This window comes from Amborella trichopoda, chromosome 4 (assembly GCF_054954075.1).
Source record: "Amborella trichopoda isolate Santa Cruz 75 chromosome 4, AtrichopodaSantaCruz75HAP2 v2.0, whole genome shotgun sequence".
Taxonomy (NCBI): domain Eukaryota; kingdom Viridiplantae; phylum Streptophyta; class Magnoliopsida; order Amborellales; family Amborellaceae; genus Amborella; species Amborella trichopoda.
In genome coordinates this window covers 11,979,853-12,124,031 of record NC_142339.1, presented here as the reverse complement: position 1 = coordinate 12,124,031, position 144,179 = coordinate 11,979,853, and the positions used below count along the sequence as shown (strand labels likewise).

The 144,179-nt window shown below is 35.3% G+C and overlaps 4 protein-coding genes and 2 pseudogenes across 12 annotated transcripts in view; 1 reads left to right on the top strand and 5 right to left on the bottom strand.

Moving 5' to 3' along the window:
• Window positions 1-7,159: 7,159 nt before the first annotated feature.
• LOC18423177 (ABC transporter G family member 1-like) lies at window positions 7,160-13,397 on the bottom strand. The gene is made up of 5 exons (XM_088863677.1): window positions 12,636-13,397; window positions 11,840-11,965; window positions 9,591-9,785; window positions 9,402-9,488; window positions 7,160-7,882 (listed from the first exon to the last, which is right to left on the bottom strand). The coding sequence occupies exons 1-5, from the start codon at window positions 13,158-13,160 to the stop codon at window positions 7,289-7,291; spliced, it is 1,527 nt and encodes a 508-aa protein (XP_088719803.1). The 5' UTR covers window positions 13,161-13,397; the 3' UTR covers window positions 7,160-7,288.
• A 9,265-nt stretch (window positions 13,398-22,662) lies between these two features.
• On the bottom strand, window positions 22,663-64,881 carry LOC110006407 (ABC transporter G family member 1). Its single transcript, XM_088864608.1, has 7 exons — window positions 64,200-64,881; window positions 60,336-60,415; window positions 59,003-59,552; window positions 58,138-58,265; window positions 55,753-55,947; window positions 55,564-55,650; window positions 22,663-23,322 (listed from the first exon to the last, which is right to left on the bottom strand). The coding sequence occupies exons 1-7, from the start codon at window positions 64,702-64,704 to the stop codon at window positions 22,663-22,665; spliced, it is 2,205 nt and encodes a 734-aa protein (XP_088720734.1). The 5' UTR covers window positions 64,705-64,881.
• A 4,071-nt stretch (window positions 64,882-68,952) lies between these two features.
• LOC105421637 (ABC transporter G family member 1-like) lies at window positions 68,953-96,661 on the bottom strand (annotated as a pseudogene).
• A 4,365-nt stretch (window positions 96,662-101,026) lies between these two features.
• LOC110008349 (ABC transporter G family member 1-like) lies at window positions 101,027-110,426 on the bottom strand (annotated as a pseudogene). Its single transcript, XR_016053966.1, has 5 exons — window positions 110,325-110,426; window positions 106,643-107,220; window positions 103,651-103,753; window positions 103,462-103,548; window positions 101,027-101,836 (listed from the first exon to the last, which is right to left on the bottom strand). The product of XR_016053966.1 is annotated as an ABC transporter G family member 1-like (transcript).
• Window positions 110,427-117,377: 6,951 nt separating this feature from the next.
• Window positions 117,378-131,576, bottom strand: LOC18430567 (ABC transporter G family member 1). Of its 8 annotated transcripts, none has more exons than XR_016053209.1 (8): window positions 130,989-131,569; window positions 127,878-127,943; window positions 126,785-126,818; window positions 125,965-126,516; window positions 125,042-125,167; window positions 123,847-124,077; window positions 123,665-123,751; window positions 117,378-118,567 (listed from the first exon to the last, which is right to left on the bottom strand). XR_016053209.1 is itself a non-coding variant. In XM_088863680.1 (8 exons), exons 2-8 carry the CDS (start codon window positions 127,886-127,888, stop codon window positions 117,908-117,910), a joined length of 1,665 nt encoding a protein of 554 aa, XP_088719806.1. In that variant the 5' UTR covers window positions 127,889-127,943; window positions 130,989-131,569; the 3' UTR covers window positions 117,378-117,907. The 8 variants fall into 8 exon arrangements, 7 of the variants coding, with proteins under 7 accessions (XP_088719806.1, XP_088719809.1, XP_088719808.1 ...); XM_088863680.1 differs by having other exon boundaries at window positions 123,847-124,041; XM_088863683.1 differs by lacking the exon at window positions 126,785-126,818 and having other exon boundaries at window positions 123,847-124,041; window positions 130,989-131,575.
• Window positions 131,577-142,993: 11,417 nt separating this feature from the next.
• The window catches only part of LOC148782298 (disease resistance protein RPS2-like), a 12,200-nt gene continuing 11,014 nt past the window's right edge, over window positions 142,994-144,179 (top strand). Inside the window, exon 1 of the mRNA XM_088864606.1 lies at window positions 142,994-143,161. Coding sequence (XP_088720732.1) covers window positions 142,994-143,161 — 168 coding nt within the window. The remainder of the gene's footprint in view (window positions 143,162-144,179) is intronic.

Below are 144,179 nucleotides of genomic sequence, written 5' to 3'. Positions count from 1 at the left end.
TAAACCCTTTTCAACCACTCCCTCTTCCTTTTCTTTACTTCTGGCAATATCGATAACACCATATAAGATACGTGAGAGCAACGAAAAACTTGCTTTCTCTCTAACTAAAAGGAGAACAACCCAAAATCTCTATGGGAACCACTTTTCATAGGCATCATCAATGTTGCTCTTTATAAGAAGCTCTCTTCTCTCTAAGAGGAAATTGCATCTTATACGCGGGAGGTTCTATCTCCCTATCTATAGATGAACCACCATTCCCATATGATGACCCAAATAGGACACACAAAAATTCTCTGTACTTTCATCTCATATATATACGATTAGTAGTCCATGCTAAATAAGAAATTTCCTATAGATCTTATATATATCTCAAAACCCAGGAGTCCTAATATTTTTGTATCTTTATTTTCTTTAGAAAAATTATCAATATCAATCTCAATCCCACATAATATGAACCAATATCAATCAATCTCACAAAATTTATGATCTTTTTATGTTGATGATTTTGGATAGCACCAAATCCAACAAAAATTACATATTAAGATAAAATTTGGAGGTATGCCTTTATTTGATTGTCTAAGGTTGCAACCTTATAGAAACCACACCCTTATATAAATATCCTAGATATATATAGCCTAGTATTGACCCCTTATGAGTTGTTTGGATGCACTTCATAAAAGATGAAGTTTCTATAGGGCTGCAGCTCCATTTGCTGAACTTGGGTTTCAACCATCAGCACGGTCCATATATTTGGATGGTACATATTTTGCAGAGTAGCCAATGAAGGAAACGGGGGCTTCCCATTTTCCAGTTTTCGCTTCTTTTTTTTTTATAATTATTTTTTCTTACCCTCTTGTTACCTACTTTTGGGTGGTTTCTTTAACCAGGAGAGTGAATGGAAGCTGATAAATAGAACACCCTCTCAATAGTTTTCTTCCTACACGATTTCTCTCCATGGAATGTAGGTCTCTCTACCTTCTCTCATTATAACCTATTCCGAAGAATCCATTCACCACCCAGATGAGAGAGAAAGCGTTTCAATGGTTAAGATTGGCTGAGGCTACCATTGCGAATTCTAAAGCCTCATTTGTCACATCCATATGAAAAACACATATGCAACACAGAGTGACAGAGCGTCTACGTTTCTTTTTGCAAATACAAAATATGAAATTAAAAATCATAGAGGTCCTTTGATTATGCCAATTTCACTCTACTAGATTGTTCTTTCATGTTAACTTAAGAACCTTGATTTCGGAAAAGAAAAAACCTAATTCAAGATAGCTCTCTCTTAAAACCATGCGCACTTGATGGTCAACTTGTTGATTCAGTGCTAGAATCTCATGTTACTTCAAACTTGCAGGGTAAACCAAGCAAAATAGGACGCCAGAAGAAATTTCCCTTTCTTATCTCTGTCTTACTGGTTTATCATCTTCTCAATGGTCTCCATCTACTCATCAAAATCTCTTAAAAGTTTTGGTTTTTCTTATAAAATTATATGGAGATTAAATGGAAAAAAATATATGAATCAAACGATATAAAAAAACCCACAATCAAAGCATAATAGGTGAGTCCTTCACATCAACGACTCAAGTAACTAAAAAGTGGTAGAGGAGAAGTTAACGGATAAATCAGTGATTGAAGAATTGCTTCGTATTGTTATATTCAATAATGGTTTGTGCACATAATATATACAGGAGAATAATAACAGAAATAGAAACTAATTCCTAATGATAAGGAAGACTACGCGGTTACAGTAGTAAAGAAAAAGTCTTGAGTTGTTGAATCGTTCTTGGATGAGGTGGTGACGATATATATCCATAGCACTCCCCGTCAAGCTAGTATGTGATGAAGAAGATCACCCAGCTTGCTAAGCAGAAAGTAAAATTATTATCTTCCCAAAGCTTAGTAAAAATATCAGCAAATTGAAGCTTGATGGAAACATGAGATGTTGAAATGAGTTCATCTTGAATATTCTCTCAGATAAGATGGCAGTCAATCTCAATGTGTTTTGTTCTTTCATGAAACACATGATTCACTGCAATGTGGAGGGCAGCTTGGTTGTCACAGTAAATATACATTGGTTGTCGATGAAGAACCCCAAATCGGAAAATAAAGTCTTTAGCCATGTTAGTTCACAAGCAGCGATAGGCATTGAACGGTATTGACTGAGAATGTGGACAACAAAATTGATGACTAGGCGTGTTGTGGTGAGGTAGGTCAGCCGCCCAACAAGTCTTCTATATGATTCCGGGTTATCAAGTAATTGTCCATCTTAAGGAGAGAGTTTCAAATTCTGCTCCATAGGAAGATATACAGGTTTGGCTCTCAGAAAACCGGTTTCTTTGAGAATATCAAGAGTGTACTTTTGTTGAGTGAGCAAAATTCCTTGAGGTGACCTTGCCACTTCTATCACAAGCAAATATTTCAACTTTTCCAATTCTTTGATGTTAAATTGTTGTTGAAGAAAATGTTTTAGTCAATGAATTTGAAACGCATTGTTCCTGGTGGTGATGATATCAACAACATACACTAATACAATGGTGATGAGATCTCTAGACTTGTGGGTGAACAAGGAATAATCCGCAGGTGCTTGCTTGAAGCCAGCGACAATGAGGGCATTTGAAAATTTTTGAAACTAGTTCCTTGAGGCTTGTTTCAACCCATAAAGAGACTTGTGAAGTCTACAAACTTTGTTCTCCCCTTCTCGAGTAAACCCTAGTAGAATTCTCATATATACCTCTTCATCTAAATTGCCATGTAAAAAGTCGTTATTTACATCGAGTTGGTAAATATTTCAATTGTGAGAGGCTGCAATAGCGAGTAAGCATCTCACAGTAACAAACGTAACGATGGGGGCAAAGGCATCATGACAGTCCAATCCCTCTGTTTGAGTGTACACCTTTGCAACCAAACAAGCCCTATAGCGCTCTATGATTCCATTGGCTTTGTATTAGATTTTGAATACCCATATACATCTAAATAGGAAGTTTTCCTTGGGGCAGTGGATTTATGGTCCATGTCATGTTTAATTCAATAGCCTTAATATCTGCTGCCATAACTTCCCTCCAAAGATGATCGTTAATAGCCTAAGAGAAAGTCTTGGGTTCTTCTTTGGAACAGATGGTGGAGACAAAAGCTTTGTAAGTTGGTGAAAATTTTGGACATACGAGAAAAGGTTCAATTGAATAAGGCTTACCTGAAAATGTCATGATGGAGATGGATTCTTGTTGTAATGGATTGCAATTTGCAACAGAGCAGACATAGTTTTGAAGCCGTGCTACAAAGCAGACATAGTTTTGAAGCCGTGCTGGTGGAAGCATATATATATATATATATATATATATATATATATATATATATATATATATATATATATATATATATATAGGACGATGCTACAGTATGCCGATTCGTGTGCCGTTATAGTAAACACCAAGCGGCCTAGATCCAATTTGGGTCGATCTGACGATCATGGATGTAAGGTAGTGTTTTATTTTTCATTTTTTTTTTACAAATCACAATGATCTGAAATTTGGAACATGTATTCATCAAAAATAGGCAAAACTATGAAAAATATCAAAAAATATTTTACAAGAAATAAATTGACCAAAATACTTTTAGGGGTATTTTGATCAATTTATTTTTTACAAATTATTTTTTTTATATTTTTATTAGATGTGCCTCACTAATATGTACACACGCTCCAAATTTTAGATTATTTGAATTTATGGAAAAGACATTAAAATTCAAACACTCTCGGACAACAGTGACCGTCAGATCGGCCTAGATTCGATCTAGGCCATTGGCTGTTAACTGTAGCGGTACGCACATGGGCGAACATGAACTTTTTCTATATATATATATATATATATATATGGAAGCATCTACAAAATATAGAAGCATCCAAAGTTCCACAAAATGCCTATAGGTGAAGTTCTATAGTACATCACCTACACTTCATCACCATCCAAAGTTCATCACACAATCACAGTTGTCCGGTAGTATTTGAATTTTTATAATTATTGTACTAATCAGATTTATCTACTATTTGGAGCGTGCGTACATATGACCTAGTCGCGAAAAAATAAAATATTAAAAAATAATAGACATAAAATAACATAACGAAATTACCCCTGAAACTTTATAGGGGTATTTTGCATAATTTTTATATTCAAATGATTGTTTTTATATTTTATACATGTGCATCTCACTAAGGTGCACACACGTACAAACTTTTAGATCATTATATATATATATATATATATATATATATATATGGACACAAACACACACATTATAAAAACAAATGTTGAGTTAAGAAGAAAATTAATGCTCTTGAAATAAAAGATAGTATCAAGAGGCAATTAGTTAATATCTTCTTAATTAAAGAAGAATCATCAGATAGCTCTTCTGAATTAGAAGAAAAAATGCTAATAGGAGAAATAGAAGATGAAGATATGATTCTCTCAAGCTCTGATTATGATTCAGACGATGGCCATAAGCAAGATCAAAGCTATCCTTGCCATTGTCTTTTTCATAAGGCCATTATCAACATGAATGGCTTGAGATGTCTTATACTCAAGATTATTATCAGGAGAAGAAAGCAAGGTAGATAGTTGGAAAGAAAAATTTATTTTCGCTCTTCCAAATCTCTTTGCCGAGAAAGTCAAAACATGGCTTAAAAAAAAGCATAATAGTGTTTTCCCCTACTCTCAGTATATTCTAGGAGAATTATTAACATAAATTTGCACTGAAGGACTTACCCTCTGCACATACCTTAAGTTAAAAAGACAAGGGAAAATATCTCTGTACCCCCCATTTTTAAGTTTTATATCTCAATAGACCTAAGGTTTCAAAACATATCTTGGCTCATAAAAATTCTAAATTTTATTTCTTTTAACCCCTTGAGCTAACTTTTTCCTTTTTGAACTTATTTTTTTGCCCCAAATCTCCACTAACTTACAATATTTCAAGAAAGGGGTTAAGTCGTGGTGGTAGCACCCCCATACCTAGTTAACATATTGTGATTTCCAATCCTACTGACACCACTCACTGGCACCTTAAGAAAAAAAGACAACTCCTTAATCTATTTGAAAAAAAACGCGTAGGGGCATGTCTTCCCCACTATATTACTCAAAAAAACCCATGCCTAGCTATCATGTCGTGGTTTCCAATCCTGCTGATACCATTCACTGATACCTTTTAAAAAATGCTAACTCCTTAGTCTATTTGAAAAACATAAGGTAGGGCTTGTCTTCCCCATGGAATTACCAAATAAAAAAAAAGAAGAAAACTAACTTGTCAAGAATCGGGCACCTGCTCACATCTTTATGTGAATGGCTTTACCCAACCCCACATCCACGTGGTGAAATGGGCAAAAATTCCTTACCCTAAATGGGCTTTTTTAAGTCCTTGGCTCTCAACCAGTGATTAAAAAATCGGCGAGTCGAACTAGAGTCGCCTGATTCAACTCGAGAACTGCCTGTCGGTTCCAGTGAAATACCGGAAATCGCCTGGTTCTAGAGAAGAACCGGCGATTCCATGCCGTAAATCGCCATGTGACGTCATGAGAATCGCCGTAATCGCCATGTGACATCATGATTCTCCCGATTCTTCGATTCATTATATCATGTCTCGTCGATTCTTTAATGGGAATTTTTGTAAATTTTAAAAAGTACATAAACCTAAGGTCTGCACACCCCGCCACGTGACTCTCCTCACTTCGCATGCATTGTCCTCATTGGCTACAAAGATGTATTTATTCACTACAACTTCCTTCTACCTCTTCGATATAGGATAATGTGAAGGTATTAACTTGAAACATTAATATTTTATATATTTTGTTTGCACTTTTAATACCACTAAGTAGCATGTGGCTTATTGGTTATCAAGTGCGCTATTGGTTCGAATCCCCTTGGGAAGAAAGGTTCGCTTATCAATTATTTTTCTTGTCAAATTTATTTTTTGAGATCAAATTTTTTTCTTATTAAAAAAATGAAAGGTTTTTTTATCAATTTCGCTTTTTGTCAAAGATAGAAATAGCCCTAAGAAAAGCAGTGAGGCGTATATTGACCTCATGAATAGGATGTATTTGAGAGAAAATAAAATTAAAATACAATGCTACATGCTCTCAAAAAATGACAATTGGGCATAAAACTTTTTATGTATTTTAAAAAGTACATAAACCTAAGGTCTGCACACCCCGCCACGTAACTCTCCTCACATCGCCCGCGTTGTCCTTATTGGCTACAAAGATGTATTTATTCACTACAACTTCCTTCTACCTCTTCTATATGGGATAATGTGAAGGTATTAACTTAAAACATTAATATATTATATATTTTGTTTGCACTTTTAATACCACTAAGTAGCATGTGACTTATTGGTTATCAAGTGCGCTATTGGTTCGAATCCCCTTGGGAAGAAAGGTTTGCTTATCAATTATTTTTCTTGTCAAATTTATTTTTTTGATGTCAAATTTTTTTCTTATAAAAAAAATGAAAGGCTTTTTTATCAATTTCGCTTTTTGTCAAAGATAAAAATAGCCCTAAGAAAAGCAGTGAGGCGTATATTGACCTCATCAATAGGATGTATTTGAGAGAAAATAAAATTAAAATACCATACTACATGCTCTCAAAAAATGACAACTGGGCGTAAAATATAAAATCCACACATGACCATTTTAAAATTTTGATCATAAAAACAATTTCCTTTGCAAAAAGAAGGGAGGCTCATATTGTGACCAATCCTATATTTCATGAGCTCATTGAGAGAGAGAAAGGAGGTATAACTAATCCTATATTTCATGACCAATCCTAATGTTTTTTTTTTTCACAGTGAAGGCCACGATGATTGATTTGAAGGTTTTTGCACGCGTGAACTGTATTTTTTGGTGAATTTTGATGCGAGGCTTTAATTACCGCCTATCAAAACATGTTCCTATACATTTTCCAAATGAGAATGCATACACATTTAAAGGGCAAAGAAAAACATATCCCTTGCCTAACATGCACAAGAATATAACCTCAAAAAGAGCTTCCTTCATCGACGCACAAATGAAGAAGAGAAAGATTAAAGAAAGAACATCAGATGATGACTTCCCTGTCAACAAGGATCGATGAAACCAGACATCCCCTTAACATCCAACCAGCACAGATTCTTTTTCTTTTTTTGAGCCATACTGTAGCTGACACGGAATCGTTACGAATTCTACTCAAGGAGACTAAGGCACCGGGTCCAACACCTTTATCACTTGCTTGCGATGCCGAACCAGAAAGCCCCTCACCACCTACATAGCCTTCTCGCTGAGCTTAATGATGCCAAAGAACATGAGCCTATAGAAATCCACCATGCCTATCAATATGCCCAAGTCCACCCACTTGGAGTACCCCATCTCCATTTGCCATGTCTCTCTCAAAATGCTATCGCCAGTTATGGTGGCTCGCCCTCCGACTAAGCCATTAGGGAAAGTAAGACCCTCAAACTCGTTCTTGTATAAACCTTGGTTAGCATACTTGTGGAATGAGATGTAGTACATTGGGTACTTCCAAACGGGCTTAGGCAAGTCGTTAGGTAGTCGGAAAAAGCCACCGTTCAGTATCATGATGGCTTGGATACCGGCACCGGTGATGATGCCCATGAGGAAGTTGGGGACAAGACTCGCAACGACCATCATAAGGCTTTCTACAAGCATCATGCACACAAAGAGGATTAGAACAAAATAGAGGAAGTGCTCGGCTCCATCTCGAAGGTGCACCAGATAATAGGCGATCGCTCCTGGGATTAGAGAGGTGAGGAAGAGGTAGGGGATGGAGGAGACGGTGCTCCCGAGCACGTAGGTACCGACGCCGTAGTGTCCATTTAGCCTCTCACGCCCAAAGATCTATGAAAACAAGGATCAATAGATGAGAGAGACTCTAGTTAATTGCATCTCAGGCTATTAAAGAGTAATTTAATTTTGAGGCAAATATCATATCAAACCTCTTATAAAATCATTAAAAGGGTCAAATCATCTTTATTAGTATTTTAGGGCAATTGTTTTGTCACTTAGATATTTCTTTATAAATTTTTTAAAAAATTCTCAAATAAAATGAGGGTATTTTTGTAATTTGACCTCTAAAAGACTTCACCTGAATTATGAAAATACTTGTAGTTGTTCCACACTACAAACAAGGAACTCACTCTTTGGAATTAGTGGTGCGGAACAATTAGGTGTATTTTTGTTATCGAACCGGTTTCTATGCGGCCAAGCCCGCATATGTAGAAATACGGGCTTATTAACATATCTATTTTTGAGATGGAGTTTTGGGCTTAATTTTTAAAGACATGTAATCTCTAACATGGAGATCATGAATATGAAAAAAGTAAGCCAATTTTAAAAACTAAAAATAATATTTATAGTAAGAAAATATTTTGACGGTTAGTTTCCATTTTTTTAGGTGAAACACCTACATGTCTCCATCTTTAAGATAGATGCTTACTCTTTTTGGATGGCATATGTAGTCATGCGGTCTAGCCCGCATGAGACAATTTTCCTTTTATTATTCTATTACAAACCTAGAACCAGTTTTTCCACAAAATTACTAATGCTGAAAAATGTAAATACAAAATAACTTGAGATATTTTCATCATTCAGATAGGTCTCGTGAGGGTTAAATTACTAAAATGTCCTTCATATTCTTCATTTCCAATCCTGAACAAGCGCAATATGGATATTTTTTAAATTTTTTGAGGATGTATTTTCCCATTCATTTTACGTGGTATTATGTATTTTAACAAACAAAAGTTTAGGAATGTTAAATTCATAAGTCGTTTGGAAAATTTAGAAAAGTAGGAAATTTAGCACACATGCGAGCATTCTAGTCTTATTTTTTGTGGAATTCTTGATCTTTTTGGTTAATGTTGTTACTCAGATACCATTTCATACCATCATTAGAGCCTTATCCAAACTACTTAGGGTCGGCTACAAATCCTATTCCGTGCCATTTCATATCAACATATCTAAAATAGGGAGTGCAGTGAAATGAATTTTGGGAGGAATCTAATGGAAATCTTGACCAATATAGTTGGGAGGAATAAGGCTTGGGTTTAACTAGTTAGCAATTGACATTTGCAATGTTTGTTCTATTTCTATTGTTCTCTCTTTGCCTATTTCCAACTATGTTTACCAAAACAGGAAAAAAAAATGCATGAGTAATTTTTTCATGTAAGTCTTTTGCATATGTAAATATTTTTCATGTAAATATTTTCCTATCAGATTTAACGACTCCTAAGCTCTAAGTTTTTGATATAGGTTCATGGTACCCCAATCCTTGATGCCTTCTTTAGTGTTACATTCTATTGGATCATCATTATAGTTGTAAAAGAAAAAGAAAAACTCAAAGATAGTAATTAAAAGGGACCTTCATGTCCTCTACAAAGGTGGGGAAGATTCCAATCGCCAAGAACGTCAAGAATCCTGCAACAAACATGAGCATGGACCCTTTCGCCTACAACATTTGCCAGCCAAAAACATAAGAAAACCATGGTATCAAGGAGGTAGAAAGAAAAGGTGGTTCAACTTTTGATTGAAGCTTAAGGATCACACTAACCTGAATAGAGCCAAAGCTGTGGCCAATGTCAAAGAAGATAGTACCTATACACGCGCTTAATGCAATGTATATTACTAGCCGCAACCAGTAGTAACCCAAATCCCTATACATATTCACAAAAGATCTTCTTGTTAAGATGGATGCTTGCGTAAAGAAGCTTGCTTGGCTCCCTTTCCTTGTCAATGCTTCTCCCTCCTATAACACATCTTTCATGGGTTAGACATAGAGAGAGAGTGGGGGCTAAGACGTTACCCCATCCAAATCTGAAACTTTTGAAAGTTTGGATGCTATTCGGATATTGATCCATGATTTAGATCCATGATTTTGTAAAATATAAATTGACCAAAAGACCCCCGAAATACTTTAGGGGTATTTTGGTCAATTTGTATTTTATAATTTTTTTTATATTATTCTATATTTGAAGATCAAACGCTCAAAATTTCAAGTGATTTAGATTTTATTTTTTTAAAAAAAAGCTAAAAATTCAAATACGAAATGATGTCGTGACCAGTGGATCGGGCCCAGATTCAATATGGGCCGTTGGCTGACACTGTAGCTGTAAGCTCGTGGGCTGATAGGATCTTTTCCCATATAAAATATACTACAAAACACCTATAGGCAAAAATGAACAGTCAATTCGTCTACCCTCATCACCATCCAAACTTCATTGCACGGTCAAAGTTGTTCTGAAGTGTTTCAAATTTCTTTTTTTTACTAATCAGAATGATATGAAATTTGGAGCATGTGTACATCTTAGTACATCTTAGTGAGGCGCACTTAATAGAAGTATGAAAAAAATAATTCACAAAATATAAATTGACCAAAGTACCTTTGTAAATTTTTTATGGTATTTTGATCAATTTATATTTTACGAATTATTGTTTTCATATTTTTATTAGTTGTGCCTCACTAAGATGTACACACACTCCAAATTTTAAGTAATTTGGATTTGTAGAAAAATAAATAAAAATTAAAACACTATCGGAGATTTGTGACCGTGAGATGAAGTTTGGATGGTAGGCGCAATCACTATTCATTTTCACCTATAGGCGTTGAAAAGAGTTTTCCATATATATATATATATATATATATATATATATATATATATATATATATATATATATGGAAGATACTACAAAACACCTATAAAAAAAAATGAACAGTGATTTCACCTATCGTCATCACCGTCCAAAGATCATCGCATGGTTACGATTGTCAGATAGTGTTTTACTTTTTATTTTTCATTTTTTTCTACAAATGAGAATGATTTGAAATTTGAAGTATGTGTTTATAAAAAATAGCTGAAATCTACGTAAAATATCATAAAATTACATGAAAAAATTGACCAAAATACCCCAAAAACATTTCTGGGGTATTTTAGTTAATTTGGTTTTCATGAATTATTATTTTTTATATTTTTATTAGGTGTGCCTCACTAAGATGTGTACACACTTCAAATTTTATATCATTTTGATTTGTAGAAAAAAATGAAAAATAAAATGTTATCGGACAATTGTGACCGTGCGATGAACTTTGGATGGTGATGAGGGAAGGCAAAATCACTGTTCATTTTCGCCTATAGGAATGACCTGAAATTTGGAATATATATTCATTAAAAAAAGGGAAATCTTTTAAAAATGTAAAAAAAATATTTTACATGAAAACAATTGACCAAAATACCCCCGAAAAGTTATGGGGGTATTTTGGTCAATTTTATTTTCACGGATTATTGTTTTTATATTTTTATTAGATGTGTCTCAGTATGATGTACACACCTTCCAAATTTTAGGTCATTCTGATTTGTAAAAAAATAAATAAAAAATAAGACAACCATGACCGCACGATGAAATTTGGACGGTGATGAGGCTAGGCAAAAAAAACTTGAAAATCTTGAAAATTAACGGTCCAAAAATGTGTTATAGGATGCAGTTATATTTTAAAACTTGAAACATATTTTTTTCTCATGTCCATGCGTCTATATGCCGAGATGATCAATTTGAGGATATTTGAGCATCAAAGCAACCTCTTCTAGTAAGAGTTTTTAGGCGGTCTCTAATTTGATTGTTTAGAGCCTCGGCTCTATATAAACTTTTTCCATAATATAATTATATTTCAATTTTATAATAGACTTTGGATTTGGATCTAGATTTGAATATTCACGATCCGATGAATACTTTTAGGATTTGGGTCCGAACCCGATCCGAAAAATTCTAGCGAGAGAGAAAGAGGAAGAGAGAGGTGTGTCTTACCCACTTGGAGATGTCAGCTACAAGAGCAATGACTTGGATGGCGATGGTGGAACTGTAAGAGTTGACTAAGATATGAATCGCCTTAGCAGCTTCTGTTGCCTTGGCGTCGAGACCTTGTTCAATATCCTAAGGAAGTTGACAACTTCTTAGCAACAAGCAAAAACCTCGGACTAACACACACCCACACTAGTGCCTCGTAAGGGATGGCCTGACCCGGCTCAAAACTAATTGGAGCCCAGTGGGCCACTAGGCTGATCTCTTAGGAAAAATATCAAAATAGTGGTTGAAACCCATTACAAATTCAATAAAGGGGGTCATAAGATTACAAATTACAATTGGGAGCGTGCTTTTAAATTCTGTATCAATCAGATATTTTTTTAAAAATAATATTGAAAAATTCACAAATTGTCTTTATTTGGTATTGGGAAGCCATATTATTTAGAGGTAATTTGATAATTTTACCCTCAAAGAGGCTTTAACCGAATGACTGAGGTTTCTATTTGGGGATAAAATTACAAAAGTACACCAATTGTTCTTTGGACATAAAAATTACTACAGTGTCCCAATTGTTTAGGCTTCCCAACACTGAATAAGAGCAATTTGGGAAAATTTCAACATTATCTTTGAGAAAATACTTGATTAATATAAAAATTTAAAAATTTGTTCCCAAATGCAATTTGTAATCTTTTGATATACACATAAGATAGAGAGCTTACGCATATTCCCATTACTTTCTCGTTTCATTTTTAAAATCACATATTCCTGTTACCTTGTCAAAATCACATATTTCTGTTACCTTGTCAAAATCGGTGTTGATGGTGTGGAGGAAGTGATCCGATGGGTTTCTCATTGAAGGGCAAGGCAAGCCATTGAGTGTAAAAAAGTCATTTGCTTCGGAGGCTTGGCCAAAATATGGAGTCCTCCCAGTGGAGAGAAGGCATAGTGTGTTAAAGAGGCCGAAGACCTCAGCACTAGGTTGGGGTATCGAAGGAACCACAGTTCGATCATCATGCTGGGCCAAACGAGCAATTTGAGTCATGACATGGTAAGAGGCAGCACTGTCGGCCCCATTAGTGGGCTCAGCAAGAAAGAGAAGGCTGGGCCTCGTGAGGATCTCAATACAAATGCTCACTCTTCTCTTTTGGCCACCATTGAGTCCCTTGACCCCCCCGCCCCCAATCCTTGTGTGCATTGCGTCTTGTAAACCCATCTCTTGAATGGTTATTTCAGCCCTCCCCTTCTTTTGAGAGCTCGACATGGTGCTTGGCAACTGGAGCTGGGCTGAGTAGTACACCGCTTCCCATACTGTTAGAGTGCTCATGAGTGCATCATCCTGGGTCACATAAGCCTATATCCCAAAAAATAATTGAGCTTATATCTATCTATATATATGTATATTAAAAAATAGTTGGGATAAGACTCAGACGATGATGATAATTAGAAATTGGGTGTGATTGATGCTCATGGGTCCCCTGCATATGATATGCATGGTTTATCTTGCACAATAGTAACATGCATAGTCTTCTAAATAATGAGAATGATATGAGGCCTTGGTGGTAATATGGTTGAACTCCATGATGAGGTCTCTGACTCCATTCTACTTACCACTTTGAGAATGGGTTAGGGCCTTAGCAGTAGTACCAACGATCCTTATGATGAAATCTTTGACTCCATTCTTACCAAAGGGTAAGGCCCCCCATATCCCCACTATCTTACCTTTTTTTTTTTTTTTCTAAATAATAAAAGGTCGATATTAACTCTATTCAGTTGAGTGCCCATCATCAAGAATTATGGTTTATCTCGACTCTTTTTTTTTTTTTTGGGTAATTCAGTGGAGAAGACAAGCCCCTACCCATTTTTCAATATATTGGAGTTACATTTTGAAGGTGTTAACTGGTAGTGTCAATGGTAGGAATGACTACCACAATATAGTAACTGGGTGTGGGGATGCTACCACCATGACCCCAGCCCCTTTCCTTGGTTTATCTCGACTTTTATGTCACTAAATGGACCACAGATGTTCCCATGGTGTACCACATACTAATAAGAATTTTTGGAACCATGATCCTTAGTGTGCAGCCTAACCATCCGGAGTTAATGATATGCAGCAGCTAAGTTATGTCCATAGTCCATACCGAGGTTCCATATGCCAGGGCTTGTTTCCGATCATTGATAAGGATCTCCCCCGTTTACACTATGTTAGAACTCAACCTCCCTGACAATCAAATCAATCCAAGTGACGGAGACATGAAATCAGAATATAATGAATGAGAATTTTCATAAGCTTCTTGTGAAAAAAGGAATATCAAGTGCAAATAAAAACATATACTCCTTAATCTGTTCCCTATTTTGTAATATATTTCTCACAAAACTTAAAAAAAAAAATTGCCCTTATTTTGTCCTCTAAAATACCTTTCCTCTAAAGGAGATATTTTGGCAAGAGAGAGCCTCTTCGATTAACTAAAAAGAGAATGAAATGGTATACATTTTAGTAAAAGGGAATGGCTAAAGAGCCCATGAGACAAACCAAAGAAGAACATTGAGAAGACAATTTGGGTGACAAAGTATGACATTTACTTTTCATATAAGGTGGTCCTAATCACTTCAGACCTTATATGTAAAATGTAGGTAATGGTGATTGCGGCACAAAGTCCTGAAAGTTTTTTAAAATTTTGTGACAGTTTTTTAAATTTTATTTGTCATAATTAGGAGTGATTGTATGAAAAATTAGTTTGCTTGGCAGTTTTGCAAATAATAGAAGAGAATATCCTCAAATTTTAGGCACATTAGTGCACTATCTCGATACATTACTTGCCCCATATTGATAATAATTAGTGTACATTCTCTCTAATTTCGAAGGACTTTGAGATATCTAATTTCTAAGGGATTTTTGGGTTATTTTCCTAAAATTTTTTAAGCTTTTGACTTATGAAAGTCTAGAGGGGTTTATATAGGCTTCAAGCTGGTGTCTAATCCAATTAGAATTGGGGGTAAATCTATCTTTAGGCTTGATGATAGGATTTGACTAGTTGATTGGGCAAAGTAATTAGACTTCTACAGGTTTTAAGATTTTAGAATACTCCCAAAAAACACCTTCCAGAAGTAAAATCCAAAGTTCGGCCAATATCGAAAAGTGTTAGTTTGAACAATAGTGTTAGTTCTGCGTTTGTGGCGAAATATCGCATCGTGAGCCCGTTCGGCCAACTAGAGCATATTGTAGTGCTGGCTTGATCTGGCCGAAAATCTCCTAGATGATGCTAGACAGCTTCCTGATCCCATTAATGGTAGTTTGATCCAATTTGAAGGTGTTTATGTGGTTCTGATTTGAGGTTTTCGATGGTTTGCATGTTGTTCTGGATAAGTCTGGATCAATAACAACATATTAGACAGATTTGGGTTGTTTTGATTTTGACTAGATTTAGGAATATTTTCTTAGATTTGATGGTTTAGGGAATATTCCTTAGGGATTCCTAGAGACTGTGGACTATGGTGTGCCTATGAAGCTAGTGTGGTCCGCAAGGATTTAAAGCCATAGTTTATGGGAATTCTTTTAGCCAAAATTTTAAGGAGGTGTCTACAGTAAATATTTTATTTTTATTTTTTAAGTTCTTAATTTTAGAAAAGTAAGAAATATACTTTTGAAATTAATAATTTTTAGCAAATTTTTATATTTTGAAAATAGGTTATTAGAAAATACGTTATCCTTCTACATTAGAGTTCTTATGAGTAAAGTTTATCTATTTATGCATTAAATTTAAATTCTTAAACAATACGGAGCCCCTTGATTTATATTTCCAAGAAAAATAAGGAATATGACATTTTAAATTTTTAAAATTTAAATTAATTAATTTTATTAGTAAATAGAATTTGTTCTAATTTAAATTATGAAATTTAAAAAGCAAACTAATAAAACTATCTGATTTGAATGATAGCTTACGAGGCTGCAGGCCCCCACTAAACATACTCGTTTATAGAAGGAAAAAAATCTATATAAGGTGTCAATATTACAATATATAAGTTAGGTGTGTCTCAAACACCCACCGAAAAATGTTAAAAAATGTTATTTTGATGCCTGGAGACCTTCAATTAAACATTTCGACCTTACAATGTATGGATACGAAAAAAATATATACACCTATTCCAAATCCTGGAAATAATGCATTCTGTAACGCATTATTTTGGACCTTCCAAAATTTCAAGTATTTTTTTCACACCCAATTTAGAGTTTTAAATTAAAATTATATTTGTATATAAAAATATATTCTCGGGCTATCACACTAGAACTGCATCTTCCAGTAGAATTAAGTGATACCTTTTACTGAGATTGTGCAAGATCGGTCATAGATAATGGCATCGAAGGAATAGCTTGCAATTAAATTAGCTTTGCTCGAGCTATGCACTAATAAGAGCCACACTAATATTTTGTTATCCGAATTATCATATTAAATTACATGTTGGAATTCCAATTATCATACTAAATTGCACAGCTGAACTCTATGGGTAATCTGGGTATACAGCCTTGGTTTTATTTATGTGAAAAAAAGGAAAATATTTTGTATTTTAATTATTTTAAAGCGACGTTTGCTAACTTTTACCACTTTTTAGATACGTGGGCTTTACTTAAAGGGAAAAAGTTTATATAAAGCCTAGGTTCTAAACAATCAAATTTGAACCTACTTCAAAAATTTCATTAAAAGAGGTTGCTTTGATGCCCAAATATCTTCAAATTGATCATCTCGACATCAATATATATGGACATGAGAAAAAAATGGATTGCAAGATTTGGAAATGGGTGCAGTTGGCATACAGATGCATCCGTAGTTGTAGAGGTAAAGTGCACCTTCAAATTTTATCATGGTATATAATTTTGATATAAAATGTTCTTAGGATTATCTCAAAATCTATTTTTACATCTAATTACAAAATTTTAAATGTCAAATATGGTTAAAATCAAGTAGATCTATAAACATATGAAAAACTTGAAAATGGATGGTGTAGATAATATGATGTAAAATGCACTATTTTTGAGACTTAAAATATTTTGTTTTTCATAGTCATACATTTCAATTTCGAGATGATCAATCAAAGGGTTTTTCAATATTAAAACTACCTTTTCCGATGGATTTTTGAGGTGCATCCGTAGTTCTACATGTTAAGGTTACAACCTTATAAAAAGTTTTTCCTTTGGAAATATCATATTTTGTAATATATGTGTGGACCGTCAATTTTCAAGATGTTCAAGTTTTCATAGATATATCAATCTACACTATTTTTGAAGATTTAAACTTTATAAATAAATATAAAAATATATTTTAAAGCTATCACAAAGATTTTCAATATTGAAACCACATTTCTCCATATTATTTGAAGGTAGACTCTAATTTGATTATTTAAAGCTTAGGCTCTATACAAACCATACCTTATTGGGCCCCTCTAAATCTAAAAATAGGGAGGAACCAAGTCGACAACTTTGTTACGCTTAAAATTAGGGAAGGCAACCGGCCGGCCTCTCTTGCCTTGGCCTTGGCTCGAGGTTTGGGCTATTGTGGCCTATGCCCTATTTTTTTTAGGCCAAGTTGACTAGATTGGGCTGCTACTATTAGGGAAGGTAACGGGCCGGGGTGAGCTTTGGCCCAGGTAAAATTAAAGAAAACCAAAACAAAAAAGATAAAATCAAGGAAGGGCTAGGCTGGCCCTCTCTTGCCTTAGCCTACGCCCGGACCTCGGGCTAATGTGGCCCATGCCCTAGTTTTTTAAGGCCAGGTTGACTGGGCCGGGCCGCTAATTAAAATGATGGACAAAGAACCTAATGGACCCATGACAGCCAAAAACTATATTAAGCAAATGAATAAACAAAACGAAGTCTAAAGAAAAGCCTCGAACCAGTAAGTGCATCTAGAAGGGTCGACTTTTCGCAACCAGATGGACCCATGATAGCCAAAAACTCGCCTGGTTGGGCGCACCATTGAGCCCCCTTAAAATTGTGCGTGCACCCTCTTTCCCATGAGCTACGACACATAGGTTGGTCCACGCTAGTGACACACCGGAACCAGACGAGCCTAGTCGATCCATATCCCCTTGAACCAACTGGTGCTTGGTCCTGCCCATTTCGACACTGCTCCCAGAAGTGGGCTTGGAACGAATATTGCTTGGTTGGGGAGTTGGTGCATGGAGGTGGAAGAAGCGCTTGCTGGTGCCCGATGCAGCTTCCTCAATATCAGAGACTCTTAGGCTCGGGTTTCTTTGAAATGGTTTCGGTGTAATTTTATCAAGGGAGGTGTGGTCTTCGAATTCATGTTGGAAGGGAGGGTGGCTGAGGAGAGGGTTTGGGGATTGTGTTGGGCTCGAGCTCGGCATCCATTGTGGGACAGAACGGAGTGAGGCCATCGAGAATGAGAGAGAGAGGGAGATCAACCCAACTTTAGAAGAGGTCGAGACAGATAGGCTGCTCTCTAGAACAGATTGGGAAACAACTCAAACATGAATCATAACTCTTGAAAAAGATTGAAGGAGGAACTAGAATAGAGATTGAGAGGGGGGAGTAAGGGGAATCGGGTTGGGAAGACTAGTCTAATTGCTTTATACTCTAAGAAAATTAGATATGGCCGCTGGTCCCACCTATTTAATCTCAAATCAGTACATTTTCTGCATGAAAGGCGGCAGCCGAAAGGTATGACCAGTTTGGCGGCTCCCCTTTTTTTCCACAACTGCCCGCTTCTCGAACGATTATAGCACTGGACAAAATGTTGTTTGCTGAAATTATTCTGTAGGGGAAATTATTTTATGCGGGTTGGAAGGCATTTTTACAATATTCAGTCTAGAAGTATAAAGCATCCATCTTAAAGATTGATGCAAATTGGTGGGCCATTTAAAAACAAGTGTAACTAATTGTGCAAATGTTTTTTTCATATAATTATTATTTTTAGTTTTCAATTTTTTTTTTATATCTATAAAATTCATGTTAAATGTTATATATTCTCTAAAAACTAAGATCAAACTATATTTAAAAATATATTAATTGTCCGGCCAACATTTCTACGTCACATAACTCGCCGCATAGAAACCGTATCCGTGGTAGAGTTTATATCCCCAAGATTTTGAGATCGAAACTTTTAAGACGTGTACTTCTCCTTACCGGGTTGTAATTGCGGACAGGCGAGCTGTTACTGTGAAAACAAAAGGGCCCCTCAATAGGGGTGGTCATGGTGATTTACATAGAAAATGTATTCATTTCGTTATAAATGAGTAGAAGCTCTGTCCGTGCACAATTTTGTCCAAACTCTATTTGATCGATCATATGGTATGCATCACCGTTACTACGTCATACCGTCTCCGTTTGCATCACTCATCTTTTCATGGTCCCCAAATGAAGGACACGGTTTCTATGCTGCCAGAAGCCAAATGGTAGAAATGCGAGTTTGGCAATAATTATATTTTTTAAATATAATTTGATCTTAATTTTTAGTTTAATATATAATCTTTAACATGAAGAACATGAATTAAGAAAACATTTGGACAGTTAATTACATTTGTTTTTAGGTGGACTACCTATCCATCTTTATGGGTCGTTTGTAACCTATTATATAAAGGAAAAAGTTTCTATCATGTTGTAATCATAAAAGGTAGAATTATAGATGCACCTCAAAAACCATCATAGAAGGTTGTTTTAACATTGAAAAAACTTTTAATTGATCATCTCGATATTGAGATGCATGAATATGAAAAAAAAAAAATTGAGTCCCAAAAATAGTGTACCTTGCAACATATTATCTTGACTATCTATTTTTAAGATTTTCATATGTTTATAGATCTACTTGATTTTAATGATTTTTGGAGTTTAAAATTTTATAATTAGATATAAAATGGATTTTTGGATAATCCTTAGAATTTTATATCTTCTTTTTAAAAAAATATTCAAAATTTAAAATTTATCAAAACTTACATCAGGGAAACTACATTATAAGCGATCAGAATAGTATCCAAATCCACTTCCCTCTAAGCCAATAAATCAACCATTTCATTTGCCTCCATGTACACACGTGCTAAGGAAAGAGTCAAAGATGACATCAAATCAAAGATTTGCAAGCCCTTCAATTTAAGTTTCCAAGGGAAATGTTGTTCTTCCTTACAACATTTAATAACATTCAGTGAATCCCCTTCAATAATAAATCTACCTCCACAATTTTTGGTCACTAATAATTTCAAACCATGGAAGATAACAAGTAATTCATCATGGTTTGTCGTAGTAACTCCACACGGGTCGGCATATGCAACTATTACATTTCTTTGCTAATCATGGACCACTCCACCAAATCCAGTTGGGCGTGGGTTGTCCAAAGAGCTACCATCAAAATTTAATTTTAAAATACCTTGGTCTGGTGGCTTCCATCTAACGCTTGGTCTATTTCTAGGCACATCCAGTTGAAATAGATTAGAAAGATTAATCATAACATCGGTCTTAGATATTCCCCTTCCTTCCTTAGTAACTAACAACCAAGACCATAGAGATAGTTTGATGTTGTTTAACACCCTTTCAAAGCTACAAACCACCCCTTTAAATGTTTTCTGGTTCCTCTACAACTATACTTCCCACAAGATAACCCCCCGTAGAATCTTTCAAATAGATCCTCCAATTTTCGATAAAAGCACTTTCATTTGAGTTATCAAATCCAAAGCCTATTGTGGTAAGATTAGATTTATCCCCATCATTTGAAAACACCACCACCAAATTTTGGATATGAATAAGCAATAAATAAACAAGTGTGCCTCAGACTCGTCATCTTCCTTATACATTAAGTACACCTTCGTGATTATCTTCCCTCTCTTAATCAGATTATCAACACTAAGAACTTTATCTTGAGCCGCTAACCAAAGGAACACTTGCACTATATGAGGAAGACGTCATCTCCAAATTTACGAAATCTTAGGAAGATTCCATCACACTCTATCAAAGAAGAGAAGTTTGTAAACAGATTTGACAGAAAACTGCACATTATTTTCTATTTCCTACACCAATTCGTCCTCATTATGTTGCATGATAACCATATGCTCAAGGTTCTGCAAAATGTTGATGAGCGGCAGATAAAGATAACTTTGAATTCTATCATAAGGGAAGGTGATGTTCCAACTAATCTTATCACCTCTAACTTCTACTAAAATGTAGCTTGGGGGTACCTGACCTTTTCAAATAAAAGAGGAAAAGCATATTTTAAGGGTAGATTTCCCAACCACTTGTGATGTCAGAAAGATACCGAAACTCTCGAACCAGCCAAGTACATAACATCACGATCTACCACCTGCTTCAATAAGTTTTTACATCCAAATTATATGTTATGATAAATTTTGGTGGTGTGTTGGATTGTTTAAGGTTGCAACCTTATAGAAACCACAATGTTATATAAATATGAATAGCCTAGTATTGACCCCTCATTAATAACCTAGTATTGACCGCTTATGAGTTGTTTGGCTGCATTTCATAAAGGATGAAGTTTCTATAGGGCTGCTGCTCTATTTGTTGAAGTTTGGCTGCGGCCATCAGCACGGTCCATATGCAGCCATCAACACGGTCCATATATTTGGACGGTACATATTTTACACAGTAGCGAATGAAGGAAACTGGGGCTTCCCATTCTCGAGTTTACTCTTTTTTTTATAATTATTTTATCTTACCATCTTGCTACCTACTTTTGGGTGGTTTCCCTCACTAGGAGAGTGAATGGAAGCTGATAAATAGAACACCCTCTCAATAGTTTTCCTTCGTGCGCGATTTCTCTCCATGGAATGTAGGTCTCTCTACCTTCTTTCATTATAACCTACTCTGAAGAATCCATGCACCACCCAGATGAGAGAGAAAGTAGACATGATAGAGAAAAAGGAGAGAAAAGAGCCTTTAGTTGCTTGGTTTGAGATTCCATAGTTATTGAATTGAAGTCTCCTTTTGAGTTCTTTGGAAGCATTTTGAGGGGTGAAGATTGGCTAAGGTTTCCATTGTCTAAAGCCTCATTTGTCATATCCATAAGAAAAACGCATATACAACACAGAGTGATAGAGCGTCTATGTTTCTTTTTGCAAATACAAAATATGAAATTAAAAATCATAGAGGTCCTTTGATTATGCCAATTTCACTTTACTAAATTGTTCTTTCATGTCAAATTAAGAACCTTGATTTGGGGAAAAAAAACCTAATTCAAGATAGCTCTCTATTAAAACCATGCGCACTCGATGATCAAGTGTATGATTCAGTGCTAGCATCTCATGTTACTTCAAACTTGCAGGGTAAACCAAGGAAAATAGGACACCAGAAGAAATTTCCCTTTCTTATCTCTCTCAAACTGGTTTATCATCTTCTCAATGGTCTCCATCTACTCATCGAAATCTCTTCAAATTTTTTGTTTTTCTTATAAACTTATATGGAGATTAAATGGAAAAAAAAATTATGAATCCAACGATATAAAACATATCCCTTTCCTAACATGCACAATAATATGATCTCAAAATAGTTAACAGATAATCTCTCCTGACCATGAAGGGTCTGCGTCATATTAACTACTTGCTAGGGCTATCCAACCTCATACTTTATATTTACCCGGGAGATCCAACTTCCATGTTTCTACAAAACCAGCTTCTTTCGTCATTGCCCAAAAGAAGAAGAGAAAGATGAAAGCAAGAACATCGACTGATAACTTCGCTGTCAACGAGGATCAATGAAACCAGACGTCATCTTAACATCCAACCGGCACAGATTCATTTTATCTTTTCTTCTTTTTATTTTTGAGCAATAATGTAGCGGACATAGAATCGTTATGAGTTGTACACAAAGGAGACTAAGGCATCGGATCCAACACCTTTGTCACTTGCTTGCGATGCCGAACCAGAAAGCCCCTCACCACCGGCCTTGCCTTCTCGCTAAGTTTGAGGATTCCCAAGAACATAAGCCTATAGAAAACCACCATGCCCATCAATATGCCCAAGTCCACCCACTTGGAGTACCCCATCTCCATTTGCCATGTCTCTCTCAAATTGCTCTCGCCTGTTATGGTGGCTGGCCCTTCGACTAAGCCATTAGGGAAAGCAAGAACCTCAAACTCGTTCTTGTATAAACCTTGGTTAGCATACTTATGGAATGAGATGTAAAACATTGGGTACTTCCAAACGGGCTTAGGCAAGTCGTTAGGTAGTCGGAAAAAGCCACCGTTCAGTATCATGATGGCTTGGACACCGGCACCGGTGATGATGCCCATGAAGAAGTTGGGGACAAGACTCGCAACGAGGATCATAAGGCTTTCTACGAGCATCATGCACACAAAGAGGACTAGAGCAAAGTAGAGGAAGTGTTTAGCTCCATCTTGAAGGTGCGCCAGGTAGTAGGCGATGGCTCCTGGGAATAGAGTGGTGAGGAGGAGGTAGGGGATGGAAAAGAGGGTGTTCCCGATGACGTAGGTACCCACGTCGTAGTGCCCATTTAGCCTCTCACGCCCAAAGATCTGTGAGAGTGAGGATCAATACACGAGAGCGAGCGCGAGAGAGAGAGAGAGGGTCTCTAGTTAATTGCATCTCAGGTTATTAGGTGACAATAAGTTATTAGGTCTCTAGTTAATTGCATATCATTAATGGAGTTGAAACCCCTTATAAAAACAAATTATCTCTATAAATATTTGAGGGTTTTTTTTTAAGTTATTTACATAGACCTTAAAATTTTAGGTAAAATACTAAATGCTCTACTTATATACGAAAATTACAAAGAAAGTCGTTCAACCTTATTTTTTTTTTTAAAAAAACTTGCTCCTCTGTCAAATCAAATTTAAAATATTTTTTTTTAGTGTTTTTAGTTTTTCCGTTAGTAGGGTAGTTCCCCAAACTTTAAGGCACGGCCCTCTGAATGAAAAAACTAAACAAAAATAAAATAAAAAATCAGGTTGACTAAGGGGCGAGTTTGATAAAAAAAATAAAAAAAAGTTGGTCAACCAACTTTTTTTGTAATTTTCACATGTAAATGGAGCATTTCGTATTTTACCTAAACTTTTAAGTTTTGTTCGTAAATCACTCTTTTATTATGTCAATTAGATAACTCTTTGAAAATATTCTCAAATTGTTCTTGTATGGCATTTGGAATGTGAAATAAATTAAGGGTATTTTTGTAATTGACCTCTAAGAGACCTCACCTGAATTACGAAAATACATGTAGTTTGTTCCACACTAGTTGTTCCTCATTACTAAAACTGAAGAATGTAAATACAAAATAACTTGGGATATTTTCATCATTCTGATGGGTCTCTTGAGGGTCAAATTACTAAAATACCCATCATATTCGTCATTCTAAATATTTGACAACCACAATATGGGTATTTTTTTTTAAAATTCATAGGATGTATCTAAGTGAAATGATAAAAAAACATATGCCCTCAAATGTTAATATAAATTATTTGACCCCTTTCAATGATTTTATTAGCAGTTTCATCCCCTTTAATGATATTTTCCCATTCATTTTGCATGGTTTGGTTCGAAAAATTTTGAAAAGTAAGAAATTTAGCACCTTTGTAAGCATTAGTGTTAGTTCTAGTCTTATTTTTGGTGGATTTCTTCGTGACTTTGGTCAATATTGTTGCTCAGATATTACTTCACACCATCATTATCATCACTAGAGCCTTATCCAAACTATTTGGGGTTGGCCACACAAGTCAACAGAACGAAAATTGGAAGTGCCTTGGGGTTTGAGTGAATTAATTTTGAGGAGGTATCTAATGGAAATCTTAACCAATGCAGTGGGTAAGGATTAAGGCTTGGGTGTAACTGGTTAGCAATTGACATTTGCAATGCTTGTTCTATTCCTATTGTTTTCTCTACCTATTTCCAACAGTTTCTATTAAAAAAGGAAAAAGTATACATGCGTAATTTTTTCATGTAGTTGTTAGCATATGCAAATATTTTCACATTAGAGCCTACCCCAAGTTTTTATTGAGGCATGATGAAGGTTTATGGGCCTCAATCTTATGCTTTTAAAGAAAGCTTTATTTTTGATATGTCAGATGTATTGTATAGTTTTAGTAATCCTATTTGTATTGGGGGGAATTTTAATTTCATTTGTTGGCTTGAAGAGACTTGTTTTGGGGGGGCGATTAATTCGGCCATGAGGGTTTTTAATAGGTTTATAGAGACCCATTCTTTAATTGATCTTCCAATCTCGGGGACTGTCTATATTTGGTCCAATGGAAGTTTGTCTAATCTATCTATGTCTAAGTTAGACATGTTTTTGGTTTCTTGAACTTGGTCTAATACCTTTCTCCTTGCGTTTGTCAAAGCTTTACCTCGGTTATCTTCTGATCACACCCCAATTTTACTAAGTTCCATTACCTCCTTGAAGGGGCCAAAACCGTTTAGATTTGAAATTGGGTGATTGCATGATAAGGAGATTGTAAGTCTCAAAACAATTTGGAAGTTGATCTTAATATGGAAGAGCCTAAGAGTACCCTGATGTCTTTTCGCTACCTGGAGATAAGTCCCCTACCCCTGATGACTTTCCCATTATTTTTATCCAAAGATTATGGAGTTTGAGGTGGTTAGCGTTTTTTTTAGAAGAGGTGGGATTTTTAAATGGGTTATTTCTATTTTCATTGCTCTGATTCCTAAAAAGTCAGTAATTGAAAGTCTAGGGGACATCAGACGCATTAGCCTTTTTACATGTCTCTATAAAACAGTTGCAAAGGTTCTAGCAGATACATTGAAAGTGGTGTTTCCCTTAATTTTCTCAGGACCTCAATCTGCCTTCATCAAAGACCGAATGTTCACAGACGGTGGTTTGGTGGCTCATGAGTATATCCCTTCGAGAGTGTTGGATGGAATTCCAAGGGTTGTGATCAAATTAGACAATAAAAAAAGCATATGACATAGTAGAGTAGGGCATTCTGTTAGAAATTATGATGAATATGGTATGGACTTTTGTGAGAAATGGAGAAGTTTGACTTTTGGATGTTTATCCTCTGCGCACTTCACCATTCTTTTAAATGGGAGCCATTCTGGCTTTTTTACTGCTTCCAAAGGATTACGTAAAGGTGATCCCTTATCTCCCTTCTTCTTTATAATCTATGCATAGTGATTTAGCCTTCTGGTGCTGAATGTTGGGAGTAGGGTTAACTTTTTTGGTTTTAAGGTGGAAAACGAGGGGCCTTCTATATCACATTTACAGTATGCAGATGATACTCTTATCTTTTTCGGGGCTGAGGCTCAACACGTAAATAATATTGCAATGTTTTTGAGATGATGTAAGGTATCTTTAGGTCTTAAAGTGAATTTCGAAAAAACCTACGAGATTGGAGTTAATTGTGATGATTCAATGGTTAGGGAATTAGCAAAGACTATGGGTTGCAAGTCGGATCACTTGCCAATCACGTATCTAGGTATTCCTATTTCTAATGGAAGATTACTGGTGGTTGTTTGGGATAAAGTTATCCACAGAATTCAATTTAAGCTGGTTCTTTCGAAGTATAAGTATTTATCCTTAGGAGGTGGGATAACTTTGTTACAAGCTTGCTTGACAAATTTACCTATGTACCAGATGTCCCTCATTGAGATTCCTTCTTCAATGGCTAGGAAAATTGAAAGTGTGATGAAATTTTTTTTGTGGGAATCAACTGATGTTTGTAGGAGATATCATCTTTTGAGGTGGATAAAGTTTGCACACTTAAAAGTGAGGGGGACTGGGTCTTAGGAAAATAAAGTTGGTTAATCAAGCATTACTTTATAAATGGTGGTGGCGAAGTCTTCTATTTAAGGACTAGTTATGATTCAAAGTGGTGGTAGCTAAGTATGGTTTAGATAACTTCAGTATGTGGATTCGGTTAAGGAATGGTAATTGGGATGTCTCGTTCTTCCAGAGATCTATTAAGTTTTGTAAGCCATTGATCCATCCGAATGTGTGATGGAATTGGGGAGTGGAAATGTGATCTCATTTTGGCACCATAAGTAGATTGGTGATTATCCCCCAAAATATGTGTTTCCTAGGGTATTTGCTGGAACAGATAATCTTAACGATGTGGTGTCAGATATGTTTGAATTAAGGGGGGGCCAGATCACATGAGATATGCACCTTCCTTATAACAGGATTTCAGATGAGTTATTTGCCCAGATAAATTTTCTCTTGGAGGTCCTGAACCCAGTTAATGTTCTTCAAATGGCAAAAGACGAGGTAGTTTAGGAGATTGAGTCTGATGGCATCTTTTCAGTGAAGTCAATGTATTGCCTTGTATTCCATAATCATTGGAGATGGTCGAAACCGGAAGTTGCTCAAATTTGGAAGTGGAAGATACCTCATAAAGTTCAAGCATTTTTGTGCTTGGCTATTCAAGATAAGATATTCACTGTAGATAATTTTATTAAAAGGGGGAAGATCCTCTCTAATGTATGTTTAATGTGCAAGGGGAATTATGAAACAGGTGATCATCTGTTTCTACATTGCCCTTTCATTTCTAGAATTTGGTCTTGGTTTGTTTTACAAGTGGGGTGTTCGACAGTATTCCCCAAACAAATGATAGGAATTATTTCTAATCTCTCTCTACCTTGGCTGCTGCAGTTAGGAAAGTTGATCTGGCAAATAGTTAGAGGAGTTGTCATGTAGGAAGTGAGGAAAGAAAGAAATAGAAGGACATTTGAAGAGATTGGTTTATCCATGGAAAGGGTCATTGAAAAGATTGTGCATATTGTGTGGTTGTGGCTATCTACTGCTAAAGGAGGGGAGGATATGGTGGAGGTGGATATTAGGAGAAATCTACCAAATCTGTTTCAGATGGGATTTATCAGAAGAAGGCCGAAAGTCAGTTGGGTTCCGCCATTGGAAGGTATTTTCAAACTAAACTTTGATAGTTGCTCATTGGGAAATCCGAGTTTAGCGGGCTACGAAGGAGTAGTGAGAAATTATGAAGGAACTATTTTGTTTACATATACGGGTCCTCTCGGTGAGACTACAGCCATCAATGCAAAGTTCTATGCACTGATTTATGAGCTGAAATTATTCATTGCAAGAAACGTGGGATCCTCATGTGTGGTAGAAGGCGATTCCTTGAATATTATAAGGTGGTGTAAAGGAGAACAAAAGGATGATTAATTCGCTTGATAAAAAGGGTGCTTTGTTGTTTGAGACTATTGTCTTTAATGATGTAATCTCCTTTGAGTAGTTTTTAATAAAGTTAGAGAACTTTTCATTGAAGTTTTTTATTTAGGTTCATGGTCCCCCAATTCTTGATGTCTTCTTTAGTGTTCTAATTGAGCCATCATTTATACATTCTATTGGATTATCATTATCATTGAGGCGTGAATTCCTCATTTGGTTTTTTGCAAGGGGTGAGTGATCACTCAACTCCTTTATGATTATCTTTTTCACTTAAGTTTTTATGTTTCTTTTCAGGAGTTAGTTCTGTAGTAGGCTCCTTCTCAGTGCTTAAGCTCGGGTGAGGCTCTCACACAAGAAGAGTGACTAAGTTAATATTGGATGACCTTATGGCATGTTGGGAGTTAACAAACAAGGGCTCAATCTCGTTAACTGCCCCTATTGTGTCATCTTCATGAGAGGAGATTGCCCCTATTGAGTAGTTTGATGGGGTTGTACCTGCAGGGGTTTATGTTCCGTTAGGAAGTTGTTCTTCATGAGCTGAACTTTCTTGATATGAGGGTGCCCCGGTTATCGAAGTTGTGCTCTTGCCCCAGTTAAGCTCTAGAAATCTCTCCTCTTGAGAAGGTGACCTAATTTGGTCCTCAGCTTTTAATTCATCATCCCAGATGGGTGGATCATCTAGGAAGTCTTGTGAAAACGGCCCGGGTGGGGCCTCTTATAATTTCCAAAAGGTCAACTTCTTTTTGGCTTGGTTGAAGGGGCGGTTGGATCAGGATTTGTGGTATGTAGCTTGTATAGACTGGCTGTTGGGCCTATGTAGCAGGTTGCCTCAAGGATTGAGCCTGGGGAATGTGTTGAACTTGGTGTGCCGGTTGTTGCCCTATAGACTCACCTGAGTTGAATTGGGCCAATGCAGACCTGTCTATCAGAGTTTGGACTACGTGGCTATGTTAAAAAGCCGGCAGGATAAGATCACCACTTGATTAGGATGGTCGACTCGAGCTGCGATGATGACTAGACATCTGACCTTGGGTGGCTAGGTCTATCTGCCCTTGACCTTGACTGGATGATCTATCCCTAGGGTTAGTGTATTCTCTTGTTTCAGCACCGCACCAAAAGAGCGAAGGATGGCCATAACTACTACCAGACAGAGTATACCGTCTATGTAGTCTTGGGCTCGAGTGATGATAAGAATTAGACCCCTGGCCCGTATTGGGTTGGATTAGTAGGGTAACACCCCTAGGGTTATATTGGTTTGGGCCAACATGTTGGAGGTAGCATATAGCTTGAGCTTCCGACCTGACTTGCCTAGATTGACTATATTGGATGGTGTGCACCTTGGGATTATCTTGATATCAAGTTAGGTCAAAACTCTGACCTTTATTGGTGCTGGGTTGCTTGGGTAGACTTTTCCTAGTTGTGTGTGAACTCACTTGCCCACTAATTGGCTGATTGCTAAGATTGAAATGTTGGGCTGCTAATTGAACATCGGGGTTGACCCGGCTGACTCAGAGATCTGGGTCGGGGCCTTACTCTTGGTGTACGGACTAGATTTAAGGCTAACCCCCATGTCTTGGAGGATTGCCTCTGGCGTAACCCCTTGAGTGTTCAAGGTATTACGGAACCTATTAACCTGTTGGCTCGTGACTTCCAAATGATGGCCCTAAGGGTGGCTTGGATGGCTAAATACGGCTCCACTTGTTATATATTCAAGGGAAGTAAATGTACATTATATGCTATTGCGGGAGCACAACATACCTACTTGTTATACATTCTTTTTGGGAAGGTAGTGATCCATCCGAGGACAATTAAAGGTTGGACGAGATGTTGAAAACTTCAAATAAAAGGGTGGGACCTTGTCCCGGAGTCTCCAAGTCAACAACAACACAAACTTATACTTGTTATTGATGTTTTGCCAGCTAATGATAATGATTAAATAAGGCATTAATGTCTAATGTTTACAAGGTAAGTAATGAATAATTATTATAATATGAATGTGTGTAAATATATATATATATATATATATATATATATATATATATATATATATATATATATATATATATATATAATTATTTGTATATTTATTAATTTACAAATGTAATATAAGGGTGCGGTTTGTATAGAGTCGAGACCCAAAACAATCAAGTAGAGCACACCTTCAAATAGTGTCGAGAAATGTGGTTTTAATACTAACAATCTTTGTGACAACCTTAAAATATATTTTCATCTTTAATTATAAAATTCAAAGCATCAAAAATAGTGTAGATCGAGCAGATCCATGAAAACTTGAAAATCTTTTAAATTGAAGGTCAAAAAATGTGTTACAAGATGCACTTTTTTAAAACTTGAAATCCATTTTTTTCTCATGTCCATACATTTTGATGTCAAGATGATCAATTTGAGGATATTTGGGCATCAAAACATCCTCTTATAGTAAAAATGTTTAGGTGGGCTCTAATTTGATTGTTTAGAGCGTCGGCTCTATATAAACTATTTCCATAATATAATTATATTTCAACTTTATAATAGACAAAATTGAAAGTAATCTGGATCCTATATATAGTTTTGGATTTGGTTCCAAATTTGAATATTTGCAATCCAATCGGATCTAGATCTGGGTCCAATGTATACTTTTAATATTTGGATCCAAACGCAATCCAAAAAATTCTCGTCTCTCAAGAGGTGTCTTACTTATTTGGAGATGTCAGCTAGACGAGCAAGGACTTGGTTGGCTATGGTGGAATTGTAAGAGTTGACTAAGATATCAATCGCCTTAGCAGCTTCGGTTGCCTTGGCGTCGGGACCTTGTTCAATCTCCTAAGGAAGTTAACAACTTCTTAGCAACAAGCAACAACCTCGGACTAACACACACCCACACTACTGCTGCAACTAGCCTTGGCTCAGGCAAGGTCCGAATCTAAGAATTGTATTCTAGGCATGGGGCAGCTTGAAAAAGTATTGGGCTGGACTTGGGCCAAAATATAAATATAGATAATATATATTCTCCAGTCTGGTAAAGGATGGCCTGGCCCGGCTCAAAAATAATTGGAGCCCAGTGGGCCACTAGGCTGATTTCTTAGGAAAAATATCAAAATAGTGGTTGAAACCCATTACCATGTCAATAAAGGGGGTCATAAGATTACAAATTACAATTGAGAGCATGCTTTTAAATTCTGTATCAATCATGTATTTTTTTAAAAATAATATTGAAAAATTCACAAATTATCTTTATTTGATGTTGGGAAGCCATATTATTAAGAGGTAATTTGATAATTTTACCCCCAAAGAGGCTTTAACCGAATGACATAAGTTTCTCTTTGGGGATAAAATTACCAAAGTACACCAATTGTTCTTTGGACATAAAAATTATTACAGTGTCCCAATTGTTTAGGCTTCCCAACACTGAATAGGAGCAATTTGGGAAATTTTCAACATTATCTTTGAGAAAATACTTGATTGATATGAAAATTTAAATGCATATTCCCAAATGCAATTTGTAATCTTTTGACCGCTTTTTAATGATATTGCAAAGGGTTTTCAACCTTGGTCGTACCCAGCCTAAAAGCTCATCCACCTGCCCTTTCCATTCGAAACCTTTCCCACATATGCACATAAGATAGAGAGCTTGTGAATATTCCCATTACTTTTTTTTTTTAGATCACATATTCCTGTTACCTTGACCCCCCAACCCCCAGTCCTTGTGTGCATTGCGTCTTGTAAACCTATCTCTTGAATGGTTATCTCAGCCCTCCCTTTCTTTTGAGAGCTCGACATGGTGCTTGGCAACTGGAGTTGGGCTGAGTAGTACACCTCTTTTCATACTGTTAGAGTGCTCATGAGTGCATCATTCTAGGTCACATAAGCCTATATCCCAAAAATTAATTGAGCTTATATATATATATATATATATATATATATATATATATATATATATATATATATATATATTCGAAAATAGTTGGGATAAGGCTCAAAAGATGATAATTAGCAATTAGTTGTGATTGGTGCCCGTGGTCCCCTACATCTGATGTGCATGGTTTATCTTGCACAATAGCAACATGTATGATCTTCTAAATAATGAGAACGGTATGAGGCCTTGGCAGTAGTATTGTTGAGCTCCATTATGAGGTCTCTATCTCCATTCTCACCAAAGGTTAGGGGCCCAAATCCATATTGACTAACTTGTCTTACCCTTTTTTTCTTTTTCTTTTCTTCTTTTTTTTTTTTTCTAAATAATGAAAGGTCGAGATTAACTCTATCTAGTTGAGTGCCCATCATCAAGAATTATGGTTTATCTTGACTCTTTTTTTTTTGGGTAATGCAATGGAAAAGACATGCCCTACCCGTTTTACCCGTTTTTTCGATAAATTGGGGAGCTTACATTTTGAAGGTGTTACATTATGGTTTATCTCGACTCTTTTTATTGGGTAATTTAGTGGAGAACACAGGCCCTACCCATTTTTTCAATAAATTGGGGAGTTACATTTTGAAGGTGTTAATTAGGGGTGTCAGTGGTAGGAATGGATACTGCGATGTGGTAACTGGGTGTGCGTATGCTACTACCACGACCCCAGCCCCTTTCCTAGGTTTATCTCGACTCTTCTGTTCCTATATGAACCACAAATGTTCCCATGGTGTACCACATACTAATAAGAATTTTTTGGAACCATGGTCCTTAGTGTGCAGCCTAACCAAAGTAAAATCCGGAGTTAATGATTTGCAGCAGCTAAGTTATGTCCATAGTCCATACCGAGGTTCCATATGCCGGTGTTTTTTTTCGACCATTGATAAGGATCTCCCCTGTTTGCACTATGTTAGAACCAGTGGTTTAAACAACAGATCTGTGCCCCAGATATGGCACCTTAAAAACCCATTTGGATCGATGAATCGGCGATCCGGATCGGGATTCGGTCCTATTAAGCCTTACAAAAAATCCAAAAACATTATGAAAATTCATTATAAATGTTAGTTTTTAAGAATCTAATAAGAAATAGGGGTATTACATTACTAACTTTCCTTTTTAATCAATTTGTGAATAATTAAGATATTCTTTCCCTGTATGAACTTATGTTAAACATTAAATTTATATCACAATATAAAAAACATTGAATTACCACGGATAAAGTATATAATCATACATAGACTATAATAAATAATGAATTAAATCGACAAAAAATGGCTACTAAAATCTCGAATTGGCGGAAAAACCTAATCCACTAAAAAAAAAAAAAACCAAATTATTACAACCTAACTAACTATAATCCAAAATTATTACAACCTATCTAACTATAATATTATATATTGCAACGATAATTGTTGGTTTATATTTTATTATATAAATAATAGAAAATTTAAAGTATTTTATAATATCATTTAATTTAAAATGTATTATTGACAATTGTAAGAAAAATAATACATTACAAGATTCATAATGCAAATAAATAGATAAATAAAATATTTTATTATCAATATATATGGAAGAGATTGTTAGAGGTAGAGAAATATTTCAAATGTGTATGAATAATATCTTAAAATTAATATTTCTAAGTTTATGTTAAAGCTTACCATTTTATAAAAGTAAAAATTATAAATAGATCAGTTATTCCTAGTTTTTATTGAAAAACATTTGTTGTATTAAGAAATATCGTTTATTTTTTTGAGAAGAAATAGTTGTATTGTTTTTTTACGAGAAAATATGATATTTGTTTTATTACTTTTTTTTTTTGACAAGAAAAAAAAAAAGATGTTAGATTACCTTTTTTTTTGGCTTGTTGTATTACTTTTTATTTTCTTTATTTCTTTTATCATATTACTTTTTTCATTTTAGTTTTTTTTTTAAGATACAAGTAAAAACCTATCTTTTTTTTTATTTTTTTTACTTTTTTTATGAAGATTAATTTTAGTTTTTTTTAAGACAAAAGTGAAAAAACCTATCTTCTTCTTTTTTTTATGATATTGTTTTTAATTTTTTTTTATGATATTATTATTATTATTATCGAAGGTATAAATACTTTTACAAAAGCTTTAACGTTAGCGTGATGGAGAGAAAGGGTACACCAGTTCTGATATTTCTAAAAAAATTACCAAAATGTTCTCAGGGAACGACTCGCCATGTGACTTCACTAAGCGGCCGGACTTCTCTAAGCGGTTGGAATCGCGCCATGTGACTTCACTAAGAGGCCGACTTCTCTAAGTGGCTGGAGTCGCGATTTATGACATAATACGGGCGATTTATGACATAATAGGGGCGATTTACAATTCAAAATCACCGATTGTCCGATCCTCGCGATTCACGATTCAAAATCGCCGATTCACCTCTAGGATCGGACGATTCCCGATTTTGCAGAAGAATCGAAGCGGGGTTCCCGACATGGGAACACGATTCAAAATCGCCGATTCTCCTCTAGGATAGGACGATTCACGGTTTTGCAGAAGAATCGACACGGGGTGCCCGATTCCCGTGTCGACTCGGGCAATATGTGACTCGCCGATTGCAGAAGAATCGACACGGGGTGCTCGACACGAGGTGCCCGATTCCCATGTCGACTCGGGAAATATGCGACTCGCCGATTATTATAATCCTGGTTAAAACCTCCCTAACAAAACGGAGACATGAAATCAAAATATAATGAATGAGAATTTACATAAGCTTCCTGTGAAAAAAGGAATATCAAGTGCAAATAAAAACTTATAATCCTTAAGTTGTTCCCTATTTTGTAATATATTTCTCACAAAACTTAAAAAAAAATGCCATAATTTTGTCCTCTAAATCCCTTTCCTCTAATGGAGATATCATGGCAAGAGAGAGCCTCTTCGATTAACTAAAAAGAGAATGAAATGGTATACATTTTAGTAAAAGGGAATGGCTAAAATGCCCATGAGACAAACCAGAGAAGAACATTGAGAAGACAATTTGGGTTAAGAACATTTAGAAAGACAATTTGGGTGACAAAGTATGACATTTACCTTTTAGAAAGACAATTTGGGTGACAAAGTATGACCTTTACCTTTCATACAAGGTGTTCGTAATCATTTTAGACCTTATATGTAAAATCAAGGTAATGGAGATTTCCATTATTGGGGCTCAAAGTCTTGAATTTTTTTTTAAAATTTTGTGACAAGCCGAAGTTTTTAAAATTTTGTGATAGGCCAAAGTTTTTAAAATTTTACGTGTCATGACTAGGAGTGATTGTATGAAAAATTAGTTTGCTTGGCAGTTTCGCAAATAATAGAAGACAATATTCTCAAATTTTTGGCACATTAGTGCACCATCTCGATACATTATTTGCCCCTTATTGATAATAATTAGTGTACATTCTTATTTTGGGATCTCTAATTTCTAAGGGATTTTTGGGTTATTTTTCTAGATTTTTCTAAGCGGTTGACTTACAGAAGGCTAGAGGGGTTTATATAGGCTTCAAGCCGGTGTCTAATCCAATTAGAATTGGGAGTAAATCTATCTTTAGGCTTTGATGATAGGAAATGATTAGTTGATTGGTCAAAGTAATTAGACTTCTACAGGTTCTAAGATTTTAGAAAACTCCCAAAAAAATACTTTGAGAAGTAAAATCAAAAGTTCGGCCAATATCGAAAAGCGTTAGTTTGAACCAATGGTTTAAAAACCGGATCGGTGACCCGGATCGGGCTTTTCAAAAACCGATCCGGATCGGCGAATCGGAGATCCGGATCGGCGAATCGGCGATCCGGATCGGAATCGGGTGAATCGGTCAGAATAAAGCTTCAAAAAAATCCGAAAAAATTATTAAAATTCATTATAAATATTGGTTTTTAGGAATTCAATAAAAAATGAGGGTACTCCATTAAGAATTTTCATGTTTTTGAATGAATATGCGAATATTGATATGTTCTTTCCCTGCATGAACCGCCATTCAGCATTTAATTTACAGTATTTCGTGCTCATCCCTACACTGTTGCTGTTGGGAATCGATATGTGAATAATATGGCTGGGATAGCGTGACCTCAAAATCATCATCTCTCTCGTTTTCTCTTTGAATAATATGGATTAAAAAAAAAAAAAAACAAATTTTCAAAAAAATCGATCATGGATTAAAAAAAAAATCACAAATTTTCAAAAAATTCTATCATGGATTACAAAAAAAAATTCGATCATGGATTAAACAAAAAAAATCACAAATTTTCAAAAAATTCAATCATGGATTACATAAAATTCGATCATGGATTACAAAAAAAAACAAACAAAAAAAACAAAAAATTCAATCGTGGATTACAAAAAAAGAAAAAAATAGTTCGATCATGGATTACAAAAAATTCAATCATGGATTACAAAAAACTCTATCATGGGTTACAAAAAAAGCAAAAAACAAAAAATTCAATCATGGATTAAAAAAAACAAACAAACATTTCGATCATGGATTACAAAAAAAAAACAAACATTTCGATCATATATTACAAAACATTCGATCATGGATTACAAAAAATTCTATCATGGGTTACAAAAAAAAAAAAAAAAACAAAAAAATCGATCATGGATTACAAGAAAAGAAAACAAACATTTCGATCATGGATTACAAAAAATTCTATTATGGGTTACAAAAAACCAAAAAATTCGATCATGGATTACAAAAAAATCTATCATGGATTACCAAAAAAAAAAAAAAAAAAAAAAAAATTCCGTACGGAATCGCCGATTCACTGTTCGGACTCGCCGATTCCGTACAGTGAATCGGCGATTCACTGTACAGAATCGTCCGGTTCTCTCTAGAACCGGACGATTTCCGATTTTTGGGCTATCCGGTTCCTTTTTCACTATTTCCGAGTCGAACCGGGCGAGTCCGGTTCGACTCGGCGTTTTTTAAAACGCTGGTTTGAACAGTACTAGCTTCGCAAAAAATTCGATCCAGTTTTGTGTTTGCGACAAAATATCGCATCATTGAGCCCAATGGGCCAAGTGGCGCATATTGTAGTACTGGCTTGATCGAGCCCAAGATTTCCTAGATGATGCTAGACAACTTCCTGATCCCTTTAATGGTAGTTTGATCCAATTTGGAGGTGTTTATGTGATTCTGATTTGAGGTTTTCGAAGGTTTGTATGTTGTTCTGGATAAGTACGGATCAATAACAATACATTTAAGCAGATTTGGATTGGATTTCCAAGATTGCGTTAGATTTGACTAGATTTGATAGCTGGGGAAATATTCCTTGGGGATTCTTAGAGACTGTGGATTATTGGACTATGGTGTGCCTATGAAGCTAATGTGGTCCGCAAGGGTTTAGAGTTATAGTTTTATGGGACTTCCCTTAGGGCCGTTTGGGTACCTGGAAATCTATTACATGACAATCGATTACTAGGAAATATGATATTTCCACCGTTTGGGTAAACTTTATAGGAATGAAATGAAAAGAGATTAGCCGAGATTTCCCCAAAAGTCATGAAACACATTACACACGATCAAAGGTGAAAAATCTATGGGGTGCTTGACAGATAATATTTAGAAACTCTATCCTTGCTTAATAAAATGCCAAACCCGTCTACTTGGTTTGCATAAGTGCGCTTTCCTTCTCTATGCTCGTCCCCTCTCTCTTAAACCCTAATAAGTGGTTTGCGTAAGGTGCTCCTTCTCTCTTTAATCCCTTTCTTTACATATGTACTTTTTTTTTAAGCCCTTTTATCTTTAAGCCCCTTTCTCTCATATCTATTTTTTTTTTTTTTTAAAGCCCCCTTACCCTCTCATCTAGACTTTTTTCTTTCTCCCTCTCTCCTCAGCATATCCATTCTCCTTAGCATATCTAATCAATGAGAAATTATAGAAGACAATTATAATAAAAATTTTTACCCAACATAAAAAATTATACAACACAATTATAATAAAAAATTTCACTCAACATAATCCTCATAAGAGATTAGTAAAAACTTAATTGAAATAAGATACACCTTTAACTTGTGCCATAGAGATCCTTAATTTGGTATCATAAATTTATTACTTAATTAAAATTATATAGATAGATATTTGAAAAATTTCTATAAAAAATAAATAAAAATAAAGCTTATCCTAATAAAAACATATTATTTCAATCATATTATTCCAATTACTTATCATGTTGAAACCAAAATCTAATCATGTTAGAAGACATGTGATTCCATGTAAGTGCCAAATGCATGCAAAATAAGTAAGAAATTTTGTGATAATGACTTTATAATGGTATAAGTTATTATTAAAAAATCTTTTTGGAATGGTGATGATGTTATTATTAGAAAATCTTTTCAGAATGATGTTGTCACACCCCAAGAATTTACAATACTATTATTCCTGAGATGTGACGGACAAAACATATATACATCTATTGATAGGACAAATTTACAGTGGCGAGGTCTTACATAGTAAATAAAGAAAGCTAGCACAACAACAGTATCTTCCAAGGTTGATCTTGACTAGCACTCAAAATAAATCCGTAGTTATCCTGAAAAAATGTTTACCATAGTTTGATGAGTTTGGCTACTCAGTAAGTGATCATCATAATCCTAAAAATAATCATGATTGAAAGATATCAATATTTTCCAAAATGAGATCTATTAACAGAAATGCATCAACAGTTTCACTTTCAATAAATGCATAATTAAGTATAATCCGAGTAATTGAAATGCTTATAACACTTTTAATGGCAGTACATAATTCAAAGGATTTCACAAAATACCCTACTGGCGTCCCAAGTAGGTCACCTATATACCCCATCAGCGTCCTGATGGGTCCACTTAATCCCTATCGGCGTCCCAGATAGGTCCACTTAATCCCTGCAGGTCCACTTATACCTCACCGGCGTACCGGATGAGTCCACTTAATCCCTACCGTCGTCCCAGATAGGTCCACTTATACCTCACCGGCGAACCGGATGAGTCCACTTGCATACTTAAATTATTTCTAAGTCTCTTTAAACATTCGAAAGCAGCAATATCATGTACTCAACATATCACTGAAACCATTAATATGAATTTCACTTAAACCATTAATAACAGTCACTCTCTATAATATTTCAAAAATAACCAATCAAATATTTTGGGCTCAAATTTAGAAAGGTAGCAGTTTGTAAAGGCATTCTAGAATAATTGCCAATTTAATATGTATAGAAAAAAAAACTCTTATAAAAATTCAAGAATACGGAATTATCACAATTTATGGAATATCAATTCACAAATAAACATTTCACAACAATACTATAATCAATTGCAAAAATGTCAATTTTTAAATAATAAGGCAGTCATTTGCACATGAATTTTACAATGTCTAAATATTCAAAACAGTAGAAAGAAATATCACAATTTTACTAAAAGCAGAAATATCACATTTATTTCTAACAATAGACAAGAAAAATAAATAAATTTATTTTTCTAATTTACAGCATTCAAAATTTCTAACATAGATAAAATATCACAATTTTTATTAAAAAGATTATTTTTGAAGATAATGAGGTCACGTGCGCATAAACTTTATCGCGCCTAAAATTCATGATAATAAGCAGAAATAATTATTTCATTTTATTTTTAAAAAGAATGGATTATTTTTCGAGACAATGAGGTCACTTACACACAAAACTGATAAAATAAAGATCCTAGACGGAAATATCACTATTTATTAAAAATAGACTATTTTTCAGAAAGACGATGTCACTTACCCACAATTATTTGAGAGGGAGCTTCTGATAAAAAAAATCCGGTTCGAGAGAGAAGTTCACTGTGTTTCGACCAGAGAGAGAGATCTCAAAATTTTGTTTTAGGGTGGGAGTACTCACTATTTAAATTCTTATAACGTATTATTATATTGTTTTATTACGCTCTACCTCATACCTGAGGTGTCGCGTTAAAAGCAGACTTTTATCGTACAAAAACCACGTCCGCTAACGGACGTTGCCAGCTGCAAGCAGCAGGAGGCAAAAGCAGGCAAAAGAAAAAAGTAAAGGCAAAGGCAAATCTTTTGAAAATAGTGATGGTCCTCAAGGACCATCATATTCAAACAGAACATCACCTATTTAAAAGCATATTTTCTCCTTTTTCTTTTTTTTTTTTTGAAATTTTAGGATTGTTACATTCTTCGCTCCTGAAAGAAATTTAGTCCTCTAAATTTGTGCACCTGATTACTGAAAAAGATAGGGGTATTTTTCTCTGATTTCGTCTTCTCGTTCCCAAGTCGACTCTTCTCTTGAATGGTACTGCCATAATACACGGACTAAAGGAATCTCCTTGTTACGCAACACTTGCACCCTTCTATAAAATTGGCTGCTCAATGAAGGATAGGTCCTTCCTGATCGGTAAAGGTTCATATTTTAAGATATGGGACGGGTCGGGCTGATATTTTCGTAGTGAAGATACATGAAAGACATTATGGACATTTGCCAATTCGGGTGGTAAGGCAAGTCTATAAGCGACACCTCCGATTCTTTCCAGGATTTCAAATGGTCCGATGTAACGTGGGCTCAACTTTCCTTTCTTGCCGAATCTCATGATGCCCTTTATTGGTGAGATTTTTAGGAAAACTCGATCACCTTCCTCAAATTCAAGATCTCTCCTTCGGTTATCGGCATAACTCTTTTACCGACACTGAGCTGTCCTGAGCCTTTCACGAATTAATGCTATTTTATCTGTGGTTATCTGGACAATTTCTGGCTCCAAAAGCTTTCTTTCACCAACCTCGTCCCAACATATGGGTGACTTGCATTTTCTTCCATACAGGGCTTCATGTGGTGCCATTTGAATACTGGCTTGGAAGCTATTATTATAAGCAAACTCAATCAGGGGTAAATGGTCATCCCAGCTTCTTGTAAGGTCAATAACACAGGCCCTCAGCATATCTTCCAAGGTTTGGATGGTCCTATCCGATTGTCCATCAGTTTGGGGGTGAAAGGCAGTACTAAAGGTGAGTCTCGTCCCCATGGCTGACTGTAGTCGAGCCCAAAATTTAGAAGTAAACCGAGTATCCCTGTCCAATACAATACTGACAGGAACTCCATGCAATCGCACTATTTCCTTAATGTACAACTGAGCCAGTCGATCCAAAGTGTACGTCGTGCGAATCGGTAGAAAGTGGGCAGCTTTGGTTAACCGGTCCACAATGACCCAAATGCTATCATGTCCTGAATTTGTTCTAGGCAAGCCAGAGACAAAATCCATAGAGATGTGCTCCCATTTCCATTCTGGCACCGGTAAAGGCTGCAACAACCCAGCGGGCCTTTGATGTTCAGCTTTTACTTGCCGGCATGTTAGGCATTTAGACACAAATAGTGCTACCTCTTTTTTCATATTATTCCACCAAAAGGTTTTCTTCAGGTCCTGATACATTTTAATACTTCCGAGATGGATTGTATAACGAGAATGATGTGCTTCTTCTAAGATAGCTTTCTTTACACTCTCATCATTTGGGACACAAACCCGACTTTTGAATCTTAGCAAATCCTCACTACATATAGAGAATTCATCTCTCTTTCCTTGCTTCACCTCTTCTATAATTGTTATAAGCTGAGGGTCTTTCTTGTGCCAATCGAATCTGTTGGATTAGTTGGGGTTCCGCCTTAATATTGGCAATCATACTTACCACACCATTAATGGACGGAGTTGGATGCCAATCCACTATTTCCTCTAACAATCGCATTTCTTGGATCATTAGATGAGCTCAGACTCCCGTAGATTTTCTACTTAGAGCGTCTGCCACAACGTTAGCTTTTCCTGAATGATAATGGATTGTACATTCATAATCTTTTAAAAAATCCATCCATCTTATCTGTCGCATATTTAAATCCTTCTGAGAGAAAAGGTATTTCAAACTCTTATGATCCGTGTATATTACGAATTGCTCACCATATAGATAATGCCTCCATATTTTCAAAGCGAATACTATTGCAGCTAGCTCCAAATCATGAATTGGATATTTTTTCTCATATTCTTTCAACTGTCTGGATGCATATGCCACTACTTTCCCATAGTGCATTAATACACAGCCCAAACCTTTATGTGAAGCATCACTATAAATCACAAATCCCCCACTTCCCTCAAGAATAGTTAAAATAGGTGCTGAAGTTAATCGAACTTTTAGTTCTTGAAAACTCTCCTCACATTCACTTGTCCACTCAAATTTGACATTTTTCTGTGTCAATCGAGTCAATGGGATTACGATTCGAGAAAATCCTTCTACAAATTTTCTGTAATATCCTGCCAATCCCAAAAAGCTTCGAACTTCAGTCACATTACTTGGCTGTTTTCAATTAACAACGGCTTCAACCTTTGAAGGATCAACTGATAGACCTTCTTTTGATATGACATGTCCTAAAAATGTCACTTGTTCAAGCCAAAATTCACATTTACTAAGTTTGGCATACAATTTCTTCTCTCTTAATATTTGCAATACCATTCTTACATGCTGCTCATATTCCTTCTGATTCTTGGAATAAATTAAAATATCATCGATGAATACCACAATAAATTTATCCAAAAAGGGCTTAAAGATCCGATTCATCAAATCCATAAATGCAGCTGGTGCATTGGTTAATCCAAAAGGCATGACTAAAAATTCATTATGGCCATACCTTGTTCTGAAAGCTGTCTTGAGTACATCTTCACTTTTAATCTTAAGCTGATGGTATCCAGATCTAAGATCAATTTTTGAAAACACTTGTGATCCTTGTAATTGATCAAATAAATCATCAATCCTAGGTAATGGATACTTATTTTTCACTGTCACTTGGTTCAACTGTCTATAATCAATACACAATCTCATAGTCCCATCTCTCTTTTTGACAAACAGTACTGGAGCATCCCAAGGTGACACACTAGGCCTGATAAAACCTTTATCTAATAATTCTTCCAATTGTTGTTTCAGTTCTGTAAGTTCTGCAGGAGCCATTCTGTAAGGTGCCTTAGAAATTGGTGCTACCCCTGGCAATAATTCAATGGAGAATTCAATTTCCCTGTCAGGCGGTAATCCTGGCAATTCTTCAGGAAAAACGTCAGGAAATTCTCGGATAACCGGCGTGGTATCCAAATTTATTTCTTCCTTCCTATCTTCTTTGATATAGGCAAGAAAGCCTTGACACCCTTTTCGAAGGAGGCGATTAGCTCGAATACAAGAGATTAAATATGATGGGGAGTCTTCTTTGACACCATTGAAGTAAAATACTGGTTGATTCGGAATACTAAAGGTAACAATTTTCTTATAACAATCAATACTTGCATGGTATGCAGAGAGCCAATCCATGCCTAAGATTACATCAAAATCTTGAATTTCCAGGAGTATTAAATCAACCAACAGTTCCTTTTCTTCTATCTTTATTACACATGATTTGTACACTATATTGGTGTTAATTGAATCTCCCATCGGTGTGGCTACCTCTAGAATGTATTCTAATTGTTCTGGTTCTACCTTTAAGTGGCATGCGAAGTGTTGTGACACAAATGAATGAGTAGATCCAGGATCAATCAAAACATAAGCTACTTTTTGGAAGATAGTAAGAGTACCTTGGATCACTGATTTTGAGGCCTGAGCGTCTTGCTTGGTAATCGTAAATACTCTTCCCTTCATCTGAGGATTTGGAGCTATCTCTCCCTGCTTTGGAAGCTGTTGTGTCTGTAAGCTAAGACATTGTTTAATCTGGTGTCCCAATTTTCCACATTTAAAACAGGCTCCGGTATTCCAATAACAAGGGCTTGATCCACGATTTTTCCCACATTTTCTACATGGTTCTATTGGGTTTTGAAATGGCGAGGGCCTTGGCTTCTTGTTTGGCCTTTCAAACTGTTGTCGATTAGATAATGTAGGTCTAACATGACTGTTCTGATTTTTCATCTTTTGGTAATCTTCAAAATCTTTTTCGACAATTTGGGCACGATCCACTATTTCAACATAAGTTCTAAATTTCAAGACTGATATTCTGCTTCTAATAGCTGGCCTGATACCCCTTTCAAATTTCTTCACCTTTCTTGCCTCATTATTAATCATATGCGGTGCAAACCTGGCCAATTCAGTAAACTTGGCCTCGTACTGTGCTACTGTCTTATTTCCTTGGATTAATTCTAGAAATTCCATTTCTTTTTGGTCTCGAATAAAATCTGGGAAATACTTTTCATTAAATGCCTCTAGAAATACTTCTCAAGTCAAGGTTTTATTTTCTTTGACCAATACTCCTTTTGCCATTCGCCACCAGTGTTGTGCCTCGCCTTCTAACATAAAAACTGCCAAGGCCACCTTCCTATCATCAGGACATTCCATAACCTCGAATATTTTTTCCAATTGCATAATCCATCCCTCGGCTTCCAGTGGGTTTACAGCACCCTTAAAAGAAGATGGGTTTAATTTCTTAAATTGTTCGATATTGCTACCACCATTTCCTGTAACTGACTGCCTGGGTGGATTGTTGTTTTCCATCTGATGTTGCATTAGAGCAACCATATTTTCCAAGGCTTTGTGAATTCCTTCCATATTGGCTTCAGCTATTCTGGATCCTGACTTTATCCCGGTCTGTACACACAATAAATGTGATTTTAAGTACATTCTTTTTAAATTTCCTAAGGATCTTAAACCTATTGCTCTGATACCATAATTGTCACACCCCAAGAATTTACAATACTATTATTCCTGAGATATGACGGACAAAACATATATACATCTATTGATAGGACAAATTTACAGTGGCGAGGTCTTACATAGTAAATAAAGAAAGCTAGCACAACAACAGTATCTTCCAAGGTTGATCTTGACTAGCACTCAAAATGAATCCGTAGTTATCCTGAAAAAATGTTTACCATAGTTTGATGAGTTTGGCTACTCAGTAAGTGATCATCATAATCCTAAAAATAATCATGATTGAAAGATATCAATATTTTCCAAAATGAGATCTATTAACAGAAATGCATCAACAGTTTCACTTTCAATAAATGCATAATTAAGTATAATCCGAGTAATTGAAATGCTTATAACACTTTTAACGGCAGTACATAATTCAAAGGATTTCACAAAATACCCTACTGGCGTCCCAAGTAGGTCACCTATATACCCCATCAGCGTCCTGATGGGTCCACTTAATCCCTATCGGCGTCCCAGATAGGTCCACTTAATCCCTGCAGGTCCACTTATACCTCACCGGCGTACCGGATGAGTCCACTTAATCCCTACCGCCGTCCCAGATAGGTCCACTTATACCTCACCGGCGAACCGGATGAGTCCACTTGCATACTTAAATTATTTCTAAGTCTCTTTAAACATTCGAAAGCAGCAATATCATGTACTCAACATATCACTGAAACCATTAATATGAATTTCACTTAAACCATTAATAACAGTCACTCTCTATAATATTTCAAAAATAACCAATCAAATATTTTGGGCTCAAATTTAGAAAGGTAGCAGTTTGTAAAGGCATTCTAGCATAATTGCCAATTTAATATGTATAGAAAAAAAAACTCTTATAAAAATTCAAGAATACGGAATTATCACAATTTATGGAATATCAATTCACAAATAAACATTTCACAACAATACTATAATCAATTGCAAAAATGTCAATTTTTAAATAATAAGGCAGTCATTTGCACATGAATTTTACAATGTCTAAATATTCAAAACAGTAGAAAGAAATATCACAATTTTACTAAAAGCAGAAATATCACATTTATTTCTAACAATAGACAAGAAAAATAAATAAATTTATTTTTCTAATTTACAGCATTCAAAATTTCTAACATAGATAAAATATCACAATTTTTATTAAAAAGATTATTTTTGAAGATAATGAGGTCACGTGCGCATAAACTTTATCGCGCCTAAAATTCATGATAATAAGCAGAAATAATTATTTCATTTTATTTTTAAAAAGAATGGATTATTTTTCGAGACAATGAGGTCACTTACACACAAAACTGATAAAATAAAGATCCTAGACGGAAATATCACTATTTATTAAAAATAGACTATTTTTCAGAAAGACGATGTCACTTACCCACAATTATTTGAGAGGGAGCTTCTGATAAAAAAAATCCGGTTCGAGAGAGAAGTTCACTGTGTTTCGACCAGAGAGAGAGATCTCAAAATTTTTTTTAGGGTGGGAGTGCTCACATCCCCTATTTAAATTCTTATAACGTATTATTATATTGTTTTATTACGCTCTACCTCATACTTGAGGTGTCGCGTTAAAAGCAGACTTTTATCATACGAAAACCACGTCCGCTAAAGGACGTTGACAGCTGCAAGCAGCAGGAGGCAAAAGCAGGCAAAAGAAAAAAGAAAGGCAAAGGCAAATCTTTTAAAAATAGTGATGGTCCTCAAGGACCATCATATTCAAACAGAACATCACCTATTTAAAAGCATATTTTCTCCTTTTTTTTTTTTTTTTTTTTTTTGAAATTTTAGGATTGTTACAGATGTGATAATGACTTCAATTCCATTTCAGTGGAATTTTGTGACAAAAAAAAGAAAGAAATGATAGTTTATAGGCAAGTGCCGATAAAATGTTGGTAATGCATTTCCCATATTTCTTCTCGACATAGCCAAACAGTAACCATGTATTTCTCAGGTTTCATCTAAATACTACTCAAACAGTAACAATCCATTTGCAGGTAATGTATTACACCAATTAGATATTTCACAGACAATATATTTCCAGGTATCCAAATGGCCCCTCGCCAAAATTTCAAGGGGGTGTCTACAGTAAATATTTTATTTTTCATTTTTTTAAGTTCTTAATTTAAGAAAAATAAGAAATATACTTTTGAAATTTATAATTTTTATTTATTTTTAGCAAATTTTTGCATTTTGAAATTAGGTTATTAGAAAATACGTTATCCTTCTACATTAGAGTCCTTATGAGTAAAGATTATCTATTTATGCATTAAATTTAAATTCTTAAACTATAAGGAGCCCCTTGATTTATATTTCCAAGAAAAATAAGGAATATGACATTTTAAATTTTTAAAATTTAAATTATTAATTTTATTAGTAAATAAAATTTGTTCTAATTTAAATTATGAAAGTTAAAAGGAAAAATAATAAAACTGTATGTTTTGAATGATAGCTTACGAGGCTGCGGCCCCCAACTAAACATACTTATTTAAAGAAGGAAAAAATCTATACAAGGTGTCAATATTATAATATACAAGTTAGGTGTGCTTCGAACACCCACCGGAATAGGTTATTCTGATGCTTGGAGACCCTCAATTAACCCAATTATTATATTAAATTACATGGTTGAATCCCAATTATCATACTAAATTGCATTGCTGACCTCTATGGGTAATCTGGGAATACGGCCTTGGCTTTATTTATGTGAAAAAAAGGAAAATATTTTGTATTTTATTTATTTTAAAGCCCCTTCTGCTAACTTTTACCATATGTGGGCTTACTAAAACGGAAAAGTTTATATAAAGCCAATGCTCTAAACAACTAAATTTGAGCCTACTTCAAAAATTTCACTAGAAGAGGTTTTTTTAATTCTCAAATATCTTCAAATTGACCAACACGACATCAAGATATATGGATGTATGAGAAAAAAAAAAGATTGCAAGTTTTGAAAATAGTGTATATTGTAACACATTTGTAGACCGTCAATTTTTAAGATGTTCAAGTTTTCATAGATATATCAATCTACACTATTTTTGAAGATTTAAACTTTATAAATAAGGATGAAAATATATTTTAAAGCTATCACAAGGATTTCCAATATTGAAACCATATTTCTCGACATTATTTAAAGGTAGGCTCTAATTGATTGTTTAGACCCTAGGCTATGTACAAACCGCACCTTACTGAAATCAGGTTCCTCTAAATCTAGAAATAGGGGGGAAACAAGACGGCTTTGTTGCGCTTACAATTAGGGAAGGCAACCGGCTGCCTGGGCTGGGAGAGCCTTGGTCCAGGTAAATTAAAGAAAACCAAAATAAAAAATATAAAAGCAAATAGGGGCAAGACCGGGCCTCTCTTGCCTTGGCCTAGGCCTGGGCTATTGTGGCCCATGCCCTAGTTTTTTATGACCACGTTGTCTGGATTGGGCCGCTTCTATTAGGAAAGGTAACGGGCTAGCCTTGGCCCAGGTAAAATTAAAGAAAACAAAAACAAAAAAATAAAACAAAAAAAGGGTCATCCCTCGGGTTAATGTGGCCCATGCCCTAGTTTTTTAAGGTCGGGTTGACTGGGCTGGGCCGCTAATTAAAATGTTGGACGAAGAACCTAATAGACCCATGATATATTAAGCAAGTGCATAAACAAAACGAAGGCTAAATAAAAGCCTCGAACTAGCAAGTGCATCGAGAAGGGTCGACTTTCCGCAACGTGATCGACCCATGATAGCCAAAAACTCTCCTGATTGGGCGTACCCATTGAGCCCCCTTAAAATTGTGCGTGCACCCTCTTTCCCAAGAGCCACGACAAATAGGTTGGTCCTCGTTAGTGACACACCGGAACCAGCCGAGTCTAGTGGGTCCATATCCACTTGAACGGGCTTGTGCTTGGTCCTGCCCATTTCGACACTTCTCCCAGAAGTGGGCTCGGAGCGAATATTGCCTGGTTGGAGAGCTAGTGCATGGAGGTGGACGAAGCGCTTGCTGGTGCCCGATGCATCTTCATCAATGTCACAAACTCTGACGCTAGGGGTTTCTTTGAAATGGTTTCGGAGTAATTTCATCAAGGAAGTTGTGGTCTTCGGATTCATGTTGGAAGGGAGGGTGGCTGAGGAGAGGGTTTGGGGTTTGTGTTGGGCTCGAGCTCCGCATCCATTGCAGGATAGAATGGAGTGAGGCCATCGAGATTGAGAGAGAGAGAGAGAGATCAACCCAACTCTAGAAGAGATCTAGACAGATAACAGATTGATAAATTACTCAAACCTAAATTCTAACTCTTGAAAGAGAATGGAGGAACCAGAGTGAAGGAGAGAGAGATTGAGAGGGGATTCAGAGGAATGGGGTTGGGAAGACTGGTCTGATGGCTTTATACTCTTAAGAAAATTAGATATGGGCACTGTTCCCACCCCAAATGAGTGCATTTTGTGTGTAAAAGGGACCGGCGACGGGCATATACATTTCGGTGGCCCTTTTTTTTTCACAACTGCCCGCCTGTCAAACAATTATAGCACTGGAATGAATTTCTTTTTTGAAATTATTCTATTGGGGAAAATTGTTTTTTGCAGGCTGGTAATTCTACAATATGCAGTCCAGAGGTACAAAACATTTATCTTAAAGATTAATACAAATAGGTGGGCCATCTAAAAACAAAGGTAACTAAATATCCAAATATTTTTTCAATATAATTATTATTTATAGTTTTTAATTTTGTATTTTATTTTTTAAATTCATGAAATTCAGATTAAAGATTTTATCTTAACTAAATATTAAGATCAAATTATATTTAAAAACATATTTATTGTCAAGTCGGTATTTCTACATTAAATAGACTCGCCCCAAAGAAACCTTTGTCCGCATTAGAGTTCATATTCCCAAGATTTGAGATCTAACGTTTTAAGACGTGTACTTCTCCGTCCCGGGTTGTAATTGCGGGCAGGTGAGGCAGTCGGTGTGAAAACAAAAAGGGCCCTCAATAGGGGTGGTGTGATTGAGTGATTTTCATGAAAATGTGATCATTTCGTTATAAATGAATAGAAGCTCTGTCCGTACATAATTTGTCTATACTTACTCTATGTGGTCGATCATACAGTATGCATCACTCTCGTTACATCGTACCGTCTCTGTTGCATCACTCATCTTTTCGTGTCTCCAAATAAAGGACGCAGTTTTTATGCCCCCAAAGCATAAATGCGGGTTTGGCAATAATAATATTTTTTAAGAGAAATGAAATTGGGAGACCTTTTTGTACTTAGGATTTTAATGATCATCATTAAATTTGATACAAATCTCTAAAAAGTTAAGTCCCACACTCATGTAATAATTTTTTTAGATATCTATGTCAAATTAAATGGTGATCCTTTAGGGTCCTACACACATAGGTGTGAGAGGGTCTCATAGAATCATTACTCATTTTTTAAATATAATTTGAGTTTAATTTTGAAAATTAATATATAATCTTTAACATAGACATCACGAATATGAAAAAAAAAAAAAACTGAAAATAATAATTATATTAATGAAACATTTGGACCGTTAGTTACAATTAGTTTTAGGTGAATCACCTATTTTCATCCATCTCGATGGGCCGTTTGCGACCTATTATATAAAGGAAAAATTTTATATAAGGTTGTAACAATAAAAATGTAGAATTATAGATGCACTTCAAAAATCCATAATAGTAGGTTGTTTTAACGTCAAAAAACCTTATAATTGATCATCTCGACATTGAGATATAAGAATATGAAAAAAAAAAAAAAAATTGAGTCCTAAAAATAGTGCATCTTGCAACATATTATCTAGACCGTCTATTTTTAAGATTTTTATATATTTATAGATCTACTTGATTTTAACCATTTTTGAAGTTTAAAATTTTATAATTAGATATAAAAATAGATTTTTAGATAATCCTAAGAATTTTTTATATCAAAATTGTTATGCGCAGAAGCTTTAAACCCAATGTGTTAATCTTTGACAAATAAAGTATGAGAAATAAAGCATGAAACACATACAATAAAAACTCAAATATTTACGTGGTTCACTCAGAAGGGCTACATTATCGAGCACGACAAATAGAAATCCATTATACCAATGAAAGTTACATAAAAAATTTTGGAATAAACTTTGACAAAAAGCCCAAGTCCCTTTTCAACCACTCCCTCTTCCTTTTCTTTACTTCTGATAATATCGATAACACCATATAAGATACGTGAGAGCAACGAAAAACTTGCTTTCTCTGTAACTAAAAGGAGAACAACCCAAAATCTCTATGGGAACCACTTTTCATAGGCATCATCAATGTTTCTCTTTATAAGAAGCTCTCTTCTCTCTATGAGGAAATCGCATCTTATACGCGAGAGCTTCTATTTCCCTATCTATAGATGAACCACCATTCTCATATGGTGACCTAAATAGGGCACACAAAAATTCTCTGTACTTTCATCCCATATATATATGATTAGTAGTCCATGCTAAATAAGAAATTTCCTATAGATCTTATATATATCTCAAAACCCAAGAGTCCTAATATTTTTGAATCTCTATTTTCTTTAGAAAACTTATCAATATCAATCTCAATCCCACATAATATAGATCAATATCAATCAATCTCACAAAATTTATGATCTTTTTATGTTGATGATTTTGGATAGCACCAAATCCAAAAAAAATTACATATTATGATAAAACTTGGAGGTATGCCTTAATTTGATTGTCTAAAGTTGCAACCTTATAGAAACCACACCCTTATATAAATATCCTAGATATAAATAGCCTAGTATTGACCCCTTATGAGTTGTTTGGATGCATTTCATAAAGGATGAAGTTTCTATAGGGCTGCAGCTCTATTTGCTGAAGTTGGGTTTCAACCATCAGCACGGTCCATATATTTGGATGGTACATATTTCACAGAGTAGCCAATGAAGGAAACGGGGGCTTCCCATTTTCCAGTTTTCGCTTCTTTTTTTTTTATAATTATTTTTTCTTACCCTCTTGTTACCTACTTTGGGTGGTTTCCCTAACCAGGAGAGTGAATGGAAGCTGATAAATAGAACGCCCTCTCAATAGTTTTCTTCCTGCACGATTTCTCTCCATGGAATGTAGGTTTCTCTACCTTCTCTCATTATAACCTATCCCGAAGAATCCATGCACCACCCAGATGAGAGGGAAAGCGTTTCAAGGGTGACGATTGGCTGAGGCTACCATTGCGAATTCTAAAGCCTCATTTGTCACATCGATATGAAAAACACATATGCAACACAGAGTGACAGAGCGTCTACGTTTCTTTTTGCAAATACAAAATATGAAATTAAAAATCATAGAGGTCCTTTGATTATGCCAATTTCACTCTACTAGATTGTTCTTTCATGTTAACTTAAGAACCTTGATTTCGGAAAAGAAAAAACCTAATTCAAGATAGCTCTCTCTTAAAACCATGCGCACTTGATGGTCAACGGATAAATCAGTGATTGAAGAAGTGGTAGAGGAGATGTTAACGGATAAATCAGTGATTGAAGAATTGATTCGTATTGTTATATTCAATAATGGTTTGTGGACATAAGATATACAGGAGAATAATAACAGAAATAGAAACTAATTTCTAATGATAAGGAAGACTACGCGGTTACAGTAGTAAAGAATAAGTCTTGAGTTGTTGAATCGTTCTTGGATGAGGTGGTGACGATATATATCCATTGCACTCCCCATCAAGCTAATATGTGATGAAGAAGATCACCCAGCTTGCTAAGCAGAAAGTAAAATTATTATCTTCCCAAAGCTTAGTGAAAATATCAGCAAATTGAAGCTTGGTGGAAACATGAGATGTTGAAATGAGGTCATCTTGAATATTCTCTCAGATAAGATGGCAGTCGATCTCAATGTGTTTTGTTCTTTCATGAAACACATGATTCACTGCAATGTGGAGGGCAGCTTGGTTGTCACAGTAAATATACATTGGTTGTCGATGAAGAACCCCAAATCTGAAAATAAAGTCTTTAGCCATGTTAGTTCACAAGCAGCGATAGGCATTGAACGGTTCTGACTGAGAATGTGGACAACAAAATTGATGATTAGGCGTGTTTTGGTGAGGTAGGTCAGCCGCCCAACAAGTCTTCTATATGATTCCGGGTTATCAAGTAATTGTCTATATGATTCCGGGTTATCAAGTAATTGTCCATCTTCAGGAGAGAGTTTCAAATTCTGCTCCATAGGAAGATATACAGGTTTGGCTCTCAAAAAACCGGTTTCTTTGAGAATATCAAGAGTGTACTTTTGTTGAGTGAGCAAAATTCCTTGAGGTGACCTTGCCACTTCTATCACAAGCAAATATTTCAACTTTTCCAATTCTTTGATGTTAAATTGTTGTTGAAGAAAATGTTTTAGTCAATGAATTTGAAACGCATTGTTCCTGGTGGTGATGATATCAACAACATACACTAATACAATGGTGATGAGATCTCTAGACTTGTGGGTGAACAAGGAATAATCCGTAGGTGATTGCTTGAAGCCAGCGACAATGAGGGCATTTGAAAATTCTTGAAACTAGTTCCTTGAGACTTGTTTCAGCCTATAAAGAGACTTGTGAAGTCTACAAACTTTGTTCTCCCCTTCTCGAGTAAACCTTAGTAGAATTCTCATATATACCTCTTCATCTAAATTGCCATGTAAAAAGTCGTTATTTACATCGAGTTGGTAAATATTTCAATTGTGAGAGGCTGCAATAGCGAGTAAGCATCTCACAGTAACAAACTTAGCGATGGGGGCGAAGGCATCATGACAGTCCAATCCCTCTGTTTGGGTGTACACCTTTGCAACCAAACAAGCCCTGTACCGCTATAGTAAACACAAAACGGCCCAGATCCAATCTAGGCCAATCTGACGATCATGGATGTAAGGTAGTGTTTTATTTTTCATTTTTTTTTACAAATCACAATGATCTGAAATTTGGAACATGTATTCATCAAAAATAGGCAAAACTATGAAAAATATCAAAAAAATATTTTACATGAAATAAATTGACCAAAATACTTTTAGGGGTATTTTGATCAATTTATTTTTTACAAATTATTATTTTTATATTTTTATTAGATGTGCCTCACTAATTTCAGATCCTTTCAATTTGTAGAAAAGACATTAAAATTCAGACACTCTCGGACAACTGTGACTGTCAGATCGGCCTAGATTCGATCTAAGCCATTGGCCGTTTACCGTAGCGGTACGCATATGGGCGAACAAGAACGTTTTCTATATATATATATATATATATATATATATATATATATATATATATGGAAGCATCTACAAAATATAGAAGCATCCAAAGTTCTACAAAATGCCTATAGGTGAAGTTCTATAGTACATCACCTACACTTCATCACCATCCAAAGTTCATCACACAATCACAATTTTCCGGTAGTATTTGAATTTTTATAATTATTGTACTAATCAGATTTATGTAATATTTGGAGCGTGCGTACATATGACCAAGTCGCACAAAAATAAAATATTAAAAAATATTAGATATAAAATAACATAACGAAATTACCCCTGAAACTTTATAGGGGTATTTTGCATAATTTTTATATTCAAATGATTGTTTTTATATTTTATACATGTGCATCTCACTAAAGCGCACACACATACAAAATTTTAGATCATTATAATTTGTAAAAAAAGTATTAAAATTCAAATACTATCAGGCATCTGTGACCATGTGATAAACTTGAACAGTCATAAAGCCGTAGGTGAAGTACTGTAGAACTTTACCAATAGGCATTTTGTAGTGTTATATATATATATATATATATATATATATGGACACAAACACACACATTATAAAAACAAATGTTGAGTTAAGAAGAAAATTAATGCTCTTGAAATAAAAGATAGTATCAAGAGGCATTTAGTTAATATCTTCTTAATTAAAGAAGAATCATCAGATAGCTCTTCTGAATTTGATGAAAAAATGCTAATAGGAGAAATAGAAGATGAAGATATGATTCTCTCAAGCTCTGATTATGATTCAGACGATGGCCACAAGCAAGATCAAAGCTATCCTTGCCATTGTCTTTTTCATAAGGCCATTATCAACATGAATGGCTTGAGATGTCTTATACTCAAGATTATTATCAGGAGAAGGAAGCAAGGTAGATCACTGGAAAGAAAATTTTATTTTCGCTCTTCCAAATCTCTTTGCCAAGAAAGTCAAAACAAGGCTTAAAAAAAAGCATAATAGTGTTATCCCCTACTCTCAGTATATTCTAGGAGAATTATTAGCATAAATTTGCACCGAAGGACTTACCCATTGCACATACCTTAAGTTAAAAAGACAAGGGGAAAATATCTCCACACCCCCCATTTTTAAGTTTTATATCTCAATAGACCTAAGGTTTCAAAACATATCTTGGCTCATAAAAATTCTAAATTTGATATCTTTTAACCTACCTTGAGCTAACTTTTTCCCTTTTAAACTTATTTTTTTGCCCTAAACCTCCACTAACTTACAATATTTTCAAGAAAGGGGTTAGGTCGTGGTGGTAGCACCCCCATACCTAGTTAACATATTGTGATTTCCAATCCTACTGACACCACTCACTGACACCTTAAGAAAAAAAGCTAACTCCTTAATCTATTTGAAAAAACATGTGTAGGGGCATGTCTTCCCCACTATATTACCCAAGAAAGCCCATGCCTAGCTATCATGTCGTAGTTTCCAATCCTGCTGATACCATTCACTGATACCTTTTAAAAAAAGCTAACTCCTTAATCTATTTGAAAAACATAAGGTAGGGCCTGTCTTCCCCATGGAAGTACCAAATAAAAAAAGAAAAGAAAACTATCTAGTCAAGAATTGGGCACCTGCTCACATCTTTATGTGAATGGCTTCACCCAACTCCACATCCACGTGGTGAATGGCTTCACCCAACTCCACATCCAAGTAGCCCAATCCTTGATGCCTTCTTTAGTTTTCTAATTGAGGTATCATTTTTACATTCTATTGGATCATCATTATAGTTGTAAACGAAAAAGAAAAACTCAAAGATAGTAATTAAAAGGGACCTTCATGTCCTCTACAAAGGAGGGGAAGCCTCCAATCGGCATGAACGTCAAGAATCCTGCAACAAACATGAGCATGGACCCTCTCGCCTACAACATTTTCCAGCCAAAAACATAAGAAAACCATGGTATCAAGGAGGTAGAAAGCAAAGGTGGTTCAACTTTTGATTGAAGCTTAAGGATCACATTAACCTGAATAGAGCCAAAGCTGTGGCCAATGTCAAAGAAGATGGTACCTATACACGCGATTAATGCAATGTATATTACTAGCCACAACCAGTAGTAACCCAAATCCCAATACATATTTACAAAAGATCTTCTTGTTAAGGTGGATGCTTGTGTAAAGAAGCTTGCTAGGCTCCCTTTCCTTGTCAATGCTTCTCCCTCCTATAACACATCTTTCAAGGGTTAGACATAGGGAGAGAGTGGGGGCTAAGACGATACCCAATCCAAATCTGAAACTTTTGAAAGTTTGGATGCTATTCGGATATTGATGCAAGATTTAGATCCAAAGCTTTTGGGTTGGATCTGGGTATAGGTGGATCTGATTCGGATCAGACCCAGTTTTTAAAAATTATATATATATATATATATAGAGAGAGAGAGAGAGAGAGAGAGAGAGAGAGGAAAAAGATCATATCAGCTTATGGGCTGACTGCTACAGTGTCAATCAATGGCTCAGATTGAATCTGGGTTGATTTAACGGAGACGACCTCATTTAGTATTTGAATTTTTATTTTTTTTACAAATCAAAATCACTTAAAATTTTAAGCACTCATTCTTCTCATTAAGGCGTACCTAATAAAAATAATAATTCGTAAAATATAAATTGACCAAAAGACCCCTGAAAAACTTTAGGGGTATTTTGGTCAATTTGTATTTTATGATTTTTTTATATTTTTATTATATTATTCTATTTTTGAAGATCAAACGCTCAAAATTTCAAGTAATTTAGATTTCTTTTTAAAAAAAAAAAGCTAAAAATTCAAATACGAAATGATGTCGTGACCATTGGATCGAGCCCAGATTCAATTTGGGCCGTTAGCTGACACTGTAGCTGTAAGCTCATGGGCTGATAGATCTTTTCCCATATGAAATATACTACAAAACACCTATAGGAGAGAAGGAACAATCAATTCGTCTACCCTCATCACCATCCAAACTTCATTGCACGGTCACAGTTGTTCGGTAGTGTTTCAAATTTCATTTTATTTAGTAATCAAAATGATATGAAATTTGGAGCATTGGTACATCTTAGTGAGATTCACCTAATAAAAGTATGAAAAAAATAATTCACAAAATATAAATTGACCAAAGTACCTTCGTAAATTTTTTATGGTATTTTGATCAATTTGTACTTTAAGAATTATTGTTTTCATATTTTTATTGGGTGTGCCTCACTAAGAGGTACACACGCTCCAAATTTTAAGTAATTTAGATTTGTAAAAAAAAAATAAAAATAAAAATACTATCGGAGAATTATGACCGTGCGATGAAGTTTGGATGGTAGGCGAAATTGCTGTTCATTTTCACCTATGGGCGTTGGGAAGAGTTTTCCATATATATATATATATATATATATATTTATATATATGGAAGATACTACAAAACGCCTATAAAAAAAAATGAATAGTGATCTCACCTACCCTCATCACCGTCCAAAGATCATCGCATTGTTACGATTGTCAGATAGTGTTTCACTTTTTATTTTTCATTTTTTTTACAAATCAGAATGATCTGAAATTTGGAGCATGTGTTCATAAAAAATAGAAATATACGAAAAATATCATAAAATTACATGAAAAAATTGACCAAAATACCCCAAAAACATTTCTGGGGTTTTTTAGTTAATTTGGCTTCCACGAATTATTATTTTTTATATTTTTATTAGGTGTGCCTCACTAAGATGTATACACACTTCAAATTTTATGTCATTTTTATTTGTAGAAAAAAATGAAAAATAAAACATTATCAGACAATTGTGACTGTGCGATGAGCTTTAGATGGTGATGAGGGTGTATTTTGGTCAATTTTATTTTCACGGATAATTTTTTTTATATTTTTATTAGATGCGCCTCAGTAAGATTTACAAACCCTCCAAATTTCAGGTCATTCTGATTTGTAGAAAAAAAAATAAAAAATAGGACAACCATGACCACACAATGAAATTTGGACGGTGATGAAGGTAGGCAAAAAAAACTTGAAAATCTTTAAAATCTTAAAAATTTACGGTCCCAAAATGTGTTATAGGATGCAGTTATATTTTAAAACTTGAAATATATTTTTTTCTCATGTCCATGCATCTATATGCCGAGATGATCAATTTGAGGATATTTGAGCATCAAAGCAACCTCTTCTAGTACAAGTTTTTAGGTGGGCTCTAATTTGACTGTTTAGAGCCTCGGCTCTATATAAACTTTTTTCGTAATATAATTATATTTCAACTTTATAATAGACTTTGGATTTGGATCTAGATTTGAATATTTGCGATCCGATGTATACTTTTAGGATTTGGGTCTGAACCGGATCCAAAAAATTCTAGAGAGAGAAAAAGAGGAAGAGAGAGGTGTATCTTACCCACTTGGAGATGTCAGCTACAAGAGCAAGGACTTGGTTGGCGATGGTGGAATTGTAAGAGTTGACTAAGATATCAATCGCCTTAGCAGCTTCTGTTGCCTTGGCGTCGGGACCTTGTTCAATATCTTAAGGAAGTTGACAACTTCTTAGCAACAAGCAAGAACCTCGGACTAACACACACCCACATTAGTGCCTAGTAAGGGATGGCCTGGCCCGGCTCAAAAATAATTGGAGCCAGTGGGCCACTAGGCTGATCTCTTAGGAAAAATATCAAAATAGTGGTTGAAACCCATTACAAATTCAATAAAGGGGGTCATAAGATTACAAATTACAATTGGGAGCATGCTTTTAAATTTTGTATTAATCAGATATTTTTTTAAAAATAATATTGAAAAATTCACAAATTGTCTTTATTGGTGTTGGGAAGCCATATTATTTAGAGGTAATTTGATAATTTTACTCCCAAAGAGGCTTTAACCGAATGAGTGAAGTTTCTCTTTGGGGATAAAATTACCAAAGTACACCAATTGTTCTTTGGCCATAAAAATTACTACAGTGTCCCAATTGTTTAGGCTTCCCAACACTGAATAAGAGCAATTTGGGAGAATTTCAGCATTATCTTTGAGAAAAATACTTGATTAATATAAAAATTTAAAAATTTGTTCCCAAATGTAATTTGTAATCTTTTAACCCCATTTAATAATATTGTAAAGGGTTTTCAACCTTGACCGTACTTAGCCTAGAAGCCCAACCACCCGCCCTTTCCATTCAAAACCTTACCCACTTATGCACATAAGATAGAGAGCTTATGTATATTCCCATTACTTTCTCGTTTCTTTTTTAAAATCACATATTCTTGTTACCTTGTCAAAATCGGTGTTGATGGTGTGGAGGAAGTTATCCGACGGGTTTCTCAATAAAGGACAAGGCAAGCCATTGAGTGTAAAAAAGTCATTTGCTTCGGAGGCTTGGCCAAAAATCAGAGTCCTCCCAGTGGAGAGCAGGCATAGTGTGTTGAAGAGGCCGAAGACCTCAGCACTAGGCTGGTGTATCGAAGCAACTACATTTCGATCATCATGCTGGGCCAAACGAGCAATTCGAGTCATGACATGGTAAGAGGCAGCACTGTCGAGCCCACTAGTGGGCTCATCAAGAAAGAGAAGGTTGGGCCTCGTGAGGATCTCAATACAAATGCTCACTCTTCTCTTTTGGCCACCACTGAGTCCCTTGACCCCCCAGCCCCCAATCCTTGTGTGCATTGCATCTTGTAAACCCATCTCTTGAATGGTTATCTCAGCCCTCCCCTTCTTTTGAGAGCTCAACATGGTGCTTGGCAAGTGGAGCTGGCCTGAGTAGTACACCGCTTCCCATACTGTTAGAGTACTCATGAGTGCATCATCTTGGGTCACATAAGCCTATATCCCAAAAAATAATTGAGCTTATATATATATATATTAGAAAATAGTTGGGATAAGACTCAGACGATGATGATAATTAGAAATTGGATGTGATTGATGTTCATAAGTCCCCTGCATCTGATATGCATGGTTTATCTTGCACAATAGTAACATGCATAGTCTTCTAAATAATGAGAATGATATGAGGCCTTGGTGGTAATATTGTTGAACTCCATGATGAGGTCTCTGACTCCATTCTACTTACCACTTTGAGAATGGGTTAGGGCCTTAACAGTAGTACCAACGATCCTTATGATGACATCTTTGACTCCATTCTTACCAAAGTGTAAGGCCCCCCATATCCCCACTATCTTCCCTTTTTTTTTTTTTTTTTTTCTAAATAATGAAAGGTCGATATTAACTTTATCCAGTTGAGTGCCCTTCATCAAGAATTATGGTTTATCTCGACTCTTCTTTTTTTTTTTTTGGGTAATTCAGTGGAGAAGACAAGCTCCTACCCATTTTTCAATAGATTGGAGTTACATTTTGAAAGTGTTAATTGGTAGTGTCAATGGTAAGAATGGCTACCACAATGTATTAACTGGGTGTGGGGATGCTACCACCACGACCCCAGCCCCTTTCCTTGGTTTATCTCGACTCTTATGTCACTAAATGGACCACAGATGTTCCCATGGTGTACCACATACTAATAAGAATTTTTGGAACGATGGTCCTTAATGTGCAGCCTAACCATCCGGAGTTAATGATATGCAGCAGCTAAGTTATGTCCATAGTCCATACCGAAGTTCGATATGCCAGGGCTTGTTTCCGACCATTGATAAGGATCTCCCCCGTTTGCACTATGTTAGAACTCAACCTCCCTGACAATCAAATCAATCCAAGTGACGGAGACATGAAATCAGAATATAATGAATGAGAATTTACATAAGCTTCTTGTGAAAAAAGGAATATCAAGTGCAAATAAAAACATATACTCCTTAAGCTGTTCCTTATTTTGTAATATATTTCTCAAAAAACTTAAAAAAAAAAATTGCCCTTATTTTGTCCTCTAAAATCCCTTTCCTCTAAAGGAGATATGATGGCAAGAGAGAGCCTCTTCGATTAACTAAAAAGAGAATGAAATGGTATACATTTTAGTAAAAGGGAATGGCTAAAGTGCCCATGAGACAAACCAAAGAAGACCATTGAGAAGACAATTTGGGTGACAAAGTATGACATTTACTTTTCATATAAGGTGGTCCTAACCACTTCAGACCTTATACGTAAAATATAGGTAATGGTGATTGCGGCACAAAGTCCTGAAATTTTTTTAGAATTTTGTGACAGTTTTTTAAATTTTATTTGTCATAATTAGGAGTGATTGTATGAAAAATTAGTTTGGTTGGCAGTTTTGCAAATAATAGAAGAGAATATCCTCAAATTTTAGGCACATTAGTGCACTATCTCGATACATTATTTGCCCCTTATTGATAATAATTAGTGTACATTGTCTCTAATTTCAAAGGATTTTTTGATCTCTAATTTCTAAGGGATTTTTGGGTTATTTTCCTAAAATTTTCTAAGCTTTTGACTTATGAAAGTCTAGAGGGGTTTATATAGGCTTCAAACTGGTGTCTAATCCAATTAGAATTGGAAGTAAATCCATCTTTAGGCTTGATGATAGGATTTGACTAGTTGATTGGGCAAAGTAATTAGACTTCTACAGGTTTTAAGATTTTAGAATACTCCCAAAAAACACCTTCCAGAAGTAAAATCCAAAGTTCGGCCAATATCGAAAAGTGTTAGTTTGAACAATAGATAGTTTCCCAAAAAATTCGATCCAGTTCTGGGTTTGTGGCGAAATATCGCATCGTGAGCCCATTGGGCCAACTAGAGCATATTGTAGTGCTGGCTTGATCTGGCCGAAAATCTCCTAGATGATGCTAGACAGCTTTCTGATCCCTTTATTGGTAGTTTGATCCAATTTGAAGGTGTTTATGTGGTTCTGATTTGAGGTTTTCGATGGTTTGCATGTTGTTCTGGATAAGTTTGGATCAATAACAACATATTTAGACAGATTTGGGTTGTTTTTTTTAGATAGGTTAGAATTGACTAGATTTAGGAATATTTTCTTAGATTTGATGGTTTTGGGAATATTCCCTAGGGATTCCTTGAGACTGTGGACTATGGTGGGCCTATGAAGCTAGTGTGGTCCTCAAGGATTTAAAGCCATAGTTTATGGGAATTCTTTTAGCCAAAATTTGAAGGAGGTGTCTACAGTAAATATTTTATTTTTATTTGTTAAGTTCTTAATTTTAAAAAAATAAGAAATATACTTTTGAAATTAATAATTTTTAACAAATTTTTATATTTTGAAAATAGGTTATTAGAAAATACGTTATCCTTCTACATTAGAGTTATTATGAGTAAAGTTTATCTATTTATGCATTAAATTTAAATTCTTAAACTATATGGAGCCCCTTGATTTATATTTCCACGAAAAATAAGGAATATGACATTTTAAAATTTTAAAATTTAAATTTTTAATTTTATTAGTAAATAGAATTTGTTCTAATTTAAATTATGAAATTTAAAAAGCAAAATAATAAAACTACCTTGTTTGAATGATAGCTTACGAGGCTGCAGGCCCCCACTAAACATACTCGTTTATACAAGGAAAAAAATCTATATAAGGTGTCAATATTACAATATATAAGTTAGGTGTGTCTCAAACACCCACCGAAAAATGTTAAAAAATGTTATTTTGATGCCTGGAGACCTTCAATTAAACATTTCGACCTTACAATGTATGGATACGAAAAAAATATATACACATATTCCAAGTTCTGAAAATAATGCATTTTGTAACGCATTATTTTGCACTTTCCAAAATTTCAAGTATTTTATTCACACCCAATTTAGAGTTTTAAATTAAAATTATATTTGTGTATAAAAATATTTTCTCGGGCTATCACACTAGAACTGCATCTTCCAGTCGAATTAAGTGATACCTTTTACTGAGATTGTGCAAGATCGGCCATATATAATGGCATCGAAGGAATAGCTTGCAATTAAATGAGCTTTGCTCGAGCTATGCACTAATAAGAGCTCACTAATATTTTGTAATCCCAATTATCATATTAAATTACATGTTGGAATTCCAATTATCATACTAAATTGCACAGCTGACCTCTATGGGTAATCTGGGTATACAGCCTTGGTTTTATTTATGTGAAAAAGAGTAAAATATTTTGTATTTTAATTATTTTAAAGCGACTTCTGCTAACTTTTACCACTTTTTAGATATGTGGGTTTTACTAAAAGGGAAAAAGTTTATATAAAGCTTAGGTTCTAAACAATCAAATTTGAGCCTACTTCAAAAATTTCATTAGAAGAGGTTGCTTTGATGCCCAATTATCTTCAAATTGATCATCTCGACATCAATATACATGGACATGAGAAAAAAATGGATTGCAAGGTTTGGAAATGGGTGCAGTTGGCATACAGATGCATCCGTAGTTTTAGAGGTAAAGTGCACCTTCAAATTTTATCATGGTATATAATTTTGATATAAAATGTTCTTAGGATTATCTCAAAATCTATTTTTATATCTAATTATAAAATGTTCAATGTCAAATATGGTTAAAATCAAGTAGATCTACAAACATATGAAAAACTTGAAAATGGATGGTGTAGATAATATGCTGTAAAATGCACTGTTTTTGAGACTTAAAATCTTTTATTTTTCATAGTCATACATTTCAATTTCGAGATGATCAATTAAAGGGTTTTTCAATATTAAAACTACCTTTTCCGATGGGTTTTTGTGGTGCATCCGTAGTTCTACATGTTAAGGTTACAACCTTATAAAAAGTTTTTCCTTTGGAAATATCGTATTTTGTAATACATGTGTGGACCGTCAATTTTCAAGATGTTCAAGTTTTCATAGATATATCAATCTACACTATTTTTGAAGATTTAAACTTTATAAATAAATATAAAAATATATTTTAAAGCTGTCACAAAGATTTTCATTATTGAAACCACAATTCTCCATATTATTTGAAGGAAGACTCTAATTTGATTATTTAGAGCCTAGGCTCTATACAAACCGTACCGTATTGGGCCCCTCTAAATCTAAAAATAGGGAGGAACCAAGTCGACAACTTTGTTACGCTTAAAATTAGGGAAGGCAACCAGCCGGCTTGGGCTGGAGGAGCCTTCGCCCAAGTAAACTTAAAGAAAACCAAAATAAAAAAGATAAAAGCAAAATAGGACCATGACAGGCCTCTCTTGCCTTGGCCTTGGCCCGAGGTTCAGGCTATTGTGGCCTATGCCCTAGTTTTTTAAGGCCAAGTTGACTTGATTGGGCTGCTACTATTAGGGAAGGTAACGGGCAGGGGCGAGCATTGGCTCAGGTAAAATTAAAGAAAACCAAAACAAAAAAGATAAAATCAAGGAAAGGGCCAGGCTGGCCCCCTCTTGCCTTAGCCTACGCCCGGACCTCGGGCTAATGTGGCCCATGCCATAGTTTTTTAAGGCCAGGTTGACTGGGACGAGCCGGTAATTAAAATGATGGACAAAGAACCTAATGGACCCATGACAGCCAAAAACTATATTAAGCAAATGAATAAACAAAACGAAGTCTAAAGAAAAGCCTCGAACCAGCAAGTGCATCGAGAAGGGTCAACTTTCCGCAACCAAATGGACCCATGAGAGCCAAAAACTCGCTTGGTTGGGCGCACCCATTGAGCCCCCTTAAAATTGTGCGTGCATCCTCTTTCCCATGAGCTACGACACATAGGTTGGTCCACGCTAGTGACACACCGGAACCAGACGAGCCTAGTCGATCCATATCCACTTGAACCGACTGGTGCTTGGTCCTGCCCATTTCGACACTGCTCCCAGAAGTGAGCTTGGAGCGAATATTGCTTGGTTGGAGAGTTGGTGCATAGAGGTGGAAGAAGCGCTTGATGGTGCCCGATGCAGCTTCCTCAATATCAGAGACTCTTAGGCTCGGGTTTCTTTGAAATGGTTTCAGAGTAATTTCATCAAGGGAGGTGTGGTCTTCGGATTCATGTTGGAAGGGAGGGTGGATGAGGAGAGGGTTTGGGGATTGTGTTGGGCTCGAGCTCGGCATCCATTGTGGGACAGAACAGAGTGAGGCCATCGAGATTGAGAGAGAAAGCGAGATCAACCCAACTTTAGAAGAGGCCGAGACAGATAGGCTGCTCTCTAGAAAAGATTGGGAAACAACTCAAACATGAATCATAACTCTTGAAAAAGATTGAAGGAGGAACTAGAATAGAGATTGAGAGGGGGAGTAAGGTAAATCGGGTTGGGAAGACTGGTCTAATCGCTTTATACTCTAAGAAAATTAGATATGGGCGCTGGTCCCAACTATTTAATCCCAAATCAGTACATTTTCTATATGAAAGGGGGACGCCGAAAGGTATGACCAGTTTGGTGGCCCCCCTTTTTTTCCACAACTGCCCACTTGTCGAACGATTATAGCACTGGACAAAATGCTTTTTGCTGAAATTATTCTGCAGGGGAAATTATTTTATGCGGGCTGGAAGGCATTTTTACAATATTTACTTCAGAAGTATAAAGCATCCATCTTAAAGATTGATGCAAATAGGTGGGCCATTTTAAAAAAAGTGTAACTAATTGTCGAAATGTTTTTTTAATCTAATTATTATTTTTAGTTTTCAATTTTTTTTTATATCCATAAAATTCATGTTAAATGTTATATATTCTCTAAAAATTAAGATCAAACTATATTTAAAAATATATTTATTGTCCAGCCAGCACTTCTACATTACATAAACTCGCCGCATCGAAACCGTGTCCGTGGTAGAGTTTATATCCCCAAGATTTGAGATCGAAACTTTTAAGACGTGTACTTCTTCCCGGGTTGTAATTGCGGACAGGAGAGCAGTTACTGTGAAAACAAAAGGGCCCCTCAATAAAGGTGGTCATGGTGATTTACATAGAAAATGTATTCATTTCGTTATAAATGAGCAGAAGCTCTGTCCGTGCACAATTTTGTCCAAACTCTATTTGATCGATCATATGGTATGCATTACCCATACTACGTCATACCGTCACCGTTTACATCACTGATCCTTTCATGGTCCCCAAATGAAGGACACGGTTTCTATGCTGCCAGCTGGTAAATGGTAGAAATGCCGGTTTGGCAATAATTATATTTTTTAAATATAATTTGATCCTAATTTTTAGTTTAATATATAATCTTTAACATGAAAAACATAAATATGAAAAAAAATAATTAAAAACAATAATTATATTAAGAAAACATTTGGACAGTTTATTACATTTGTTTTTTGGTGGACTACCTATCCATCTTTATGGGTCGTTTGCAACGTATTATATAAAGGAAAAAGTTTATATCATGTTGTAATCATAAAAGGTAGAATGATAGATGCACCTCAAAAACCATCATAGAAGGTTGTTTTAACATTGAAAAACCTTTTAATTGATCATCTCGATATTGAGATGCATGAATATGAAAAAAAAAAATTGAGTCCCAAAAATAGTGTATCTTGCAACATATTATCTTGACCATCTATTTTTAAGATTTTTTTATGTTTATAGATCTACTTGATTTTGACAATTTTTGGAGTTTAAAATTTTATAATTAGATATAAAATGGATTTTTGGATAATCCTAAGAATTTTATACCTTTTTTTTAAAAAAAAAAAATCAAAATTTAAAATTTATCAAAACTTACATCAGGGAAACTACATTATAAGCGATCAGAATAGTATCCAAATCTACTCCCCTCTTAGAAAATAAATCAACTATTTCATTTGCCTCCTTGTACACACGTGCTAAGGAAAGAGTCAAAGATGACATCAAATCAAAGATTTGCAAGCCCTTCAGTTTAAGTTGCCAAGGGAAATGTTGTTCTTCCTTACAACATTTAATAACATTCAGTGAATCCCCTTCAATAATAAATCTACCTCTATAATTTCTGGTCACTAATAATTTCAAACCATGAAAGATAACAAGTAATTCATCATGGTTTGTCGTAGTAACTCCACACGGGTCCGCATATGCAACTATTACATTTCTTTGCTAATCACGGACCACTCAACCGAATCCCATTGGGCGTGGGTTGCCCAAAGAGCTACCATCAAAATTTAATTTTAAAATACCTTGGTCTGGTGGCTTCCATCTAACGCTTGGTCTATTTCTAGGCACATCCAGTTGAAATAGATTAGAAAGATTAATCATAACATCGGTCATAGATATTCCCCTTCCTTCCTTAGTAACTGACAACCAAGACCATAGAGATAGTTTGATGTTGTTTAACACCCTTTCAAAGCTACAAACCACCCCTTTAAATGTTCTCTGGTTCCTCTACAACTAAACTTCCCACAAGATAACTCCCCGTAGAATCTTTCAAATAGATCCTTCAATTTTCAATAAAAGCACTTTCATTTGAGTTATCAAATCCAAAGCCTATTGTGGTAAAATTAGATTTATCCCTATCATTTGAAAACACCACCACCAAATTTTGGATATGAATAAGCAATGAATAAACAAGTGTGCCTTAGACTCGTCATCTTCCTTACACATTAAGTACACCTTCGTGATTATCTTCCCTCTCTTAATCAGATTATCAACACTAAGAACTTTATCTTGACCCGCTAACGAAAGGAACACTTGCACTATATGAGGAAGACGCCATCTCCAAATTTACGAAATCTTAGGAAGATTCCATCACACTCTATCAAAGAAGAGAAGTTTGTAAACAGATTTGACAGAAAACTGCACATCATTTTCTATTTCCTACACCAATTCGTCCTCATTATGTTGCATGATAACTATAGGCTCAAGGTTATGCAAAATGTTGATGAGCGGCAAATAAAGATAACTTTGAATTCTATCATAAGGGAAGGTGATGTTCCAACTAATCTTATCACCTCTAACTTCTACTAAAATGTAGCTCTGGGGGACCTGAACTTTTCAAATAAAAGAGGATAAGCATATTTTAAAGGTAGATCTCCCAACCACTTGTGATGTCAGAAAGATACCGAAGCTCTCGAACCAACGAACCACCTGACATCACGATCTACCACCTGCTTCAATAAGTTTTTACATCAAAATTATATGTTATGATAAATTTTGGAGGTGTGCCTAATTGGATTGTTTAAGGTTGCAACCTTATAGAAACCACAATGTTATATAATTATGAATAGCCTAGTATTGACCGCTCATGAGTTGTTTGGCTGCATTTCATAAAGGATGAAGTTTCTATAGGGTTGCTGCTCTATTTGTTGAAGTTGGGCTGCGGCCATCAGCACGGTCCATATGCAGCCATCAACACGGTCCATATATTTGGACGGTACATATTTTACAAAGTAGCGAATGAAGGAAACTGGGGCTTCCCATTCTCCAGTTTAACTCTTTTTTTATAATTATTTTATCTTACCATCTTGCTACCTACTTTTGGGTGGTTTCCGTCACCAGGAGAGTGAATGGAAGCTGATAAATAGAACACCCTCTCAATAGTTTTCCTTCGTGCACGATTTCTCTCCATGGAATGTAGGTCTCTCTACCTTCTCTCATTATAACCTATTCTGAAGAATCCATGCACCACCCAGATGAGAGAGAAAGTAGACAAGATAGAGAAAAAGGAGAGAAAAGAGCCCACGAGTGACAGAGTGTCTATGTTTCTTTTTGCAAATACAAAATATGAAATTAAAAATCATAGAGGTCATTTGCTTATGCCAATTTCACTCTACTAAATTGTTCTTTCATGTCAAATTAAGAACCTTGATTGGGGAAAAAAAGCCTAATTCAAGATAGCTCTCTATTAAAACCATGCGCACTCGATGATCAAGTGGTTGATTCAGTGCTAGCATCTCATGTTACTTCAAACTTGCAAGGTAAACCAAGGAAAATAGGACACCAGAAGAAATTTCCCTTTCTTATCTCTCTCAAACTGGTTTATCATCTTCTCAATGGTCTCCATCTACTCATCGAAATCTCTTCAAATTTTTTGTTTTTCTTATAAACTTATATGGAGATTAAATGGAAAAAAAAATTATGAATCCAACGATATAAAACATATCCCTTGCCTAACATGCACAATAATATGAGCTCAAAATAGTTAACAGATAATCTCTCCCGACCATGAAGGGTCTGCGTCATATTAACTACTTGCAAGGGTTATCCAACCTCGTACTTTATATTTACCCGGGAGATCCAACTTCCATGTTTCTACAAAACCAGCTTCTTTCGTCAGTGCCCAAAAGAAGAAGAGAAAGATGAAAGCAAGAACATCAACTGATAACTTCGCTGTCAACGAGGATCATTGAAACCAGACGTCATCTTAACATCCAACCAGCACAGATTCATTTTATCTTTTCTTCTTTTCATTTTTGAGCTATAATGTAGCTGACATAGAATCGTTACGAGTTCTACTGAAAGGAGACTAAGGCATCGGATCCAACACCTTTGTCGCTTGCTTGCGATGCCGAACCAGAAAGCCCCTCACCACCGGCCTTGCCTTCTCGCTAAGTTTGAGGATTCCCAAGAACATAAGCCTATAGAAAACCACCATGCCCATCAATATGCCCAAGTCCACCCACTTGGAGTACCCCATCTCCATTTGCCATGTCTCTCTCAAAATGCTCTCGCCTATTATGGTGGCTGGCCCTCCGACTAAGCCATTAGGGAAAGCAAGACCCTCAAACTCGTTCTTGTATAAACCTTGGTTAGCATACTTATGGAATGAGATGTAAAACATTGGGTACTTCCAAACGGGCTTAGGCAAGTCGTTAGGTAGTCGAAAAAAGCCACCGTTCAGTATCATGATGACTTGGACACCGGCACCGGTGATGATGCCCATGAGGAAGTTGGGGACAAGACTCGCAACGAGCATCATAAGGCTTTCTACGAGCATCATGCGCACAAAGAGGACTGGAGCAAAGTAGAGGAAGTGTTCAGCTCCATCTCGAAGGTGCGCCAGGTAGTAGGCGATGGCTCCTGGGATTAGAGAGGTGAGGAGGAGGTAGGGGATGGAGGAGAGGGTGTTCCCGATGACGTAGGTACCCACGCCGTAGTGCCCATTTAGCCTCTCACACCCAAAGATCTGTGAGAGTGAGGATCAATACATGAGAGCGAGAGAGAGAGAGAGAGGGTCTCTAGTTAATTGTATCTCAGGTTATTAGGTGACAATAAGTTAATTTTGGGGAAAATATCATTAATGGAGATGAAACCCCTTATAAAAAGGGTCAAATTATCTCTATAAATATTTAAGGGTTTTTTTTTAAGTTATTTACGTAGACCTTAAAATTTTAGGTAAAATACTAAATGCTCTACTTATATACGAAAATTACAAAGAAAGTTGTTCAACCTTATTTTGTTTTAAAAAAAAATTGCTCCTCTGTCAACTTAAATTTAAAATACTTTTTTTAGTGTTTTTAGTTTTTCCGTTAGTAGGGCAGTTCCCCAAACTTTAAGGCACAACCCTCTGAATGAAAAAACTAAACAAAAATAAAATAAAAAATCAGGTAGACTGAGGGGCAAGTTTGATAAAAAATATAAAAAAACGTTGGTTGACCGACCTTTTTTGTAATTTTCACATGTAAAAGGAGCATTTCGTATTTTACCTAAAATTTTAAGTTTTGTTCGGAAATCACTCTTTTATTATGTCACTTAGATATCTCTTTAAAAATATTCTCAAATTGCTCTTGTATGGCATTTGGAATGTGAAATAAATTAAGGGTATTTTTGTAATTGACCTCTAAGAGACCTCACCTGAATTACGAAAATACATGTAGTTTGTTCCACACTAGTTGTTCCGCATTACTAAAACTAAAGAATGTAAATACAAAATAACTTGGGATATTTTCATCATTCTGATGGGTCTCTTGAGGGTCAAATTACTAAAATACCCATCATATTCGTCATTCTAAATATTTAACAACCACAATATGGGTATTTTTTAAAAAAATTCATAGGATGTATCTAAGTGAAATGATAAAAAAACATAAGCCCCCAAATGTTAATATAAATTATTTGACCCCTTTCAATGATTTTATTAGCAGTTTCATCCCCTTTAATGGTATTTTCCCATTCATTTTGCATGGTTTGGTTTGGAAAATTTGGAAAAGTAAGAAATTTAACACCTCTGTAAGCATTAGTGTTAGTTCTAGTCTTATTTTTGGTGGATTTCTTCATGACTTTGGTCAATATTGTTGCCCAGATATTACTTCACACCATCATTATCATCACTAGAGCCTTATCCAAACTATTTGGGGTTGGCCACACAAGTCAACAGATCGAAAATAGGAAGTGCCTTGGGGTTTGAGTGAATTAAATTTGAGGAGGTATCTAATGGAAATCTTAACCAATGCAGTGGGTAAGGAATAAGGCTTGGGTGTAACTAGTTAGCAATTGACATTTGCAATGCTTGTTCTATTCCTATTGTTCTCTCTACATTTCCAACAGTTTTTACCAAAAATGGAAAAAGTATACATGCGTAATTTTTTATTGAGGCATGATGAAGGTTTATGGGCCTCAATCTTATGCTTTTAAAGAAAGCTTTATTTCTGATATGTTAGATATATTGTATAGTTTTAATAATCCTATTTGTATTGGGGGGAATTTTAATTTCATTTGTTGGCTTGAAAAGACTTGTTTTGGGGGGGCCGATTAATTCGGCCATGAGGGTTTTTAATAGGTTTATAGAGACCCATTCTTTAATTGATCTTCTAATCTCGGGGACTGTCTATATTTGGTCCAATGGAAGTTTGTCTAATCTATCTATGTCTAAGTTAGACAGGTTTTTGGTATCTGGAACTTGGTCTGATGCCTTTCCTCTTGCGTTTGTCAAAGCTTTATCTTCCGATCACACCCCAATTTTACTAAGTTCCATTACCTCCTTGAAGGGGCTAAAACTGTTTAGATTTGAAATTGGGTGATTGCAGGATAAGGAGATTGTAGATATAATTAGAGGTTCATGGGAGAATAGCGTCATAGTGGGATCTCTTGACTTCCCACTGGATAAGAAACTATTGAATATCAAACAAAAAACTATTCTTTTGAAGAAGGAAAAGAGGAATAATGTTAGAGGAAGAATTGATAAAGTGCTTTTGGATATTTAATTAATCAATAATAATGTCCAGTCCTTAGTTAATTTTTAGAGGATATGGTGTTGGAGAGAAAAAAAAAACTCAGTATTCTTCAGGATCTTCGTAGGGTGGAAAAGGTCTAATTGAAGCCGAGATCTAGGCATAAATGACTCAAAGAAGGAGATCTAAGTACCAAGTTTTTCCATACTATTGTGAGTACTCGTAAAAGGAAAAATGACTTGTCCGGATGGTAATCAATGGAGTTGAGTCGGATGATAGTAATGCCATGGCAGATGCAACTATTGCTCATTTTAGGAAAGGATTTACATCAGAGGTTTATTTCATTCCTAGCCTGAGTCAGGTGGCATTCAAAGTTCTTCATTTAGAGTCTCAAAACAATTTGGAAGTTGATCTTACTATGGAAGAGCCTAAGAGTACCCTGATGTCTTTTCGCTGCCTGGAGATAAGTCCCCTAGCCCTGATGACTTTTTCCAAAGCTTATGGAGTTTGAGATGGTTAGGGTTTTTTTTAGAAGAGGTGGGATTTTTAAATGGGTTATTTCTATTTTCATTGCTCTGATTCCTAAAAAGTCAGTAATTGAAAGTCTAGGGGACATCAGACGCATTAGCCTTTTTACAGGTCTCTATAAAAGAGTTGCAAAGGTTCTAGCGGAGACATTGAAAGTGGTGTTTCCCTTAATTTTCTCAGGACCTCAATCTGCCTTCATCAATGACCGAATGTTCACAAAAAGTCTGTTGGTGGCTCATGAGTATATCCCTTCGAGAGTGTTGGATGGAACTCCAAGGGTTGTGATCAAATTAGACAATAAAAAAAGCATATGACATAGTAGAGTAGGGCATTCTGTTAGAAATTATGATGAATATGGTATGGAGTTTTGTGAGAAATGGAGAAGTTTGATGTTTGGATGTTTATCCTCTACGCACTACCATTCTGTTAAATGGGAGCCATTCTGGCTTTTCTACTGCTTCCAGAAGATTACGTAAAGGTGATCCCTTATCTCCCTTCTTGTTTATAATCTATGCATAGTGATTTAGCCTTCTGGTGCGGAATGTGGGGTGTAGGGTTAACGTTTTTGGTTTTAAGGTGGAAAACGAGGGGCGTTCTGTATCACATTTACAGTATGCGGATGATACTCTTATCTTCTCCGGGGCTGAGGCTCAACACGTAAATAATATTGCAATGCTTTTGAGATGATGTATGGTATCTTTTAGTCTTAAAGTGAATTTCGAAAAAACCTACGGGTCACTTGCCAATCACGTTAGGTAATTAGAAGAGACTATGGGTTGCAATTCGGATCACTTGCCAATCACGTATCTAGGTATTCCTATTTTTAATGGAAGATTACTGGCGGTTGTCTGGGATAAAGTTATCCAAAGAATTCAATTTAAGCTGGTTCTTTCGAAGTATAAGTATTTATCCTTAGGAGGTAGGATAACTTTGTTACAAGCTTGCTAGACGAATTTACTTATGTACCAGATGTCCCTCATTCAGATTCCTTCTTCAATGGCTAGGAAAATTGAAGGTGTGATGAAATGTTTTTTGTGGGGATCAACTGATGCTTGTAGGAGATATCATCTTTTGAGGTGGATAGGATTTGCACACTTAAATGTGAGGGGGACTGGGTCTTAGGATAATAAAGTTGGTTAATCAAGCATTGCTTTATAAATGGTGGTGGCGAAGTCTTCTATTTAAGGATTAGTTATGATTCAAAGTGGTGGTAGCTAAGTATGGCTTAGATAACTTCAATATGTGGATTGGGTTAAGGAATGGTAATAGGGATGTCTCGTTCTTCCAGAGATCTATTTAGTTTTGTAAGCCGTTGATCCATCCGAATGTGAGATGGAATTGAGGAGTGGAAATATGATCTCATTTTGGCACCATAAGTAGATTGGTGATTATCCCCTAAAATATGTGTTTCCTAGGGTATTTGTTGGAACAGATAATCTTAACGATGTGGTGTCAGATATGTTTGAATTAAGGAAAGGCCATATCGCATGGGATATGCACCTTCCTTATAACAGGATTTCAGATGAGTTATTTGCCCAGATAAACTTTTTCTTGGAGGTCCTGAACCGAGTTAATGTTCCTCATAAAGTTCAAGCATTTTTGTGCTTGGCTATTCAAGATAAGATATTCACTGTAGATAATTTTATTAAAAGGGGGAAGATCCTCTCTAATGTATGTTTAATGTGCAAGGGGAATTATGAAACAAGTGATCATCTGTTTCTACATTGCCCTTTCATTTCTAGAATTTGGTCTTGGTTTGTTTTACAAGTGGGGTGTTCGACAGTATTCCCCAAACAAATGATAGGAATTATTTCTAATCTCTCTCTACCTTGGCTGCCGCAGTTAGGAAAGTTGATCTGGCAAATAGTTAGAGGAGTTGTCATGTAGGAAGTGAGGAAAGAAAGAAATAGAAGGACTTTGACGAGATTGGTTTATCCATGGAAAGGGTCATTGAAAAGATTGTGCTCATTGTGTGGTTCTGGCTATCTGCTGCTAAAGGAGGGGAGGATATGGCGGAGGTGGATATTAGGAGAAATCTACCAAATCTGTTTCAGATGGGATTTATTAGAAGAAGGCCGAAAGTCAATTGGGTTTCGCCATTGGAAGGTATTTTCAAACTAAACTTTGATAGTTGCTCATTGGGAAATCTGAGTTTAGCGGGCTACAGAGGAGTAGTGAGAAATTACGAAGGAACTATTTTGTTTACATATGCGGGTCCTCTCTTTGAGACTACAACCAACAATGCAGAGTTCTATGCACTGATTTATGAGCTGAAATTATTCATTGCAAGAAACGTGAGATCCTCATGTGTGTAAGGCATCTCCTTTAATGTTATAAAGTGGTGTAAAGGAGAACAAAAGGATGATTAATTTGCTTGATAAAAAGGGTGCTTTGTTGTCTGAGACTGTTGTCTTTAGTGATGTAATCTCCTTTGAGTAGTTTTTTGAGTAGTTTTTAATAAAGTTAGAGAACTTTTCATCGAAGTTTTTTATATAGGTTCATGGTCCCCCAATTCTTGATGTCTTCTTTAGTGTTCTAATTGAGCCATCATTTATACATTCTATTGGATTATCATTATCATTGAGGCGTGAATTCCTCATTTGGTTTTTTGCAAGGGGTGAGTGATCACTCAACTCCTTTACGCTTATCTTTTTCACTTAAGATTTTATGTTTCTTTTCAGGAGTTAGTTCTGTAGTAGGCTCCTTCTCAGTGCTTAAGCTCGGGTGAGACTCTCACACAAAAAGAGTGACTAAGTTAATATTGGATGACCTTATGGCATGTTGGGAGTTAAGAAACAAGGGCTCAATCTTGTTAACTGCCACTACTGTGTCATCTTCATGAGAGGAGATTGCCCCTATTGAGTAGTTTGATGGGGTTGTATCTACAAGGCTTTATGTTCCGTTAGGAACTAGTTCTTCATGAGATGAACTTTCTTGATATGAGGGTGCCCCGGTTATCGGAGTTGTGCTCTCGCCCTAGTTAAGCTCTAGAAATCTCTCCTCTTGAGAAGGTGACCTAATTTGGTCCTCAGCTTTTAATTCATCATCCCAGATGGGTGGATCATCTAGGAAGTCTTGTGAAGACGGCCCAGGTGGGCCTCTTAGAATTTCCAGAAGGTCAACTTCTTTTTGGCTTAGTTGAAGGGGCTGTTGGATCAGGATTTATGGTATGAGGCTTGTATAGACTGGCTGTTGGGCCTATGTAGCAGGTTGCCTCAAGGATTGAGCCTGGGGAATGTGTTGAACTTGGTGTGCCGGTTGTTGGCTTATAGACTCACCTGAGTTGAATTGGACCAAAGCAGACGTGTCTCTCAGAGTTTGGACTACGTGTCTATGTTAGAAGACCGGCAGGATAAGATCACCACATGACTAGGATGGACGACTCGAGCTGCGATGATGACTAGACATCTGACCTTGGGTGGCTAGGTCTATCTGCCCTTGACCTTGACTATATGATCTATGTCTAGGGTTAGGGTATTCTATTGTCTCAACACTGCACCAAAAGAGCGAAGGACGACCATAACTACTGCCAGACGGAGTATACCGTCTATGTAGTTCTGGGCTCGAGTGTGATTAGAATTAGACCCCTGGCCCGTAGTGGGTTGGATTACTAGGGTAACACCCCTAGGGTTATATTGGTTTGGGCCAACATGTTGGAGGCGGCATATAGCTTGAGCTTCCGACCTGACTTACCTAGATTGACTATATTGGATGGTGTACTCTCTGTTCAACATGTCTTGAAAGAATGCATGCACCTTGGGATTATCTGGATATCAAGTTAGGTCAAAACTCTTACCTTTATTGGTGCTGGGTTGCTTTGGTAGACTTTTTCTAGTTGTGTGTGAACTCACTTGCCCAATAATTGGCTGGTTGCTAAGATTGAAATGTTGGGCTGCTAATTGAACATCAAGGTTGACCCGGCTGACTCAGAGATCTGGGTCGGGGCCTTACTCTTGGTGCACGGACTGGATTTAAGGCTAACCCCCATGTCTTGGAGGATTGCCTCTGGCGTAACCCCTTGAGTGTTCAAGGTATTACGGACCCTATAATCTGTTGGCTCGTGACTTCCAAATGATGGCCCTAAGGGTGGCTTGGATGGCTAGGTATGGTTCCACTTGTTATATATTCAAGGGAAGTAAATATACATTATATGCTATTGCGGGAGCACAACATACCTACTTGTTATACATTCTTTTTGGGAAGGTAGTGATCCATCCGAGGACAATTAAAGGTTGAATGAGATGTTGAAAACTTCAAATAAAAGGGTGGGACCTTATCCCGGAGTCTTCAAGTCAACAACAGCACAAACTTATACTTGTTATTGGTGTTTTGCCAGCTAATGATAATGATTAAATAAGGTATTAATGTCTAATGTTTACAAGATAAGTAATGAATAATTATTATAATATGAATGTGTGTGTATATATATATATATATATATAATTTTTTGTATATTTATTAATTTACATATATAATATAAGGGTGCGGTTTGTATAGAGTCGAGGCCCAAAACAATCAAGTAGAGCACACCTTCAAATAGTGTCAAGAAATGTGGTTTTAATACTAACAATCTATGTGACAACCTTAAAATATATTTTCATCTTTAATTATAAAATTCAAAGCTTCAAAAATAGTATAGATCGAGCAGATCCATGAAAACTTGAAAATCTTGAAAATTGATGGTCCAAAAATGTGTTACAAGATGCACTTACTTTTTAAAACTTGAAATCCATTTTTTTCTCATGTCCACACATTTTGATGTCAAGATGATCAATTTGAGGATATTTGGGCATCAAAACATCCTCTTATAGTAAAAATGTTTAGGTGGGCTCTAATTTGATCGTTTAGAGCGTCGGCTCTATATAAACTATTTCCATAATATAATTATATTTCATCTTTATAATAGACAAAATTGAAAGTAATCTGGATCCTATATATAGTTTTGGATTTGGTTCCAGATTTGAATACTTGCAATCCAATCGGATCTAGATCTGGGTCCAATGTATACTTTTAATATTTGGATCCAAACGCAATCCAAAAAATTCTCATTTCTCGAGAGGTGTCTTACCCACTTGGAGATGTCAGCTAGACGAGCAAGGACTTGGTTAGCGATGGTGGAATTGTAAGAGTTGACTAAGATATCAATCGCCTTAGCAGCTTCTGTTGCCTTGGCGTTAGGACCTTGTTCAATATCCTAAGGAAGTTGACAACTTCTTAGCAACAAGCAACAACCTCGGACTAACACACACCCACACTAGTGCTGCAACTAGCCTTGGCCCGCGCAAGGTCCGAATCTAAGAATTGTATTCTAAGCATGGGGCAGCTTGAAAAAGTATTGCGTTGGACTTGGGCCATCATATAAATATGGATAATATATATTCTCCAGCCTGGTAAAGGATGGCCTGGCCTGGCCCGGCTAAAAAATAATTGGAGCCCAGTGGGCCACTAGGCTGATTTCTTAGGAAAAATATCAAAATAGTGGTTGAAACCCATTAACATGTCAATAAAGGGGGTCATAAGATTACAAATTACAATTGAGAGCATGCTTTTAAATTCTGTATCAATCAGGTATTTTTTTAAAAATAATATTGAAAAATTCACAAATTGTCTTTATTTGATGTTGGGAAGCCATATTATTAAGAGGTAATTTGATAATTTAACCCCCAAAGAGGCTTTAACCGAATGACATAAGTTTCTCTTTGGGGATAAAATTACCAAAGTACACCAATTGTTATTTGGACATAAAAATTATTACAGTGTCCCAGTTGTTTAGGCTTCCCAACACTGAATAGGAGCAATTTGGGAAATTTTCAACATTATCTTTGAGAAAATACTTGATTGATATGAAAATTTAAAAGCATATTCCCAAATGCAATTTGTAATCTTTTGACCCCTTTTTAATGATATTGCAAAGGGTTTTCGACCTTGATCGTACCCAGCCTAAAAGCTCATCCACCTGCCCTTTCCATTCGAAACCTTTCCCACATATGCACATAAGGCAGAGAGCTTGTGCATATTCCCATTACTTTTGTTTTTTAAAATCACATATTCCTGTTACCTTGTCAAAATCGGTGTTTATGGTGTAGAGGAAGTGATCCAATGGGTTTATCAATGAGGGGAAATGGAAGCCATTTAGTGTAAAAAATGAAAGAAAGACCTATGATTTCTTTTACCAGGGAATACAATGTTTTTTTTTTTTTCTTCACCCCTTTCTTTTGGCAAAAGATCACTTACATGTGGTCTTTATTATAATAAGATAAATTTCAAAATAAAATCAACATAACAATAAAACCAAGATCTTAACAACTTAATGTCATTGAAACAACTATGCACTATGCTTGAGAATAAAAGATAAGATTGCAAGAAACAAAAGGAAAAGTGCCGAAAATTATCTCAACTGGGCTTATTACACCCCATACAGAATTACCACCATTCGATGACGTGGGATCAACGGTCTAGCTTTAATCTCGAACCGAGAAAGCAAATTTCGGTCAAGCCACACCAATGGAACATAAACACATTTGATCACAAACTCAAACCCTAGATGAATTCTCTTAGAAACCTAGTTTGAGAGAGATGGATTCTCATTTTTCTATACCCTAAAACCCTTAGCCATAAATCCATATTTGAGATATAGGAGAGAAGAACTCCATAACCTAAATCCTTAGGTTCTTTCACAATGTGGGAGAGAAAGAGATCAAACATGAGAGAGAGAAACTTTCTTAAGATAGAGAAATAGAAAGATAAGGGGTAGAGATTTTGGGAGAGACAATCCCTTTCTATGAGCTTTGAATAAGATTAGGGTTTCTTATGGTTTTCTTTGGCTTGTCGCTTCTTGTGAGATTGAACATAAACTGTCGATCAAGGGTGACTTAGGGTGAAAGATCTGAGCCATTCATTCCATAGATGGGCCATCAACATTATGAAAGGTGCATGAACCATTATCCCATTTTCCTAAACCATTTTCCCATCAATAGAAATTAAATAAATTAAATCTAATCAAAATATTGTGCATACCATAAAATAACACAAGTCTACTCAATCTTTTCACAAAATCTTTTAAAGATATATCAAGTCATTATTTAGTCAATATCTTCCACCCATATGGCCACATGTCATATCACCAAAAAATAGGAAAGAGAATAAGGGTGGGGTGTGCCACCCAAAGGAGGCACTCATGGGCCCCACCTTCTAAAAATATGGCAGGCCCATGTGCACAATAGTCCTCCATGATATTTTTATATATTTAAAATTAATAAAAATATTTTAAAATATTATTTGAATGTTTAAACAATTGTAAAATTAATATCTTTAATTTTATAAATCCAAAAATTATAAATAAAATATCCAGGGGTTCATAAAAATTTAAACAATAATCTTAAAATAATTTTCATAATAAAACAAATACAATTAAATTAATTTGATGGGAAAATGATCCATATGGTTTAAGAATCAACAATCATGGGGCACTCCGCCTTCAACTGTGGACTACAAACCACACTTGCTTTATTAGACCGACCCAGTGTTTCCCATGACACACAGTCAAAGAAGGGGCTCATTAGCGGGTCACCAAAGTCTGGCGGATGAGCCAAGAAATCGCAATCCCAGTCTGTGGATTATAGGTTCTCCCTTAGGGACAAGTCAATGTCACCAAGACCTTATGCAACTACAGCTCTATGGCGCATAGGGGTATATATCGCACATGCATACGCTTCACTCTAAACTAGGGATTTCTTGCTTTTCCAAATGATCTATCGATATGCATGCCGTGTGATGATACATGGATGAGGTTTTGGCCCCTGTTTCTGCAGGCCACCATCATGCACAAGGATAACACAGTCCCTTGGCTCACTCATCCGGGCATATTCTCTGACCTCAGCAAGGGGCTAACCCATAAACCCTCATCGGTTTGTTCTTTATGCTCAGGTAACATGGGTTTTTCCCAACCGACTGGCCTAGATAGTTAAGCACAGATCGATATCAGCAAACCATCGTTTGCTTAGTACGGTCCATGAGAGACCACACTCCCACTGAGTTCATGTTCCACTATATCATTTCATTTTAAAAGCACTCATAAGGCCTTTAAAGGCCACATAAACCCAACATCTCCCACTTGGCTTTTGAATGACTTACATTATCTCTTTCTCACTTTCTCTTATTCTCATTTCTCTCTCCCAATTACAGTATCTCTCAAGCATTTTTACTTATTCTCTCAATACATTAATCAGGGCTTTCGCTATCAATCCTTTCACAAAAGGATTTATAGAGGCAATACATTTTTGTCTTTGTTGCTTGAATCTCATCCCAAAAATGGTCGTAGCTCATCTTTTACATCGCATCTCGAATCATGAACCTGTTGTCGCAAAAGACCATCACCTACCCTCATCGCATGGGGTCGTATGTTCATGGGCTCAAAAGAGTTCTTCAAATAAGCTGCTCCATTTTGCAGCCATACAACCAGCACCAAACATTTGGGTTCCATGGGTGAATAACGTTATAGTCTGTTGTCTCATTTGGAATGTCAAATACTAGCAAGTGCTCCCACTGAAATATTTAGTTTATCTGGATCTCGACCTTTCTCAATCTCAACTCATTTCTCAAGTGATAAAAACATGGTTTTATATGCTTGGATTTCTTATGAAATCGTGACTCTTTTGACACACATATCGTCACCGTGCTGTCGCAGAAAATTCTTACTGTCTCCTATGCACAAGCTGAAAGTCAAGTTAATTAAGAAATTTCTTAATCTATATGGCCTTCTCGATCATCAAACAACATGCTACGTACTCTGCCTTCATGGTGGACAATTTCGTCACATCTTGTTTCTTTGATTTTCAAGAAACTGCACCCCCTCAAAGGATGAAGACATATCCAGATGTAGACTTCGCATCATCTGGATCTGTGAGATCGCTTGCACCTGTATATCTGAATATCCAAGCAGAAAAAAAAAACGTGGGACTGTAGCAGCTCTCACTCAATTATTGCACATACAACATATACATTCTCAACATTCTTATGCATATATAATGAGGTAGCATATCAAGTCTCATGCAATAAGTAATTCAATACCAGTTGGTTTCACAATATGCAAAACCTTCATGAACTACAAATGTTCAACCACACTAGACATCTTGGTAGTAAATTCATACAAACCGAGTTATCTAATGAACACAATATGTGTCTGAGAAGCCCAACATGATGGCATTTCTACAACATTCCTTATGGTTCAAAGTCTTAGGTAATCGAAGATTCTAAATAACTAGAAACATGGGTCCAGACATATAGGTATTTAAAAAAAAAACAGTGCTTGATAGTTTTTCTCCCATTTTTATAAATACCTTCAAGACAGAATGTTTTTCTTTTTAATAAAAAAAAATTGACTTGGTATATATATATATGCATTCACAAGCAATATTTATATAATAGTATGACAGTTTAAAATGATTTTCGTAAAAACTTAATGGACCTTGCAAGACTATGTGGTTTTCTCAAACTCATATTTATATACTTAGGTTTTTCTCAAATCATCCAATTTAATTATAAATACATGCTTAGCCTTCATAAATCATTTTACGGCATTCACCTTTAATTTCCTACCAAGTCAAGTTCATGGCCATAAAAATAAATCATATATGCCATCTTATAATTTTATCCAAAATAAAGTACGACTAAATAATGTCTATTAAAGCCTTGACAAAATACTTCTTATTTGGCAATTATGGAGAATTTATCAAGAGATCATCATCACATATAACACATTATATTATAAACATTATTGAGAGGATGGTCACCAAGACCAAGTTCCATCAGAACACTCCCTTTGTGCTTACATATCTCTTGTGTTTCATCTTTAGGGCTCAAAGCCCTTGATCAAATCACATCTCTATATATATCACTACCTTAAGCAGTTCATACTCAAGTACAAGGAGGTACAAAAACACAAGGTATTCAAAACCGACACTTTCAAATTTGTTAGCCCTTATCACTTAATGTACGTACACTCCATACATATTCATAAAACAATTAGCCAAAATATAACCAAAGCACATTAAACAAAGTTATTGAATCATCTTTCCCTCTATGACCTTACCATATAATGTGGGACAGATTTCATACCTCAAAAGTACTTGAGTTTTCTTAATTCATCGCTTTTACTTGTTTGGCAAGCTTTTGTGATCTTGGAAGTACACGCAACTGATGGAGAATATATTGGTCATTGGTTTTACATGTCACGAAGTGTCCATCTCTTCGACACTTGGATTCTCCTGTATTACACAGTGAAGAAAATATCTTCTTCATCTCATTATTTCAAATATCACAATTTCGATTCTCCCACTGATCTTTAGCGTTTCTATGCTACCACCAATCTCTCTCTATATCCATTCATTTCGAAGAAACCAAGATGATTTTATAGGTATTGTGTTTCTTCTTCTTTCTGTTATTCTCAGATCGAATACTCTTCACATAAAGTGTCATATCTTGTCAACTCTATATTACCTCTCTCTGAAGTTTTATTATAATAAACCATACTCATAGCACACTTTAAAACCTTCTTAAATAAGCCCAAAAAAAAAAGGTCTTCATAATTAGGAATTCAAAGATGTGTCTTAACATGCCACATCTTTTTAATTTACTGCAGAATAGAACTTGAACATCCCATGATAAAAATATGATATCTTCTAACTCATAAAGAGTTAATCTTCGAATCCTTTTGAGTATTGAAATAGACTCAAAAGAATATAAAATAGTACTCAGTTCCATCTCTAAATCATACCATTTAGTAAATATTCCTTTTAGGGATTTTTTTCACAATGCAATTTCTTTAGTTGAGAATCATGTTGAGCACCTCTCAATAAAAAAATTGTTTCTCTCAATCCTTATAGAATTTCTTCTTGAAATATTTTGTATTGAAAACTAGATTCAAAACTAAATCATAACATCATAGTTTGAATCCCAAATAGTACTTTTTTTCAGAAAAATAAATAAGTGACATTCACGTCACAAAATAAATCATACTGCAGAATTCCAAGATGAACACTATCTAGTAAAATTGTCTTTTCTCTCTACCATCATGTAGTTTCCCTTTCAAACCAAATTTGTTTGAAATTAGACACATAATAGTAAGACATATATTTTCACAAGCCTTATATCACTGTTAGGTAGGCCTGATAAATATAGCTATTCATGTCTTCAATGAAAGACATACCAACTTACAGAAAATTCAGGATAATCTCTTTTCCATCTAAAATTTTTATTCCTCTCTTTCCATAGATATTTTTCTCTCAAATAAATTTTGTTACAAATTAGACTCAGAATGGAAGTATAAAAACTTAATGTGAACCATAAAACATTCTATTAAGAATATAAATTAAATCTTAATTTCCAAGTCATGAAACTAAATTTCATTGCAGAAAACAACACTTACGCATCCTTCAATAAATTGATCATATCTATCAAAACGCAATGACTTTCTTGATGAAGTTTTTCTGTTTGAAAGTAGACTCAATTTTATGAGTCATAGTCTAATTTCAGGTAGAAATAAGATCATATGGTTGTTGAGAAAAATCACGGAACTCAATGGACAGTTCCTGAATTTTGTATGGTCAGAACTGATACCCTTCATTGTTGAGTCCATAACTCTCAATTCCTATATGATCTCCCACTGAAATTTTGCAGGTAAATATTACTCTTAAATACACCAAATATCACTGAAGTATGTAATAGAAAATACCTCATTATTTCTTCATATCTCTACTTTAAAATAGCCCTGAATACTCATTATGCAGAATGCCTTTTCGGTGTTGGAATATTTCAATAATTCTTAACCGTAGATGTATTTCTTAACCTCAAAGGTCATTAACTTTCTTATATCTCATTCACAAGCTTGATCTAAACTCAAAAAAGAGAAACGATAACTAATGGCATCAAGTATCAATAGCTCGGATACCAATGAAAGACAGACTATGTGATCTTTTATCGGGGAATACTTTTTTTTTTTCTTCACCTCTTTATGTTGGTAAAAGATCACTTACATGTGATCTTTATTATAATAAGATAAATTTCAACATAAAATCAACATAACAATAAAACCAAGATCTTAACAACTTAATGCCATATGCACTATGCTTGAGAACAAAAGATAAGATTGCAAAAAACAAAAGGAAGAGTGCCGGAGAATACCTCAACCGGGCTTATTACACCCCACACAGAGTCAACACCATCCGATGGCGTCAGATCATCGGTCCAACTTCAATCTCGAACCTGGAAAGCAAATTTTGGCCAAGCCACACCAATAGAACATGAACCCCTTTGATCACAAACTCAAACCCTAGGTGAATTCTCTTAGCAACCTAGTTTGAGAGAGATGAATTCTCTTTTTACTAAACCCTAAAACCCTTAGCCATAAATCCATATTTGAGAGATAGGAGAGAATAACTCCAAACATGAGAGAGAAAAACTTTCTTAAGATAGAGAAATAGAAAAATACGATGTAGAGGCTTTGGGTCGAGAATATCCCTTTTTATAGGCTTTGAATAAAATTAGGGTTTCTTAGGGTTTTCTTTGGCTTGCCTCTTGTTGTGAGATTGAACATAAACCGTCGATCAAGGGTGACATGCAGGGTAAGAGATCTGAGCCATCTATTCCATAGATGGGCCATCAACATTATGGAAGGTGCATGAACCATTATCCCCCTTCCCTAAACCATTTTCCCATCAATAAAAATTAAAGAAATTAAATCTAATCAAAATATTGTGCATACCATAAAATAGCACAAGTCTACTCAATCTTTCCACAAAATCTTTCAAAGATATATCAAGTCAATATTTTGTCAATATCTTCCAACCATATGGCCACATGTCATATCACCAAAAAATAGGAAAGAGAATAAGGGTGGGGCGTGCCACCCAAGGGAGGCACCCATGGGCCCCACCTTCTAAAATATGACAGGCCCATGTGCACAATAGGCCCTCATGATATTTTTATACACTTAAAATTAATAAAAATATTTTAGAATATTATTTAATTATTTAAACAATTATAAAATCAATATCTTTAATTTTATAAATACAAAAATTATAAATAAAATATCCAGGGGTTCATAAAAATTCAAATAATAATCTTAAAATAATTTTCATCATAAAACAAATACAATTAAATTAATTTGATGGGAAAATGATCCATATGGTTAAGGAATCAACAATCATAGGGCACTCCACCTTCAACTGTGAACTACATACCACACTTTCTTTATCGAACAAATTCCAATGTTTCTCAGGACTCACAATCCAAGCAGGGGCTCATTAGTGGGTCACCAAAGTCTGGCCGATGAGCCAGGGGGTCGTAATCTCAGTCTTTGGATTACAGGTCCTGCCTCAAACAAGTCAAGATCACCAAGACCTTATGCGACCACAGTTCTATGGCGCAAAGGGGTATCTCTCGCACATGCATACGCTGTACCCTAAAAGGTGGATTTCTAGCTTTCCCGAACGATCTATTGATATGCATGCCGTGTGATGGTACATGGATGAGGTTTTGACCCCTGTCTCTGTAAGCTACCATCTCACAAAAGGGTCACACAGTCCCTCGGCTCACTCATCTGGGCATGTTTTCCGACGCAACAAAAAGTCATTGGCTTAGGAGGCCAGGCCAAAATACAGAGTCTTCCCACTCGAGAGGAGGCATAGTGTGTAGAAGAGGCCGAAGACCTCAGCACTAGGCTGGTGTATCAAACCAACCACAGTTCAATCATCATGCCGGGCCAAACGCGCAATTCACGTCATGACATGGTAAGACGTAGCACTGTCGAGCCCGCTAGTGGGCTCATCAAGAAAGAGAAGGTTGGGCCTCCTGAGGATCTCAATACAAATGCTCACTCTTCTCTTTTGGCCGCCATTGAGTGCCTTGACCCCCCAGCCCCCAATCCTTGTGTGCATTGCGTCTTGTAAACCCATCTCTTGAATGGTTATCTCAGCCCTCCCTCTCTTTTGAGAGCTCGACATGGTGCTTGGCAACTGGAGTTGGGCTGAGTAGTACACCGCTTTTCATACTGTTAGACTGCTCATGAGTGCATCATTCTAGGTCACATAAGCCTATATCCCAAAAATTAATTGAGCTTATATACACACACACACACACACACACACACACACACACACACATATATATATATATATATATATATATATATATATATTAGAAAATAGTTGGGATAAGGCTCAAAAGATGATGATAATTAGCAATTAGATGTGATTGGTGCCCGTGGGTCCGCTACATCTGATGTGCATGGTTTATCTTGCACAATAGCAACATGTATGATCTTCTAAATAATAAGAATGGTATGTGGCATTGGCAGTAGTATTGTTGAGCTCCATGGTGACGTCTCGGTCTCCATTCTCACCAAACGTTAGGGGCTCAACTCCATATTGACTAACTTGTCTTACCCTTTTCTTCTTCTTGTTTTTTCTTTTTCTTTTCTTCTTTTTTTTCTTCTTTTTTTTTTTTTTTTTTTTTTTTCTAAATAATGAATGGTCGAGATTAACTCTATCTAGTTGAGTGCCCATCATCAAGAATTATGGTTTATCTTGACTCCTTTTTTTTGGGTAATGCAATGGAGAAGACATGCCCTACCCGTTTTACCCGTTTTTTCAATAAATTGGGGAGTTTACATTTTGAAGGTGTTACATTATGGTTTATCTTGACTCTTTTTTTTGGGTAATTTAGTGGAGAACACAGGCCCTACCCATTTTTTCAATAAATTGGGGAGTTACATTTTGAAGTTAATTAGGGGTGTCAATGGTAGGAATGGATACTACGGTGTGGTAACTGGGTGTGGGGATGCTACTACCACGACCCCAGCCCCTTTCCTAGGTTTATCTCGACTCTTCTGTCCCTATATGAACCACAAATATTCCCATGGTGTACCACATACTAATAAGAATTTTTTGGAACCATGGTCCTTAGTGTGCAGCCTAACCAAAGTAAAATCCGGAGTTAATGATTTGCAGCAGCGAAGTTATGTCCATAGTCCATACCGAGGTTCTATATGCCAGGGTTTGTTTCCGACCATTGAAAAGGATCTCCCCCGTTTGCACTATGTTAGAACCAGTGGTTTAAAAAACAGATCGGTGCCCCGGATATGGCACCTCAAAAACCCATCCGAATAAGTGAATCGGCTATTCGGATCGGGAATCGGTCGAATCGGTCCTATTAAGCCTTACAAAAAATCCAAAAACATTATGAAAATTCATTATAAATGTTATTTTTTAAGAATCTAATAAGAAATACGGGTATTACATTATTAACTTTCCTTTTTAATCAATTTGTGAATAATTAAGATATTCTTTCCCTGTATGAACTTATGTTAAACATTAAATTTGTATCACATAATATAAAAAACATAGAATTACCACGGATAAAGTATATAATCATATATAGACTACAATAAATAATGAATTAAATCAATAAAAAATGGCTACTAAGATCTCGAATTGGAAGAAAAACCTAATCCACTAAAAAAAAAAAAAAACCAAATTATTACAACCTAACTAACTATAATCCAAAACTATTACAACCTATCTAACTATAATAATATATATTGCAACGATAATTGTTGGTTTACATTTTATTATATAAATAACAGAAAATTTAAAGTATTTTATAATATCATTTAATTTAAAATGTATTATTGACAACTGCAAGAAAAATAATACATTACAAGATTTATAATGCAAATAAATAAATAAAATATTTTATTATCAATATATAAATTATTCAAATGTGCATCAATTTTCGAAATAACACAACAAATTTTTAAAAATAAAATTTTATTGAATTCTAGAATAAATTTAATGGAAGAGATTGTTAGAGACAGAGAAATAATTCAAATGTGTATGAATAATATCTTAAAATTAATATTCATAAATTTATGTTAAAGCTTACCATTTTATAAAAATAAAACTTATAATTAGATCAGATATTCCTAGTTTTTATTGAGAAATATTTGTTGTATTAAGAAATATCTTTTACTTTTTTTGAGAAGAAATAGTTGTTGTATTTTTTTTTTACGAGAAAATATGATATTTGTTGTATTACTTCTTTTTTTTTACTAGAAAAAAATAAAAGATGTTATATTACCTTTTCTTTTGGCTTGTTGTATTACTTTTTATTTTCTTTATTTCTTTTATCATATTATTTTCTTCATTTTAGTTTTTTTTTTAAGACACAAGTAAAAACCAATCTTTTTTTTTCTTTTTTTATTTTTATTTTATTTTTTATATTTTTTTTTATGAAGATAAATTTTACTTTTTTTTAAGAAAAAAGTAAAAACCTATCTTCTTCTTTTTTTTATGATATTATTTTTATTTTTTTATGATATTATTATTATTATTATTATTATTATTATTATTATTATTATTATTATTATTATTATTATAGAAGGTATAAATACTTTTACAAAAGCTTTAACGTTAGCGTGATGGAGAGCAACGGTACACCAGTTATGATATTGTGAAAAAAATTACCAAAATGTTCTCAGGTAACGACTCGCCATGTGACTTCACTAGGCGGCCGACTTCTTTATGCGGTTGGAATCGCGCCATGTGACTTCACTAAGCTGCTGACTTCTCTAAGCGGCTGGAATCGCGATTTATGACATACTAGGGGCGATTCACAATTCAAAATCGCCGATTGTCCGATCCTCGCGATTCACGATTCAAAATCGCTGATTCTCCTCTAGGATCGGACGATTCACCATTTTGCAGAAGAATCGACACAGGGTTCCCGACACGGGAACACGATTCAAAATCGCCGATTCTCCTCTAGGATCGAACGATTCACGGTTTTGCACGATTCCCTATTTTGCAGAAAAATCGATACGGGGTGCTCGATTCCCGTGTCGACTCGGGCAATATGTGACTCGCCGATTGCAGAAGAATCGACACGGGGTGCCCGATTCCCATGTCGACTCGGGCAATATGCGACTCACCGATTATTATAACCCTGGTTAGAACCCAACCTCCCTAACAAAACGGAGACATGAAATCAGAATATAATGAATGAGAATTTGCATAAGCTTCTTGTGAAAAAAGGAATATCAAGTGCAAATAAAAACATATAATCCTTAAGTTGTTCCCTATTTTGTAATATATTTCTCACAAAACTTTAAAAAAAAATTGCCCTTATTTTGTCCTCTAAATCCCTTTCCTCTAATGGAGATATCATGGCAAGAGAGAGCCTCTTCGATTAACTAAAAAGAGAATGAAATGGAATACATTTCAGTAAAAGGGAATGGCTAAAATGCCCATGAGACAAACCAGAGAAGAACATTGAGAAGACAATTTGGGTTGAGAACATTGAGAAAGACAATTTGGGTGACAAAGTATGACATTTACCTTTCATACAAGGTGGTCGTAATCATTTTAGACCTTATATGTAAAATCAAGGTAATGGAGATTGCCATTATTGGGGCTCGAAGTCTTGAATTTTTTTTTAAAATTTTGTGACAGGCCAAAGTTTTTAAAATTTTGTGATAGGCCAAAGTTTTTAAAATTCTACGTGTCATACCTAGGAGTGATTGTATGAAAAATTAGTTTGCTTGGCAGTTTCGCAAATAATAGAAGAGAATATTCTCAAATTTTAGGCACATTAGTGCACCATCTCGATACATTATTTGCCCCTTATTGATAATAATTAGTGTACATTCTTATTTTGGAATTTCTAATTTTTAAGGGATTTTTGGGTTATTTTTCTAGAATTTCCTAAGCGGTTGACTTACAGAAGGCTAGAGGGGTTTATATAGGCTTCACGCCGGTGTCTAATCCAATTAGAATTGGGGGCAAATCTATCTTTAGGCTTTGCTGATAGGAATTGATTAGTTGATTGGTCAAAGTAATTAGACTTCTACAGGTTTTAAGATTTTAGAAAACTCCCAAAAAAACACTTTCAGAAGTAAAATCAAAAGCTCGGCCATTATCGAAAAGCGTTAGTTTGAACTATACTAGCTTCCCAAGTGGGCCAAGTGGCGCATAACGTTGTGCTGGCTTGATCAGGCCCAAAATTTCCTAGATGATGCTAGACAACTTCCTGATCGCTTTAATGGTAGTTTGATCCAATTTGGAGGTGTTTATGTGATTCTGATTTGAGGTTTTCGAAGGTTTGTATGTTGTTCTGGATAAGTATGGATCAATAACAATACATTTAAACTGATTTGGATTGGATTTGCACGATTGCGTTAGATTTGACTAGATTTGATAGCTTGGGGAGTATTCTCTAGGGATTCTTAGAGACTGTGGACTATTGGACTATTGTGTGCCTATGAAGCTAATGTGGTCCACAAGGGTTTAGAGTTATAGTTTTATGGGACTTCCCTTAAGGCCGTTTGGGTACTTGGAAATTTATTACATGACAATCGTTTACTAGGAAATATGATATTTCCACCGTTTGGGTACACGTTATAGGAATGAAATGGAAAGAGATTAGCCGAGATTTCTCAAAAAATCATGAAACACATTACACACGATCAAAGGTGAAAAATCTATGAGGCGCTTGACAGGTAATCTTTAGAAACTCTATCCCTGCTTAATAAAATGCCACCCGTCTTCTTGGTTTGCATAAGTGCACTTTCCTTCTCTAAGCTCATCCCCTCTCTCTTAAACCCTAATAAGTGGTTTGCGTAAGGTGCTCCTTCTCTCTTTAATCCCTTTCTTCACCTCTGTACTTTTTTTTGAAGCCCTTTCTCTCATATCTATTTTTTTTTTAAAGCCCCCTTACCCTCGCATCGAGACTTTTTTCATTCTCCCTCTCTCCTTAGCATATCCATTCTCCTTAGCATATCTAATCAATGAGAAATTATAGAACAATGAGAAATTATAGAAGACAATTATAATAAAAATTTTCACCCAACATAAAAAATTATACAACACAATTATAATAAAAAATTTCACTCAACATAATCCTCATAAGAGATTAGTAAAAACTCAATTGAAATAAGATACATCTTTAGTTTCCTCCAATACCTCAAAATTTTCTACTGTAATTACCAAGCTTCTAGTTTACTAATCTAACTTCTTCCTATTTTTTAACTTGTGCCATAAAGATCGTTAATTTGGTATCATAAATTTATTACTTAATTAAAATTATATAGATAGATATATGAAAGATTTCTATAAAAAATAAAAATAAAGCTTATCACAATAAAAACATATTATTTCAATCATATTATTCCAATCACTTATCATGTTGAAACCAAAGTCTAATCATGTTAGAAGACATGTGATTCCATGTAAGTGCCAAATGCATGCAAAATAAGTAAGAAATTGTGTGATAATGACTTTAGAATGGTATAAGTTATTATTAAAAAATCTTTCTGAAATGGTGATGATGTTATTATTAGAAAATCTTTTCAGAATGATGTGATAATGACTTCAATTCCATTTCAGTGGAATTTTGTGACAAAAAAAAAGAAAGAAATGATAGTTTATAGGCAAGTGCCGATAAAATGTTGGTAATCCATTTCCCATATTTCTTCTCAACATAGCCAAACAGTAACCATGTATTTCTCAGGTTTCATCTAAGTACTACCCAAACAGTAACAATCCATTTGCAGGTAATGTATTTCGCCAATTAGATATTTCATGGACAATATATTTCCAGGTATCCAAATGGCCCCTTGCCAAAATTTCAAGGGGGTGTCTACAATAAATATTTTCTTTTTTATTTCTTTAAGTTCTTAATTTAAGAAAAATAAGAAATATACTTTTGAAATTTATAATTTTAATTTATTTTTAGCAAATTTTTGCATTTTGAAATTAGGTTATTAGAAAATACATTATCCTTCTACATTAGAGTGCTTATGAGTAAAGTTTATCTATTTATGCATTAAATTAAAATTCTTAAACTATTAGGAGCCCCTTGATTTATATTTCCAAGAAAAATAAGGAATATGACATTTTAAATTTTTAAAATTTAACTTATTAATTTTATTAGTAAATAGAATTTGTTCTAATTTAAATTATGAAATTTGAAAGGAAAAAAAATGAAACAGTATGTTTTGAATGATAGCGTACGAGGCTGCGGCCCCCAACTAAACATACTCATTTAAAGAAGGAAAAAATCTATATATAAGGTGTCAATATTATAATATACAAGTTAATTGTGCCTCGAACACCTACCGGAAAAGGTTATTCTGATGCTTGGAGACCCTCAATTAACCCAATTATTATATTAAATTACATGGTTGAATCCCAATTATCATACTAAATTGCACTGCTGACCTCTATGGGTAATCTGGGAATACGGCCTTGGCTTTATTTATGTGAAAAAAGCAAAATATTTTCTATTTTATTTATTTTAAAGCCACTTCTGCTAACTTTTACCATATGTGGGCTTACTAAAACGGAAAAGTTTATATAAAGCCGATGCTCTAAACAATTAAATTTGAGCCTACTTCAAACATTTCACTAGAAGAGGTTTTTTTAATTCTCAAATTTCTTCAAATTGACCATCTCGACATCAAGATATATGGATGTATGAGAAAAAAAAAAGATTGCAAGTTTTGAAAATAGTGTATATTGTAACACATTCGTAGACCGTCAATTTTTAAGATGTTCAAGTTATCATAGATATATCAATCTACACTATTTTTGAAGATTTAAACTTTATAAATAAGGATGAAAATATATTTTAAAGCTATCACAAGGATTTTCAATATTGAAACCATATTTCTAGACATTATTGAAAGGTAGGCTCTAAATGATTGTTTAGACCAGTGTTTAAAAAAACGCCCGGTTCGACTCGGAAATCGCCATGGACGGATCGAATGGGCGAAAAAAACGAGAATCGTCCGGTTTTAGAGAGAACCGGACGATTCTGTACAGTGACTTGCCGATTCACTGTACAGAATCGGCGATTCCGTACAGTGAATCGGCGAGTCCCGTACGGAATTTATTTATTTATTTATTTTTTTTTTTTGTTTTTTTTTTTTGTTTTTTTTTTTTTTTGTTTTGTTTTGTTTTGTAATCCATGATAGATTTTTTTGTAATACTTGATCGATTTTTTTGTAATCCATGATCGAATTGTTTTTTTTTTTTTGTAATCCATGATCGAATTTTTTTTTTTTTTTGTAACCCATGATAGAATTTTTTGTAATCCATGATCGAATTTTTTGTAATCCATGATCAAAATGTTTGTTTTTTTTTCTTGCAATCCATGATCGAATTTTTTGTTTTTTTTTTTTTTTTTGTAACCCATGATAGAATTTTTTGTAATCCATGATCGAATGTTTTGTAATACATGATCGAAATGTTTGTTTTTTTTTTGTAATCCATGATCAAAATGTTTGTTTTTTTTTTTGTAATCCATGATCGAATTTTTTGTTTTTTGCTTTTTTTGTAACCCATGATAGAGTTTTTTGTAATCCATGATTGAATTTTTTGTAATCCATGATCGAATTGTTTTTTTCTTTTTTTGAAATCCATGATTGAATTTTTTGTTTTTTTTTGTTTGTTTTTTTTTGTAATCCATGATTGAATTTTATGTAATCCATGATCGAATTTTATGTAATCCATGATCGAATTTTTTGTAATCCATAATTGAATGTTTTGAAAATTTGTGATTTTTTTTTTTTTAATCCATGATCGAATTTTTTTTTGTAATCCATGATAGAATTTTTTTAAAATTTGTGATTTTTTTTTTTAATCCATGATCGAATTTTTTTTTGTAATCCATGATAGAATTTTTTGAAAATTTGTGATTTTTTTTTTTTTAATCCATGATCGATTTTTTTGAAAATTTGTTATTTTTTTTTTTTAATCCATATTATTCAAAGAGAAAATGAGAGAGATGATGATTCTGAGGCCACCCTATCCCAGTTATATTATTAACATATCGAGTCCCAACAGCAACAGTGTAGGGATGAGCACGACAGTGCAGGTGAGCATGAAGGATGGACAATCTTCGGGGATTTTAGATTGGGAACACAACAAAACACTAACACTCAGGGATTTGGGAATAGTCAGACGCCTGCTAATATCGATGATTCGTTTTTAGATCGAATCATTGAATTGTTAAATGAATTCAATCAATGGCACCAGCGTGACCAAGAAGAACAATAACGTCGTCTATCATTTTATTTTTAGATCATATGTTACTAATTTTATGCTTTATTGTAGTCCATGTATGTTGATATACTTATTCCATGATAATTATATTTTCATCCTTTTGTGTGATGTAAATTAAATGCTGAATGGCGGTTCATGCAGGGAAAGAACATATCAATATTCGCATATTCATTCAAAAACATGAAAATTCTTAATGGAGTACCCTCATTTCTTATTGAATTCCTAAAAAACAATATTTATAATGAATTTTAATAATTTTCTCGGATTTTTTTTAAGCTTTATTCTGACCGATTCACCCGATTCCCGATCCGGATCGCCGATTCGCCGATCCAGATCGGTTTTTTGAAAGCCCGATCCGGGTCACCGATCCGTTTTTTAAACCATTGGTTTAGACCCTAGGCTATGTACAAACCGCACCTTACTGAAATCTGGTTCCTCTAAATCTAAAAATAGGGAGGAAACAAGACGACTTTGTTACGCTTACAATTAGGGAAGGCAACCGGCTGCCCTGGGCTGGGAGAGCCTTGGCCCAGGTAAAATTAAAGAAAACCAAATAAAAAATATAAAAGCAAATGGGGGCAAGACCGGGTCTCTCTTGCCTTGGCCTAAGCCTGGGCTGCTGTGGCCCATGCCCTAGTTTTTTATGACCACGTTGTCTGGATTGGGCTGCTTCTATTAGGAAAGGTAACGGGCTAGCCTTGGCCCAGGTAAAATTAAATAAAACAAAAACAAAAAAAGGGTCAGGCCGGGCCTCTCTTGCCTTGGCCTAGGCCCACCCCTCGGGTTAATGTGGCCCATGCCCTAGTTTTTTAAGCTCGGGTTGACTGGGCTGGGCCGCTAATTAAAATGTTGGACGAAGAACCTAATAGACCCATGATATATTAAGCAAGTGAATAAACAAAACGAAGGCTAAAAAAAAGCCTCGAACTAGCAAGTGCATCGAGAAGGGTTGACTTTCCGCAACCTGATGGACCCATGATAGCCAAAAACTCGCCTAGTTGGACGTACCCATTGAGCCCCCTTAAAATTGTGCGTGCACTCTCTTTCCCATGAGCCACGACAAATAGGTTGGTCCACGTTAAGTGACACCGGAACCAGCCAAGTCTAGTGGGTCTATATCCACTTGAACGGACTTGTGCTTGGTCCTGCCCATTTCGACACTTCTCTCAGAAGTGGGCTCGGAGCAAATATTGCCTGGTTGGAGAGCTGGTGCATGGAGGTGGAAGAAGCGCTTGCTGGTGCCCGATGCATCTTCATCAATGTCACAGAATCTTAGGCTTGGGGTTTCTTTGAAATGGTTTCGGAGTAATTTCATCAAGGGAGTTGTGGTCTTCGGATTCATGTTGGAAGGGAGGGTGGCTGAGGAGAGGGTTTGGGGATTGTGTTGAGCTTGAGCTCCGCATCCATTGTGGGACAGAATGGAGTGAGGCCATTGAGATTGAGAGAGAGAGACATAGAGAAAGAGAGAGAGAGAGAGAGATCAACCCAAGTCTAGAAGAGATCGAGACAGATAATAGATCGATAAATAACTCAAACCTAAATTCTAACTCTTGAAAGAGATTGGAGGAACTAGAGTGAAGGAGAGAGAGATTGAGAGGGGATTTAGAGGAATAAGGTTGGGAAGACTGGTCTGATAGCTTTATACTCTAAGAAAATTAGATATGGGCACAGTTCCAACCTATTTAATCCCAAATGAGTGCATTTTGCATGTAAAAGGGGCCGGCGACGGGCATATACATTTCGGTGGCCTTTTTTTTTTTCACAACTGCCCGCCTGTCGAACAATTATAGCACAGGAATGAATTTTTTTTGCTGAAATTATTCTATTGGGAAAAATTGTTTTTTACGGGCTGGATGGTAATTCTACAATATGCAGTCCAGAGGTATAAAACATTTATCTTAAGGATTAATATAAATAGGTGGGCCATCTAAAACCAAAAGTAACTAAATATCCAAATATTTTTTCAATATAATTATTATTTAAATTCATGAAATTCAGATTAAATATTATATATTATCTAAATATTAAGATCAAATTATATTTAAAAACATATTTACTATCAAGTCGGCATTTCTACATTAAATAGACTCGACCAAAAGAAACCTTTGTCCGCATTAGAGTTCATATTCCCAAGATTTGGGATCTAACGTTTTAAGACATGTGTACTGGGGCAGGTGAGCAGTCGGTGTGAAAAGAAAAAGGGCCCTCAATAGGGGTGGTGTGATTGAGTGATTTTCATGGAAAATGTGATCCTTTCGTTATAAACGATTAGAAGCTCTGTCCGTACATAATTTGTCTATACTTACTCTATGTGGTCGATCATACAGTATGCATCACTCTTGTTACATCGTACTGTCTCTGTTGCATCACTCATCTTTTCGTGTCCCCAAATAAAGGATGCGGTTCTTATGCCCCCAACGCATAAATACGGGTTAGGCAATAATTATATTTTTTAAGGGAAATGATATTGGGAGACCTTTTTTTACCTAGGATCTTAATGATCATCATTAAATTTGACACAGATATCTAAAAAGTTAAGTCCCACACTCATGAAATAATTTTTCTAGATATCTATGCCCAATTAAATGGTAATCCTTTAGGGTCCTACACAAATAGGTGTGAGAGGGTCTCATAGAATCATTACTCATTTTTTTAATATAATTTGAGTTTAATTTTAAAAATTAATATATAATCTTTAACGTAGACATCACGAATATGAAAAAAAGAAAAGAAAAATAACAATAATTATATTAACGAAACATTTGGACCGTTAGTTACAATTGGTTGTAGGTGAATCACCTATTTTCATCCTTCTCTATGGGCTGTTTGCGACCTATTATATAAAGGAAAAATTTTATATAAGGTTGTAACCATAAAAATGTAGAATTATAGATGCACATCAAAAATCCATAATAGAAGGTTGTTTTAACGTTAAAAAACCTTATAATTGATTATCTCGATATTGAGATGTAAGAATATGAAAAAAAAAAAAAATTGAGTCCTAAAAATAGTGCATCTTGCAAAATATTATCTAGACCGTCTATTTTTAAGATTTTTATATATTTATAGATCTACTTGATTTTAACCATTTTTGAAGTTTAAAATTTTATACTTAGATATAAAAATGGATTTTTAGATAATCCTAAGAATTTTTTATATCAAAATTGTTATGCGCGGAAGCTCTAAACCCAATGTGTTAATCTTTGACAAATAAAGTATGAGAAATAAAGTATGAAATACATACAATAAAAATACGAATATTTACATGGTTCACTCAGAAGGGCTACATCATCGAGCACGACAAACAGAAATCCACTATACCCATGAAAGTTACATAAAAGATTTTGGAATAAACTTTGACAAAAAGCCCATATCGAGTAAACCCTTTTCAACCACTCCCTCTTCCTTTTCTTTACTTTTGGCAATATCAATAACACCAGATAAGATACGTGACAGCAACGGAAAACTTACTATATATATTAACCCTTTTCAACCACTCCCTCTTCCTTTTCTTTACTTTTAGCAATATCGATAGCACCAGATAAGATATGCGACAGCAACGGAAAACTTACTATATATATATATATATATAGGAAGATGCTACAGTACGTCGATTCGTGTACCGCTATAGTAAATACCAAACGGCCCAGATCCAATTTGGGCCTATCTGACAATCATGGATGTAAGGTACTGTTTTATTTTTCAATTTTTTTTTACAAATCACAATGATCTGAAATTTGGAACATGTATTCATCAAAAATAGGCAAAACTCTGAAAAATATCAAAAACATATTTGACATGAAATAAATTGACAAAAATACTTTTAGGGGTATTTTGATCAATTTATTCTTTACAAATTATTTTTTTTATATTTTTATTAGATGTGCCTCACTAATATGCACACACGCCATTGGCCGTTTACTGCAGCGGTACGTACATAGGCGAACAAGAACTTTTTCTATATATATATATGTATATATATATATATATATATATATATATATATATATATATATATATATATATATATATATATATATATATATATATATATATATATATATATATATATATATATAGGTGAAGTTCTATAGTACATCACTTACACTTCATCACCATCCAAAGTTCATCACACAATCATAGTTGTCCGGTAGTATTTGAATTTTTATAATTATTGTACTAATCAGATTTGTCTAATATTTGGAGCATGCGTACATATGACCAAGTCGTACAAAAATAAAATATTAAAAAATAATAGGCATAAAATAACATAACGAAATTACCCCTGAAACTTTATAGGGGTATTTTGCATAATTTTTATATTGAAATGATTGTTTTTATATTTTATACATGTGCACCTCACTAAGGCGCCCACACGTACAAAATTTTAGATCATTATAATTTGTTAAAAAAGTAATAAAATTCAAATACTATCAGACATTTGTGACCATGTGATAAACTTGAACAGTGTTAAAGCCGCAGGTGAAGTACTGTAGAACTTTACCAATAGGCATTTTGTAGTGTTATATATATATATATATATATATATATATATATATGGACACAAACACATACATTATAAAAACAAAAGTTGAGTTAAGAAGAAAATTAATGCTCTTGAAATAAAAGATAGTATCAAGAGGAAATTAGTTAATATCTTCTTAATTATAGAAGAATCATCAGATAGCTCTTCTGAATTTGATGAAAAAATGCTAATAGGAGAAATAGAAGATGAAAATCTGATTCTCTCAAGCTCTGATTATGATTCAGACAATGGCCACAAGCAAGATCAAAGCTATCCTTGCCATTGTCTTTTTCATAAGGCCATTATCAACATGAATGGCTTGAGACGTCTTATACTCAAGATTATTATCACGTGAAGGAAGCAAGGTAGATCACTGAAAAAAGCATAATAGTGTTATCCCCTACTCTCAGTATATTATAGGAGAATTAATAGCATAAATTTGCACCGAAGGACTTACCCTATGCACATACCTTAAGTTAAAAAGACAAGGAAAAATATCTCCATACCCCCCATTTTTAAGTTTTATATCTCAATAGACTTAAGGTTTCACAACATATCTTGGCTCATAAATATTCTAAATTTTATATCTTTTAACCCCCTGAGCTAACTTTTTCCCTTTTAAACTTATTTTTTTGCCCCAAATCTCCACTAACTTACAATATTTTCAAGAAAAGGGTTAGGTTGTGGTGGTAGCACTCCCATACCTAGTTAACATATTGTGATTTCCAAACCTACTGACACCACTCGCTGGCACCTTAAGAAAAAAAGCTAACTCCTTAATCTATTTGAAAAAAAACGCGTAAGGGACTATATTACCCAAAAAAACCCATGCCTAGCTATCATGTCGTAGTTTCCAATCCTGTTGATACCATTCACTGATACCTTTTAAAAAAAGCTAACTCCTCAAATCTATTTGAAAAACATAAGGTAGGGCCTCTCTTCCCCATGGAATTACCAAATAAAAAAAAGAAAAGAAAACTAACTAGTCAGGAATCGGGCACTTGCTCACATCTTTATGTGAATGGCTTCCCCCAACTCCACATCCACGTGGTGAAATGGGCAAAAATTCCTTACCCTAGATGGGCCTTTTTAAGTCCTTGGCTCTCAACCGGTGATTCAAAAGTCGGCGAGTCGAACCAGACTCGCCTGATTCAACTCGGGAACCGGTTGCCGGTTCCAGTGAAATATCGAAAATCGCCTGGTTTTAGAGAAGAACCGACGATTCCATGCCGTAAATCGCCATGTGACGTCATGATTCTCCCGATTCTTTGATTCATGACGTCATGTCCCGTCTATTCTTTAATGGGAAATTTTGTAAATTTTAAAAAGTACATAAACCTAAGGTCTGCACACCCCGCTACGTGACTCTCTTCACTTCGCACGTGTTGTCCTCATTGGTTACAAAGATGTATTTATTCACTACAACTTCCTTCTACCTCTTCGATATGGGATAATGTGAAGGTATTAACTTAAAACATTAATATATTATATATTTTGTTTGCACTTTTAATACCACTAAGTAGCATTTGGCTTATTGGTTGTCAAGTACGCTATTGGCTCGAATCCCCTTGGGAAGAAAGGCTCGCTTATCAATTATTTTTCTTGTCAAATTATTTTTTTGAGGTCAAATTTTTTTCTTCTAAAAAAAATGAAAGGTTTTTTATCAATTTCGCTTTTTGTCGAAGATAGAAATAGCCCTAAGAAAAGCAGTGAGGCGTATATTGACCTCATCAATAGGATGTATTTGAGAGAAAATAAAACTAAAATACAATACTACAAGCTCTCAAAAAATGACAACTGGGCGTAAAATATAAAATACACACATGACCATTTTAAAATTTTGACCATAAAAACAATTTCCTTTGCAAAAAGAAGGGAGGCTCATATTGTGACCAATCCTATATTTCATGAGCTCATTGAGAGAGAGAAAGGAGGTATAACTAATCCTATATTTCATGACCAATCCTAATGTTTTTTTTTTTCACAGTGAAGGCCACGATGATTGATTTTAAGGTTTTTGGACGCGAGAACTGTATTTTTTGGTGAATTTTAATGTGAGGCTTTAATTACCGCCCTATGAAAACATGTTCCTATACATATTCCAAAGGAGAATGCATACACATTTAAAGGGCAAAGAAAAACATATCCCTTGCCTAACATGCTCAAGAATATAACCTCAAAACCAGCCTCTTTCATCGAAGCACAAATGAAAAAGAGAAGGATTAAAGAAAAAACATCTTGATGACTTCCCTGTCAACGAGGATCGATGAAACCAGACCTCACCTTAACATCCAACCAGCACAGATTCATTTTCTTTTTTTGAGCCATAATATAGTTGGCACAGAATCGTTACGAATTCTACTCAAGGAGACTAAGGCACCGGGTCCAACACCATTATCACTTGCTTGCGATGCCGAACCAGAAAGCCCCTCATCACTGGCATTGCCTTCTCGCTGAGATGCCAAAGAACATGAGCCTATAGAAAGTCACCATGCCCATCAATATGCCCAAGTCCACCCACTTGGAGTACCCCATCTCCATTTGCTATGTCTCTCTCAAAATGCTATCGCCAGTTATGGTGGCTCGCCCTCCGACTAAGCCATTAGGGAAAGTAAGACCCTCAAACTCGATCTTGTATAAACCTTGGTTAGCATACTTGTGGAATGAGATGTAGTACATTGGGTACTTCCAAACGGGCTTAGGCAAGTTGTTAGGTAATCGGAAAAAGCCACCGTTTAGTATCATGATGGCTTGGATACCGGCACCGGTGATGATGCCCATGAGGAAGTTGGGGACAAGACTCGCAACGACCATCATAAGGCTTTCTACAAGCATCATGCACACAAAGAGGATTAGAACAAAATAGAGGAAGTGCTCGGCTCCATCTCGAAGGTGCACCAGGTAGTAGGCGATGGCTCCTGGGATTAGAGAGGTGAGGAAGAGGTAGGGGGTGGAGGAGACGGTGCTCCCTAGCATGTAGGTACCCACGCCGTAGTGTCCATTTAGCCTCTCACCCCCAAAGATCTATGAGAACGAGAATCAATACATGAGAGAGACTCTAGTTAATTGCATCTCAGGCTATTAAAGAGTAATTTAATTTTGAGGCAAATATTATATCAAACCTCTTATAAAATCATTAAAAGGGTCAAATCATCTTTATTAGTATTTTAGGGCATTTGTTTTGTCACTTAGATATTTCTTTATAAAGTTTTTAAAAAATTCTCAAATAAATTGTCATTTGACCTCTAAAAGACTTCACCTGAATTATGAAAATACTTGTAGTTGTTCCACACTGCAAACAAGGAACTTTGGAATTAGTGGTGCGGAACAACTAGGTGTATTTTTGTTATCGAACCGGTTTCTATGCGGCCAAGCCCGCATATGTAGAAATACGGGCTTATTAACATATCTATTTTTGAGATGGAGTTTAGGGCTTAATTTTTAAGGACATGTAATCTCTAACATGGAGATCATGAATATGAAAAAAGTAAGTCAATTTAAAAAACTAGAAATAATAATTATAGTAAGAAAATATTTTGATGGTTAGTTTCCATTGTTTTTAGGTGAAACACCTACATGTATCCATCTTTAAGATAGATGCTTTAGTCTTTTTGGATGACATATGTAGTCATGCGGTCTAGCCCGCATGAGACAATTTTCCTTTTATTATTCTATTACAAACCTAGAACCAGTTGTTCCACAAAATTACTAATGCTGAAGAATGTAAATACAAAATAACTTGAGATATTTTCATCATTCAGATGGGTCTCTTGAGGGTTAAATTACTAAAATGTCCTTCATATTCTTCATTTCCAATCCTGAACAAGCGCAATATGGATATTTTTTAAATTTTTTGAGGATGTATCTAAGTGAAATGATAACATAAAATATGCTATCAAATGTTAATATAAATGATTTTGATTTCTTTTAATGATTTTATTAGAAATTTCATCCCCTTTAATGGTATTTTCCCATTCATTTTATGTGGTATTATGTATTTTAACAAACAAAAGTTTAGGAATATTAAATTCATAAGTTGTTTGGAAAATTTAGAAAAGTAGGAAATTTAGCACACATGCGAGCATTCTAGTCTTATTTTTTGTGGAATTCTTTATCTTTTTGGTTAATGTTGTTACTCAAATAGCATTTCATACCATCATTAGAGCCTTATCCAAACTACTTAGGGTTGGCTACAAATCCTATTCCGTGCCATTTCATATCAACATATCTAAAATAGGGAGTGCAGTGAAATGAATTTGGGGAGCTATCTAATGGAAATCTTGACCAATATAGTTGGGAGGAATAAGGCTTGCGGTTAATTAGTTAGCAATTGACATTTGCAATGTTTGTTCTATTTCTATTGTTCTCCCTTTGCCTATTTCCAACTATGTTTACCAAAACAGAAAAAAAAAATGCATGAGTAATTTTTTCATGTAAGTTAGTTGCATATGTAAATATTTTTCATATAAATATTTTCCTATCAGATTTAACGACCCCTAAGCTCTAAGTTTTTGATATAGGTTCATGGTACCCCAATCCTTGATGCCTTCTTTAGTATTCTAATTGAGGTATCATTTTTACATTCTATTGGATCATCATTATAGTTGTAAAAGAAAAAGAAAAACTCAAAGATAGTAATTAAAAGGGACCTTCATGTCCTCTACAAAGGAGGGGAAGCCTCCAATCGCCATGAACGTCAAGAATTCTGCAACAAACATGAGCATGGACCCTCTCGCCTACAACATTTGCCAGCCAAAAACATAAGAAAACCATGGTATCAAGGAGGTAGAAAGCAAAGGTGGTTCAACTTTTGATTGAAGCTTAAGGATCACACTAACCTGAATAGAGCCAAAGCTGTGGCCAATGTCAAAGAAGATGGTACCTATACACGAGCTTAATGCAATGTATATTACTAGCCGCAACCAGTAGTAACCCAAATCCCTATACATATTCACAAAAGATCTTCTTGTTAAGGTGGATGCTTGTGTAAAAAAGCTTGCTTGGCTCTCTTTCCTTGTCAATGCTTCTCCCTCCTATAACACATCTTTCAAGGGTTAGACATAGAGAGAGAGTCGGGGCTAAAACGTTACCCAATCCAAATCTGAAACTTTTGAAAGTTTGGATGCTATTCGGATATTGATCCAAGATTTAGATCCAAAGCTTTTGGGTTGGATCCGGGTATAGGTGGATCCGATTCGGATCGGACCCAGTTTTTAAAAATTATATATATAGAGAGAGAGAGGAAAAAGATCATATCAGCTTATGGGCTGACTGCTACAGTGTCAATCAATGGCTCAGATTGAATCTGGGTTGATCTAACGGACACGACCTCATTTCGTATTTGAATTTTTATTTTTTTCACAAATCAAAATCACTTAAAATTTTAAGCATTCATTCTTCTCATCAAGGCGCACCTAATAAAAATAGTCATTCGTAAAATATAAATTGACCAAAAGACCCCCTGAAAAACTTTAGGGGTATTTTGGTCAATTTGTATTTTATGATTTTTTTATATTTTTATTATATTATTCTATTTTTGATGATCAAAAGCTCAAAACTTCAAGTGATTTGGATTTTATTTTTTTAAAAAAAAAGCTAAAAATTCAAATACGAAATGATGTCGTGACCATTGGATCAGGCCCAGATTCAATTTGGGCCGTTGGCTGACACTGTAGCTGTAAGCTCGTGGGCTGATAGGATCCTTTCCCATATGAAATATATTGTAAGACACCTATAGGCGAAAATGAACAGTCAATTCGTCTACCCTCAGCACCATCCAAACTTCATTGCACGGTCACAGTTGTTCAGTAGTGTTTCAAATTTCATTTTTTTTACTAATCAGAATGATGTGAAATTTGGAGCATGTGTACATCTTAGTGAGGCGCACCTAATAAAAATATGAAAAAAATAATTCACAAACTATAAATTGACCAAAGAACCTCTGTAAATATTTTATGGTATTTTGATCAAGTTATATTTTACGAATTATTGTTTTCTTATTTTTATTCAGTGTGCCTCACTAAGATGTACACTAGCTCCAAATTTTAAGTAATTTGGATTTGTAGAAAAAAAATTAAAATTAAAAAACTACCGGAGAATTATTACCGTGCGATGAAGTTTGGATGGTAGGCAAAATCACTGTTCATTTTCACCTATAGGCATTGGGAAGAGTTTTCCATATATATATATATATATATATATATATATATATATATATATATATATATATATGGAAGAGACTACAAAACGCCTATAGAAAAAAATGAACAGTGATTTCACCTACCCTCATCACCGTCCAAAGATCATCGCATGGTTACGATAGTCAGATTGTGTTTCACTTTTTGTTTTTCATTTTTTTCTACAAATCAGAATGATCTGAAATTTGGAGCTTGTGTTCATAAAAAATAGCTGAAATCTACGAAAAATATCATAAAATTACATGAAAAAATTGACAAAAATACCCCAAAAGCATTTCTAGGGTATTTTAGTTAATTTGGTTTTCACGAATTATTATTTTTTATATTTTTATTAGGTGTGCCTCACTAATATATATACACACTTCAAATTTTATATCATTTTGATTTGTAGAAAAAAATAAAAAATAAAATATTATTGGACAATTGTGACCGTGCGATGAACTTTGGATGGTGATGAGGGAAGGTAAAATCACTGTTCATTTTTGCTTATAGGAATGACTTGAAATTTGGAGCATATAGTCATTAAAAATAGGGGAATCATTGAAAAATGTAAAAAAAATATTTTACAAGTAAAACATTGACTAAAATACCCCTGAAAAGTTATGGGGGTATTTTGGTAAATTTTATTTTCACGGATAATTGTTTTTATATTTTTATTAGATGCGCCTCAGTAAGATGTACACACACTCCAAATTTCAGGCCATTCTGATTTGTAGAAAAAAAATAAAAAATAGGACAACCATGACCGCAAGATGAAATTTGGACGGTGATGAGGGTAGGCAAAAAAAACTTGAAAATCTTGAAAATTAACAGTCCAAAAATGAGTTATAGGATGTAGTTGTATTTTAAAACTTGAAATATATTTTTTTCTCATGTCCATGCATCTATATGCCGAGATGATCAATTTGATGATATTTGAGCATCAAAGCAACCTCTTCTAGTAAAAGTTTTTAGGTGGGCTCTAATTTGATTGTTTAGACCCTCGGCTCTATATAAAATTTTTCCATAATATAATTATATTTCAACTTTATAATAGACTTTGGATTTGGATCTAGATTTGAATATTTGCGATCCAATGAATACTTTTAGGATTTGGGTCCGAACGCGATCCGAAAAAATCTAGAGAGAGAGAAAGAGGAAGAGAGAGGTGTGTCTTACCCACTTGGAGATGTCAGCTACAAGAGCAAGGACTTGGTTGGCGATGGTAGAATTGTAAGAGTTAACTAAGATATCAATCGCCTTAGCAGCTTCTGTTGCCTTGGCGTCGGGACCTTGTTCAATATCCTAAGGAAGCAACAACCTCGGACTAACACACACCCACACTAGTGCCTGGTAAGGGATGGCCTGGCCTGGCTCAAAAATAATTGGAGCCCAGTGGGCCACTAGGCTGATCTCTTCAGAAAAATATCAAAATAGTGGTTGGTATCAAATAGGGGGTCATAAGATTGCAAATTACAATTGGGAGCATGCTTTTAAATTATGTATCAATCAGGTATTTTTTAAAAAATAAATATTGTAAAGGGTTTTCAACCTTGACGGTACTCAGCCTACAAGCCCAACCACCCGCCCTTTCCATTCGAAACCTTACCCACATATACACAAAAGATAGAGAGCTTATGCATATTCCCATTACTTTCTCGTTTCTTTTTTAAAATCACATATTCCTGTTACCTTGTCAAAATCGGTGTTGATGGTGTGGAGGAAGTTATCCGATGGGTTTCTCAATGAAGGGCAAGGCAAGCCATTGAGTGTAAAAAGTCATTTGCTTCGGAGGCTTGGCCAAAAAACAGAGTCCTCCCAGTGGAGAACAGGCATAGTGTGTTGAAGAGGCCGAAGACCTCAGCACTAGGCTGGTGTATCGAAGCAACTACAGTTCGATCATCATGCTGGGCCAAACGAGCAATTCGAGTCATGACTTGGTAAGAGGCAGCACTGTCGAGCCCACTAGTGGGCTCATCATGAAAGAGAAGGCTGGGCCTCGCGAGGATCTCAATACAAATGCTCACTCTTCTCTTTTTGCCACCATTGAGTCCCTTGACCCCCCAGCCCCCAATCCTTGTGTGCATTGTGTCTTGTAAACCCATCTCTTGAATGGTTATCTCAGCCCTCCCCTTCTTTTGAGAGCTCGACATGGTGGAGCTGGGCTGAGTAGTACACCGCTTCCCATACTGTTAGAGTGCTCATAAGCGCATCATCCTGGGTCACATAAGCCTATATCCCAAAAAATAATTGAGCATATATATATATATATATATATATATATATATTAGAAAATAGTTGGGATAGGACTCTAACGATGATGATAATTAGAAATTGGATGTGATTGATGTTCATGGGTCCCTTGCATCTGATATGCATGGTTTATCTTGCACAATAGTAACATGCATAGTCTTCTAAATAATGAGAATGATATAAGGCCTTGGTGGTAATATTGTTGAACTCCATGATGAGGTCTCTGACTCCATTCTACTTACCACTTTGAGAATGGGTTAGGGCCTTAGCAGTAGTACCAGCGATCTTTATGATGAAGTCTTTGACTCCATTCTTACCAAAGGGTAAGGCCTCCCATATCCCCACTATCTTACCTTATTTTTCTTTTCTTTTCTTTTTTTTTTCTAAATAATGAAAGGTCGATATTAACTCTATCGAGTTGAGTGCCCATCATCAAGAATTATGGTTTATCTCGACTCTTCGTGTTTTTTTTTTGGGTAATTCAGTGGAGAAGACAAGCCCCTACCTATTTTTCAATAGATTGGAGTTACATTTTGAAGGTGTTAACTGGTAGTGTCAATGGTAGGAATGACTACCACAATGTAGGAACTGGGTGTGGGGATGCTACCACCACGACCCCAGTGCCTTTCCTTGGTTTATCTCGACTCTTATGTCACTAAATGGACCACAGATGTTCCGGTGCCTTTCAAAGGATTTTTAGATCTCTAATTTCTAAAGGATTTTTGGGTTATTTTCCTAAAATTTTCTTAGCTTTTGACTTATGAAAGTCTAGAGGGGTTTATATAGGCCTCAAACTGGTGTCTAATCCAATTAGAATTGGGGGTAAATCTATCTTTAGGCTTGATGATAGGATTTGACTAGTTGATTGGGCAAAGTAATTAGACCTCTACAGGTTTTAAGATTTTAGAATACTCCCAAAAAACACCTTCCAGAAGTAAAATCCAAAGTTCGGCCAATATCGAAAAGTGTTAGTTTGAACCAATGGTTTAAAAAACGGATCGATGACCCGGATCGGGCTTCCAAAAAACCGATCCGGATCGGCGAATCGGCGATCCGGATCGGGAATCGGGTGAATCGGTCAGAGTAAAACTTAAAAAAAATTCGAAAAAATTATTAAAATTCATTATAAATATTGTTTTTTAGGAATTCAATAAAAAATGAGGGTACTCCATTAAGAATTTTCATGTTTTTGAATGAATATGCGAATATTGATATGTTCTTTCCCTGTATGAACCGCCATTCAGCATTTAATTTACAGTATTTCGTGCTCATTCGTACACTGTTGCTGTTGGGACTCGATATGTGAATAATATGGCTGGGATAGGGTGGCCTCAGAATCATCATCTCTCTCGTTTTCTCTTTGAATAATATGGATTAAAAAAATAAATAAATAAATTTTCAAAAAAATCGATCATGGATTAAAAAAAAAATCACAAATTTTCAAAAAATTTTATCATGGATTACAAAAAAAAATTCGATCATGGATTAAACAAAAAAAATCACAAATTTTCAAAAAATTCAATCATGGATTACATAAAATTCGATCATGGATTACATAAAATTCGATCATGGATTACATAAAATTCGATCATGGATTACAAAAAAAAACAAACAAAAAAAACAAACAAAAAAAAACAAAAAATTCAATCGTGGATTACAAAAAAAGAAAAAAATAGTTCGATCATGGATTACAAAAAATTCAATCATGAATTACAAAAAACTCTATCATGGGTTACAAAAAAAGCAAAAAACAAAAAATTCAATCATGGATTACAAAAAAAAAAACAAACATTTCGATCATGGATTACAAAAAAAAAACAAACATTTCGATCATGTATTACAAAACATTCGATCATGGATTACAAAAAATTCTATCATGGGTTACAAAAAAAAAAAAAAAACAAAAAAATCGATCATGGATTACAAGAAAAGAAAACAAACATTTCGATCATGGATTACAAAAAATTCTATTATGGGTTACAAAAAACCAAAAAATTTGATCATGGATTGCAAAAAAACAAAAACAATTCGATCGTGGATTACAAAAAAATCGATCAAGTATGACAAAAAAATCTATCATGGATTACCAAAAAAAAAAAAAAAAAAAAAAAAAAAAATTCCATATGGAATCGCCGATTTACTATTCAGACTTGCCGATACCGTACAGTGAATCGGCGATTCACTGTACAGAATCGTCCGGTTCTCTCTAGAACCGGATAATTTCTGATTTTTTGGGCGATCCGGTCCCTTTTCACGATTTCCGAGTCGAACCGGGCGAGTCCGATTCAACTCGGCGTTTTTTAAAACGCTGGTTTGAACAATAGATAGTTTCCCAAAAATTTCGATCCAGTTCTGGGTTTGTGGCGAAATATCGCATCGTGAGCCCATTGGGCCAACTAGAGCATATTGTAGTGCTGGCTTGATCTGGCCGAAAATCTCCTAGATGATGCTAGACAGCTTCCTGATCTCTTTAATGGTAGTTTGATCCAATTTGAAGGTGTTTATGTGGTTCTGATTTGAGGTTTTCGATGGTTTGCATGTTGTTCTGGATAGATCTGGATCAATAATAACATATTTAGACACATTTGGGTTGTTTTTTCTAGATTGGTTAGATTTTGACTAGATTTAGGAATATTTTCTTAGATTTGATGGTTTAGGGAATATTCCCTAGCGATTCCTAGAGACTGTGGACTATGGTGTGCCTATGAAGCTAGTGTGGTCCGCAAGGATTTAAAGCCATAGTTTATGAGAATTCTTTTAGCCAAAATTTTAAGGAGGTGTCTACAGTAAATATTTTATTTTTATTTGTTAAGTTCTTAATTTAAAAAAAATAAGAAATATACTTTTGAAATTAATAATTTTTAGCAAATTTTTATATTTTGAAAATAGGTTATTAGAAAATACGTTATCCTTCTACATTAGAGTTTTTATGAGTAAAGTTTATCTATTTATGCATTAAATTTAAATTCTTAAACTATATGGAGCTCCTTGATTTATATTTCGAAGAAAAAGGTCTCGAGTTAGCCTTGTTAGTTGGTGTTTCAAGATTGGAGGTCTATGTGGACTCGCAGCTGGTGGCCAACCAGATTAATGAGATTGACCAGGTTAAGGAGCCACGCTTGTTGCCTTACAAAAGGAAGGCAGTTCGTTTGTTGGGGCGGTTTGAATATGCGACCGTCGGACATGTCTCCAGGTCGCGAAACAGATACGCAGATTGTCTTGCCACGCTGGCATCCAAGCTTGGAGCCGTGGATGGAGACGGGTCGAGAACGGCCGTCTCAGGGAAAAGACAGAATTCCTTGCAGAGGATCTGGGGGAAAGACCGACCACGCGGGGATGCCTGATGGTCGAGGATGCAGAGGATTTTTCCAGCCCTTGGTTGATTACATCGCCTACGGTAGGCTACCGGAGAACAAGTTGGAAGCTCAGTCTATCAAAAAGAATAAGGTATGCCTTCTCGTCTGGGGTGCTGTACAAGCGAGGTTTTGATAGAGTATGATAAGGAATATGACATTTTAAAATTTTAAAATTTTAAAATTTAAATTTTTAATTTTATTAGTCAATAGAATTTGTTCTAATTTAAATTGTGAAATTTAAAAAGCAAAACAATAAAACTATCTATTGTGAATAATAGCTTACGAGGCTGCAGGCCCCCACTAAACATACTCGTTTATAGAAGGAAAAAAATCTATATAAGGTGTCAATATTACAATATATAAGTTAGGTGTGTCTCAAACACCCACCGAAAAATGTTAAAAAATGTTATTTTGATGCCTGAAGACCTTCAATTAAACATTTCGACCTTATAATGTATGGATACGAAAAAAATATATACACATATTCCAAGTTCTGGAAATAATGCAATCTGTAACGCATTATTTTGGACCTTCCAAAATTTCAAGTATTTTATTCACACCCAATTTAGAGTTTTAAATTAAAATTATATTTGTGTATAAAAATAAATTCTCGGGCTATCACACTAGAACTGCATCTTCCAATAGAATTAAGTGATACCTTTTACTGAGATTGTGCAAGATCGGCCATATATAATGGCATCGAAGGAATAGCTTGCAATTAAATGAGCTTTGCTCGAGCTATGCACTAATAAGAGCCCACTAATATTTTGTAATCCCAATTATCATATTAAATTACATGTTGGAATTCCAATTATCATACTAAATTGCACAGCTGACCTCTATGGGTAATCTGGGTATACAGCCTTGCTTTTATTTATGTGAAAAAAAGTAAAATATTTTGTATTTTAATTATTTTAAAGCGACTTCTGCTAACTTTTACCACTTCTTAGATATGTGGGTTTTACTAAAAGGGAAAAAGTTTGTATAAAGCTTAGGTTCTAAACAATCAAATTTGAGCCTACTTCAAAAATTTCATTAGAAGAGGTCGCTTTGATGCCCAAATATCTTCAAATTGTTCATCTCGACATCAATATACATGGACATGAGAAAAAAATGGATTGCAAGGTTTGGAAATGGGTGCAGTTGGCATACAGATTCATCCGTAGCTGTAGAGGTAAAGTGCACCTTCAAATTTTATCATGGTATATAATTTTGATATAAAATGTTCTTAGGATTATCTCAAAATCTATTTTTATATCTAATTATAAAATTTTCAATGTCAAATATGGTTAAAATCAAGTAGATCTACAAACATATGAAAAACTTGAAAATGGATGGTGTAGATAATATGCTGTAAAACGCACTATTTTTGAGACTTAAAATCTTTTATTTTTCATAGTCATACATATCAATTTCGAGATGATCAATCAAAGGGTTTTTCAATATTAAAACTACCTTTTCCGATGGATTTTTGAGATGCATCCCTAGTTCTACATGTTAAGGTTACAACCTTATAAAAAGTTTTTCCTTTGGAAATATCGTATTTTGTAATACATGTGTGGACCATCAATTTTCAAGATGTTCAAGTTTTCATAGATATATCAATCTACACTATTTTTGAAGATTTAAACTTTATAAATAAATATAAAAATATATTTTAAAGCTGTCACAAAGATTTTCATTATTGAAACCACAATTCTCCATATTATTTGAAGGTAGACTCTAATTTGATTATTTAGAGCCTAGGCTCTATACAAACCGTACCTTATTGGGCCCCTCTAAATCTAAAAATAGGGAGGAACCAAGTCGACAACTTTGTTACGCTTAAAATTAGGGAAGGAAAATAGCCGGCTTGGGCTGGAGGAGCCTTCGCCCAAGTAAACTTAAAGAAAACCAAAATAAAAAAGATAAAAGCAAAATAGGACCATGACAGGCCTCTCTTGCCTTGGTCTTGGCCCGAGGTTCGGGCTATTGTGGCCTATGCCCTAGTTTTTTAAGGCCAAGTTGACTTGTTTGGGCTGCTACTATTAGGGAAGGCAACAGGCCGGGGCGAGCTTTGGCCCAGGTAAAATTAAAGAAAACCAAAACAAAAAAGATAAAATCAAAGAAAGGGCCAGGCTGGCCCCCTCTTGCCTTAGCCTACGCCCGGACCTCGAGCTAATGTGGCCCATGCCCTAGTTTTTTAAGGCCAGGTTGACTGGGACGGGCCGGTAATTAAAATGATGGAAAAAGAACCTAATGGACCCATGACAGCCAAAAACTATATTAAGCAAATGAATAAACAAAACGAAGTCTAAAGAAAAGCCTCGAACCAGCAAGCGCATCGAGAAGGGTCGACTTTCCGCAACCAAATGGACCCATGAGAGCCAAAAACTCGCTTGGTTGGGCGCACCCATTGAGCCCCCTTAAAATTGTGCGTGCATCCTCTTTCCCATGAGCTACGACACATAGGTTGGTCCACGCTAGTGACACACCGGAACCAGACGAGCCTAGTCGATCCATATCCACTTGAACCGACTGGTGCTTGGTCCTGCCCATTTCGACACTGCTCCCAGAAGTGGGCTTGGAGCGAATATTGCTTGGTTGGAAAGTTGGTGCATAGAGGTGGAAGAAGCGCTTGCTGGTGCCCGATGCAGCTTCCTCAATATCAGAGACTCTTAGGCTCGGGTTTCTTTGAAATGGTTTCGGAGTAATTTCATCAAGGGAGGTGTGGTCTTCGGATTCATCTTGGAAGGGAGGGTGGATGAGGAGAGGGTTTGGAGATTGTGTTGGGCTCGAGCTCGGCATCCATTGTGGGACAGAACGGAGTGAGGCTATTGAGATTGAGAGAGAAAGCGAGATCAACCCAACTTTAGAAGAGGCCGAGACAGATAGGCTGCTCTCTAGAAAAGATTGGGAAACAACTCAAACATGAATCATAACTCTTGAAAAAGATTGAAGGAGGAACTAGAATAGAGATTGAGAGGGGGAGTAAGGGGAATCTGGTTAGGAAGACTGGTCTAATCGCTTTATACTCTAAGAAAATTAGATATGGGCGCTGGTCCCAACTATTTAATCCCAAATCAGTACATTTTCTGTATGAAAGGGGGCCGCCGAAAGGTATGACCAGTTTGGCGGCCCCCCTTTTTTTCCACAACTGCCCACTTGTCGAACGATTATAGCACTGGACAAAATGCTTTTTGCTGAAATTATTCTGTAGGGGAAATTATTTTATGCGGGCTGGAAAGCATTTTTACAATATTTACTTCAGAAGTATAAAGCATCCATCTTAAAGATTGATGCAAATAGGTGGGCCATTTAAAAAAAAGTGTAACTAATTGTCGAAATGTTTTTTTAAAATAATTATTATTTTTAGTTTTCAATTTTTTTTATATCCATAAAATTCATGTTAAATGTTATATATTCTCTAAAAATTAAGATCAAACTATAATTAAAAATATATTTATTGTCCAGCCAGCACTTCTACATTACATAAACTCGCCGCATCGAAACCATGTCCGTGGTAGAGTTTATATCCCCAAGATTTGAGATCGAAACTTTTAAGACGTGTACATCTCCTTCCGGGGTTGTAATTGCGGACAGGCGAGCTGTTATTGTGAAAACAAAAGGGCCCCTCAATAGGGGTGGTCATGGTGATTTACATAGAAAATGTATTCATTTCGTTAAAAATTAGCAGAAGCTCTGTCCGTGCACAATTTTGTCCAAACTCTATTTGATCCATGATATGGTATGCATTACCCTTAATACGTCATACCGTCTCCGTTTGCATCACTGATCTTTTCATGGTCCCCAAATGAAGGACACGGTTTCTATGCTGCCAGCTGGCAAATGGTAGAAATGCTGGTTTGGCAATAATTATATTTTTTAAATATAATTTGATCTTAATTTTTAGTTTAATATATAATCTTTAACATGAAGAAGATGAATATGAAAAAAAAAAAAATTAAAAACAATAATTATATTGAGAAAACATTTGGACAGTTTATTACATTTGTTTTTTGGTGGACTACCTATCCATCTTTATGGGTCGTTTGCAACGTATTATATAAAGGAAAAAGTTTATATCATGATGTAATCATAAAAGGTAGAATTATAGATGCACCTCAAAAACCATCATAGAAGGTTGTTTTAACATAGAAAAACCTTTTAATTGATCATCTCGATATTGAGATGCATGAATATGAAAAAAAAAAATTGAGTCCCAAAAATAGTGTATCTTGCAACATATTATCTTGACCATCTATTTTTAAGATTTTTTTATGTTTATAGATCTACTTGATTTTGAAGATTTTTGGAGTTTAAAATTTTATAATTAGATATAAAATGGATTTTTGGATAATCCTAAGAATTTTATACCTTTTTTTTAAAAAAAAAATTCAAAATTTAAAATTTATCAAAACTTACATCAAGGAAACTACATTATAAGCGATCAGAATAGTATCCAAATCCACTCCCCTCTTAGCAAATAAATCAACCATTTCATTTGCCTCCATGTACACACGTGCTAAGGAAAGAGTCAAAGATGACATCAAATCAAAGATTTGCAAGCCCTTCAGTTTAAGTTGCCAAGGGAAATGTTGTTCTTCCTTACAACATTTAATAACATTCAGTGAATCCACTTCAATAATAAATCTACCTCCATAATTTCTGGTCACTAATAATTTCAAACCATGGAAGATAACAAGTAATTCATCATGGTTTGTCGTAGTAACTCCACACGGGTCCGCATATGCAACTATTACCTTTCTTTGCTAATCACGAACCACTCCACCGAATCCAATTGGGCGTGGGTTGCCCAAAGAGCTACCATCAAAATTTAATTTTGAAATTCCTTGGTCTGATGGCTTCCATCTAACGCTTGGTCTATTTCTAGGCACATCCTGTTGAAATAGATTAGAAAGATTAATCATAACATCGGTCTTAGATATTCCCCTTCCTTCCTTAGTAACTGACAACCAAGACCATAGAGATAGTTTGATGTTGTTTAACACCCTTTCAAAGCTACAAACCACCCCTTTAAATGTTCTTTGGTTCCTCTACAACTAAACTTCCCACAAGATAACTCCCCGTAGAATCTTTCAAATAGATCCTCCAATTTTCAATAAAAGCACTTTCATTTGAGTTATCAAATACAAAGCCTATTGTGGTAAAATTAGATTTATCCTTATCATTTGAAAACACCACCACCAAATTTTGGATATGAATAAGCAATGAATAAACAAGTGTGCCTTAGACTCGTCATCTTCCTTACACATTAAGTACACCTTCGTGATTATCTTCCCTCTCTTAATCAGATTATCAACACTAAGAACTTTATCTTGAGCCGCTAACCAAAGGAACACTTGCACTATATGAGGAAGACGCCATCTCCAAATTTACGAAATCTTAGGAAGATTCCATCACACTCTATCAAAGAAGAGAAGCTTGTAAACAGATTTGACAAAAAACTGCACATCATTTTCTATTTCCTACACCAATTCGTCCTCATTATGTTGCATGATAACTATAGGCTCAAGGTTCTACAAAATGTTGATGAGCGGCAAATAAAGATAACTTTGAATTCTATCATAAGGGAAGGTGATGTTCCAACTAATCTTATCACCTCTAACTTCTACTAAAATTTAGCTTGAGGGGACCTGAACTTTTCAAATAAAAGAGGATAAGCATATTTTAAGGGTAGATCTCCCAACCACTTGTGATGTCAGAAAGATACCGAAGCTCTCGAACCAGCGAACCACCTGACATCACGATCTACCACATGCTTCAATAAGTTTTTACATCAAAATTATATGTTATGATAAATTTTGGAGGTGTGCCTAATTGGATTGTTTAAGGTTGCAACCTTATAGAAACCACAATGTTATATAAATATGAATAGCCTAGTATTGACCCCTCATGAATAACCTAGTATTGACCGCATATGAGTTGTTTGGCTGCATTTCATAAGGATGAAGTTTCTATAGGGCTGCTGCTCTATTTGTTGAAGTTTGGCTGCGGCCATCAGCACGGTCCATATGCAGCCATCCACACGGTCCATATATTTGGGCGGTGCATATTTTACACAGTAGCGAATGAAGGAAACTGGGATTTCCCATTCTCCAGTTTACTCTTTTTTTTATAATTATTTTATCTTACCATCTTGCTACCTACTTTTGGGTGGTTTCCCTCACCAGGAGAGTGAATGGAAGCTGATAAATAGAACACCCTCTCAATAGTTTTCCTTCGTGCACGATTTTTCTCCATGGAATGTAGGTCTCTCTACCTTCTCTCATTATAACCTATTCTGAAGAATCCATGCACCACCCAGATGAGGGAAAGTAGACATGATAGAGAAAAAGGAGAGAAAAGAGCCCACGAGTAGAGGCAGATCGGTCTTATTGTTAGTTGCTTGGCTTGCGATTTCATAGTTATTGAATTGAAGTCTCCTTTTGAGTTCTTTGGAAGCATTTTGAGGGTGAAGATTGGCTGAGGTTACCATTGTCTAAAGCCTCATTTGTCATATCCATAAGAAAAACGCATATACAACACAGAGTGACAGAGCGTCTATGTTTCTTTTTGCAAATACAAAATATGAAATTAAAAATCATAGAGGTCCTTTGATTATGCCAATTTCACTCTACTAAATTGTTCTTTCATGTCAAATTAAGAACCTTGATTTGGGGAAAAAAAGCCTAATTCAAGATAGCTCTCTATTAAAACCATGCGCACTCGATGATCAAGTGGTTGATACAGTGCTAGCATCTCATGTTACTTCAATCTTGCAGGGTAAACCAAGGAAAATAGGACACCAGAAGAAATTTCCCTTTCTTATCTCTCTCAAACTGGTTTATCATCTTCTCAATGGTCTCCATCTACTCATCGAAATCTCTTCAAATTTTTTTTTTTCTTACAAACTTATATGGAGATTAAATGGAAAAAAAATTATGAATCCAACGATATAAAACATATGCCTTGCCTAACATGCACAATAATATGAGCCCAAAATAGTTAACAGATAATCTCTCCAGACCATGAAGGATCTGCGTCATATTAACTACTTGCTAGGGTTATCCAACCTCATACTTTATATTTACCCGGGAGATCCAACTTCCATGTTTCTGCAAAACTAGCTTCTTTCGTCATTGCCCAAAAGACGAAGAGAAAGATGAAAGCAAGAACATCAACTGATAACTTCGCCGTCAACGAGGATCAATGAAACCAGACATCATCTTAACATCCAACCAGCACAGATTCATTTTATCTTTTCTTCTTTTTATTTTTGAGCAATAATGTAGCTGACATAGATCGTTACGAGTTCTACTCAAAGGAGACTAAGGCATCGGATCCAACACCTTTGTCGCTTGCTTGCGATGCCAAACCAGAAAGCCTCTCACCACCGGCCTTTCCTTCTCGCTAAGTTTGAGGATTCCCAAGAACATAAGCCTATAGAAAACCACCATGCCCATCAATATGCCCAAGTCCACCCACTTGGAGTACCCCATCTCCATTTGCCATGTCTCTCTCAAAATGCTCTCGCCTGTTATGGTGGCTGGCCCTCCGACTAAGCCATTAGGGAAAGCAAGACCCTCAAACTCATTCTTGTATAAACCTTGGTTAGCATACTTATGGAATGAGATGTAAAACATTGGGTACTTCCAAACGGGCTTAGGCAAGTCGTTCGGTACTCGAAAAAAGCCACCGTTCAGTATCATGATGGCTTGGACACCGGCACCGGTGATGATGCCCATGAGGAAGTTGGGGACAAGACTCGCAACGAGCATCATAAGGCTTTCTACGAGCATCATGCACACAAAGAGGACTAAAGCAAAGTAGAGGAAGTGTTCAGCTCCATCTCGAAGGTGCGCCAGGTAGTAGGCGATGGCTCCTGGGATTAGAGAGGTGAGGAGGAGGTAGGGGATGGAGGAGAGGGTGTTCCCGATGATGTAGGTGCCCACGCCGTAGTGCCCATTTAGCCTCTCACGCCCAAATATCTGTGAGAGTGAGGATCAGTACATGAGAGTGAGAGAGAGAGAGGGTCTCTAGTTAATTGCATCGCAGGTTATTAGGTGACAATAAGTTAATTTCGAGGAAAATATAATTAATGGAGATGAAACCCCTTATAAAAAGGGTCAGATTATCTCTATAAATATTTAAGGGTATTTTTTTAAGTTATTTACATGGACCTTAAAATTTTAGGTAAAATTCTAAATGCTCTACTTATATACGAAAATTACAAAGAAAGTCAATCAACCTTATTTCTTGTTTAAAAAAAAATTGCTCCTCTGTCAACTCAAATTTAAAATATTTTTTTTTAGTGTTTTTAGTTTTTCCGTTAGTAGGGCAGTTCCCCAAACTTTAAGGCATGGCCCTCTGAATGAAAAAACTAAACAAAAATAAAACAAAAATTCAGGTTGACTGAGGGGCAAGTTTGATAAAAAAAATAAAAAAAAGTTGGTTGACCGACCTTCTTTGTAATTTTCACATGTAAATGGAGCATTTCGTATTTTACGTAAAATTTGAAGTTTTGTTCGTAAATCACTCTTTTATTGTTTTACTTAAAATTTGAAGTTTTGTTCGTAAATAACAACCGCAATATGGGTTTTTTTTTAAAAAATTCATAAGATGTATCTAAGTGAATGATAAAAAAACATATGTCCTCAAATGTTAATATAAATTATTTGACCCCTTTCAATGATTTTATTAGCAGTTTCATCCCCTTAAATGGTATTTTCCCATTCATTTTGCATGGTTTGGTTTGGAAACTTTGGAAAAGTAAGAAATTTAGCACCTCTGTAAGCATTAGTGTTTGTTCTAGTCTTATTTTTGGTTGATTTATTCATGACTTTGGTCAATATTGTTGCCCAGATATTACTTCACACCATCATTATCATCACTAGAGCCTTATCCAAACTATTTGGGGTTGGCCACATAAGTCAATAGATCGAAAATAGGGAGTGCCTTGGGATTTGAGTGAATTAAATTTGAGGAGGTATCTAATGGAAATCTTAACCAATGCAGTGGGTAAGGAATAAGGCTTGGGTGTAACTTGTTAGCAATTGACATTTGCAATGCTTGTTCTATTCCTATTGTTCTCTCTACCTATTTCCAACAGTTTTTACAAAAAAACGAAAAAGTATACATGCGTAATTTTTTCATGTAGTTGTTTGCATATGTAAATATTTTCCAATTAGAGCCTACACCAAGTTTTTACTGAGGTATGATGAAGGTTTATGGGCCTCAATCTTATGCTTTTAAAGAAAGCTTTATTTCTGATATGTCATATGTATTGTATAGTTTTAATAATCCTATTTGTATTGGGGGGAATTTTAATTTCATTTGTTGGCTTGAAGAGACTTGTTTTGGGGGGCCGATTAATTCGGCCATGAGGGTTTTTAATAGGTTTATAGAGACCCATTCTTTAATTGATCTTCCAATCTCGGGGACTGTCTATATTTGGTCCAATGGAAGTTTGTCTAATCTATCTATGTCTAAGTTAGACAGGTTTTTGGTTTCTGGAACTTGGTCAGATGCCTTTCCTCTTGCGTTTGTCAAAGCTTTACCACGGTTATCTTCCAATCACACCCCAATTTTACTAAGTTCCATTACCTCCTTGACGGGGCCAAAACCATTTAGATTTGAAATTGGGTGATTGCAGGATAAGGAGATTGTAGATATAACTAGAGGTTCATGGGAGAATATCGTCAAAGTGGGATCTCTTGACTTCCCACTGGATAAGAAACTATTGAATATCAAACAAAAAATTATTCTTTTGAAGAAGGAAAAGAGGTATGTTGTTAGAGGAAGAATTGATAAAGTGCTTTTGGATATTTAATTAATCAATAATAATGTCCAATCCTTAGTTAATTTTTAGAGGATATGATGTTGGAGAGAAAAAAAAAATTCAGTATTCTTCAGGATCTTCGTAGGGCGGAAAAGGTCTAATTGAAGCAAAGATTTAGGCATAAATGACTCAAAGAAGGTGATCTAAATACCAAGTTTTACCATACTATTGTGAGTGCTCATAAAAGGCAAAATGACTTGTCCGGATGGTAATCAATGGAGTTGAGTCGGATGATAGTAATGCCATGGCAGATGCAACTATTGCTCATTTTTGGAAGGCATTTACATCAGAGGTTAATTTCATTCCTAGCCTGAGTCAGGTGGCATTCAAAGTTTTTCATTTAGAGTTTCAAAACAATTTGGAAGTTGATCTTACTATGGAAGAGCCTAAGAGTACCCTGATGTCTTTTCGCTGCCTGGAGATAAGTCCCCTAGCCCTGATGACTTTCCCACTATTTTTTTTCCAAAGATTATGGAGTTTGAGATGGTTAGGGTTTTTTTTAGAAGAGGTAGGATTTTTAAATGGGTAATTTCTATTTTCATTGCTCTGATTCCTAAAAAGTTAGTAATTGAAAGTCTAGGGAACATCAGACACATTAGCCTTTTTACAAGTCTCTATAAAATAGTTGCAAAGGTTCTAGCGGAGACATTGAAAGTGGTGCTTCCCTTAATTTCTCAGGACCTCAATCTGCCTTCATCAAAGACCGAATGTTCACAAATAGTGTTTTGGTGGCTCATGAGTATATCCCTTCGAGAGTGTTGGATGGAACTCCAAGGGTTGTGATCAAATTAGACAATAAAAAAGCATATGACATAGTAGAGTAGGGCATTATGTTAGAAATTATGATGAATATGGTATGGAGTTTTGTGAGAAATGGAGAAGTTTGATGTTTGGATGTTTATCCTCTGCGCACTTCACCATTCTTTTAAATGGGAGCCATTCTGGCTTTTCTACTGCTTCCAGAAGATTACGTAAAGGTGATCCCTTATCTCCCTTCTTGTTTATAATCTATGCATAGTGATTTAGCCTTCTGGTGCTGAATGTGGGGTGTAGGGTTAACGTTTTTGGTTTTAAGGTGGAAAACGAGGGGCCTTCTGTATCACATTTACAGTATGCGGATGATACTCTTATCTTCTCCGGGGCTGAGGCTCAACACGTAAATAATATTGCAATGCTTTTGAGATGATGTAAGGTATCTTTTAGTCTTAAAATGAATTTCGAAAAAACCTACGGGTCACTTGCCAATCACTTTAGGTAATTAGAAGAGACTATGGGTTGCAATTCGGATCACTTGCCAATCACGTATCTAGGTATTCCTATTTCTAATGGAAGATTACTGGCAGTTGTCTGGGATAAAGTTATCCAAAGAATTCAATTTAAGCTGGTTCTTTCGAAGTATAAGTATTTATCCTTAGGAGGTAGGATAACTTTGTTACAAGCTTGCTTGACAAATTTACCTATGTACCAGATGTCCCTCATTCAGATTCCTTCTTCAATGGCTAGGAAAATTGAAGGTGAGATGAAATTTGTTTGTGGGGATCAATTGATGTTTGTAGGAGATATCATCTTTTGAGGTGGATAGGGTTTGCACACTTAAAAGTGAGGGGGACTGGGTCTTCGGAAAATAAAGTTGGTTAATCAAGCATTACTTTATAAATGGTGGTGGCGAAGTCTTCTATTTAAGGATTAGTTATGATTCAAAGTGGTGGTAGCTAAGTATGGCTTAGATAACTTCAGTATGTGGATTGGGTTAAGGAATGGTAATAGGCATGTCTTGTTCTTTCAGAGATCTATTAAGTTTTGTAAGCCATTGATCCATCCGAATGTGAGATGGAATTGGGGAGTGGAAATATGATATCATTTTGGCACCATAAGTAGATTGGTGATTATCCCCTAAAATATGTGTTTCCTAGGGTATTTGCTGGAACAGATAATCTTAACGATGTGGTGTCAGATATGTTTGAATTAAGGGGAGGCCAGATCGCATGGGAAATGCACCTTCCTTATAACAGAATTTTAGATGAGTTATTTGCCCAGAGAAATTTTCTCTTGGAGGTCCTGAACTGAGTTTATGTTCTTCAAATGGCAGAAGACGAGGTAGTTTAGGAGATTGAGTCAGATGGCATCTTTTCAGTGAAGTCAATGTATTGCCTTGTATTCCATAATCATTGGAGATGGTCGAAACCGGAAGTTGCTCAAATTTGGAAGTGGAAGATACCTCATAAAGTTCAAGCATTTTTGTGCTTGGCTATTCAAGATAAGATATTCACTGTAGATAATTTTATTAAAAGGGGGAAGATCCTCTCTATTGTATGTTTAATGTGCAAGGGGAATTATGAAACAGGTGATCATATGTTTCTACATTGCCCTTTCATTTCTAGAATTTGGTCTTGGTTTGTTTTACAAGTGGGGTGTTCGACTGTATTCCCCAAACAAATGATAGGAATTATTTCTAATCTCTCTCTACCTTGGCTGCCACAGTTAGGAAAGTTGATCTGGCAAATAGTTAGAGGAGTTGTCATGTAGGAAGTGAGGAAAGAAAGAAATAGAAGGACATTTGACGAGATTGGTTTATCCATGGAAAGGGTCATTGAAAAGATTGTGCACATTGTGTGGTTCTGGCTATCTGCTGCTAAAGGAGGGGAGGATATGGTGGAGGTGGATATTAGGAGAAATCTACCAAATCTGTTTCAGATGAGATTTATCAGAAGAAGGTCGAAAGTCAATTGGGTTCCGCCATTGGAAGGTATTTTCAAACTAAACTTTGATAGTTGCTCATTGGGAAATCCGAGTTTAGCGGGCTACAGAGGAGTAGTGAGAAATTACGAAGGAATTATTTTGTTTACATATGTGGGTCCTCTCGGTGAGACTACAGCCATGATTTATGAGCTGAAATTATTCATTGCAAGAAACGTGGGATCCTCATGTATGGTAGAAGGCGATTCCTTGAATGTTATAAAGTGGTATAAAGGAGAACAAAAGGATGATTAATTCGTTTGATAAAAAGGGTGCTTTGTTGTCTGAGACTGTTGCCTTTAATGATGTAATCTCCTTTGAGTAGTTTTTTTAGTAGTTTTTAATAAAGTTAGAGAACTTTTTAGGGAAGTTTTTTATATAGGTTCATGGTCCCCCAATTCTTGATGTCTTCTTTAGTGTTCTAATTGAACCATCATTTATACAATCTATTGGATTATCATTATCATTGTAAAAGAAAAAGCTATATGAAAATATAGTAATTAAAAGGGACCTTCATGTCCTCCACAAAGGAGGGGAAGCCTCCAATCGCCATGAACGTCAAGAATGCTGCAACAAACATGAGCATGGACCCTCTTGCCTACAACATTTGCAACCCAAAAACACAAGAAAACCATGAAAGGTAGAAAGCAAAGGTGTTCAACGTTTGATTGAGGCTTTTAGGTTCACACTAACCTGAATAGAGCCAAAGCTGTGGCCAATGTCAAAGAAGATGGTACCTATGCACAGGCACAACGCAATGTAGATTGCTAGGCGCAACCAGTAGTAACCGAAATCCCTATACATATTCACAAAAGATCTTCTTGTTAAGGCGGACGCTTGTGTAAAGAAGCTTGCTTGGCTCCCTTTCTTTGTCAATGCTTCTCCCTCCTATGACAAATCTTTCAATGGGTTACACACATATATCTGTATAGAGAGAGTAGGGTTGAGAAGTTATCCGATCTGGATCTGAAACCAGAAATTTAGATGCTATATGGATCCGTCTATAGATCCAAGATTTGGATCCAGATCCAAAATTTAGATCCAAAGAGTTTTCAGGTCAGATCCGAGAATAGGTGGATACAATTCGGATCTGACCCAAGTTTTTAAAATAGCATATATTATTATAAATAAAAAAATAAAAAAATAAATATATATATATATATATATATATATATATATATATATATGAAAAATTCTTCCCAACGTCTATAGGTGACAATGAATAGTAATTTTTCCTACCCTCATCTCTATCCAAATTTCATTATGCGGTCACAATTGTCGGATAGTATTTTATTTTTCATGCTCTTTTTACAAATCGGAATGACCTGAAATTTGAAGGGTATATACATCTTACTGAGGCGCATCTAATAAAAATATAAAAACAATTATCTATGAAAATAATGTTGACCAAAATACCCCTGAATCTTTTCGAAGGTATTTTGGTAAATGTTTTTCATATAATTTTTTTTTTTTATATCTTTCAAAGATTCCCATATTTTTGATGAATACACACTCCAAAGTTTAGGTCATTCTGATTTGTAGAAAACAAATTAAAAATAGAACACTACTGGATAATCGTGACTGCGGGATGAACTTTGAACGGTGATGGGGATAGGCGAAATCACTGTTCATTTTCGCCTATAGGCGTTGCATAATTTTTTCCTATATATATATATATATATATATATATATATATACTTTAAATTTTATTATTATATTTTGACTTTATAATAGATAAAATTCAAACTAATATGAATCTGCATTCGGTCTGGATCCGATATGTAGTTTTGGATCTGGATTAAATCAGATCCAAATCAAATTTATACTTTAGATCCGGATCCAGACCGATCAGAAAAATTCTCAACGCTAAAAGAGAGAGATGTCTTACCCTCTTGGAGATATCAGCTACATGAGCAAAGACTTGGTTTGCAATGGTGGAATTGTAAGAGTTGACTAAGATATCAATCGCCTTAGCAGCTTCTGTTGCCTCGGCATCGGAACCTTGCTCAATATCCTAAGGAAGTTGACCACTTCTTAGCAACAAGCAACCATCACTGACTAACACACACCAACACTAGTGTTGCAACTAGGCTTGGCCCTGGCAAGGTCCGAATCTAAGAATTGCATTCTTGGCATGCAGCCTGAAAAAGTACTGGGCTGGATTTGGCCATCGTATAAATATAGATTATATATATTTTCGAGCTTGGCAAGGGATGGACTGGCCCGACCCAAAAATAACTAGTGCCCAAGGGGTCAGTGGACCGTTTTCTTTGGAAAAATATCAAAACAGTGGTTGAATGTCAATAAAGAGGGTCATAAGGTTACGAATTACACTATAGAGCATGCTTTTCCTCATAAAAAATATTGAAAAATTCCTAAATTGCTTTTATTTGGTGTTGGGAAGCCATAATATTAAGGGATAATTTGATAATTTTACCCCCAAAGAGGTTTAAACGAATGATATAAGTTTCTCTTTGGGGACAAAATTACCAAAGTACGCCAATTGTTTTTTGGGGATAAAATACTACAGTATCCCAATTGTTCTTGCTTCCAAATACCCAGCAGGAGCAATTTGAGAAATTTTCAACATTATATTTGAGAAAGTATCTGTTTGATATGAAAATTTAAAAGCATGTTCTAAATGTAATTTGTAATCTTTTGACCCCTTTAGTGATATTGTAAAGTGTTTTCAACCTTGGCCGTATCAGCTCAAAAATCCATCCACCTGCCCGTTCCATATAAATATAAGATAGAGAGCTTGTGCCTATTCCCACTACTTTTTTTTTTTTTTAAATAACGTATTCCTGTTACCTTGTCAAAATCGGTGTTAATGGTGTGGAGGAAATGATCCGAGGGGTTTCTCAATGAAGGGCAAGGGAAGCCATTGAGTGTAAAAACGGCATTGGCTTCGGAAGCCCGGCCAAAATGCAGTGTCTTCCCACCGGAGAGGAGGCATAGTGTGTTGAAGAGGCCGAAGACCTCAGCACTAGGCTGGTGTATCGAAGCAACCACAGTTCGATCATCATGCAGGGCCAAACGGGCAATTCGAGTCATGACATGGTAAGACGCAGCACTGTCGAGCCCACTAGTGGGCTCATCAAGAAAGAGAAGGCTAGGTCTCGTGAGGATCTCAATGCAAATGCTCACTCTTCTCTTTTGGCCACCGCTGAGTCCCTTAACCCCCCAGGCCCCAATCCTTGTGTGTATTGCATCTTGTAAACCCATCTCTTGAATGGTTATCTCAGCCCCCTCTATCTTTTGAGAGCTCGACATGGAGCTTGGCAATCGGAGCTGGGCTGAGTAGTACACCGCTTCCCATACTGTTAGAGTGCTCATGAGTGTATCATCCTGGGTCGCATAAGCCTACATCCAAAAAATTAATTATGCTTACATATATGGACGCGGTTAGCATGCGGTAAGGCCACTTACAATCTGAGCTTGGCAATAAATATATCCTTTAAATATAATTTGATCCTAACTTTTAAAAAATATGTAATTTTTAATATGGAGATCATGAATATGAAAATAAATAAATAAATTTTGAAAACTAGAAATAATAATTATATTAAAAAAACATTTGGACCGTTTGTTACAATTGTTTTTAGATGGACCATATGATGGATGCTTTTACCTTTGGACCGTATATTGTGAAAATGCGGCCCAGCCTGCATGAAACAATTGTTCTATATATATCAGAAAGGGGTTATATTAGCGTGCTCGCACATGTTAGCATTTTAGAATTATACTCAACAAATTTTGAACACTTATATACCATTGTTTTGTACATGGAGCATTTTTTTAGTAAGTGTATATTTGGTCATTAAGAGGATGTGACATCACCCATTTGGGGCATGACATCACTCACATGAAGCATTAAATGTCACTAATGTGTTTGATATGGGTGATATCACACAGCATGTAGATGATGTCACACCCTTCCTAATGATAAAAAAGACCCTTAATAAAAAAATAAAAGAAAAATTTCGTATAAAACCCTAATTTCTCATATTATTTCATGGTAGACCCTCTTTTCGTTTTTCTTTCATGCAGCATAAAGAAATTCCTAAAGATTTCACCGTACCCCCTCATTTCTTATTTCCCTCTTTTATTGACTTTTGACCAAAAAAATTCGTCCCAACAAATATAAAAAGATTTGTTGGAGCTAATTTTTATGATCAAAGGTCAATAAAAGATGGAGATAAGACATGAGGGGGTATGGTGAAATCTTTAGGGATTTTTTTATGCCGCTTGAAAGAAAAACGGAAGGATGGTCTACTATGAAATAATACAAGGAATTAGGGTTTTGTATGAAATATTTTCTATAAAAAATGCTCTATATACAAAACAAGGATATAAAAGTTTCCAAAATTTATTGAGTACAATTATAAAATACTCTATAGTGTGAGCATCCTAACATAACCTTTTAGAAATTGGTTGGGATAAAGCTCAAATGATGATGATGATAATGCACGTAGTATATCATACACAATAGTAACATTTATGGCCATCCCAATAAGGAAAGGTCGAGATTAACTATATCCAGTTGAGTGCCCCATCATCAAGAATTATAGTTTATCTTGACTCTTCTGTAACTAAATGGACCATAGATGTTCCTATGGTGTACCACATACTAATAAGAATTTTATGGAACCATGGCCCTTAGTGTGCAGCCTAATCAAAGTAAATTCCAGAACTAATGATAATGCAGCAAGGTATGTCCATACCGAGGTTCCATATGCCAGGGCTTGTTTACGACCGTTGATATTGCACTACATTAGAATTTAACCTCCCTAACAATCAAATCAATCCAAGTGAAGGAGACTAGTAATCATATTATAATAAATTCTCAATTCACATAAACCTCATGAAAAGAGAACTATCAAATGCAAATAAAAACATAAACCTCATGAAAAAAGAACCATCAAGTGCAAATAAAAACATAAACCTCATTCAAAAAGAACTATCAAGTGCAAATAAAAACATATAATCCTTAAGCTGTTCCCTATTTTGTAGCATATTTCTGGCAAAACTTCTCTCTCACTGAAAATTTTTGGCCCTTATTTTCTCCTCTAAAACCCCTTTCCTCTAATGAGATATTATTGAGAGCCTCTTCGATTAACTAAAAAGAGACTGAAATAATATCCATTTTAGTGAAAGGGAATGGCTGAAATGCCCATGAGATAAACCAGAACATTGAGATGGCAATTTGGGTGACCCAATAGTTATATTAAGGGAAAAGTATGACATTTACATTTCATACAAGGTGGTCCTAAGTGATTAGGATCTTATATGTAAAATCAAGGTAATGGAGATTGCCATTGTTTGGGCTCAAGCTCCTAAATTCTTTTTTGAACTTCCTGACACGCCGAAGTTTTTAAAATTTTGTGTAATAACTAGGAGTAGTTGTTTGAAAAATTAGTTTGCTCGGCAGTTTTGCAAATAATAGAAGAGAAGAAGAAGAACCTCAATTTTTAGGTACATTAGTGAAATATCTTGATATATTATTTATCCTTTACTGATAATAATTAGTTTGCATTCTCTCTAATTTCAAAGAATTTTTGGAACTCTAATATCTAAGGCATTTTTTTGGTTATTTGTTAGAATTTTCTACATTTTTTATTTGTAGAAGGCTAGAGGGGTATATATAGGCTTCAAATTGGTGTCTAATCGGATTAGAATTGGGAATCCTAGATCTATCTTTAGGCTCGATGATATGATTTGATTAGTTGACTGGTCATAGTAATTAAACTTCTACATGTTTTAAGACTTCAGAAACCTACCGAAAAAGCACCTTCCACAAGTAGAATCAAAAGTTCGGCCATTGGGCCAACTGGAGCATATTGCAGAGCTGGCTCGATCTCGCCCAAAATTTCCCAGATAATACTAGACACTTCTTGATATCTTTAATGGCAGTCTGATCCAATTTGGAGGTGTCTAAGTTGTTCCGATTTGAGGTTTTCTAAGGTTTGGTATATTTAGACAGTTTTTTCTAGATTGGGTTAGATTTAACTAAATCGAAAATGTGAATGGATTCGACGGTGTAGGAATATTCCCTAGGGATTCTTAAGGACGGTGGACACTATTAATTTAAGAAAAATATTCAGTAAATATTAAATATTTTATTTCTTTTAAGTTCTTAATTTAAGAAAAATAAGAAAAATACTTTTAAATTTATCATTTTTATTTATTTTTAGCAATTTTTTGCATTTTGAAATTAGGTAATTAGAAAATATGTTATCCTTAGAGTCCTCATGAGTTAAGTTTATCTCCTTGTGCTTTAAATTTAAATTCTCAAATTAAAAGGAGCCCATTGATTTATATTTCCAAGAAATATTTTAATTATTAATTTTATTAGTAAATAGAACGGGTTCTTATTTAAATTATGAAATTTGGAAAGAAAAATAATAAAATTGTATCTTTTGAATGATAGCTTACAAACCTGCGGCTCCCCACTAAAGATACTCATTTAAAGAAGGAAGAATTTATATAAGGTGTCAATATTATAGTATAAAAGTTAGGTGTGTCTCAAACACCCATTGGAAAAGGTTATTCCGATACTTGGAGATTCTTGTTGAACATTTCGACCTTACAATGTATGAATATAAAAAAGAAAATTCAAAGTTCTGGTAGTGGTGCATTTTGTAACGCATTATTTGAACCTTCTATTTCCTAAAATTTCAAATATTTTATTTGAAAATTTTCGTATAGAACCTTAATTCTTCGTATTATTTCATGATAGACCCTCCTTCCATTTTTCTTTTAAGTCGCATAAGAAAACCCTCTAAAGATTTCATCATATCCATACATCTCTTATCTCCCTCTTTTATTGACTTTTGATCATAAAAATTATCCCCAACAAATCTTTTTAAACCTTTTCAACCCAAAAACGTTTTTAATGGGTGGAAAGGAAAAAAGAGAGTTAAAAAAGTTTTGGGATGAAATGGTATAAAATAATTTGTTGAGGTTAATTTTTATGATAAAAAATCAATAAAAGATGAAGATAAGAGTTGAGGAGGTACGGTAAATCCTTAGGAATTTCTTTATGCGGCTTGAAAAAAAAAGCAGAAAGAGGGCCTACCATAAAATAATTTGAAAAATTAGGATTCTATACGAAATTTTCCTTATTTTATTTGCATCCAATTTAGAATTTTGTTATTGTAAAGCCATTTCTGCTAACTTTTACCACTTTTTTGATACGTGGGCTTTCTGAAATCAAGCTCCCCTAAAAATAGGGAGGAACCAAGTCGACAGCTTTGTGAAGCTTCCCATTAGGGAAGGCAATATGCCAGCACTGGCCGGGCGAGCCTTCAGCCTTGGCTTGGCAAGCCTTTAGCCTTCGCCAGGGTAAAATTAAAGAAAACAAAAATAAAAAAGATAAAAACGAAATAGGTGCCAAGCTAGGCCTCTCTTGCCTTGGCCTAGGCCTGACCCTCGGGCTACTGTGGCCCATGCTCTAGTTTTTTTTTAAAGCCGGGTTGATTGGGCCAAGTCGCTACTAGTAGGAAAGGCAACAGGCCAGCCTTCGGCCTGGTAAAATTAAAGAAAACCAAAATCAAAAAGATAAGATAAAAAAAAATAGGGACCAGGCCGGCCCTTTCTTGCCTTGGCCTAGGCCCGGCCCTCGGGCTATTGTGGCCCATGCCCTAGTCTTTTAAGGTTTGTTGACTGGGCTGAGCCGGGCTTAAAATGATGGACAAAAACACAGTATTGTTCCTAAAATTCTGTTCATCCAAACAGGGCACCCGAGCCCCAATCCCAAGAACCTACCTAAACCATTAAGGACTTGTATTAAGCAAATAAATAAACCAAAAGAAGTCAAAAGTAAAGCCTCGAACCAGCAAGTGCATCGAGAAGGGTCGACTTTCCACAGCCTGATGGACCCATGATAGCCAAAAATTCGCCTGGTTGGGCGCACCCATTGAGCCCCCTTAAAATTGTGCTTACACCTTCTTTCCCATCAGCCATGACACATAGGTTGATCCACGTTAGTGACACACCGGAACCAGCAGAGCCAAGTGGATCCATATCCACTTGAACCGACTTGTGCTGGGTCCTGCCCATTTCGACACTCCTCCCAAAAGTGGGCTCGGAGCGAATATTGCCTGGTTGGAGAGCTGGTGCATGGAGGTGGAAGAAGCGCTTGCTGGTGCCTGATGCATTTTCATCAATGTCAGAGATTTTTAGGCTCGGGTTTATTTGCAATGGTTTCGGAGTAATTTCATCAAGAGAGATGTGGTCTTCGGATTCATGTTGGAAGCGAGGGTGGCTGAGGAGAGGGTTTGTGGATTGTGTTGGGCTCGAGCTCGGCATCCATTTTGGGACAGAATGGAGTGAGGCCATCGAGATTGAGACACAGAGAGAGAGATCAACCCAACTCTTGAAGAGATCAAGACAGATTAGTTGCTCTCTAGAACAGATTGATAAACGTGGCATGAGGGGCTGATGGCTTTATACTCATAAAATCAGATGTGGGCATTGGTCCCACCTATTTATTACAAAATGAGTATATCTTCCAAATAAATTACAATGATCAGCATTTATTCTTTTTTTTTTTTTCACAACTGCCTACCCTGACAATTACAGCATTGAACGAAACGTTTCTTGCTGAAATTATTGGATAGGTTGTAGAGTTTATATCCCCAAAATTTAAGATCTAAAAAGCAACATTAGCATATATTTGGCCGAACTAGTAAATAGACGGTAGATTCCTATAAGAGTAGATAGTTATAAAAAGCTTTTGAAAACATATGTACTCCTTCCCGTGTTGTAATTGCTTGACAGGTGAGTGAGTAGTTGTGTGAAAACAAAAGGGGCCTTGAATAGGGGGTGGTCCTGGTAATTTAGATGGACGATATAATCATTTTGTTAAAAATGACTGGAAGAAGTGTCCATGCATAATTTCTCTGTACTCTATTTGGTCGATCATTCAATATGCATCACTCTCACTACGTCATATCGTATGCATCACTCATCTTTTTTATGGTCCCTAAATGAATTTAGGCATATGGTCTTTAAACTCAAAATAACCTCTTTTTTTGAAGTAGGCTCCAATTTGATTGTTTAGAGCCTCTGGCTCTATATAAACTTTTCCCTAAAATAAATATCATGAATAGGACGTGCTCCCACTCGCAATCTCTTTCTAAGTCTACATCCAAGCAAATAAAGGCAATGCGGTGGGGTTCTTCTCTCTCTGTCCACTGGTACAGGAACGGTGCTTGTTTCGTTTCTTTTGGTACAGTTTTAACCTAATAACTGATATGGAAAAGGTAATTTGTTGGATTTTCTTGGGCAAATAGGTAATTTGTTCCTTTGTTCCTTTCTAAAATTGATATTGAAAGGGAGTTGCTTGTTTTTTCTCTCCCACATATGTTGTAACAGGATTCAGAAAATCTAACGTGCTTTGGCCCTTGCCCGAGCCATGTTAATCGGGTGAGTCCGAGTAACTTGCCAGAGTACAGTTCAACTTAAAAATAAATAAAAAATCAACATAAAAATTTATATAAGGTTGCAATCTTAGAATGTAGAATTATATATGCACATCAAAAATCCATCGGAAAAGATTGATTTAATGTTGAAAAAACCTCTAATTGATTATCTTGACATCGAGATGTATGAATATGAAAAGAAAAAAAGATTTATGTCCCAAAAATAGTGCATCTTGCAATATATTATCTAGACTGTCCATTTTCAAGGTTTTCATATGTTTATAGATCTACTTGATTTTAACCATTTTTGGAGTTCAAAATTTTATAATTCGATAGGAAAATAGATTTTGAGATAATCCTAAGGATATTTTTACCAAAATTACGTGTTATGATAAAATTTGGAGGTGAGCCCTAATTGGATTGTTTAAGGTTGCAACCTTATAGAAACCACACACTTTTTCTTATGACATGAGTGTTAAATGAGTTGATGATCAGGTCCACTGCCCTTGGCATTCCTCCATGATTGGGGTTCGAATCCTCAACATGTTCATTTTCAATTTTATTTTCTATTTTATTTTTTTAGAAAGGTGTTATAAAAATAAATATATACCTTTTCTTGTAAAGAACTTCTGGTGGTATGTTGGTTAAAGTTGTAAGCTCCTATAATACTTCTTCTCAAAAGGTTTTAGATTCAAATCCTCTTCCTAAATAAATTTTTTAAGGGATTCGAACCCTCAACGTCATGGATCAGAAAAATGCACACAAACCAGTCTGTTAATTGAATGTTCATGGGCGAGGTCGAGTCGAGTAATCCTGCCGAGTCTCAAAACAAACTAGTGTGTTAATTGAATGCTCAGGGATGAGGGTGAGTCAAGTAGTAATGTTCATGGGCGAGGTCGAGTCGAGTAATCCTGCCCGAGTCTCGAAACAAACTAGTATGTTAATTGAATGTTCATGGACGAGGGCGAGTCGAGTGGTCCCGGCCGAGCCTCAAAACTGTCGTTTATATGTTTAACATATATCCAAATAGAAAATAATATTTCCCTATTCACATATTTTGGCAAGACAAATAAAATTGATAGTGCTCCATCTTCTTCTTTTTTATAACCAAAAAAAATATTTATAGCATTTTTTAGATCTTTTTTAAAAAATTTTAAGGGCGGCCCCAATCCATCGATCAAGATTGCCGGTCTAAACTAATTTCTGAATGGCTGATATCCGAGCTCTCAAAAGTTCGTGAAAAGACGTGGCATGAGGTAGGAAAGTACATTAGCTTTAATGAAAATTAATGTATCTTTTCTTATTGAGGGAGAAAGAGAGAGATTTGAAACATTGCTCGTACCAAATGCTTAATGAACCACGGGAGTGATTGCTCATAAGACTGGAGTGATTGCTCATAACAAAACACAAAAAGACATTCTTGTCCAACTCAAGAACTTGCAAGCTCCACATGACCAGTTCAGGTCTCCATCCTCCATTATGCTACTCGTTTTTTGTGGTTCTAATGAGAAAAACATATAGTGAGAGAAAAGGATGGGTGCTGGTTTTTTTGCTTTTTTTCTGGTTTCAGGTGTTTGAGGCTTGAATCGAAATGGTTAACCGGACATGACCCAAAAGCAGTTTGACTGGCCCAACCGGTGAACCGGCCGATTCAATCATTCTAATGGGATAAGTCTTGTTGGAGTTTTGGCGGGTGAAATGGGGGCAGAAAATAGTAAAGATTTGTAAAATTAAAATCTCGAACTCTTATTGTTTTCGGGCACGCAGGAGTGCTATCTCCAGACCATAGTTGCCCCCCTTCGATGGAGTGTTTGATGTGCATAAGAAGGGCAATTCGTCCTCAGGATACAAGAAAACATGGAGGTCTTTTACAATGTTCCTAAGCTCTGCTGCACCCGACCTTAGAATCCACACAATAGACACCTGAGTCTTGATGAAGGGAAAAGTTTATATAGAGTCTAAGCTCTAAACAATCAAATTAGAGCCCACCTCAAAAATTTCACTAGAAGAAGTTGTTTTGATGCCCAACTATACTCAAATTGATCATCTCAACATCAAGATGCATGGACATAAGAAAAAAATGGAATTCAAGTTTTGAAAATAGTGCATCTAGCAACTCATTTTTGGACCGTCAATTTTCAAGATTTTCATAGATCTTCTCGATCTACAATATTTTGAAGCTTTAAATTTTATAACTAAAAATGGAAATATATTTTAAGGCTATCACAAAGATTTCCAAAACTGAAACCCTATTTCTCAACACTATATGAAGTTAGGCTCTAATTTGATTGTTTTGAGCCTCGGCTCTATATAAACCGCACCCCTTGTTGAATTAGAGAGAAAGAAACAAAATCAAGTATAGAGAGAGAGTTAGCTTACTGATTTGTTTGGCGGAAATGCAGAGAATAGTCTATTGAGATATGCTAAAATATTATTCTAATCGTATGGGTAGGAAGGCCATTGTTATAGACCACTATGAGGGTACCCATTTAGTGTTGTGGTGGTTACATGCACCACCCAACAACTACAAGTTACATGTGGTTATATGCACCGCAACAGCTATAAGTTACATACACTTGATAGCAGTTGCTACAAGCCTCCATCTCATCAATAACTAGATTACCGTTGGATATCCTATACGCATCAACGGCTAGAAAACCGTTGGATCCCCTACGAGTCAGGCTCACAAAAAGATAGCGAACCACAAGCCCGACTCACACATGTGCTCAGGCGAGGGGCACATCATGCGTTGATGTGAACGTGCAAAGTATGCCATCAAGCACCCTTGCGCCCACACCCTCGCCCTCGCATATGCACGTGCACGTAGTACGCTTTTCGTGCTCTGCATATCTATCTTCTCTCTCCTTTGTACTTCAAGCATATTACATGGGAAATAATGCCCTTAAATATGGCTCAACAAACTCTCTCCTCTTCAATATGGGATTCAAACCCACTTCTTTCTCTCTCTATTAAGAAGGGAAAAGTTTATACAGAGCCGAAGCTTTAAACAATCAAATTTGAGCTTACATAAAAAATTTCACTAGAAGAGGTTGTTTTGATGCCCAAATATCTTCAAATCGATCATCTCAACATCGATATGCATGGATATGAGAAAACATGGATTTCAAATTTTGAAATAGTGTATTTTTAAACACATTTTTTACCGTCAATTTTTAAGATTTTCAAGTTTTCATAGATCTGTCGATTTGTACTATTTTAAAGCTTTAAACTTTATAAATAAATATGAAAATATATTTTAAGGCTATCACAAAGATTTTCAATATTAAAACTATATTTCTCAACACTATTTGAAGGTGGGCTCTAATTTGATTGTTTAGAGCCTAGGCTCTATACAAATCGCACCCTTTTAAGAAAGTACAATAAAACCAAAGTGTTGTTTTGAAATAATCTTAAGTATTTTTCAAACCAAATACACTAACAATTTCTTCCACTATTTCAAATCAACTAAACATAATATAGGAAATATATTATTTGCAAACCATGAAAGTATCGTTTGATTTGAACTTTCACTTAGTGACACTACAAAGGCCACCAAATACCTCGCTGACATATAGCTTTGAACCAGGTTACTTATCTAACAGATCGATAATATAACTCACAAAAAATATTCAACTTTGGTGTCTTTTTAGCTGCCAACACTTTTTGGGCCTTGTACTTATATCTGATTTCATAAGTGCTCTAGAGACAAGTCCATCTCATAGGAAGCGGTCTCACTTCCACACTTATATAGGTGTATCTATCAAGAGTGCCCTTGTATATAAAACACTTCGACTTATATATATAGTTCATAGACAACATTAAGAGCATAACTCATACTACTAACATACAGATTATCACTAAACTTATCCACCTTATGGATTTCCTTAGAATGGGTGCTAATTGTATTTTACCATCTAGTGACTAAACTAATCATATGTACAGTTTATTTTTACCACATTGGACCTAGATTTTTGAGGTTACAAAAAACTAAGTTGGCTTCCCACTGTAGATGATTACTCAATAGACTATAGCCCCATTCATTTTGACATTTTACTAAAGTCATCCCTTGCAAGGCCTTTAGTCAAATGATCAACCAAATTTTCCTTTGATCTTACATATTCTACACTAATCTCTACATCCCCAATTAACATTTTAATGGAGTTATATCTTCTCGCAATAGTAGCTTGGTTATCACAATATATTGTTATTGCGGGTATTGGTTTTATCCATATGGTAATGTCATATAACAAATTCTTTAGCCGTTCGGCCTCTCTGCCGGCAGAATTTAAAGCAATAATTTTCGATTCTATAGTAGAGCATGAAATACATGTTTGTTTATTTGACCCCCATGACATCGCACCATCCGCTAATATAAATATCCATCTGAATATTGATAGTGAATCTTGAATTTCATTATTCCAATTAGCATCACTAAAACCTTACATATTTATCAGCTTCATTTCTCTTAAAATATGTTTTACCACCTCTAGTTAGAACATTATTTAAATCACATACATCACTATGTATATGTCCTAGCAATTCACTATTTCTTTCAATTGAAGGAAATGATTTTCCAGTTATTTTAGCTTGTACACAAACTTCACATTTTTCTTTAGTTAATTCAACACAATTAGAAATTGATCCTAATTTAACCAAAGATTTAATATAAGCAAAATTAACATGTCCTAACCTACCATGACATACATTACAAGAAGTAACAATATATGTAGAAAACATATTCATTTCATTAACGAGATCAAACTTGAACATCCCATCACATGAGTATCCCTTGACAACAAATACACCATTTTTTGTCGAGATGCGTTTGTCAGGCCTAATGACCATTTTAAAGCCTTTCTTGTTCAAGATACGTCTTGAAACAAGGTTCCTTCTCATGTCTGGTACGTAGTACACATTTTCTAAAGTGAGTATCTTTTTGGAACTAAACTTTAGTTCCACCGAACCCTTTCCAAGCATATTTGCCATAGCTTGGGTTCCAAGTTAAATTGAATTATCATCACCCACTGGTTCAAAAGTCTTAAACATGTATTGATTATTAGAAATATGAATAGTAGCGTCGGTATCGACCCACCATCGATTGTCTTTCTCTTCAATGACCATTTCTACAAATTTTCTTCAATGGTCAAGTTCACTTGGTCTCTTGGCCTTTTGAGCCCTTTTCGGTGTTGGCACTCTCTTGGATAATGTCCCGGTTTTCCACATACATTATAACTGGCTTTCTTTTTATTTTTGTTGGCAATCAACATTTTGTCCTTATAATTTTGGGAAAATTTAGTACATACCTCTAATTCCCCATCTTATTTTACAGTAGACCCTCCTTCTATTTTTCGTTCAAGCGGCATAAGAAAACCCTCAAGTATTTCACTGTACCCCTTCATCTCTTCTCTCCCACGTTTATTCACTTTTGACCACAAAAACTAGCCCCAACAAATTGTTTTATTCCATCTCAATCCTAAAGCTTTTTTTAAAAGTGCAAAGTAAGGTTAAAAAGGCTTTTGGATTGAGATGGAAAAAACTATTTGTTCGGGTTACTTTTTGTGGCCAAAAGTGAATAAACATGGGAGAGAAGAGTGAGGGATACGGTGAAATACTCGAGGGATGTTTTATACTGCTTGAAAGAAATATAGAAGGATGGTCTAACATGAAATAAGATGGGGAATTAGGGGTCTTTACGAAAGTTTCCCTATAATTTTCATTATGGAGCTTAGAAAAGAAAGGCTTCTTGTTATATGAGGCACTTGATTTTTGCTCAACAATGGTTGCCTTATAGTGAAAATGAATTGATTCATCTTTCTTTTCCCTATGTCTATTCTCTTCTTCAATACAAAGGAATCTTTGAAGTTGAACCAAATCATTATCAACTTTCTTGTGTTTCATCTTCTTTTGGTGCTCTCTCCAAGATGGGGGTAATTTATAAATTATTGAGCCTACTAGGAAATATTCATCCAAAGAAATACCACAATCTTTAAGTTCATTGACTACAAGCTGCAACTCATATACTTGAGAGAGTATAGGCTTATTTTCAATAAATTTAAAATCTAAAAAGATAGAGATAAAAAATCTTTTGTTACCAGACTCTTCCGTGAGGTACTTGGTTTCAAGTAATTTCCAGAGCTATCTCGGCATGTCAATGGAGCATGTCATTGATCAGGTCTGTCAGGGCATTTTAGACACGACACTTGCATATATAGTCATCCTCTATCCATCTCTTGTAGGATTGAGTTTGCCTGTCGATGGAGTCATCCGATGGTGGTGACGGTGCAGGTATTGACTCGGAGACTATGTAAGCCACTTTGAAAGTTTTAAGCAAAAAGATGACCTTTTTTTGCCGTCTCTTAAAGTTCAGCACGATTAAGCGTTCAAGTCGAGTTGTGATTAATGAATTTCAAAGAAGTCATGGCCGTCTCCTTTCTTTCACCTATGAAATATCATCTTGAATTGTTGGAGTTTTGGTGGGTGAAATGGGGTAGAAAATAGTACAATTTGCAAAATCAAGATCTCCTCTTCTTGTTTTCAGGCACGCATGAGTACTATCTCGAGACGATATTTGCCCCCTTCGATGTAGTATTTGATGTGCATAAGAAGAGAAATTTGTCCTTGGGATAGAGGAAAATATAGAGGTCTTTTACAATGTTCCTATGCTCTATACACCCAAGCTTGAAACCCACACAATAGACACCAAAGTCTTGATGAAGGCAAAAGTTTACATAGAGCCTAGGCTCTCAAGAATCAAATTAGCGCCACCTCAAAATTTTCACTAGAAGAAATTGTTTTGATGCCGAAATATCCTCAAATTAATCATCTTAACATCAAGATGCATGGAAATGAGAAAAAAATGGATTTCAACTATTGAAAATAGTGCATCTAACAATGCATTTTTTGACCGTCAATTTTCAAGATTTTCATAGATCTTCTCGATTTACACTATTTTGAAGCTTTAAATTTTATAACTAACTATCACAAAGATTTCCAAAATTGAAACCCTATTTTTTGACACTATTTGTAGTTAGGTTCTAATTTGAATGTTTAAAGCCTCTGCTCTATACAAACCGTACCCTAGTTGAATTAGGACCCTCAGATCAAACTTTTTTTAAGTTCTGAAATTGAAATTCTCGGACCTCAGACAGTTTTTTTTCCCCCTCAAAACTTGAAGTTGCAGTCCAAGGATGACATTCCTAGACCACTTTTTTTTTTAGCCCATACTATGCTTTTTTCTTTCCCAAAAAGCATTGGGATGCTCACTGCATATAGAAATTTCTATTTGTTGTTGTATTGATTGAATCTTTTGTTTGATCAAAGGATTTTGTATTTGTTCTTATATATATATATATATATATATATATGGAAAACTCTTCCCAACGCCTATAGACGAAATGGAAAGTGATTTTGCTTACCTTCATTACCGTCCAAAGTTCGTCGCACAGTCACGATTATCTGGTAAAGTTTTACATTTAATTTTTTTTCTACAAATCGGAATGACCTAAAATTTAGAACATGTATACATCCTAGTGAGGTGCACCTAATAAAAATATCAAAACAATAATTTTCAAAAAATATATTGACCAAAATACCCCTGAAAAAATTTTGGCGGTATTTTGGTAAATTGTTTTCTTGTAAAATATTTTTTTGATATTTTTCACTGATATTTCTATTTTTTATAAACACACGCTCAAAATTTCAAGTCATTCGAATTTATATAATAAAAAATGACATATATAACACTATCGGACAATCGTGATCGTGCGATGAACTTTAGACGGTGATGAGGGTAGGCGAAATCTCTATTCATTTTCACCTATAGGCGTTTTATAGCATCTTCCTATATATATATATATATAAATATATATATATATATATATATATATATATATATATATATATATATATATATATATATATATATATATATATATATATATATATATATATATATATATATATATATTCCAAGTTTTTAGAATTAGTGCATCTCGTAATGCATTTTTTGGACCTTCAATTTTCAAGATTATCTTGTATTCATAGATCTGCTCGAACTACACTATCTTTAATGTTTTAAATTTTATAAATAGATATGAAAATAAATTTTCTAGATATGAAAATAAATTTTCTAGCTATGAAAATGATTTTCAATACTAAATAACATCTTTCAATACTATTGGAAGGTGCACCTTACTTTGATTGTTTAGGACATCAGCCTTATAGAAACCACACCATTTTGAAAAAAAACGAAAAAAGTCATGTCCCATCATGTGGATGTGTGGAAGGGTGCACAAGCACCATTCCAATAATTGAGATCTCAAAAGGCCATATCAAACGGCCAAAAACAAATTTTACATATTATTATTATTCTTTATTGCAATAAGCTATTTATCTAAATTTTAGGGTTATCAGAATTCATAGAAAGTTTTGACAAAGCTTTACAGTGGTTGCCTACATAATACAACACACCTCCTTTACACAAGCTTGGGATGGGTTAAGTGAAAGTTTAAGGTGCTCACCCTTCTTAGACCAAAAACTTTAAGGATCATGCCCATAAACGTTATCTAAATTTTAGGGTGTAGGTTTATTTTTACAAAGATAATTGAATAAAAAAGATTAAAAATATATTTAATAAAAAAAAAAAAAATAACCCTAAAATTATCTTAATCAACATTGTTTATTCAAAATATTCTATATTATTTTTATTCAATTCTACTTATAAAATGAAGCAACAGCCCGAATTTCAAGTTAATATCATTTTGAATAAAAATTAAAAATAAAAAAAAAATTTATTTTTGACCTTGGATGAGGGTGGTTCAATCTGAACCATTAAAAGGTGCTTGTGCACATTTTATGCGTCCACAGCTTGTGGACACAATACCAACCTTCTGAAAAATACTATGTTATTTCAAAGTAATATCATTTTAAAACTATGATATTTGTAGTGGGTATGCTGTAAAGGGAGACATTGGAGAATAGTAAAGAGCAAATGAAATATTGAATTACTTTGTTGATTCAACCGTACACTACATGCAGAGCACGCACAATGTACAATATGCATGTGTGTGGGTATATAAAGGCACAAAGGTACCACCTTGCAACGCGTGCAGGCAAGCCCACATTGGCACATTAGCACCTTTAGCTCACACTTAGGAGCAGATCAGGCTCGTGGCTCGCATTCGCTCTGGTGTATGCAGCTCATTTTGTGAATAAATGGCGGGGATTGAATGAAATTGTCGAGGTTATTTTGTAGCTGTTAGATGCATTGACCGTTAAGTCACTGAGTGACAGTTAATAACAGTTTAGATGAGCAGTCACATGCAAATGGTCACAACTCAACACTTGAAATTACACTTTCTTACGCCTTTAAAATGTGCTTATTTCATTTTTATAGGAAAACCTTTACACCCCTTTTCTCTCATACTTGAAATCACACTTAAAAATTATTCTCTCCCCCAAACTCAAGCACCTCTGGCCCATAGAGGTCCCCCTAAGGAAAATTGGTTCATGCGGTCCAAAAAGGGTAAAGCATTCATCTTTATGCATGATTATATATGCAGTCCAAAAAGTGTAAAGTATTTTTGGACCACATGACTATATATGTAGTCCAAAAAGTGTAAAGCATTTATCTTTATGCAAGTAAGTGTTTCATCTAAAAACAATGGAAATTGATGGTGCAAATATTTTCTTACTAGAACTCTTATTTCTAGTTTTTAAAAAATATTTATTTTTTTGTATTCATGATCTCCATGTTAGAGATTAAATGCCCTTTAATATTAAGTCCAAAAATCTATCTTAAAGATAGATTTATTATGAGGCCCGCATTTCTACATATGTGGGCTTGGCGACATATATAGTATGGATACAATGCCTTCTGTGTCTTAGAAATAGCTAGTGGATTTTTATTACCTCAGTGGGAATGAAAGCGTAGTAAGTGGGAATAAAAGCCTAGACCATTAGCTGAGAGTCAGGGTGCATAGAGATCTCATTATTCTGGTCCATTGGAAATGTGAGATAAAATCTTAACCTTATATTTTGTGGTGCCCAAGGTCAAATTTGCTCGTTTAAACCTTATGCAAGATCTAAAAATAATGATCTTTTATATGTAGGAGAATGAATGGGCAAATAAATATCATGACAAGACTTTGCCCAAATATTAGCTCCTAAGCAAGATCTATGAGGGCAACACAACAAATGGAACGTACAAATCAACTAGGGGTGGCATTGCAATTAAGCCAGAAAGGCCCGAAACTCCATTCTCTAATGAACCCCATGTAGAAGTCCAAGTCCAATCTAGCTCATCCTCATCTGATGTAATCCAAAAATACTTTACACTTTTTGGATAAAACAGATAGAGGTCCCATACTCCTATAGGAACACAACACCGATCAAAGCAACCCACCTTCAATGACTCCATGACTAAAGTCATGATAGAGGTGGCCGATAGCATTAAGATGCTAGCACATGAAACTGCAGGTAACAACAATACTCTTGTGGTAGATGTTCCATCCAAGGTTAGGAGAGACGCCTTAAAGATTGTTGAAGACATGTGGAGAGCAAGTGAAGTTGGTGATGATGTCTTTGTAATGGCGGCAAGGATCTTTAAAGATTCTACAAAGGCAGAGATGTTATTAAACTTACCGGATCCAAAGATACTTACTTGGATGAAGAGATGAAACACCTCTACATACTTGATTGACTATGTTTACTTTATGGTTTCCATATTATAAATATGTATGTGGATGACTTCCTTCATTTGTAATTCGATGGCTTCTTTCATTTTAATATCAAAGATTTGCTTCATGGTTTTCATTATGGATGTGGATAGCTTCATTCATATTATGGTTTGATAGAGATTACTTTATGGTTTGCATTTTATAAATATGTATTGGATAAATTCTTTCATTTGTATGTGGTTGGTTTCTTTCAATTTAATGTCAAATGTTGCTTCATGGTTTTCTTTATCGATGTGGATGGCTTCTTTCTTATTATGGTTTGATAGAGATTACTTTATGGTTTGCATTTTATAAATATGTATTAGATAAATTCTTTCATTTGTATGTGGATGGTTTCTTTTAATTTAATGTCAAAGGTTGCTTCATGGTTTTCTTTATAGATGTGGATGGCTTCTTTTATATTATGGTTTGATTAAAAATATTGCTTTAATTTAATGTGGGTGCCTTCTTCTATTTCTAGTTATGGATCCCCAACAGCGTCGGTTGGTGGTAATATTATATCTTACATATATAATGTGGTGCATTATATGTTGGTGTAACACTACGCAAAAAAGGAAAAGGCGTGCTCATACTTCAATTTCTACTGGGGCCAATTATGTCCAATACTTGCTATCAGGGCACCTTCGTAAGTACTTCGACCAATTACAAATGGAAAGTTGTGCTTTTATCAGTCTAAGTAATTTGGTAAAGTAGAGGACAAACATTACAGATACAAGATATTTGGCAGTTGATGAACAAGTAGTCATATTTTTAAGCACTGTCACACACAATCATAGGAATAGGGTGGTCTAGGATTGGTTCCAATATTCAGGGTAGACCATAAGTTCCTACTTCCATAGAGTTTTACAAGTCGTCTTACAATTGG

Bases quoted from the DNA above. Each gene is read 5' to 3' on its own strand.
- LOC18430567 (XM_088863679.1), bottom strand. From the start codon at position 131,072: ATGGGTGCGCCCAACCAGGCGAATTTTTGGCTATCATGGGTCCATCAG. The intron at 126,517-130,988 runs GTTCGAGGCTTT...TTTTGGATGTAG, and splicing joins CCTTCTCGATGCACTTGCTG to GCTTATGCGACCCAGGATGA. The intron at 125,168-125,964 runs GTAACAGGAATA...CAACTTCCTTAG, and splicing joins TTAACACCGATTTTGACAAG to GATATTGAGCAAGGTTCCGA.
- LOC18423177 (XM_088863677.1), bottom strand. From the start codon at position 13,160: ATGAGCACTCTAACAGTATGGGAAGCGGTGTACTACTCAGCCCAGCTC. The intron at 9,786-11,839 runs GTAAGACACACC...GATGTGTTATAG, and splicing joins TAGCTGACATCTCCAAGTGG to GAGGGAGAAGCATTGACAAG. The intron at 7,883-9,401 runs GTCCCTTTTAAT...TTGTTTTCATAG, and splicing joins CCTTTGTAGAGGACATGAAG to ATCTTTGGGCGTGAGAGGCT.
- LOC110006407 (XM_088864608.1), bottom strand. From the start codon at position 64,704: ATGGCCTCACTCTGTTCTGTCCCACAATGGATGCCGAGCTCGAGCCCA. The intron at 59,553-60,335 runs GTATGGACTATG...TTTGGGATATAG, and splicing joins CCCTGGCATATCGAACTTCG to GCTTATGTGACCCAAGATGA. The intron at 58,266-59,002 runs AGGTAACAAGAA...GTCAACTTCCTT, and splicing joins CATCAACACCGATTTTGACA to AAGATATTGAACAAGGTCCC.